Raw genomic sequence first — 104,143 nt, forward strand, 5'->3', positions numbered from 1 at the left:
AATGCCAATAGAGAAGGGAAGATATGAGAAAGAGAGGGAGAAAGAGAGAGAGCGAGTGAGAGAGCACAGCATCATTTTACATCAAATGTAAAACACAGGCACATAGCTCAATATACATCTTGCAGAATCAGAAACAAAGAAAACGACACACACTAAACTCTCTAGGATGGGTAACATTCTAGAATGGAAGTAAAAGAAAGAAGTGGGCAAAGATCCCCCATAAGCTCTCTCATAAGCCCACCCTTCCACCCCATACCCTCCTGTCACCCTCCTTGCCCCAAACAGATCAGCAGTGACAAAGGACAATGCCTTGAATGACAAAGGAAGCCAAAAGGGAACTGGTAAACTATTCAGAAAACAGTGAAAGTAACATTTTATATCAAAATCCCTGAAAGAGATAAAACTGATCTTGGAGAAATGCTCAGAGCCTTAATTATCCCATTGTTAAAGAAATCAAAGATGTGGGAATTCCCTGGCGGTCCAGTGGTTAGGACTCTGCGGTTTCACTACTTTGGCCCGGGCTTGATCCCCAGTCCGGGAACTAAGATCAGCAAAAGAAAAAAAAAAAAAAAAGAGAGAGAGAGAGGAAAAGAAAACAAAAATGATGGAACTGTTTTAACAAATTAGACTAAGAACAAAAAGAACTTAGGAAGATGGAATAGATAGGAAAAACGGAAATGAATCAAATGGGGAGGAAGGTCAAACAGGGTGAGAAAGGAAGTGGATTCTTTAAAAACCAATGAAATAGGGCTTCCCTGGTGGCGCAGTGGTTGAGAGTCCGCCTGCCGATGCAGGGGACGCGGGTTCATGCCCCGGTCTGGGAAGATCCCACATGCCGCGGAGCGGCTGGGCCCGTGAGCCATGGCCGCTGAGCCTGCGCGTCCGGAGCCTGTGCACTGCAACGGGAGAGGCCACAGCAGTGAGAGGCCCGCGTACCGCAAAAACAAACAAACAAACAAAAACCAATGAAATAGACAACCTCTCACAAGCCTGATTAATTTGTAAAAATCAGAGCGGGGGTGGGGTGGGGTGGCGTGGGGGGAGGTAATAAACACGATTAGGGACCTCTAAGGAGATAAGGTGTCAGCATAGATGCAAACAGTCAAATAAGAGGATTCTATATGCCGCTCAGGCAACTTTCTGGAAAACCTAGAGGAAATCAATGATTTCTGAGAAAAATGCACATTCTGCTCACTGGTGCAAGTGGAACATCTGATTAGGTCAATGAACATAAAAGATATTAGAAAGGTGATTAAAGAACTATATTAAGAAAGTTTCTCTAAATAATCATAATCATAATCCAAATTATTCAACCTATTCCATAGAAGAATACAGAAACCTCACCCAGTAAATCTATGACCTCATTTTATGAATGCATTTCACAGCTTCAGTTCCAAAACCATAATGACAGGATGGAAAAATACAGATCAATCTCACCTAAGAACACAGAAAAATTCTAAATGTTATCAAACATTGTCATTTGTCCAAAAGAGAAGCTACAGTCTGATATAGTCAGCTTTATCTCCGGAATTCCAGAGAGTTCCAATAAAAAGCACTCTATCAAATTAAACAAGAAAACCCACAAGATCCTATTAATATGTACTAAGAAACATTTGATAAAATTCAGCAGTCTTTTTTAGTGAAAGTGAAGTAACAGTTAAAAAAAAAAAGAAATTGCTTAAATATAATAAAAGCAATTACCCTAAAATCAACAGTAAATATTGTACTATATTTAGTATATATGATACTGTATAAAAAAATCATAAAATCTCATTAAAGAAGATAAAGCAAGATCTGAAGTAATGGAAAGACATAGCATTTCTTTGATGGGTCAATATCGATAAAATACGTTATCCAAAAATTATAAACTTAATGCGATTACATTCAGCATCCCAGTGTGGAAAGCATAATTATTTTTCCTGAATTGGATAAAAATTATACGGAAGACCAGCCAACACAAATGTAAAAAAAAATAGGGGGATACTTCAATTGAAATAGTTAAAATGGAACTAATTAAATAGATGAGTAGGAAAAAAAAATCACGAAAATTCAGGAAGGTGTCGCAACATACATGAAAAAGGTGGCATTTTAATTCCCAGGGAATAGCGTGATTTATTTTTTAAATGGTATTGACCCAATCTTGAATACACTCTGGTACACTGCTATCAAACCGTCTGAAAAAAAACAGGTAGACCCTCAGCTGATACAATAAACAAAAATATGTTCCAGATAGATTCAGTACTCACATACAAAAAATAAGAACGTGGTTAGGAAATCTAAGTAGCTATATATGTGATCTGAGGACAAAAGAGACTTCCCTAGGCAGGACTGGAAACTCTGGATGACAAAAGATACCACAAAATTTTGAAATCAATAATTCAGCTGACAAACAGCATGTACAAATTGAGAAGAAGTCAATCCAAAAGGAAATAAAGGTTAAACAGAATGAATAAGCAGTACACAAAAAAGCAAATCCGGGCTTCCCTGGTGGCGCAGTGGTTGAGAGTCCGCCTGCCGATGCAGGGGACGCGGGTTCGTGCCCCGGTCCAGGAAGACTCCACATGCCGCGGAGCGGCTGGGCCCGTGAGCCATGGCCGCTGAGCCTGCGCGTCCGGAGCCTGTGCTCCGCAACGGGAGAGGCCACAATGGTGAGAGGCCCGCGTACCGCAAAAAAAAAAAAAAAAAAAAAAGCAAATCCAAGTCACCAAAATCAGATGAAAAGATGCTCAGATGGGCCGGGGGTCAGGACACGCAAATTGAGACAATGGTGAGATGCCACTTTCTCAAACTGGCAAAATTTTTGAAAAGTGATAACACTCATTTCTGGTGAGACTGTGGCAAAAAGTGTTCTCGGGCACGGCTGGCAGGAATGTGCTCTCCAAAAGGGTTTAAACACTTTGCCCTGGCAACAGCTATTTTGGATACAACTCCTTTTTCAGAAATGTTTTGTAGTATTTTCTTCTAGTCTACGACTTGTCTTTTCATTCTCTTAATAGCATCTTTTGCAGAGCCAAAGTTTTTAATTTTACTAAAGTTCAACATCAATTTTTTCCCCATGGATTATGCTTTTGATATTGTATCTAAAAACCCATTGCCAAACCCAAGAGCACCTAGATTTTTTCCTATGTTTCCTTCTAGCAGTTTTATAGTTTTGTGTTTTACATCCAGGTCTATGATTCTATGTGTGTGGGCCGGGGTTAAAATATACATAATACACAGTGTACCATTTTAACCAGTTTTAAGTGTACGATTTGGTGGCATTAACTACAGTCACCATGTTGTGCAGTCATACCACTATCTATTTCTGGAACTTTTCATCATCCCAAACGGAAATGGTACCCATTAAATGATAACTTCCTGTACCACATTGCCGCAGCTTCTAGTAACTGCTATTCAACTTTTTGTCTCTGTGAATTTGCGTATTCAATGTAACTCATTACGATGCATTTTGAGTTCATTATTGTGAAAGGTGTAAGGTCTGTGTCTAGATTCTCTCTCTCTCTCTTTTCTTTTTTTTTTTTTTGGCATATGGACATCCAATTATTCCAGCACAATCTATTGAAAAGACTGTCCTTTCTCCGTTAGATTGCCTGTGTTCCGTTGTCAAAGATCTATTGACTATATTTGTGCGGGTCTATTTCTGGGCTCTCTATTCTGTTTCATTGATCTGTGTGTTTATTCTTTTGCCAATTCCACGCTGTCTTGATTACTGTAGCTTTATAGAAAGTCCTGACATTGGGTAGCGTCAGTCCTCCAACTTTGTTCTTCAGTATTGTGTTGGCTCTTCTAGGTCTTTGCCTTTCCATAGAGATTTTAGATTCAGTTCATTGATATCTACAGCCTGACAAAATCTATTAAAATTTAAAATACATAAACCTGGGACTTCCCTGGTGGCGCAGTGGTTAAGAATCCGCCTGCCAATGCAGGGGACACAGGTTTGAGCCCTGGCCCAGGAAGATCCCACATGCCGCAGAGTAACTAAGCCCATGCGCCACAACAACTGAGCCTGCGCTCTAGAGCCTGTGCTCTTCAACAAGAGAAGCCACCGCAATGAGAAGCCCGCACACCACAACAAAGAGTAGCCCACTCTCGCCACAACTAGAGAAAGCCCGCGTGCAGCAATGAAGACCCAACGCAGCCAAAAATAAATAAATAAATTTATTTTAAAAAAAGAGAATCCGCCTGCCAATGCAGGGGACACAGATTCGAGCCCTGGTCTGGGAAGATCCCACATTCCATGGAGCAACTAAGCCCATGCGCCACAACTACTGAGCCTGTGCTCTAGAGCCCGCGAGCCACAACTACTGAAGTCCGCACATCTAGAGCCCGTGCTCCACCACAAAGAGAAGACACTGCAATGAGAAGCCCGCGCACCTCAACGAAGAGTAGCCCCTGCTCTCGCAACTAGTGAAAGCCCGTGCACAGCAGCAAAGACACAACACAGCCAAAAATAAATAAATAAATTTACTAAAAAAAAAATGCATAAGCCTTTCACCCAGCAATCTCATTCCTAGAACTCTGTCCTTTAGAAATAAAATAATCAGCACATATGGACATAGGTATAAAAATATTTATTGCAGTGCTTTTTTTTTCTTTTAGGTAGCAGAGGGAATAAAACCTATAAAGCAAGTGAAAACCAGTTAATGGGAATGTGGTTGAACAAATTATGGTTCATCCGTACCATGGGAGATTATCAAACAATTACAAAGAGTGAATTAGGACCTTAGCAGGTGGTCTGAGCAGTTTCCATAAGATACCCTGGGTAAAAAATAGTGTATCCAATAGGATTCCAATTTATAAAGCAATAACCCTCACTCTCTATTTTTGGTCTATTTAGTATGTACTATTATATAATTATTATTGTTATTTTGTGGTCATGCCGTGCAGCATGTGGGATCTTAGCTCCCCAGCCAGGGATGGAACCCATGCCCCCTGCAGTGGAAGCACGGAGTCTTAACCACTGGACCTCCAGGGAAGTCCCTGTATTATGTACTTTTAGTCAATGAGCAGGAAGAATAACCTGGTAGAAAACACTGTAGGATGCTTACCTTGAAGGATGTCCAATATAAGAGAAAATAAGAGGAAAAGAGGGTAGTTTGCCCCCTGGCAACTGTTGAAAACGGTAACTGTTTTCTCTAAACCAGTTCCGTTCAATAGAAATATAAATGCGACCCATTTGCACAATCTTAACCACATTACAAAAAAGTAAAAAAGAAACAGATGAAATTTAATATATTTTTTAGCCCAGTGTGGCCCAAATATCACCAACATCATTGATATTTATAAAAGCATCAGTGAGGCATGTGACATTCTTTTTCTCTTATGAAGTCTTCAGAATCCTGTGTGTATTTTAAACTTAAATCTCCATTTGGACTGGCCATGTTTGAAGTACACAACCACTCCCTGTGGCCAGCGGCCACCATCTAGACAGGACAGCTCTGAAGACAATCTATAGGAAGACTTGAGTGCCCCCTAGTGGCAGGCTCCATTAACTCCACCCTTCTTGGCAATCTGGTCCAACTCCAACATCAATCAGATTGTGTGGCTCCCTGCCTAGAACCCTCTATGGCTCCCTGATGCCACCAGGTCACGTCCACACTCCCAGGTTTAGCTTTCAAGGCCCCTCTCAATCTGAGTCCAACTCACCTCTCTCCAAAGGAGAGGATGTTTTCCACTCCTTCCCCCCAGCCACAGTGGACTTGCCCACCATTCATTCATTCACTCATCCATTGATTGATTCAGTGAATGTTCACTGAGATCCTAGGGGCTACCCTGGATCGTGGGTGTCTTCCGAGAGTCAGTGGTGCTTGAGCTTCTGGGATCAACAGTCTGCACTTAACCAACTGCCTCCTTGGGCCTCGGTCTTCACGTTTGATCTTGGACTGCACACCTTCCTGGTAGGATTATCGGTGGAACTCATGTAAAGCTCCTGGCACACAGTGGGTGTTTAATAGATGTTGACTGAACCAGTGGTATCCTTGAGGCTTGGGGTCAGGGCAGGAAGCTGCAAGTAGAGACTCTGACAGCAGCTGTGGGGTGGATGGGTTCATCGGGAGACAGGCTAGGCCGGAGCCCTAGAGAGATGGGTTCAGACGGTGGGGCTGGGGGTGGGTACCCGGGTCCTCCCTCTCCCAGCAGGACTAATCCACACCTGGCCCAGTGACCCCAATCTTTGCAGAACCCACTTGCAACCACCTCCCTGCATGAAAACCTTCGATGGCTCCCTGTTGATTTTAAAATAGCAAGAAAATCCCCATAGATTGTCTCAGCCTCACCTCTCATTCCCCTCTCCCTTAGTTCCTGGTGCTCCAGCCACGCAATTCACACAGGGTCTTTGCACATGCCGTTCCCTATCCTTGGGATGCTCTTCCCTTCCTTTCCCTCAGTATTTTTTCAAAATTTATTTTATTTTTATTTATTTTTGGCTGCATTGGGTCTTCGTTGCTGCGCGCGTGGGCTTTCTCTAGTTGCGGCCAGTGGGGGCTATTCTTCGTTGCAGTGCGTGGGCGTCTCGCTGCAGTGGCTTCTCTTGTTGCAGAGCACAGGCTCTGGGCACACGGGATTCAGTAGCTGTGGCGCACAGGCTCAGTAGCTGTGGCGCACTGGCTTAATTGCTCCGTGGCATGTGGGATCTTCCTGGAGCAGGGCTTGAACCCATGTCCCCTGCATTGCCAGGCGGATTCTTAACCACTGCGCCACCAGGGAAGCCCTGCCTCACTTTTAACTCCTCCTTATCTGGTCAATCTCAGAGCAAGTGTTACCGCCTTGGAGAAGCCTGCCCTGATCCTTGGCCAAAGTCAGGCCCTGGGGCACCAGTACCTCCCTTCCATGGCACTTACTACCACTAGAATGTGAGTTCCAGGGATCTTTGCTTTGTTTGCGACTGTGTCCCCCCAGCACCTAGAACAATGCCTGGTATACAGCAGGCACTCAATAAATGGTTGTGTGAACATTCCTCAGACTCTGATAAACTGCAGGACGGCAGGGCCTGAAGCTGTTTCTGCTTCCTTCCTGTCCCCCCGTACCTGGTATGCAGTAGGTGATCAGTAAATGGTTGTTACAGAAATGGAGGATGCCCTCAGGCCTAGGTCACTGGGCGCCTGGGTCTTGGGCCACCACGTGGCCACTGCACATTTCTATCAACTTGATTCCACTTGATTTTCCCCAGAAGATCACCAAAAGAGAGATTTTCTTTCCTATCTGGAAGATGAAGAAAACAAGATCTGGAGGTTGAGAGCTCAGACTCCATATCTCATTTATGCCTCTGGAGCGGGTGAGGTTTCTTCTCCATCAGGAAAACTCTTTGTGGCAGGCTACATAGAGCATCCCAAAGATGTCCACACCCTAATCCCCAGGACCTGTGAAAGACGGTACCCAACATGGAAACATATTTGCAGACGGGATTAAGTTATGGATATGCAGAAGGGGAGATGCTCCTGTGTTACATGGGTGTGCCCAGTGGAATCACAAGGGTCCTTAAAAGAGGGAGGCAGGGGCTTCCCTGGTGGCGCATTGGTTGAGAGTCCGCCTGCCGATGCAGGGGACACGGGTTCATGCCCCGGTCCAGGAAGATCCCACATGCCGCGGAGTGGCTGGGCCCGTGAGCCATGACCGCTGAGCCTGCGCGTCCGGAGCCTGTGCTCTGCAACGGGAGAGGCCACAACAGTGAGAGGCCCGCGTACCACAAAAAAGAAAAAAAAAAAAAAAAAAGAGGGAGGCAGGAGGGTCAGAGAGAGATAAGAGGATGCTACACTGTTGCCTTTGAAGATGGAGGAAGGGTCCACGGTCCAAGGAATGCAGGTGGCTTCCAGGAGCTGGAAAAGGCCAGGAAACAGACTCTCCCCAGAGCCTCTGGAAGGACTGCAGCCTTGAGGGTGCCTTGATGTTAGCCCAGTGAAAGCCATTTCAGATTCTGACCTCCAGAACTGTAAGATAGAAAATTGGCATTTAAAAAAAAATTAATTTATTAATTTATTTTTGGCTGCATTGGGTCTTTGTTGCTGAGCGGGCGTTCTCTAGTTGCAGCAAGCAGGGGCTACTGTTCGTTGCAGTGCACAGGCTTCTCATTGTTGTGGCTTCTGTTTTTGCAGAGCACGGGCTCTAGGCGTGTGAGCTTCAGCAGTTGTGGCACACGGACTCAGTAGTTGTGGCACACGGGCTGAGTTGCTCTGGGGCATGTGGGATCCTCCCAGCCTAGGGCTCGAACCCCAGTCCTCTGCATTGGCAGGCAGATTCTTAACCACTGTGCCACCAAGGAAGTCTGAAAATTGGCGTTTTGGGGTTTGTGGTAATTTGTTACAGCGGCCATGGGAATACACCCTCCAACCTGGGAGGAAGTTTCCAGCCAATCAGAGGGCAGAAGGCATCTGACAGATGCCACATGACCATTGCCTCAAGTTCAAAGCCCCGTGTTTCGGGCACAACCAGCGCTGCTGTCCTAATTGTCTCCCAGAAAACAGTGGCCAGGTCTGCCCTCTCTAGTGACAGAGAGAGGATTGTGACTTTAGAAATGTGACAGAACCGTCAGAGGTACAGGAAATGCATGACTTGTGAAATAAAATGGCCACCAGCAATTATTCATCCTACAGCTGCTTAAACATCCAGCCTTCCCTCCATCAAGAGAGAAAACAAAAACCAAGAAAAACTCTGAGCCCTCAATGAAACTAACATGATATCATGTTTCTGGAGCTGCATGCATAACTGGGTCACTTTGTTGTACAGCATAAATTAACACAACATTGTAAATCAACTATACTTCAATAAAATAAATTTAAAATATTTTACTATCCTAATCATTATTGAAATTATTTTTAAAAATTTTCCCACTTTATTGAGGAATAATTGACAAATATAATTGTATTGATTATAAGTGGACTGTGTGATGTTTTGATATACATATACATTGTGGAATGATCGCTTAAGCATTTTTTATTTTATTTTGCAGTACGAGGGCCTCTCACTGTTGTGGTCTCTCCCGTCGCGGAGCACAGGCTCCGGACGCGCAGGCCCGGCGGCCATGGCTCACGGGCCCAGCCGCTCCGCGGCATGTGGGGTTTTCCCGGACCGGGCACGAACCCGTGTGCCCTGCATCGGCAGGCGGACTCTCAACCACTGAGCCACCAGGGAAGCCCTGCTTAAGCATTTTTAAGTGTGCAGTTTAGTGCTATTAAGTACATTCACATTGTTCGGCAACCATCCCTACCATCCATTTCCAGAACTTTCTCATCTTCCCAAACTGAAACTCTGTCCCCATGAAACACTGACTCCCCACCCCGTCCCCCAGCCCCTGGCCCCCACCCTCTACTTCCTGTCTCTATGGATTTGACTCCTCTAGGGACCTCATGTGAGTGGGACCATACAGTATTTGTCCTTCTGTGTCTGGCTTATTTCACTGAGCATCATGTCCTCGTGGTTCATCATGTTGCAGCAAGTGTCAGAATTCCCTTCCTTTTTTTTAAAAAAATTATTTATTTATTTTTCGTTGCATTGAGTCTTTGTTGCTGCGCGCGGGCTTTCTCTAGTTGTGGTGAGCGGGGGCTACTCTTTGTTGCGGTGCACGGGCTTCTCACTGCAGTGGCTTCTCTTGTTGTGGAGCAGGGGCTCTAGGCACGCGGGCTTCAGTAGTTGTGGCACACGGGCTTAGCTGCTCCGCGGCATGTGGGATCTTCCCGGAGCAGGGCTTGAACCTGTGTCCCCTGCACTGGCAGGCAGATTTTTAACCACTGTGCCACCAGAGAAGCCCTCCCTTCCTTTTTAAGGCTGAATAATATTCCATCATATGGAGCTGGAGCAGGTGGGAGAAAAAGGAAGCCTCCTACACTGTGGGTGGGAATCTAAATTGGTGCAGCCACTATGGAGAACAGTGTGGAGGTTCCTTAAAACCTAAAAATAGGGACTTCCCTGGTGGTCCAGTGGTTAAGACTCCATGCTTCCACCGCAGGGGCAGCAGGTTCCATCCATGGTTGGGCAACTAAGATCCTGCATGCCCCGTGGTGCTACCAAAAAAGAAAACAAAACTAAACAAACCTAAAAGTAGAGCTACCATATGATCCAGCAATCCCATTCCTGGGCATATATCGGGGGAAAACTCTAATTCAAAAAGATACATGCACCCCAATGTTCATTGCAGCACTATTCACAATAGCCAAGACATGGAAGCAACCTAAATGTCCATTGACAGATGATTGGATAAAGAAGATGTGGCACATATGTACGTACAATGAAATACTACTCAGCCATCAAAAAGAATGAAATAAAGCCATCAGCAGCAACACGGATGGACCTAGAGATCATACTAAGTGAAGTAAGTCAGACAGAGAAGGACAAATATCATATGATATCATTTATATGCAGAATCTAAAAAAAAAAAGATACAGATGAACTTATTTACAAACCAGAAATAGACTCACAGACTTAGAAAACAGACTTATGGTTACCAAAGGGGAAAGTGGGGGAAGGAGTTTGGGATTAACATATACACACTACTATATGTGAGGACCTACTGTATAGCACAGAGAACTATACTCCATATTTTGTAATAACCTATAAGGGAAAAGAATCTGAAAAAACATCTATATATGTGTATACATACATATATAGATATATATATATGAATCACTTTGCTGTACACCTGAAACTAACACAACATTGTAAATCAACTATACTTCAGTTAAAAAATTTTAAAAATATTCCATCATATGGATACCACATTTAGTTTATCCATTCATCTGTCAATGGACACTGGGGTTGCTTCTTCATCTTAGCTGTTGTGAACCATCCTGTTTTCAGCATGGGTGTGCAAATATCTCTTCCAATGTGGCCTCCACACTTTGACCTGGAGTGGTTGACCCACCTCCCCCACTGTACTTCCCTGAGCCCATGCCTTGTGTCTGACTCTGTCCTCAGACGAGGTCCCTGAGAGTGTGGTCCTAGGGTCCCCTGAGAAGGGGCTCACCTTCTCAGCCTCCTCCAGATGAAATGAAACAGGTCCTCAGCAGGCACAAGCTGCTTATACACTTTGGGGACCTCAACTCTGCAAGCCCACGTGGGCTCTGCCGGTGTGCTGCCCCAGATTGGAATCTGGAGGGCTCAGGACACACTGGATGCAGAGGGATCGGAAACACTCCTGTGTCACACCTGGTGTCAGTCAACAGGCAAACAGGTTCTCTCAGGGGCTCGGGTGAATGTTAACTGATAGAACCCACTCAGGTTTGAATTGCACCCCTTCCTCCAAAAAAGACATATTGAAGTCCTAACCCCCAAAGGAAGTCCTAACCCTAACAAAGAACGTGACTTTGTTTGGAAATAGCGTCTTTACAGAGGCAATCAAGTTAAAATGAGGTCATTAGAGTATGTCTTAAACCACTATGACTGGTGTCTTTATAAGAAGAGAGAAATTAGGATGCAGAGACTGTTTTAAAGTGCAGGTCCTCATCTGCAGGTATGACAAAGCCAAGAGATGAGGAGACAACTGCCAGTGAAAAGGTACATTGTTACTCACAGCTCCTAAAAGGAGGGGGCACAGCACACCATGCAGGGCCACACAGAGAAGCACCAGGGTTGGTCAGGAGGCCTATGGAGCAAGGGGGAAAGATGGGAAAAAGCCTTTCATTGTGGTTTCCCGGGGAAAGGCCAGGCAATGCAGGGTAACCACACTTGGGATTGGCCAATTTGAATAATTTCAGCAAGCTCTGGGCATAGGGACTGGCTCTAGCTGTCTGGCGCCCGGCCCTGGGGTGATTATGGCGGGGGAGAACTTGATAAAGGAGGTGGTTGAGGGTGTGGGCTCTGGATTGGTTGGTTTGCATTTGAAAGGCGCACGGGCAGGTGAGCCTAGGAATTAGTCCTGGGAGGGGCAGTCCCTGAGTCAGCAAGGCCTCGGGTATCAAAGCATGAAAACTACAGATAACAAAGAGACATGCTTAATACGGAGACAGACACACACAGAGGGAAGGTATTATGGAGACACAGGAAGAAGACAGCCATCTACAAGTCAAGGGAAGCCTGAGGCTACCAAAAGCTAGAGAGAGACCTGGAATAGATCCTTCTCTCTCATCCCTCAGAAGGAACCACCTCTATTGATACCTTGATTTCACACTTCTGGCCTCCAGAACTGGGAGACAATACATTTCCTTTGTTCTGAGTCACCCAGTTTATGGTACTTGGTTATGGCGGTCCTAGGAAACTGACATAAAATCTTTCTAGAGGGTAGTTGTGTAATCATCACATAAATATTTCTCTGTTCTTGAATAAAAATAAGGCCGAATACTATTCCATTGCATGGATCGACCACATTTTGTGTATCTATTCATCCTTTGATAGACGCTTGGGTTGTTTCCACCTTTTGGCTAGCGTGAATCATGCTGCTATGAACATAAGTGTGCAAATATCTTTTCCAGACCCCGATTTCACTTCTTTTGGGTAGGTCCCCAGAAGTGGAATTACAGGATCATAGGGTAGTTCTTGGTTTAACTCTTCATGGAAACACCACGCTGCTGTCCACAGCAGTTGCACCATTTTGCATCCCCACCGGCAACGCACAAGGCTTCCAATTTCTCCTCATCCTCAGCAACACTGATTATTGTCTGTTTTTAATTTAATTTAATTTATTTTTTATAATAGTCATCCTGGTGGATACGAGGCAGCATCTCACTGGCATCACAGTTAAAAAGACTCTCAAAAGTACAGCATGGTTTTCTGTTGTCTTCTGTCTTCTGGTGGTTCTAGATGAGAAAGCTCCCTCTTGGTTTTCCAATTCATGACATTCCAGATGTGGTAGGCATGTGTCTCTTCTCGGGGGTGCGTAATGGGGGGAGTCTGAGAGTCAGGAGCCCTTTCCTTCAGAGACACAAGCCTGTCTTCAGCTCAGGAAATGTTTGCCCATTGTGGTTCTGTGGCTCTGTCCCCTCTGTCACTTCCAATTTCTCTTTCTGCAGTGTCAGGAAGACCTCCCATTTGGGAGCTCCTGCCTTGGACATCCAAGTGACTTTTTTTTTAATTTATTTTTTAATTGAAGTATAGTTGATTTAAAATGTTGTGTTAATTTCTGCAATATATCAAAGTGATTCAGTTATACATATATAAACATTCTTTTTTAAAAAATATTCTTTTCCATTATGGTTTATCACAGGAAATTGAATATAGTTCCCTGTGCTATAAGTGGGACCTTGTTGTTTATCCATTCTATATATAATAGTTTGCTTCTGCAAATCCCAAGTTCCCACTCCATCCCTCCTCCCACCACCTTGGAAACCACAAGTCTGTTCTCTATGTCTATGAGTCTCTTTCTGTTTTGTGGATAAGTTCATTTGTGTCATATTTTAGATTCCACATGTAAGTGATATCATATGGTATTTGTCTTTCTCTTTCTGACTTACTTCGCTTAGTATGATAATCTCTAGGTTCATCCAAATGGGATTATTTCATTGCTGCAAATAGGATTATGTCATTATTTTTTGTGACTGAGTAGTATTCCATATACATACCATATCTTCTTTTTCCATTCATCTGTTGATGGACATTTAGGTTGCTTCCATGTCTTGGCTATTGTGAATAGTGCTGCTATGAACATAGGGGTGCATGCATCCTTTTTTTTTTTTTTTTTTTGCAGCATGCGGGCCTCTCACTGTTGTGGCCTCTCCCGTTGCGGAGCACAGGCTCCGGACGCGCAGGCTCAGCGGCCATGGCTTACGGGCCCAGCCGCTCCACAGCATGTGGGATCCTCCCGGACCGGGGCATGAACCCGTGTCCCCTGCATCAGCAGGTGGACTTTCAGCCACTGCGCCACCAGGGAAGCCCCATGCATCTTTTTGAATTAGAGTTTTGTCTGGACATACACCCAGGAGTGGGATTGCTGCATCATATGGCAACTCTATTTTTAGCTTTTCTAGGAACCTCCATACTGTTTTCCATAGTGGCTGCATCAACTTACATTTCCACCAACAGTGTAAGAGGGCTCCCTTTTCTCCACACCCTCTCTAGCGTTTGTTATTTGTAGACTTTTTTTTTTTTTTTTTTGGCTGCGCCATGTGAACATGCTTGCAGGTCCTTAGCTCTTCGTTCCCCGACCAGAGATCAAATTTGGGCCCCCTGCAGTGGAAGCACAGAGTCCTAACCACTGGACCGCCAGGGAATTCCCTGTAGATTTTTTAATGATGGCCATTCTGACCAGTGTGAGGTGGTACCTCATTGTAGTTTTGATTTGCATTTCTCTAGTATTTAGCGATGTTGAACATCTTTTCATGTGCCTGTTGGCCATCTCCAAGTGTTTTTTATGACCAGCGTTTCTTCCATCTCTCCTCCAGGCCAGCACTTTTGTTGTCAGCAATGGCCATCCTTCCTTGCCCTGGGCTGAGTAACCACTCGACCACATGACGGCTAAGTCACATCTGCCACCCCGAGAGGATTCTTAGTGCTCCCCTAGAGCTCCCTGCATGCTCTTGTGGATGTGCTGTTCCCATCCTCCCCATCACTCTGGCTTCAGAGGGATCACGGGGGACAAGTGGTCCCCTGGGCACCTCAGGCTCCTGCTCTCCAGTAGCTGATCCTGCCGAGAGTTGTCATTACCCATGCTCCTCCGCTCTGTCCCTTGTTCCTTCATTGGACAGGCTGGCTGGGTGGGAGGGGACAAGGGTGACCATATATTGATAAGTATTGAAACTGAATGATGGTGCCATGGAAGCTCATCACACTGTCTATATATTCACTCTACTTTTGTATATGCTTGACATTGTCCATAACAAAAAGATTTCTAGAAACCCTGCATGATGTCTAGTGTAGGATGACCCCTGTACCAGGCTATTTCCTGAAGCACTGTCTGAAATGACCAGAGGTCTAGCACCTGTAAGTCCACCAGCAGGCGACTAGGTAAATAAATCGTAGTTCAGCCCACCAAAGAGTCCTCTGTAGACATAAAAAAGAAGGAGCAAGTCATCTCAGAACTGACACAGAAGCAGTACCGAGATGTCTTAATAAGTGAAAAGAGCAAGTACATTCATAGCAGATTATTCACAAGAGCCAAAAGGTGGAAACAACCCAAATGTGTGTCAGTTGGTGAATGGATACCCAAGCTATGGTCCATCTATACAGTGGAATATTATTCAGCCATGAAAAGGAAGGAAATTCCTATACATGCCACAGCATGGATGAACCTCGAAATCATTATTAATAGTAAAAAAGCTAGATTGAAAGGTTACGTATTGTGTGATTCCACTGATATGAAAAAGCCAGAGTAGGCAGAGCCATAGAGACAGAAAGTAGATTATTGGTTGCCAGGGGCTGGGGGGAGGGGATAATGGGTCCTTGACTTCGCTTTGGGGTGATGAAAATATCTTGGAACTAGATAGAGGTGATGGTTGCACACCACTAGTTGTGGACTTTGGTTAATTTGATGTTATGTAAATTTTTACCTTAATTTAAAAAACAGTAGGAAAGATACATGCACCCCAATATTCATTGCAACACTATTTAAAATAGCCAAGACATAGAAGCAACCTAAATGTCCATCAACAGATGAATGGATAAAGATGCGAGGGCTTCCCAGGTGGCGCAGTGGTTGAGAGTCCGCCGGCCGATGCAGGGGACATGGGTTTGTGCCCCGGTCTGGGGGGATCCCACGTGCCGCGGAGCGGCTGGGCCCGTGAGCCGTGGCCGCTGAGCCTGCGCGTCCGGAGCCGGTGCTCTGCAACAGGAGAGGCCACAACAGTGAGAGGCCCGCGTACCGCAAAAAAAAAAAAAAAGAAAAAAAGAAGATGTGGTACATATATATAATGGAATACTACTCAGCCATGAAAAAGAGTGAAATAATGCCATTTGCAGCAACATGGATGGACCTAGAGATGATCATACTAAGTGAAGTAAGCCAAAGACAAATATCATATCGCTTATATGTGGAATCTAAAAAATGATACAATTGAACTTACAAAACAGAAATAGACTCACAGACATAGAACACAGATTTATGGTTACCAAAAGGGAAGGGGGAGAGGGATAAATTAGGAATGTGGGATTAAAATATACACACTACTATATATAAAATGGATAACCAACAAGGACCTACTGTATAGCACAGGGAACTACACTTAAATATCTTGTAATAACCTATAATGGAATAGAATGTAAAAAAAAAAGTACATGTGTATATATATACATATGTGAATCACTTTGCTGTACACCTGAAATTGTAAATCAATGATATCTCAGCAAAATTTTTTTTAAAAAGGATATATATGTATAACTGAACCACTGTGCTATACACCTGAAACTAACACTACAATGTAAATCAACTATACTTAAATTAAAAAAATAAATTCAAGGTAAGTTAAAAAAATAAAAAATAAATTTTATCCCGGTCCCTAAAATAAATAAATAAATAGATAGATAGGGACTTCCCTGGTGGTCCAGTGGTTGAGACTTTGCCTTCCAGTGCAGGGGGTGTGGGTTCGATCCCTGGTCGGGGAGATAAGATCCCACATGCCTCATGGTCAAAACACCAAAAAACATAAAACAGAAGCAATACTGTAACAAATTCAATAAAGACTTTTAAAATGGTCCACATCAAAAAAATATTTAAAAAAATTAAAATATATATACATACATATATAATTTAAAATACAATAAAAATGATAATCATTAAGAAGCACTTATTTGGTTGACAAGTAAAATAAATGTTTACAAAAAGAAAAAAAGGAAGGATGGAACAATGCGTATGGGGGTTAACATTTGTGTTCATTGTTAAAGAGAAAATATGTTTGTGTATCAAAGAGACACAGGATTCTGCTGCCTCCCTCTGCCCAGGAGACTGAGGTTTGGGGCTTTGTGACCTGGATTCAGTTCTGCCTGTGATCTTTACTGGCCCTGGGGACAGGGTGAGTGACTTGGGGCTCTGTGCCTCCGTTTTCCCATCCGTGTAATGGGGATAGCAGAGCCTGCCTCGGAGGTCTATTGTGAGAATGGTTGTGAGGGCGGGGAGCTGTCATTCCTGGAGAACCAGATGGGGAAGCCCTCGGGGTTCAGCTGCTGTCTCTGCCCCTCCCAGCCTGCCCCTGACCTTCCCGGGAACTCCAGGACCGGCCACCTCCCCAGCCTCATTCCCAGGCATCCGGCCAAAATCCCCAGCCATGTGCTCCATCCTCCCTGAGCCCAGCTGCTTCCCGTGCTCAGACAAAGAGAACTCTGTCCCCAGACCACCAGGCCTGGGCAGGATCAGTGTACCCCACACAGCACACACTGCACTCCCATCTCCCCCACTGTGTCTCTGTCCCCAGCCCTGGCCCTGTGCTCCTGGACACGCTGTGCCAGCCCTGGCTGTCCTTCCCTCAGGCCCACGTTAATGGGGCATTTCGGAATCTTCTGCTCCTGGACGCACACAGTTGAGTTCTGTCTGCAAGAGGCGACTCCAGGACAGCACAGAAAGTTGGGGCAGGGGGATGTGGGGAGAAAGAATAGAGCTGGGATGACTTAGACGTTCCATACTGACCCTACAGATAACAGCAGGGAGGTCCTCAGTGTAGCAGGAATGGTGTGGCAATGTGACAGGGACAGGTGACGATGAACAAGAACAGGGGGTGATGGAGACAGTAGGACAGTAACAGGTGACATGGTAAGCATGACAGCAACAGGTAACATGGCAATAAGAAAATACCCTAGGGATTGGTGTAATGTTGGTAGGGCAGCCATATGATGGTGACAAGGGACGGTAAGGAGAGTGCTGCAGTGAGAGATGACAGTATTAAGACACTGCCGTGGTAATGGGTGACAGTAGGGAGATGGTGGGGCAGGAAGAGTGACTGATGACCAGACGGGGACAACACAACATATAGGATCTTTGCCGTCTCCTTGGCCATCAGGTGACTCAGATGATCCTTCCCCAGGTCTGGGAAGTGCTCCCTTCACGAGGCGGATTCCATGACAAAACAAGACACCAGATCCCCATTCTCCCAGGCCCCTTGAAGCAAGGTGGGGACATACGCCCCCCCCCCACAGTCCTCCAGCCAGGTAACTCTGCCCCAAACTTTGATGGATGCTGGCGTCAGAAGCGGGGCCCCCTGGACTCCGTTTTGCTGAGGTTGGCGCTGGTTTCCGGTGTCCAGGATCATTAAGCACCATTTGAGCCCGGGGAGCAGAGAGGGGATGGATGGTGTCTTGGTGGGACGCGATCTGCGGGTGATTTGGTGGTGACTCTGCTAGCTGCAGAAGCCCCAGGCTTGGGTCTCCAGCCTCCCGGGGATTCTGCACCTGACCAACGGCTCTTTCTGCCGTGACCGATTCCTGCTGCTTGCAGTTTAAGAATCCTGACACTCTGGGTGACGGTACAACTGTTAATGGGTGACAATGTCACAGCAATAAGTTAAAGGTATAATGGTGACAGGAGACAACATGAATGTCCCAGGCAGTGGAGCAAACCAGAAAACGGCAAGGTGTCCCATGGATGGGTGACAGTGAGAGGGCGACAGCAGTGGGTGACACTGACAGGTGACCCTGTGGTAAGAATTTGGTGGTCATGCAATATTGACAGGGAGACTGTGTGAATGCTCTACCCTTAGGACAGTGTTGGGGTACACTAGGATGCTGGAGGGGGAGTGAGAGCCTAAATGTCTCTTCATGACAGTGTGATATAACAGAGTCATCATATCGGTAATGGACACCAGTGTAACAGACTCAGGCAGTGGAAGGCAAGGTGGTGTGACGGTAGTGAGGAGGGTGCAGTGGCAAAAAACACTCACTCCCCGCTGTCACTGAGAACTTCCACGTGTCACTGAGACTTCCAACAGCTCCACACCGCCTCTGTCTCGCCACACCTGATGGATTCCTTCTCCCCTGGCTTCCGGAGAGCGGGTAGGGAGAATTCTAGAAGGAAGCACTGCCTGATCTACCAGCCTACCTCGGGGTTTAGCCATCGAAGTATTGGTCATGCCGTGTCCCTGGTGTGGGACTGTACCTCCCCACATTCCACACATATGCTGGGCTGCTTCTGGGGCAGCCGGAACCTAGCCCAGTGCCCATGTAAGGCACACTGGGTGGCTGAAGAGCAGACCAGGGTGGACCTTGGCAAAGGAGCCTAAGAAGCGGTGACACAGGTGTCCCTGAGAGCTGGTTCACCCACGACAGCCCCCGGGCCTTCCCACGCTGGAATTCCACACCTCTGTCAACTGGATCCTGGGGTTCCTTTCCTAGCTGACTCTCCCCACACCTCACCACCCCTCCTGACCGTCCTCACCGGCCCCGGAAACCCCTCTCCCTCAGTCAGGATGCCCTGAATCTTGTCTCCAAAGTTTCGCTCTTCCTCATGCCCCCCCTAGCCCAGCCCTGGAGCCCTCACTGCTCCCCAGACCCAGTTCTAGGCCCCACAGAGCAGCCTTCAGAGTGACTCCTCTTCCTGGAAGCCCACCATGGCTCCCCTCAGAGGTGGGGGGACGCCACTGAGGGCTCCTGGCCTCTGCTTACCCCTCCAGCTTCCCTCTTGCCCGCCTTCCCTTTTCTCCCCTCCCCAAAAGCTCCAGTTTTGCTCAATTTGCGCATGTTCCATACTCTCCTGTCTCTAGGCATTAGCCTATCTTTCCCCCAACTTTTCATATTTGCTCTTTTCCACTGAGCCTTCAAGGCTCCCATTCCCAGGCAGAATGCTCCTTTCTGGGCTTCCCTAGTGGCGCAGTGGTTAAGAATCGGCCTGCCAAGGCAGGGGAAACGGGTTTGAGCCCTGGTCCGGGAAGATCCCATATGCTGCGGATCAACTAAGCCCGTGCGCCACAACTACTGAGCCTGCACTCTACAGCCTGAGAGCCACAACTACTGAGCCCGCGTGCCACAGCTACTGAAGCCCGCGTGCCTAGAGCCCGTGCTCCACAACAAGAGGAGCCACCACAGTGAGAAGCCCACGCACCGTAACAAAGAGTAGCCCCTGAGAAGCCCCCGCTTGCCGCAGCTAGAGAAAGCCCACGCGCAGCAACGAAGACCCAACGCAGCCAAAAATAAATAAGTAAAAAAAAAGAAAAAAAAGAATGCTCCTTTCTTTCCCCCCTCCTTCTCTCTGGCCCAGGAGTGTCATAGAGTCCAGGTCTGTCTCTTGGGACCCATATTGGGAGATTATAAAAGTTATCGCTCTCGTAGAGATTTTTTGGTGATTAAATGAGATAATGTGTATGAAACTCTTAACACCAAGTCTGGAACATAAGCACCTGCTAAATATCACCTCAAATTGTTATTTGCTATTTATTTCATTCCACAAGTACTTTGATGGAGGCATGATCAGCACAATCAGCTTTGGAATTCAATAGGGTAAACTAACAATTTCGGTGTGGGGAATGGATTTTTGAACTGGGCTTTGCCAGATGCATAGGAGTTTGCTGAGTGGAATAACAGCCTCAGGTCCAACAAACACCTTCTGACTAATCCCCATATTCAGGCTCACTGGTCTGGTGGTGTCTGTTTTCAGAGGTGGGAAAGTAGTGGGGAAAGCTAGAAATTTTTGTTTGGATATAAGCTCCAGCTAGGGAGCAGAAATTCTGAAATTCAGCCCCTGTGACAGGTGGAGAAACTGAGGCTCAGAAAGTCTAGAACTTCGGGATTCTTAAACTCTCCATTTTGAGAATCACATGAAAAATGTGGACCTCCTCTCTAGAAAACTCATCTTTGGCCATCGTTTTGCCTACATTTTTAGGGGCTTCCGGATGTCAGTCTAGTTAAGAATCCAGGCCCCAGGCGCCAGGTAAGTTTCCCAAGTCACCCTTGGAATTCTCCTTGCCCGAGGGAGGAGGCGGCGGCTCGGGAGGACGTAGGAGTGGGCCTCCAGGTGAGTCCCGGGACCTTTCAAGCCTGGTTCTCTTCCAGGCCACCCGAAATCGCAGCCCCATCTCAGGGCACCACCACTCAATTTCTATGTGAAAACGTGGTCCCCCCAGCCTCCCCACGCCGCGTCTCAGCCCACGCCTACGGCTCTGTGCCCCCCATCCCATTTCTTCAGCCCCTCGGAGTTTCTCCCGTAGCCCCAGGCCATCCCCCAGCTCCAGCCCCTCCCTCCGCCCGGCATCGGAGCCCCCGGCCCCCGCCCCGGGAGCTTCAGAGGTGCAAACGCGCCCTCCCCCAACTCCTCCCGCCCCCGACTCCCCCCGTGTGGCAGCTCTGGGCTGGGAACTCGGCGGGGTCGGCCTCTCGGTTTCGCGTTCCCGCCCCGGGCCCCCGGCGCCGCGCCAAACCGGCCCTCCAACGCCGAGCCCCGCGCGTCCGCTCGCCGCGCCTGCCTCCACGCGCGCCGGCTGGCAGGTAGGGGAAGCGCGGGACCATCGGCGGGCGGAGAAACCGGAGAGCAGCGGGTCGGGGGGAGGCAAGGGCGGGAGGAGGGGGCCGGGGCGACGGAGGGGGAGGGGATTCCTTTGTTTGCAGCAGGCAGCCCCGGACCCAGCCCCTTCCCCTCCCCGCGCTACGCTCGGCGCCGGCGTGGGGCGCGGGGACCTGGCGCGGGCGGGAGGGGCTCGGCCCGGGTGCGGGTGCGGGCGCGGGCGGCGGACACAGCCGGGCTCTGACCCGCAGGTGAGGGCGGGGCCGAGCGTGGTCGCGGCTCCCGGGCCTGCGTCCCCGGCTCAGCCCGGTGGAGAACGCGGCTGGCGGGCTCTGAGGACGCGTGCCCCCTCCTCGTCGGCGGAGCCCGGGATTCCTCGCTCCCTGCCCGCCGCCTCCCCCAGTTACCCCGTGCAGTGCGCGCCGTCCCCCCGCTCATTCATTCCACAAACTCCTGGGCGCGGTTCTCAGAGGCAAAGTGGGGGGTGAGGGAGGAGTTGGATCAAGCCAGGCCGGAGATGGAGGCCCCGTGGGCCCTGAATTCTGCCTAGAGAACGCGTCCTCGGAGTGCAGACCAGCCGGGACAGCCTGGGAGCAAGAAAGGGGTGCCCCTCACCAGCCGGGCCGATTCTTTCTCGCTTCCCCGTCAAAGGTGACAAAGGTCTTTTCCTTCTCCGAGGACCTTGGGACCACCTGGTCAGACTCTCATGTCACCCCAAGGCCCAGAGAGGGGCAGCCACTGACCCAAGGGCACACAGCAGACTCCCCGTCTGTTCTGCACCCAGGCCCAATTCTTCTCCCTGGTGTGGAAAGTGGGACTTGAAAGGGGCCCCCCATGAAGGCCACTTGGTCTGCCTTTTGTTCCCTGAGGGTTCAGCTTCCATCCTCCTAACCTTTGCCTGGTCATCTCCTCTGCCAGGAGTGGCCGTGTCCCCATCGCCTCCCTCCCATCCTTCCAGGTCCTGGAGAGAGCCAGCCACCTCCTGGAGGGTAGGGTACCCTTGATCTTCTTCCCCTCCCTCACCTCTGCCTGGGCTTCAGCTCCCACTCAGCCCTTCGCTAAATGTGTGATGGCCTTTGTTTGCTCCTCTGTGAAGTGGGCACAAAAGCTGTCCCTTCCCTGCTGGGCAGAGGGATGTTCTGTCCTTTGGGAAGTTCCAGCCTGTGCCCCCTGCTCCTGGAATCCTTTCCTCTCATCTGGATGCCTGCCCCAGCCTCTTCAACTGCGTACTTCCTCTGGGGCCCCTGCAAGTCCTTCCACACTCCATCAAACACCCATTTCTGCCCTTGTTCCTCCCACTTAGAGCCCTTCAAGGGCTCTCCATTGCCCTTGACGTACAAGTAGAAGCTGCATTACACAGGTATGCACTCCTGAAACACCCTGGCTGCCTGCCACCCCCTCCCCTCCACTCAGCGGTCCACGATCTTCTTGCCTCTGCTCTCAGTGTGCTGTGTCGCCCCGACACCCTTCTCTTGGATGACTCCGTCGCTGAGACATCACACCTCCTCCGAGAAGCCTCCCGTGACTGTTCACCTGCTTGTGGGTCGGGGTTGGATGCCTCCCTGGGCTCCCACAAGCCCCCAGTTTCTCCATCCCGGCAGCGGTCCCACTGTTTCTGGTTCTCGTGGGTGCCCCGTGGCCAAGGGCTTCTTGCTGAGGTTGACTCTGCTTCCTCTCCGCAGCCTCCGAGGGACACGTCATGGTTCTGGAGGGTCTGTGCTTGACAAGGAGAGGGGCCGGCACCCACACCATGGCCCGGGACCCCTTGGCTCAGCTCTTGCTGGCCTGGACAGCCCTGTCGTGCATGGCGGGTGTCCAAGGCCGTTGGGATGGGGCTGTGGAGCCTGCAGGTCTCGGACGTGTGCGCAGGCGTGGCAGCCCAGGCTTCTTGCAGGGGTGTGTGGTACCCGGGATGCCGAGAAGCCCCTGGGGTGTGGGCTGGGCTGGGCTGTCCTGCTAGGTGCGGGGGGTGAGGCCCAGGGGATGTCCAGCTGGGCAGGGGCTCACCAGCCATGCCTGCTCTCCTGAAGGCCGAATGTGTGTGGCTCCCGATTTCATGCCTACTGCTGCCCCGGCTGGAGGACGCTGCCTGGTGGGAACCAGTGTGTTGTGCGTGAGTGTCGATCCCTTCTGGAGGTGGGGGGTGCAGGCAGGGGACACTGGGGCAGTTCTCTTACTTACGGCCAGCAAGTCCAGCCTTGTTTAAAAGTGGACTTGGCCTGGGACGTCTGGCTAAGCCACAGGAATGGCCCCTGCTTCTGTCTGCAGGCTCCCAGGCCACCCGCCCGTGTTTCTTTGTCGTACAACTTCCCTGTGTCTGTCTGCTTGTTGGTCCGTCTGTCTGTCTCAGTCTCTGTCTCCTTCTGTCTTGGTCTCTCTCTGAGTCTCTGTCTCTCTGTGTCTGTCTTTTTCTCTGTGTGTGTGTGTGTCTCTCAATCTCTCTGTTTCCCCACTCCCACACGCACCCCATTCTAATGTGTCTAGAATCCGACTCTGCTTCCAGGAGATGCCCCCTCGCCTCCTCCCCAACAGTACAGCCAGTGCCCCAGCACCTCCAGCTTCTGTCCTTACTACTCAGCGTTTCTGGCCCAAAGAGCACCTCTGTCTCCCAATGGCTCCAGCAGAGCCTCGGCCCCCGGGGCACCCATGGGGTGGGGATGGCGGAGGATTCGGGTCCTGGCCTTGACCGTCACCTGTTACTCTCCAGCGGTCTGTAGGCACGCCTGCGGCGAGGGCTTCTGCTCCCGACCCAACCTGTGCGCCTGTGCTGATGGGAAGCTGGCCCCCAGCTGCGGGATGAGCCGAGGTGAGCAGGAAGTGACCCCCCAGGACTTCCCTGGCGGTCCAGTGGGTAAGACTCTGCGCTCCCAACGCAGGGAGCCTGGGTTCGATCCCTGGTCGGGGAAGATCCTGCATGCCGCGTGGCGAGGTCAAAAAAAAAAAAAGTAAAAAATGAAAAAAAAAAATTATAAGCTTAAAAAAAAATAAAGAAAGCAAGTGACCCCCTAGGGGTGGGAAGAGAAGGTGAGAGGCTTCCCGAAGCTTCCGGGAGCCCAGGCGGGTTTTGCTGAGGGACCAGAGCCAGGCTGGGCGCACCTGGTCCCGGCGCCTTGTGCATGCATCTCGGGGCCTTCCTGTGTGTCCCTCTTCCCCGCCCGCAGGGTCGGGGTGCAGTGTGAGCTGCATGAATGGGGGCAGCTGCCGAGGGGAGTCCTGCCTGTGCCAGAGGGGCTACACGGGCACCGTGTGTGGGCAACGTGAGTACCCGTCGCGCACACCTGGGCTTGGGACCCCAGAGGTCAGGTCTCCGCTGCCACCCGCCCACCGCCCACGGGTCACTCCTCTGGGACCGGGATTGGAGGGGACACACTCATTGTCACAATCTTATCTCTTGGTCTGGGCCGGATTATGGGGATTCCTGCGTGAAGGAGGGCCTGCCCGGGGCCCCAGCTACCCTCTGCTGCTGGGGGACCTCAGGCCACACACCCCCCCCAACTTCCTCCACAGCCGTCTGTGACCACGGCTGCCACAACGGGGGCCGCTGCATCGGGCCGAACCGCTGTGCCTGTGTATACGGCTTCATGGGGCCTCAGTGTGAGAAAGGTACCAAGCTGAGCGCGGGGCAGGGGTTTGGGGGGAGGAGGGCTTCCTGGCAGCCCCTGAGACGTGGCCAGGCCCTGGGAGGGTCCAGCTGACCTCCTTCCTGCTGTCCCTGCTGCTGTGAAGGGCAGAGACACTGTGCTCCAGGGAAGGGAGTCACGGAGGGCTTCCTGTAGAAGGGATAAGTCGGAGTTCATGAGATGGACACGCCCCCTCATGTTTCATCCTCACTGTTGAAATGATCCCACGGGCTGAGGTGGGTGGAGGTCACCTGTTGGGAGGCTGTAACCAAGACAAACACGGTGGAAAGAACAATGTTTTGTGAGAAGTTGGATGTTGGGGGGTGGGGGGGGCAAGGGGAGGGATGGAAGCAGGGACAAATCCCAGGTCTGCTCTGAAAACGGGAGGGAAGATGGTGCAGCCGGGGGTAGGGAGGGGGAAGACCCTGAGACTCAGTGTTGGCCAAGGAGCCCGTGGGTCACCCAGGAGGCAGCTGGACAGCCAGGCCTGGGGCTGCCCCATCCACGGGGCTGAAGCCCAGAGGATAGTTGAGGTTCTTGGGGAAGAAAAGGGAGGGCGATTTAAGGGTCCACCAGAGAAATGGAGACCATGGGCAGCTGAGAATGAGAAAGTGAACAAAAGCAGGTGGCGTTGGGGATGCCCAGGCTGGCGAGTTTTGTAGCTGTAGGAGCCATCAGAGTGCCCTGTGTGTCCAAGGAGCCCGGGAAGGCAAAAATGGGCAGGACCCTGGGACTCACCCCAGTGTGAAGGGTGCTGCTGGGGATGGAGGCCCATCTGTGGCCGAAGCCGGGTCGGAGAGAGTATAGCCATGAATCAGAAGCTGGAGGGGCTGGGGGTTACCTGGGTTTGAGAGTGAGCGTTTGGAAAAGGGATTTGGCGAGAAAACAGAGTTGGAATTCGGGCCGACTTGGGGAGCAGTCGGGATGGCTGAGGGAAAATGAAGGTTAGTGGAGAGGGTGGGAGAGGAGAGGCCTGGAGCGGGGGTGGGGGCCCCAGAGAGAGGCAGGGTTGGGTGCCTAGGCAGGAGTGAGTGGGGTTCCAGGGTCCTGGATGACTGAGGTGAGATTCTGGGGGCTGTGTTTTGCTTTAGGAAGTCAGGACTGTCGCGGGTCTCCCCTCCTTCATACAGGCCTGGGGGCTGGCTTTGGCGTCTCCTTCTGGAAGGGGCTTCCCTTGGTCCAGTGCCAGCCCCTTGATTGGAGCCATCTGGAGGATGGAGCCAGGAAGTCACATCTGGGCCCGTGCACGGCGGTGGGGGGGCCAATGAGACCACCTTCAGCTGGGTGGGGAGGGGGTGTCAGGGATGCAGAGTTGTGGGTTCAGAGCATTTGGGCGGATGCTGGGTCTGGGAGATTTGGCAGAGCCAGATGTGTGCTCAAGGATGAGAGAGGCTCTCTAGCGGGGCCTCCATGGGTCCCTGCCCGGGCTTGAAGGGAGGGTGGGCCTGGGGGAGTGGTGGGGGTCTCCAGACATGCCCTGGGTTTTGTAAGCTTGGAGGTCCTGGCCTCTCTTGGAGGTTGGTTGGAGAATGCTTTGGAGAGAAAGGGTTTTGAAGGGTGAATAGGAGTTCATCAGGTAAGGAAGGGGAACAGTATGAGTAAAGGCTTGTGGTCAGGAAAAAAACCTGGTGTGTTGGTATAGGGAGGCTGGGAAGGTGGCTACCGCCGTGGTCCAGGCGAGAGAGGTAGAGGCCTGAGTTGGGCTTGCTGGGATGGAAATGCAGAAGACTATGGGGTGGGGGCAGGCTGAGGCCAGCTGCCCACATCCATCTGCCCTGCAGACTACCGGACAGGGCCCTGCTTTGGTCGAGTGGGCCTGGAGGGGTGCCAGCACCAGCTGACAGGCCTCGTCTGCACCAAGGCGCTCTGCTGTGCCACTGTGGGCCGGGCCTGGGGCTTCCCATGTGAGCTCTGCTCTGCTCAGCCACACCCCTGCCGCCGGGGCTTCATCCCCAATATACACACGGGGGCCTGCCAAGGTGAGTGGGGGGCCCAGTGCGTGAGGACCGAGGTCCTGGGAGCCAGGGCTGAGTGGGAGCCCTCAGCAGCCTTGGTTTCTCCCTCTGACGTGCCTCTCATCCCCTTGCAGACGTGGATGAGTGCCAGGCTATCCCAGGCCTGTGCCAGGGGGGCAGCTGTGTTAACTCTGTGGGTTCCTTTGAGTGCCGCTGCCCAGCTGGACACCAGCTCAGTGAGAACAGCGCCAAGTGTGAAGGTGGGCGACAGGGAGAGGTTCAAGCTGGGACCTTCTCTCCGCTCTGGGCGGCTCAGGCTCCCTTCAAGGAGGAGGAGGTGGAGGTGGGGTAAGGCTGCTGGGGGGCTGGACTCTAACCGGACATGTATCTGCATAGATGTGGATGAGTGTATCAGCGTGCCAGGCCTCTGCTCCGGGGGCGACTGCACCAACACAGTCGGGAGCTACGTGTGCACCTGTCCCCGTGGTTATGCCAGCAGCCTGGACGGTACCCGTTGCCTGGGTGAGCCAGGGCCCAGGGGGGCTGGAGGGGCAGAGGGCAGGTAGGAGACAGACCCTCTGCTTATCTATCTCTGCAACCCTCTGGCCCTCGGGCTCCTCTAGTCCTTCTATTTCTATGCCCTTCTGTCTTTTTCGGACCCCAGTTTCCATCCCCTCGTTAATTCTGGTTCCCTACCCATTGGCCTTTGTGCTCTCTGGACCCCAGTCTGAGAAGCCCTCTAGCCCCCATCTCTATGCCCTTCAGCTCTCTGGTCCCCTGTCTCGGTGTCTTGGCTGTGCCCCTCTGCCCCTCGGACTCTATGCCCTTCTAGCTCACTGGTTGCCTTTCTTCCCTTTCTGGCTCCCGCCGCTGTGCCCCTCTAGCCCCCGCCTCTATGCCCCTCTGTCCCTCTAGCCCCCACCTCTACGCCCCTCTAGCCCCCACCTCTATGCCCCCATCTTGACGCCCATCTGGTTATCTGGCCTCCGTCTCTACGCTCTTCTGCCCATTAGCCTCTCTGGCCCCCTCCCTGTATCCCTCTTTACGCTCCCAAAGACTTTTTAAAAGTACCCCGTCTTCCCCCACACTGTGTTTGAGATAAACTGAGGCCCAGAGAGGGGAGATTTGCTTAAGCCAAATCCACAAGTCCAGAAGAGAGAGCTACCCACACCCCAGCTCCCCAGACCACCCCGCTCCCTGCCCCCAGCCAGGGTGGGGTCGTCAGGGCTGTGCCTCCCCCTGGAGGCTCACCCTCCTGGCTGGGGCGGGAGGATCCTTGGGCTCTCACTCCCTGTCCTGCTGTCTTGATGAGCTGGTCATTAGACTTCACAGGTTGCCAGTGGCCAACAGGGCTGGCCAGGAACACTTGCGGTGGGGCATGGATAGCGTCTTGGTTTGGGGAGGTGGGGTGGGCTTGGCAGGTCTCCAGCACCACTCGGACATCTCAGGCTGGGTCTCTACCAGCCAGGACAGGGAATATTGTGTCTGGAGTTCTGCCAGTGTACCATGGCCAGCGCCAGACCTATTTATTCCTCCGCCTCCGGGGGCTATCTTGGCTGGCAGGGAGGCTACCTCTGGGCACGTCCCCTGGACTGTAGCGCATTTCCCAACCACTAAAGAGCAGAGCCTAGATTTGAACCAAGGTCAGGTGTCCTCTGAACATGGGCTTGGAATTCAGTCCTGAGTTCCAACTGCTACTTAAGCTGCTTGCATACTCCGTGACCTTGGGCGAGTGACTTAACGTCTCTGGGCCTCAGCTGCCTCATCTGTGAAATAGAGATAATGGCTGTTCTAAACCACATGGGGAGGATTAAATAACAATTTATGAAGAGATTTGCCCAGGGCTGGATGTAGGGGGCACTCAATACACATTCACAAAGACAGGGGAGCAGGGAAGTTGGGTCTGTGACTGCTTAGCAGGGCCTGATCACAGTAGGTGCTTAATAAGCAAAGGCAGCATCATTTTTGTCAAAATTCTTACATTTTGTCTCGTCTTCCCTACTTGGGAAGCGGCTGCTTGGTCAGGTCCCCTGGGGTTCAGGGATTTGGGTTTTCATCCCGCCTAGCTCTCCAGCAGCTGTGTGACCTTGAACAAGTCTGTTGACCTCTCCTCGCCTGGGCAGGCCCAGTCCTGTTCGTGGGCCAGGGATGGGGCTGAGTGCAGAGCCTCGACTCCCACACATGCACCTGGGGACCACCCCCCTACCCTCCCGCCAGGTGCACGGGGTATGGCTGGGGAGGTGGAAAAGCTTGCTGTTTTCTCCGCCTCGGGCAGCTCAGGGACAGCTGCAAGGGCCCTCCCGGCTGGTGGGAGGGGTTTTTCCGCTGTGGGCCACTGGCCAACATTTGTGGGTTTTCAAACCTAAAAATATGCTCTTTTAGAGTCAGAGCTTGAGAAATATGATCACCGTGTAACGCCATCAGGCTCGAGGGCACAGTGGAAGCGTCTGTGGTTTTCATACCTGGGGAGTCTCTGCCTCAGTCTCTCCAAGAGTTGCAGCCATCAGTCCACCAGTCTGCTTCCCCAGCCCCTCCTCAAATTCACAGCCTCTTAGGTTTCCCCAGAATGCCCAGGGCTGGTAGGCGGGGGACACACAGATACAGATCCCAGCATCTCTGCTTGAGCGCCCAGCATGACTTCTCACCGGGGCAACCCCCTGAACCAGGGGTCTTACTCAGTGTGGTTGGATACCCACAGTGACAGGGAGCTTCCTAACAATGCCAGCTTTAGATGTTGGGACACTTTTGCTCAGCGTGAGCCTAAGTCTCCCTCCCTGGGGTAATTTGGAAATCTTGGTAATAAGATCCTCACTCGGTGAGGATTGGCCAGAGTGCCGGATACGGTGCACTCTGCAACACTCTACCGAGGTGAGGTGGGTGTTCTGAGCCATGTCCTACCCATGGATGGAGAAACTGAGGCACAGAGAGGCAAGGAGGTCTGTCCTGCAGATGGTGCTGGTAGAGCTGCGGTTTGAAGTCTGGTAACGGATCCTCCCGACCCCCCACCCCCTTGCAGACCACCGTGCCGGCACCTGCTTCTCGGCGCTGATCGTGGGCCGCTGTGCCGGAGACCTCGCGGGCCACTATACGCATAGGCAGTGCTGCTGTGATACGGGCAGGTGCTGGGCAGTTGGCCCGGCCCCTGAGCTGTGTCCGCCGCGGGGCTCTGGTGAGTGGCCTGGGGCCACCTCCCACCTTCCTCTGCCCCCAGAGCTTGGCCTGCGGGTTGGGATCCCGGGTCACAACCGAAGGCTTGGCCTCCAACCCCGCCTCCTTGCAGATGAGTTCCAGCGACTGTGTGCCCTGGGGCTCCCGCTGCTGCCCTCCTACCCAGGCCCCTTCCCCGGCCTCCCTGGCTTCGGATCCAGTGGGCGTGGGGTTCCCAGCCTGGGCCTTGGTGACACCAACATTGGTGAGGACTTGGGATCCAAGACTCCTCCCTTGGGGGAAGGGGGTCCAGGCCTCAGAGACAGAGAGTCAGGGCTTTGGAGTGTGGGTCCTGGCCTGGGCAGTAGGGATGAAAGTACTGACAGTGGTCTGGGGCTGGGGGTAGATTGGGGATCCAGGCCTCCAGGTCAGGGTTTGGGTTTTGGGTGAGGGTCTAGGGCTGGCGTGGGGGGCTGGGGGTCTCAGCCAGGGTGGAGGTGGGGCAGGACTCGGCTGAAGTGGGAGAACCTGGCCGTAGGGGTAGGGTTCCAGCTTCTTGAGTGGGTGTCTGAACCCGGAGGTGAGGTCCAGACCCAGGGGGCCAGCACATGCTCGGGTGCCCCACGTCGGCCCTACTCACAGGCACAGCCACGCTGAACCAGACCATTGACATCTGCCGACACTTCACCAACCTGTGTCTCAATGGCCGCTGCCTGCCCACCTCTTCCAGCTACCGCTGCGAGTGTAACGTGGGCTACACCCAGGACGTTCGGGGCGAGTGCATCGGTGAGCGGCGGCTGGGGCAGGGGTGGGCTGGGGGCGGGGGAGCGCCCTGGCGGGCTGGGGCTCAGGGTCCTCTGCCTGCAGACGTGGATGAGTGTGCCAGCAGCCCCTGCCACCACGGAGACTGCGTCAACACCCCCGGCTCCTACCACTGCCGGTGCTGGGAGGGCTTTCAGGCGACGCTCACCAAGCAGGAGTGCGTGGGTATGGCCGTCCATCGGACAGTGGGGGTGACCGGGAGCCTGACTGATGGAACCTGCATCTGAATTAGAGCCTGGGGGCCAGGAGGACGCCTGCTGACTGCCCGCCTGCCTCCCCACCAGACATGGACGAGTGCATCGCCAGCAGTGGCCTCTGCCACCACGGCCGCTGCGTCAACACAGCAGGCAGCTTCCAGTGTGTCTGCAATGCAGGCTTCGAGCTCGGCCCCGATGGCAAGAACTGTGTGGGTGAGTTGAGGGTGAGCGGGTGGGGAAGCGGCTTCTGGGCCCCAGTAGCTGCCTTCTGCGTCTTGCCACTCGTGCTGCATCACCCACCTCCCTCCTCACGGTGGGTCCTCTGCTTCCCTTTCTGAGCCGAACCAGCCCATCTGAGATCCTCCTTGTGGTCTATCCAGCCCCTACTCACTCCTTCATTCTCTCCTTCCTGAATTCATACCCTGAATCCCAGGAAGGGGCCTTTGGGGTAAGACCATGCCATCAGCTGTCTGCGTCTGCCTCTGCCCCTGACTCATGGCCCCTCACCTGTCCTCGAGAGAGTCTGGCCTCCGAGAGAGGTGGGTCAGGACCGTGGAGAGCGCCCCGATCTCAGGCTCCTTGTGGGGTATGGGGGTGCCACCCAAGCTCCCCACAGCTTGTAGGGGCCACCGGGGACTCCCTTTATTCTTTTCTGTCACCCTCTCTGAGGGGACCTGCCTTGTAGTCTTCCCTCATCAGGAAGGATTTTCTTCCTTTCATTCTTTTTTTTTTTTTGCAGAGCATTTACTTTCTGTTGATTTTTAGATACGTTTAGAAAGTTGATTATTAAATTAGCTATTTTCTTAGCATTAACTTTAGGTATAGTAATTTATGTCTGTGCATAAATCATTATAATTTTTATTTGCATTGTTTTTTATTAGTTAGATATCACCTACTGAAAGTAATTTTGATTAATTCATTGTTTTATAATTTTACCATCGTCTTTCTTTTTTTTTTTTTAATTTTTGGCTGCTTTGGGTCTTCGTTGCAGTGCACAGGCTTCTCATTGTGGTGGCTTCTCTTGTTGCGGAGCATGGGCTCTAGGCGCACAGGCTTCAGTAGCTGTGGCGCGTGGGCTCAGTAGTTGCGGCTTGTGTGCTCTAGAGCCCAGGCTCAGTAGTTGTGGTGCACGGGCTAGTTGCTCTGAGGCATGTGGGAACTTCCCGGACCAGGGCTCAAACCCGTGTCACCTGCATTGGTAGGCGGATTCTTAACCACTGCGCCACCAGGGAAGCCCTACCGTCAAGTCTTTAATATTTCCTTCAGATCTCTGCCTAGTCTGTAACCAGTAAGAGTTGAAATCCTTAATCAGTGTTTTTCTTGGTACATATAAATTTTATTTTTTTAATTTATTTTTTGTAGTTGAAGTATAGTTGATTTACAATGTTGTGTTAGTTTCAGGTGTACAGCAAAGTGATTCAGTTATACATGTATCTATTCGTTTTCGGATTCTTTTCCTTTGTGGGTTATTATAAAGTATTGAGTATAGTTCCCTGTGCATTCTTTCTTTTTTTTAAAATAATTAATTAATTAACTTTTTGGCTGTGTTGGGTCTTCGTTTCTGTGCGAGGGCTTTCTCTAGTTGTGGCAAGCGGGGGGCCACTCTTCATCGCGGTGCGCGGGCCTCTCACTATCGCGGCCTCTCTTGTTGCGGAGCACAGGCTCCAGACGCACAGGCTCAGTAGTTGTGGCTCACGGATCTAGTTGCTCCGCAGCATGTGGGATCTTCCCAGACCAGGGTTCGAACCCGTGTCCCCTGCCTTAGCAGGCAGATTCTCAACCACTGCGCCACCAAGGGAAGCCCTCTTTCATTTTTTAAAAAACCTTCTTAGCATCTTTATTGATATATCATTCCATACCATACGAGTGGCCATTTAAAGTGTCCACTTCAATGGCTTTTAGTACAAGCATGACCACAATCTAAGTTTAGAACCTCTTTATCACCTCCTCTCCATTAGCCGTCATTCCAGAATCCTCTCTCTTCCCCCCTAGCCCTCGGCACTAGGCTAATCGACTTTCCGTCTCCATGGATTTGCCTGCTCGGGGCGTTTTGTATAAATGGAATCACGTACTCCGTGGCCTTTTGTGACTGGCTTCTTTCACCGAGCATCATGTTTTCAAGGTCCACCCGTGTTGTAGCAGTTGTCAGAACGTCATTCCTTTTTATTGTCAGATGACATTCCATTATACGAGTAGGACCACATTTTGTTTATACGTCATCAGTTAATGGCTATTCGGGTTGTTTCCACTCTTTGCTGTTGTGGATAAAGCTGCTATGAATGTTCATGTACAAGTTTTGGTGTGGACCTTTTCTTCATTTATTCTTTCCTTTCCTTCCCTCCCTCCCTCCCTTCTTTCCTTCCTTCCTTTTGGTACAGTCCTTTATTGTTCAAAACTGATACTTTGGGGGCCGTCATAGTCCCCGACAGTCACATTTCGTCCTGTCAGGCTCGAACTGCCCTGGGAAGGGCCCCTGGAAAAGTGAGGGGGCGGGGCTGGTCTACCAGGCAGGGCTGGCCCAAAGAGGGGTGACTGCTGGGACCCTGCTGGGAACCAGCCTCTCCCGGTGTCCCCAGACCACAACGAGTGTGCCACCACCACCATGTGTGCCAACGGAGTGTGCCTGAACGAGGACGGCAGCTTCTCGTGCCTCTGCAAACCCGGCTTCCTGCTGGCGCCCGGTGGCCGCCACTGCGTGGGTGAGGCTGGAGGCTGGACCACAGGGGAGTGATGGGGATTGGGGAGGAAGAGGTGAGGGGAGGCGGCAAGGGCGGGTGGCGGGGGACTGGGACCTGCCGCAGTCGCCCACGGCCCCCCGCAGACATCGACGAATGCCAGACACCGGGCATCTGTATGAACGGCCACTGTACCAACACCGAGGGCTCCTTCCGCTGCCACTGCCTGGGGGGGCTCGCGGTGGGCGCTGATGGCCGCGTGTGCGTGGACACCCACGTGCGTAGCACGTGCTACGGGACCCTCAACAAGGGCTCTTGTGCCCGCCCCTTCCCCGGTGCCGTCACCAAATCCGAGTGCTGCTGTGCGAGCCCCGACCACGGGTTTGGGGAGCCCTGCCAGCTGTGTCCTGCCAAGAACTCCGGTGAGGGTCGGCTGCCCCACGTCCACCCGCTTTCCTTTAGTTCTTGCTTCTAGTTGATCACCCAGGGGGCAGGAGGGGACAGTGGGGGGGCGGCTTGGCTCCTATGGGGTGGGGGGGTGGGGATTTCTCTCCCCAAGAAGACACGGAAGGAAGTTGCTCTTCCCATTGGGGGGGGGCATCTTAGTCCCAGACCCTCGCTCATCTCCAAGGGGCCACGTCTTGGGCGTGGTTTGGGTTCGGCAATGGCCACTGACCCCTCTCGCTCTGCTTCCGCCACTGCAGCCGAGTTCCAGGCCCTGTGCAGCAGCGGTCTTGGCATCACCACGGATGGCAGAGGTGAGCGGGGCAGTGCTGGGACAGAGGGGTGGGGTCGTGGTTGGGCACTGTCATGTCGCTGGGGCTGCCGTAACAAAGTACCACAGGCTGGGAGGCTTCAACAACAGACGTTTATTCTCCCACGGCTCTGGAGAGGCTAAAAGTCCGAGATCAAGGTGTGAGCAGGGATGGCTCTTTCCGGGGCTGTGAGGGAGAGTCTGTCCCGTGACTCTCCCACAGCTTCTAGCATTTCACTCTTAAATCCTCAGCAGGCAGAAGCATCACCCCGATCTCTGCGTTCATCTTTTTTTTTTTTTTTAAGTTTACAATGTTGCGTTAGTTTCAGGTGTACAGCAAAGTGATACATACATATCTAGTAGATACATACGTAGATACATACATATCTATTCTTTTTCGGATTCTTTTCCCTTATAGGTTATTAAAAATATTGAGTTCCCTGTGCTATACCGTAGTCCTTGTTGGTTATCTGTTTTATATATAGTATTGTGTATGCTATTCCCAAACTCCTAATTCATCCCTACGCCCTCTGTCTTCATCTTTTTTTTTCTTTTTAAGTTTACAATGTTGTGTTAGTTTCAGGTGTACAGCAGAGTGATTCAGTTATACATACATATCTCTTCTTTTTCGGATTCTTTTCCCTTATAGGTTATTAAAAATATTGAGTTCCCTGTGCTATACCGTAGTCCTTGTTGGTTATCTGTTTTATATATAGTACTGAGTATGCTATTCCCAAACTCCTAATTCATCCCTATGCCCTCTGTCTTCATCTTTTTTTTTTTTCACGCCGTGCAGCTTGCGGGATCTTAGTTCCCCGAGCAGGGATTGAACCCGTGCCCTCGGCAGTGAAAATGCAGAGTCCTAACCACTAGACCACCAGGGAATTACCCCTCTGCCTTCCTCTTGACATGGGGTTCTCCTTGTGTGTCTGTGCCCACATTTCCCCCTTTTATAAGGATACAGTCATATTGGAATGGATTGCGGGTCCACCCTAATGAACTCGTTTTAACTGGATCACCTCTGTAAAGTCCTTGTCTCCAAATAAAGTCACATGCTGAGATCCTGGGGGTTAGGACTCCAACCTGTGACACCATCCCTTCCTGAAACAGCCTTTCTGCCTGAGCAAGAAATAAAGATTTCCCATCCACTGCTAGGCCATCAGGGCAGGACAGATGTCCACCCCTCCCCCACCCCCTGTCAGTTAAAGGGACAGATTCTGGAGCCAGATGCGTGGGTTCGAATTCTGGCCCTACTATTTATTGATTGAATAACCTCAGGCAAGTTACCTAGCGTCTCTGTGCCTCCTTGTCTGTACAGTGGAGATAACGGTAAGACCCATTTCAGGGATGTTGTGAGGATCAAATGAGCTAATACGCTTGGCACAAAATAGTAAACATCCTATAATGGTAGTGATTATGATTGCACTTTTTTTTGCAAAATTATGTCGCTGCCGTATAAACATCTGTTCCGTGAGTTCCAAACTGGGGACAGTTTTGTCCCCCCTCCCGAGGGGCCATTTGGCAATGTCTGGACAGATATTGGGGAGGGTGCTACTGGCATCTCCTGGGTAAGGCTGGGAATACTGCTCAACATCCTACAATGCACAGGACGCCCCCCGTCACAGCAAAGGATGATCTGGCCCCAAATATCCACAGTGCTGAGAAACCCTGGTTTCAAGGGGAAGGAGGCAGGGTCTAGGCTGGAGCTCTGGCCCCGGGGGACATGGCTTCTGGAGCCTCCAGGGAGCCAGGGCAGCTGCTGACGCCCTCCTCCTGGTGCAGACATCAACGAGTGTGCCCTCGATCCTGATGTCTGTGCCAACGGTATGTGTGAGAACCTGCGGGGCAGCTACCGCTGCATCTGCAACCTGGGCTACGAGGCAGCCGCAGCCGGCAAGGAGTGCATGGGTGAGCGTGCCCGGCAAGTGGACGGGCAGGTGGGTGGGCCGCCCCCACTGCACACCCCTCACCCCGCTCTCCCCCCCTCACCCTGCAGATGTGGATGAGTGTGCACTCAACAGCCTCCTGTGTGACAACGGGCGGTGCCGGAACAGCCCTGGCAGCTACAGCTGCTCCTGCCCCCAGGGCTTCAGCTTCTGGCAAGACACGGAGACCTGCGAAGGTACAGGGTCGCGGGGCACACAGCCACGCACACGTACATGCAGATACTTATGCATGCTGCGTGCTCTGGGTACACACATGCTCAAAGACGCATGTATACCTGCATTCACGCACACAGACACGCTCAAAGGCATACATGTATTCACAGTCTCACGGTTACACACACTCATAGGTACACACACAATACCCACATTCACACACTTATTCTCACACTTTACACGCATGCTCACAGCTGCAGTTACACCCTCAAAGGCACACCCTTATGCAGACCCTCAGACCCTCTGACATTCACACATGTGTGCATATGATCACTCAGTCACACACACCGGTACTCACACAAAACACACTCACATACCCATATTCACACTCACAGACATTCCCACAGCCACACACCCTCACGTGCACACTCTCAAAGATCTGTGTGTGCCCACGTTCTTTCACCCTTTCACACACTTAGGCTCACAGCCACACACACTTACGTGTGCAGTCACACACACCCTCACATACCTGCACAGTTGTACACTCACATGCTCATACACACTCACGCTTATACACAAGAATACGTGCCCATCCTCCCTCTCCCACGCGTGCAGTCACTGACACATACACATGTTCAAGTGTGCATGCTCGCCATTGCCCACACACACGTTGTTGTGATGACCTTGCCCATCGCATAGATCCCTTGGCACTCACAGATGCCTGCGCGCGCGCACACGCACACAGTCACGCACAAGCTTTTCGTCTGGCCCCAGCCCTCCCCTGGTCCTTTGTCTTCTTTCCAGCTGACACCCCTCCCCCACCCTGGCCACACCCAGGCCTCCATCCCCTCTGGGTTTTCCTCCTGCCTCTCACCTGTCTTGTGCCCTGACCGACCCTTTGAGGGCCACAATTCCCCACCGTGCCTATCCCTCTGCACTTTTACCTGTGTGCGCTCCCAGGACCCTGCACGTCAGCGTGCTTGTGCAGGTGCACAAGACGATTCAGTGCAAACTCACGTGCGTCTGAGCCTGCGCAGTCCGTTCCTTGTATTCTGACCGCTTGCGCCTCCTGCCTCTGGACTTTGGCAGCCGTGGGGAGGAGGGGCCCCTGGTCAGGTGGGGCTCCCCCTCCTGCAGCTCAGTACTCACTGTGGGGTGGGGCGGCTGGGGGGGGGGGCCGTCCCTGCAGACATCGACGAGTGCCTGTCCAATCCGTGTGTGAACGGCGTGTGCCGCAACCTGGCCGGCTCCTACGCCTGCGAGTGCGCTCCCGGCAGCCGCCTGGGACCCTCCGGCACCGTGTGCTTAGGTGAGAGGCCCCACGGAGCAGCGGGGACCCCGACGCCCCGGAGTAGGCTGGGTCTATGCGGGTCGGCGTGCAGGTGTGGGCCCGCCAGGTGAGACAGCAAGCCCCTCCCCGCAGACAGCACCAAAGGCACCTGCTGGCTAAAGGTCCAGGATGGCCGCTGCGAGGCGAACCTGCACGGAGCCACCCTGCGGTCTGAGTGCTGCGCCACGCTCGGGGCTGCCTGGGGGAGCCCCTGCGAACGCTGTGACATGGGTAATGCCCTGAGGGGGGGCTCCGGGGGCTCCCACGCCATCGGGACAACTGGGGGGGGACAGATCCCCTGTGTTTGAGTGGAGAGAGTGACTCCTCTCCCCATCCACAGACCCCGCCTGTGCCCGTGGCTTCGCCCGCGTGAAGGGGCTCAGCTGCGAAGGTAACCCCCATCCCCACCCTCTTCGGTTCGCCCTCCAAGCCACGCGTGGACGAGTGTCATGGGGGCTGCCTGGGGCCCCTCCCTGAAGTCATTTGAGATCGAGACATTCTCCCTCCTTGGTACCTGGGTCTTCCCCGCGATCTGCCAGCCCGAGGCTGGCACTGCCCCTTCCCCCTCCCCAAGGACCACGTGGTGTCCTGAGGCCCCAGGGGAACAGCTTCTGGGAGCCTCCAGCCCTTGCCTCTCCTCCTTGTCTGCTGCTGCCCAGATGTGAACGAGTGTGAGGTCTTCCCGGGGGTCTGTCCCAATGGGCGCTGCCTCAACACCGCTGGCTCCTTCCACTGCGAGTGTCTTGAGGGCCTGACGCTGGATGCCACGGGCCGGCTGTGCGTGGGTGAGTGCGGGCTGGGTCCCCATGCAGGGCCCCCTGCCCTTCATTGCCTCCACTCCCGGCGGCTGGAGACCCCTCCTAGGAACAAGTGGGATCTCGGGGTTCCTCCAGGACCCTCTGTTCACTGCCCACCTCCTGCCCACGTGTCTCCAAAGACATTTGTTTTGGGGGATGCATCTTCTCAACTGCCCTTCTAAGGAAGCTCATTGCAGATGGCAAAGTCTCGTGGAATAATACTTGCAACCTTCGTTTATTCTTTCTTGTTAGCGAGTAAGGTTTACACGGGGGGATTTGAGCAGGAGGTGCCCCTAGCATGAGTGCTAAGTGATGCTGGTGAACCTTCCTCAGCACCCAGGGCTCAAACCCTCACCCTGAATGGCTTACCCTCAGTCTCAAAGGCTCTGAGATATTTTCCCCCTCGATGAGGGCCTCTTGCTTTGTCCCTATCAACATCTCGAACAGGACATTTCTTGGCCAAAAGCATGTGCCGGCCAGCAGGTAGTGCTCCGAGTTCTATCAGCTTTTCCTCCTGTAGTCCCATCAATCCATTGGTAGCCTCCTCGGGGTCACCTTGGAGCCTGGCCAACATCAGGCAGATGGGCCCTGATGACCCTTCTAAACTTCGATTTCCTTCTAAACTGAGCTTCAGGTGTGCAGCGGGTCTTCTTGCTGATTCCAAAAGGTGAGCAAGGAAAGAAAGTAACTGAGTAAAGAGAAAAAAGCCATTGCTGAATTCACGGCCGGGTGAAATGGCTCAGTCTGGTCAGCCCTGGACCAAGCCACCGGGTACATGGGAACTTAAGACAGATCCCTGTGTGTCACGGCGCTTCTGCTTATCTTTATTTTTTCCTAAAGATTCTGTAACAGGGTCTCGTCCTCAAATGGACCCCCTTAAACGTATGTTCCTTTTGTAAAGAGTGAGAAGTTGTCTTAGACCAGGGATCAGCCAGCTGTTTCTGCAAATGTTTTCAGCTTTTGGGGCCTCACAGTCTGTTGCAGCTACTCAGCTCTGCCGTGTAGTGTAAGAACACCCACAGACAGTACAGAAACAAATGGATGTGGCTGTGTGTCAATAAAACTTTATTTACAAAAACAGGAGGCTGGCACCCCAGGCCGTAGTTAACCAGCCCCATTCTTAGACCCTCATGTCTGGTGCTGAGGAAGGCTTATCCACTCCCAGATTATTCTAAGGGAGTTTTACAGGTTAAACACACACACTCTGGAGCCAGATGGTCTGGTTTGAACCCCGCTCTACCTCTTACTAACTGGCCTCAGGTCAGCTACCCAACCCTTCTGTGCCTCAGTTTTCTTGCCTGTAAAATGGGCATGATGATAATATTTTCCTCTTGGTGTTATTTTGAGGATTCAATGGATGGATGAGCTTAGAACCGTGCCCATCACATAGCAAGCACCTAGCCGTGCAAGTTATTATCGTGTAAGTTTTGGATGATACCATTATTCAAATGTAACTGTTGGATGATATCATTTTTAAAATGTAACTGTTGGGAATTCCCTGGTGGTCCAGTGGTTAGGACTCGGTGCTCTCACTGCTGGGGGCCCCAGGTTCGATTCCTGGTCAGCCACGCAGCACTGCCAAAAAAAAAAAAAGAAGTATTGGATGATATCGAATCTCAGCATAAGGAAGTCACTCTTCCCGTTGGGGAGGAAGTTTCAGAAGAAGCTGCTGAAGGAGGCCCTAATGCCTGTCCTGGCAGGCACAGTGTAGCAGGGACAGGACTGGTGACTGCCCCTCCTTGCAGATGTGCGCCTGGAGCTTTGCTTCTTGCATTGGGATGAGGATGAATGTGGGGCCGCCCTGCCCGGCAAGTACCGGATGGACGTCTGCTGCTGCTCCTTGGGAGCCGCGTGGGGGGCCGCGTGCGAGGCGTGCCCTGAGCCTGAGTCCCCAGCGTTTGCCAGCCTGTGTCCCCGGGGGCTGGGCTTTGCCAGCCGGGACTTCCTCTCAGGCCAGCCCTTCTATAAAGGTGTGTTTGGGCTTAGGGAACCTGGTGGATGGGGAGAGGGCACAGTGTGGGTAGAGGCCTGGAGATGGGACGTGTGTTTGGGAGAGAGCAAACATCTGTGGCCAGAGGGGTGAACGCTCAGGAGGTGGGGACCCAGAGACATCGGGGCGGCGTGACATTTTGTGCTCCCATGCTGCAGATGTGAACGAGTGCAAAGCCTTCCCCGGGCTGTGTGCACACGGCACCTGCCGCAACACCGTGGGCAGCTTTCGTTGCTCTTGTGCTGGGGGCTTTGCCCTGGACGCCCAGGAAAGGAACTGCACAGGTACGTGCCCGCGTCTGCCTCCTGGGCGGTTGGGGGGCGCCTACAGGGATGGGGGCCATGAACTAGAGGCACCTGAAAGACAAGAACTGGCCTTTTCCTGCCTGTCTACCTGCCTGCTCTGTGACCGAGGACAGCTCAACACCCTCTCTGGGCCTTCAGGATTCCAGCTATAAAAGGAGGGGCTGGCAGAGGTGGCCTCCAGGGCCCTCCAGGCTGGAAGGAAATTCCCTACCCTCGTCTGGGGTGCAGTCACGGCACCTCTGTTAACCTGGGTTCAGCAGCTTGGGGCTCCTGTGCACCCCTGGGTGTTTGCAGATGTGGAGGCCCGGCCCGTGCCCACTCTCTCCACAGACATTGACGAGTGCCGCATCTCCCCTGACCTCTGCGGCCAGGGCACCTGCGTCAACACTCCGGGCAGCTTCGAGTGTGAGTGTTTCCACGGCTACGAGAGTGGCTTCATGATGATGAAGAACTGCATGGGTAGGCAGCCACCCCGGGCAGGGTGATGCTCGGGGGTCTCGGGGCCGAGCCGAGGGATGGGGGTGACATTGCTGTGATGGATTTAGGTGGAGGGGGCCGGAGTGGGGAGGAGCCATGATCCAGCTGGGACACAGCGAGTGTGGGCGTCATCCCTGTAGGCTGCTGGACATTGGGTGTGGCATTCAGATGAGAAGCCTGGGAACCAAGATTCGGGCAGGCCTCCCGGGGGGGGTCGTAGCATGAGAAGAGGAGGGGGCCCGGGACAGAGGAGCCTCTTCCCCTTTCATTCACTTTTTCATTCAGTGAACATTTCATGTGCATCTACTCAGGGGAACCACAGAGAGCTCGGCAGCAGAGGGCCATTTTCTCTGAGCTCGTGACCTAATGGGGAGATAGATGTTTAATAAAATAAATCTCCGGACAAATGCAAAATAAACAGCCACTGTCACAAGCACTTGAAAGGGCCGTATGGTGCAGTGGGAGCGTAGACCCCTAGGATGTATCCCATTCTGTGGGGCTGAGAGAATGGGAGTAATTGGGGTGAAGAGGGGCTGAAGAGCGGCTTGAAGAAAGAACAGTGCATGCAAAGGCCCTGGGGTGGACGTGAAGGATAGAAGGAGCTGCTGTGTGGAGGGCCGGGTGGGAGGGGGAACAGCACCTGAGGGGTGGAAGGAGGCCCGTGAGGCTGGAGTGGGAGGAGAGTGGGGGTGGGTGGTGAGGTCCCCCACTCCCTGTGCTGATGCTTGGAGGGGCTGGGCCTTGCCTTCCCTCTGTGTCCTCCAGGGGGTGCTTCTCAGGGCCTCCTTCAGCTCCAGGAGTGTCAGCCTGTGTCCCTGATAATTCTGAGAATTCCAGCTTCCCTCCCAGTCTGACTCCCATGGGTCACCCAAGTCCCCAAACTCCAGGCCCTTTCGGCTTCAGCCAGGGTGACAGGGTTGGGGGAGAGGGGCACAGGGAGAAGCTTCCACAAGCCACATCACACCCTGCCAGGTCAGCGTCCTCACACCTCCTCTCTCTCTCTCCACACGCCCAGACGTGGATGAGTGTGCCCGGGACCCACTGCTGTGCCGGGGAGGCACCTGTACCAACACAGATGGGAGTTATGAGTGCCAGTGCCCCGCTGGACATGCGCTGGTGGCCAAGGGCACTGCTTGTGAGGGTGAGTGTGGGCTGCATGAGGGAGATGATGGGAGTGTGTGTTTGTGCATCTCCCTCAGTACATACTTATGTATATGTGTGCACACGTGTGTCAGTCTCTATGCATGTGAGCGGTCGCATGCATGAGGTAGCATGGGTGCAGGGCATTGTGTGTCCGTGTGATATGACGTGAGGCGGAGGAAGTGTGTATTTGTGTGTCTGTGTGAGCATGCAGGTGTGTATCTGGGAATGTGTACAAGAGTGAGTGTGTGCATGGGTGTTTATATGTGAGTCTGTGAGCGTGTGTCTACACAAGGATGCGTGTTCTTATGTGAGGGGATGTGGTGTTTGTGCATCTACATGAGCTTGTGAGAGAATGTGTGTCTAGGTGTGGATGTGTGTTTGCACACGGGTGGGTGTGTTTGTGAACGGGGCTGTGTGCATGTGGGTGTGGGTCGAGGGTGAGTGTGTTTGCATATGAGTGGATATGAAGTGTATTTGAGTCTTATGAGTGTGCATGTGGCTGTGAAGGTGTGTCTACTGAGGGTGATTGTGTTTGCATGTGAGTGGGTGTGAGGGTGTGTTTGTGTGTGAGCTGTGTGCACGTAGGTGCATGGATCAGGGTGTGGGTGTTATCTGCTGAGGGTGTGTTTTGGGTGAGTCTTGTGGGTGTGCACGTGGTCTTGTGGGTGTGCACGTGTGTGGGCACGTGGATCTGGGTGTGGGTGCGTGTTTGTACAAGGGTGAGGTGTGGACTCACACCTGTGGTGGCGTGTGGATGCCAGGAGCATGAATGTATCGGAGTGCACACGTGTCCCAGTGCCTCGGGGTCCTGCAGATGGCGGCTGAACACAGGCCGGGCCTTCCTGGGGCCCCTCCCCTACCTGCTGTCCCCACCAGCCATGTGCTCCCCCTGCAGACGTTGATGAATGCTCCCTGAGTGACGGCCTGTGTCCCCACGGCCAGTGCGTCAACGTCATCGGTGCCTTCCAGTGCTCCTGCCACGCCGGCTTCCAGAGCACACCTGACCGCCAAGGCTGCGTGGGTGAGACCGCGCCCGCCCCCAGCCCCAGCCGAGGCCCCCACTACCACAGCAGTCTCTCCAAGTCCCTGCCTCTGCTGGCCCCGCCCCCTAGTCAGACCCCTGCTTGACCCGCCCCCGCCACGCCCCCACCTCCCCCTGCCTCCCATCCCACCACGCCCCTACCTCGCTCCCGCCATGCCCCGCCTCGCCCTGCCTCCCGCCACGCCACGCCCACCCACCTCGCTCCCGCCATGCGCCTACCTCGTCCTGCCTCTCGCCCTGCCTCTCGCCCTGCCACGCCAACCCACCTCGCTCCCACCACACCCCACCTCGCCCTGCCTCCCACCCCGCCACGACCCCCACCTCACTCCCGCCACGACCTCTACCTCGCCCTGCCTCCCGCAGACGTGGACGAATGCCGCTCTGGGAACGGTGGGTGCCACGTGCACTGCATTAACACCGAGGGCAGCTACCGGTGTGGCTGCGGACACGGCTACTCGCTGATGCCTGATGGGAGGGCGTGTGCAGGTGGGTGGGCGCGGCCCCCTCCCTCCGCGTGGGATGGGGAACACGCCTTTCCTGACCCAGACGCAGCCGGCCAGACCCGGGACAGGCCGCTGACCCTGCAGCAGGGTCCCTGGGACTCCCCCTCCATCCCTGCCTGCCTGCAGCCCAGCCCCCCACCCTGCTCCCCCAGACGTGGACGAGTGTGAGGAGAACCCGGACATCTGTGACGGGGGCCAGTGCATCAACGTGCCGGGGGGTCACCGCTGCCTCTGCTACGACGGCTTTGTGGCCACACTGGACATGAGGACGTGTGTAGGTGAGGAGCTGGGACTACATACAGGTGGAGGAGGCAGCTTCACAATTCACCCACCAGGCCTTCCACAAGGAGGCCACGTGGGCAAGACAGACGACAGTCCCATCCCCGTCACACGCGGGCAGGGGAGATGAGGCTTTGCACTTGGCAGTCTGCTCCTGGCCACCTGTGCCTAGAGCCCCTGCACCAAGACCCGTGGGATCTCATTCACAGCAGCAGAGGCCCTTGAACCTTGTTATTTTATGAACAGTTATCGAACACTTACCGTGTACCCTGTGCACGCAGAGGCGTGTGCCCTGTTCTGAAAGCAATGTATAGGATCACTGCAGACCAAGGGGTTTTCTGCAGAGGAAGGTGAGCTAGATGGAAAGACACTGTGTTCTCTGAGCCCTGCTTGGGGATCCAAGCTGTTTGGGCCGTGATCACCGTCCTGTCCTGGCTGCAGGTCATCACGGGGCCCAGGGAGCAGATGTCTACTGGGTGCCCCATCAGGGCAGAGCTGGGGCCAGTGTGAGGAAGTACCAGGAAGTAAAAAACATAACCCTCCCAGGGAGATGTGTCCAGCCCAGGGCAGCTTAAAGCATTCCCGATCACAGGTGTCTTAGGAAACACTGAAGAAAAGGGGGCTTAGGACCAAGTTAAATAGGAAATGCTGCTTCCTCCATCCCTTCTTGCAGATCCACGTTGGCATAAAGGCTCTGAAAAGGCCTGCAGGAGAAAAATATCCAGTTAGCTTTGTTTAACTCAGCGTTGTCTAAATGTATTGGTATAAAATCCTTTTGGGAACGCATGTCTGGTGTGTTCCACGGAATATGTGCTGTAGACTGTTGACTGAACATTCGCGGCTGCCCAGCGGTGGAATTGGGGGAGTTCCCCACTCCTGAAGATGGGCAAAGAGAACCCCGATGCAGGGGACCCATGTGGCAGGGCACTTAGCAATGCTGCTGCATCCCCACCCTCACCTGCTTCCTCTCTTGTCATCCCACAGACGTGGACGAGTGTGACCTGAACCCCTACATCTGCCTCCATGGGGTCTGCGAGAACACAAGGGGTTCCTTTGTCTGCCACTGCCAGCTGGGTTACGTCGTCAGGAAGGGGGCCACAGGCTGCTCCGGTGAGCTGGTGGTCAGTGGAGCAGGCGAGGGGGCCCCCGAGGGGCCAACTTAGGGTTCGTGGGGTCTGCCCCATCCCTTGGAGCAGATTACAGCCAGACCTCATTCTTACACATTTCCACTGGTGGGGCCTCACGTTAAAGCAAAACTTAGGATCCGATCACGTGCTCCTGGGGCTCCCTTAACAGCTCTGCCGGGGGGAGCTCTGGGTCCCTTTGTATCCACACCAGTTCCCAGAGCATGCTAGCCTGATGCTCTTAAGTGGTACAGGGATGAACATTTAAACACTTCCGTAGTTCTTGTTTCAGCCTCCCAGGATTGCTGAACCCCCTGACCACAAACCTGGTGCCTCAGAACCACAGAAATCTACTCTCTCTAGAATTAACAGTTCTGGAGGCCAGAGTCTGAAATCATAGTGTCGGCAGGGTTGGTTCCTTCTTGGGGCCCCAGAGGGAGAATCTCTCCCATCCCTCTCTCCTCACTTCTGGTGGTGGCCATTGGTCCTTGGCGTCCTTGAACACACCATTCCAATCTCCACGTCCATCATCACAGGGTGTTCTCCTCTCTGTGTCCAAATTTCCCTCTTCTTATGAGGATGCCAGTCATTGGTTTTGAACCCACTGTAATCCAGGATGAGCTCATCTGATTTTGGTTACACCTACAAAGACCCTATTTCCAAAAAAGGCCACATTCAGAGGTTCTGGGAGTTACGATTGGAACACATTTTTTTGGGAGAACATAATTCTACCTGCCATAATTACATAGTTATTTTAATGCATACTGGAAAGAAACCTTGGAAAACAGTATCAAACCCGTGATTTCTTAGAGATCGTTGTTATTCTTCTTTTAAAATATGTTCACGTGAGTAAAAATGGGAGACAGTGTAAAGAAACTTTCAGCGAACAGCAGTTCATTTAGGCGGTGTATGAACATGGCCGAGACAAGTGTGATGCAAAATTGGTTGAGGATTAGACACACTGCTTTAGAAGGAAATCCTGCTTTAGAGAGGGAGCGTGTGCATTAGGACAGTTCCTCTTAGTCTCTGCCCTAAGTTTCTCATGCTGCCATTTCAGACCATTTCTGGGCGCTTCTAGGAGTCATGCCCTGTTGGGTTTGGGGGTTTTCCTCTTGGGCTCTGGGTGAAGGGGGAAGCTCCCGCAGTGGTGTGGGGACATGTCTGGGCCAGCCCTGCCCTAGGGAAGATCCTTGCTCTCTCCCTTGCTCCTGCACTGAGTCTTGCCACTCTGTACCTGAAGCCCTATTTCTACTGGGCCCAGGTTTCCCGGGGGTGTTGCATCCTCCACCCCCTCTCCTGGTCCTGCCCCTCCTATGCCTGGGTCCCTCTCCTCTCAGATGTGGACGAATGTGAGCTTGAGGGACACAGCTGTGATGGTCACGCCTCCTGCCTCAACGTCCCTGGGAGTTTCAGCTGCAGGTGCCAGCCAGGCTGGGTGGGGGATGGCTTCGAATGCCACGGTGAGTGCCTGAGGGCCGGAGGTCCGGGCAAGAGCTGTAGAGGTAGGTGGGGCGGTGCAGGGGGAGGCAGGTGGCAGGGAGGGGTGGCTGGGCTCAGGCATGTCCAGGGGGGCCGGTCAGGGCTGGGGTTGGAGGGTCTGCCTCCCTGCAGCCCCTCAGTGCACACACCCAGGGGACTCCGGGTCCCATCTCCTGCAGACCTGGATGAATGCGCCTTCCAGGAGCATGGGTGCAGCCCGAGAGCTGACTGCCTCAACACCCCCGGCTCCTACCGCTGTGCCTGCCCCCCGGGCTTTGCTGGGGACGGCTACTTCTGCGAAGGTGAGGTCAGGGGTTAGGATGGGAGGGCTGGAGGGGCCTGAGAGGCACAGCCATGGGGGCTGGATTCCAAGGTGGCCACAGTGGTCAGTTGGCTTCCCAACTTGCACTGATCCACCCACCCACCCCGTGGGTGCCGGAGAGGACATGCCTTCAGCATTTGGGGCCACAGGCCAGAGCCTGAGTCCCTGGAGGCAGTCTTCTCCCCTGGACTCAGAATGCATGGAGCCTTATGGATGTGGGGAACAGGAGAACTTGCTTACTTCCTGGCGGCCCTCCACCCCAGATCCTGAGTGACCAGGTCCCCTATCTGCTCCCTGGCCCTGACTTGGTCACCTGCCCTCCAAGTTCCCCGGGCTACTTGCCAGCTCCCTGGAACCCTGGGTGACTGAAGGATTTGAATGACAGGGGCCACCTGCCCACCCTGAGTGGGTTCTGGCCAGCTAACCCCCAGCCCTCTGTCTCTGGGTCCCCTTAGACAGGGACGAGTGTGCGGAGAATGTGGACCTTTGCGAGAATGGGCAGTGTCTCAATGCCCCCGGGGGGTACCGCTGTGAATGCGAGATGGGCTTCAACCCCACCGAGGACCAGCACGCCTGCCAGGGTGAGGTCTGGGGCTGCTGGGGTGTGGGCGGGTCCCTGGAGCCGCTGGCACTGGGGGTGACAGGAGCAGGATGCCAGGTGGGCTGGGCTGCGCTGAGCTGGGGTCCCCCCCCAGATGTGGACGAGTGTGTTCTCGGGAACCTGTGTGTGTTCGGGAGCTGTGAGAACCTGCCAGGCATGTTCCGCTGCGTCTGCGATGAGGGCTACGAGCTGGACCGCGGAGGTGGCAACTGCACAGGTGTGGGGTCCATGGGGCTGGGGAGGGGGCGTGCAGCTCATGTGTCCCAAACAGGGTTCAGCAGTAAATATTTTCAGGTTTCGGCCATACAGTCTCTGCCCTGTTGCTCGGAAACAGACACAGGCGATAAGTGAATGAATGAGCGTGCCTGTGTGCCAATAAAACTTTATTCACACAAACAGATAGGGGGCCGGATTTGGCCCACAGGTTGTAGTCTGCCAGCCCCTGGCTCAAAACATGTCCTGAATGTTGCTTTTTGTAGCTTAGCTCGTGGAATCTGGGGCAGGGAGAGCTGTCAAGGGCAAACCTCCAGGCCAAGTAGAACAGAGCAGGGGAGGGCGTGGGGTCGCCTGGGACAAGGCAGACCCCAGAGGCTGCTGTCCCATCAGACTTTCTTCCCGGGGGAGGATGTGACCTGGCCCCTAAGCCTGGCCCCCAACAGCCAGGGCTCGACTCCCTGGGAAGAAGGCAGGAGGGAAGTGGGTCAAGGGAGGGCTCCCTGCTGACGGTGCCCCCACCCCACAGATGTGAATGAGTGTGCAGACCCCGTGAACTGCATCAACGGCCTGTGTGTCAACACCCCCGGCAGCTACCTCTGCAACTGCCCCCAGGATTTTGAGCTGAACCCCAGCGGGGTGGGCTGCGTGGGTGAGCACGCACTCCACTCCGGGTGGGGCTTTGGGGTCAGTGGGCTGGATGGGGCCATAGCCTGGGTCACCCAGATCCACCTGCTCCTGACACACAGGCCCTTGGCCAGAGTGATCATCCCGATCGTCTGTTGAGATACAGCCTTCTGCTCTAGACAGACGGACAGACACATGCATAGAGTCACACATGCCCACAGAAATATGCATGCACACACTTCCACAGTCACACACACAGGCACCCATGCACACACAGACACACATAGAGTAACACAGAGTTACACGTACACAGAAGTGCAAACACACACACACACACACCATTTCTCCCCCACCACTTGCTAACCATCCCTTTCCGCCTCTTAAGACACCCGGGTCGGGAACTGTTTCCTGGACACACAGGACCGAGGGGACGGTGGCATTTCCTGCAGTGTGGAGATCGGGGTTGGCGTCACCCGAGCATCCTGCTGTTGCTCCCTGGGACGGGCCTGGGGCAACCCCTGTGAGCTGTGCCCGCTGGCCAATACCAGTGAGTCCCTGGGGGAGTGGGGGCGGGGGAAGGCAGAGACCTAGGCCTGGTCCAGGCTCCCGCAGGGCTTAGTGGGTCATCTCTGCTAAGGGAGGGACACTGGGGATGAGAGAGGGAGAAGGGCTCGCCCTGGGTCACACAGCATATTCTCAGCAGTTCATCATCTAGGTCTCTCCCCAAAGTCTCCTTCTGCCATCTCTTCCTGCAAATTCTTTGTGTGTTTATATTCGCTTGCTCACTCAGTCAATCAACAAACATTGAGCATTCCTCTGTGTCCTGTTGTAGGGGTGGGGACCTAGAGAAGGATGGACTGCAACTGCTGTACACTGCCCCTTACCCGTAAACCAACAGTCCCTGGACTGTTGAGAGTAGAACTATCCGAAGGGTCTGTTTGAGGCATAGTGATGGGTCAGGAGGAAGCCATGGAGAGGAAGGGGGTAAGGGAAGCCTTCCCAGCATAGGGACTTGAATGAGGTTTTGAAGGGTGAGTAGGAGTTTTCCAGGCAGAGTAGGGGAAAGCGTGTGGGGTGCAGTGGGAAGAGCATTTGCAAAGTCGTCAGGTGTCAAGTAGGGAGGCAGCTGTCCACCTATTCAGGTGTGTGTGTGTGTACATCCAGGGTCTTCCTTTCATGGGGGAAACTTGTGGTCACACTAGGGTCTGGTTGTGGATCACAAAGAATCCCTACCTACCCTGAGCTACTACCACAAGATCCATCTGCTCACATGTTGACTTGTGAGCACATGTTTACACACACACACACACACACACACACACTGGATCCCCCAGGATTGGCTCAATGTCTCTTGGTCCCAAGAGGCTGATCCCCCAAGAGGCTCAATGTCTCTTGGTCCCAAGAGGCTGAGGAGGTAAGGGATGTAATTTCTGTGCTAAAGGGATGTAAGGCCCACTCTTGAGCCCTTTCTAGGGGACCTCCTCTCCCCTGCTTCCCCTGAGCTTTGCCCAAATGCCCCATCCCACAGCCCCTCACAAGCACCTCTTTCCCTTGCAGCTGAGTACAGAACCCTGTGCCCGGGGGGTGAGGGCTTCCGGCCCAATCCCATCACCGTCATTCTGGAAGGTGAGTTCCTGGTAGACCATCCACTGATTGACCTTCCTCTCATTCCCCCCTCAGCGAGGAACAGAGTTGGGCCGCTTTGGGGTTGGGGGCAGATCCTCTCAGCCGTCTCCTCTTCCACCTGTTGGTTTATTGATTCATCCTTCTATCCAGCCCCCATCCACCCATCGATCCATTCATCTCTCCTCTACCCACCCATACGTCCATACCCTATTTATCCATTCTTCCTTCCTTCTTTCCTTCCATCCATTCATCCATCCATCCATCCATATATATAAGTATGTTCGTACATCTACTCACCCACCCACCCACCCATCCATCCACTCATTTATCTTTTCGTCCATTGACCCATTTGCTTATTCACCCATCTAGCACTTTTCATATCCACCCATGTACCCATCCACACATCCATCCTCCCATATCCATCCGTCCATCCATCCATCCATCTATCCATGGGGGTAATGAGATTGGAGAATTCCATCAAGACGGAACTTTGTGATGGATGGATAGATGAAAGGATGTTCTATCCAATGAAGGGAAAGAGGATGAATTCAGGGTGACATAGACCCAGGAGAGTCTGGGTGCAGCCTCCAAATATCCAACAGCTCTTGGGTATTCTTTTTTTTTTAATTAATTAATCTATTTTTGGCTGTGTTGGGTCTTCATTGCTGCACGTGGGCTTTCTCTAGTTGCGGCGAGCGGGGGCTACTCTTCACTGCAGTGTGCTTGCTTCTCATTGCGGTGGCTTCTCGTGGAGCACGGGCTCGCAGCGCGTGGGCTTCAGTAGTTGTGGCTCGCGTGCTCTAGAGCTCAGGCTCAGTAGTTGTGGTGCTAGGGCTTAGTTGCTCCATGGCATGTGAGATCTTCCCGGCCCGGGGATCGAACCCATGTCCCCTGCATTGGCAGGCGGATTCTTAACCACTGCACCACCAGGGAAGTCCCTGAGTATTCTTAAAGAAGCAGGACTGACTCTCCAGGACCCTGGAGAGCCCAGGGCAAGGCATGGGTGTCCCCCAAGTCCTCTGCTTGGATTTACCTTCCAATCACAGCTTCCTCACTTCCTGACAGACATTGACGAATGCCAGGAGCTGCCGGGGCTGTGCCAGGGGGGCAACTGTGTCAACACCTTCGGCAGCTTCCAGTGCGAGTGTCCACCTGGCTACCACCTCAATGAGGACACCCGCATCTGTGAGGGTGAGCTTGAACCCACCCCATCCTCCCTGCCTTCCTGCTCAGCCTCACCTCCTTTTCAGGTACTGGGGCCTCACATGCCCCTTGGAGTCTTCTCACCTGCTTTGTTGCCTGGGGCCCATTAGAAGGGTTGGGAAGGTTTCCTCGGAATGTCCCAATCTACCCTCTGCTCCGCTGCCCCCTCCCCGTCTCCCCATTGCCTGACCTCCAGCCTCCTTCCCACTCAGAAATGACCTGGCTTTATCTCGGTGACCATGCCCTTCTTCCCTTTGATTAAAAGCTGAGCAAGGCCCAGAGCTAAGAGGGGGAAGGGAAAGACACCAAAGGAACAGCCATACCTTTCCTTTTCACTTGTCTCCTTACTGTCCTCTTCTGCGTCTTAGTAACAATCAACAGTTAACTGGTGTCTGTGATTGCATGTCACCACGGTGCTGACATCTGCATTTGCCATTCGTTCATTCACCAAAACAGCCTCATGAGAAAGATGTTCCTATTATGACCCCATTTTTCAGATGCAGAAACTAAGGCTCAAGGGGGTTAAGTCACTTGAGAGGTACCAGCTAGTAAGTGATTGAAACTGGCTTTGAGCCCAGCCATCCTTATCCTTGAGTCTGAGCTCTTTTGATGCAATATATGAAATTCCTTCCTTCCTTCCTTCATCCATCCATCCATCTGTCCACCAATCCATTCTTTTTCTTCTTTTCAACAATATTAACTGAGCACCTGCATGCAACCAGACACTGACATCAGCACACGAGGACAGTAGATCTTTCACTCTGATCAGCACTCTTTAGAAACTCAAGGAAATGGTGAAAGAAGGGAGAGATCTAAGATTGAAAGCCCAATTTCCTTTCTACATGGAGGTGGGAGCTGTCAAACCAGAGTCAGAACCCGAAACGCTTGAAAAATATCTCATCCCTCCCTGCCTCCCCTATTCCGTAGACTCTCAAGGGAAAAAGGGAAAAGTCCTGTCCTCAGATATGGCCCTGTGTTGCATTTCTTGACTGTCACAGGGCAGGGAGACTTCAACCTGAATGTTAACCTTGGCTGTGGAGCCTCGCAGGGCCAGTTTGTGCCCTTGAGGGCTGCAGGCTTGCAGCATTTCCCAGCTTTCAGACTCAAGGGCCCTGTACTCCAAAGGGTGCCATTCCCCCACCCCTCCCACCCCCGCTTAGTTTAATGCTCTGCTGTCACCATCTTGAAATTCTTCATATACTTTGCCCTGGACAAATTCTGTAGCCAGTCCTTGTCAAACATTTTGTCTAACTCCTAGAATCACTAAGTCATATGGTAATTCTATGTTTGACTTTTTGAGGAACTGCCAAACTGTTTTCCACAGCACCTGCAGCATTTTGCATTTTCACCAGCAACATAAGAGGGTTCTAGTTTCTCCACATCATTATCAACACTTGTTATTTTCCATTGTGTAAAATATTATCCTAGTGGGTGTGAAATGGTATCTCATTGTGGTTTTGATTTGTATTTTCCTAATGACTAATGAGGTTGAGTACCTTTGGAGAAATGTCTATTTAGGTCTTTTGCCCATTTTAAAATTGGATTGTTTCCCTTTCTGTTGTTGAGTTGTGGGAGTTCTTTATATATACTGGATATAAGACTCCCATCAGATATGTGATTTGCAAAGAGTTTCTCCAGTTCTGTGAGTTGTCTTTTCACTTTCTCGATAGTGTCTGCTGATGCACAGCAGGTTTAAATTCTGATGAAATCCAATTTATCTGTTTCATTTTTCCTTTTGTGGTTTGTGCTTTTGGTGTCATATCTAAGAATCCATTTGCTAAACACAAGGTCATTAAGATTTACCCCTATGTTTTCTTCCAAGAGTTTTATGGTTTTAGCTCTCATGTTTAGGTCTTCTATTTTGAGTTAATTTTTGTATATGGTGTGAGGTAGGGATCCAACTTCATTCTTTTGCCTGTTGGTATCTAACTGTCCCAGCACCATTGGCTGAAGAGACTTCTTTCTGCACTTTGGTGAAAATCAATTGACTGTAGATGTCTTGGTTTGTTTCTGGTCTCTAAATTCTGTTCCACTGATTTATAGTTCTATCCTCATGCCAGTACCACTCTGTTTTGATTACTGTAGCATTGTAAGTAGGTTTTGAAATGGGAAAGTGTGACTCCTCCAACTTTATTTTCTTTTCTCAATATTGTTTTGGCTGTTTGGGGTCCCTTACAATTTCATATGAATGTTAGGATCAGCTTTTCCATTTCTGCCAAAAGAAGAGAAGTCACTGGGATTTTGATGGGAATTACATTGAATCTATAGATCACTTTAGGGAGTATTGCGATTTTAACAATAATGAGTCTTTTCATCCATGTACACAGAATGTCTTTCCATTTATTTAGGTCTTCTCTAATTTTTTTCAGAAATGTTTTATAGTTTTCTGTGTACCAGTCTTTCACCTCTTGGGTTAAATTTATTCTTAAGTATTTAATCTTTTGGATTCTATTATAATTGGAATTATTTTCTTAATTTCCTTTTCAGTTGCTTTTTGGTAGTTTGTAGAAATACAACTGAAATTTCTATGTCAGTGTGTTGATCTTGCATTCTGCGTTGTGCCCGCTTCATTTATTAGCGCTAATAGTTTTCATTCTGTGGGTTCTCTAGGATATTTTATATATCAGATCCCCTGGTTTTGTAAGTTTTTGACGGGATTCCTGAGTTCCTCAAAAGTTCATTTTGTCAGTTTTTGCTCAGCTCAGTAGCTGTTTTTGTGGAGGAATAAAGCTCTGACATTCCCTATTCTGCCATTTTTGGAAATGTCACTCCTAGCTTGCTAATACTCCACCACCTGTTTTTGTATAGCCCACTAAGAATGCTTTTCACATTTTTAGGTTATTGGAAAAAATCAAAAGGAGAATAATACTTTGTGCCGCATGAAAATGACATGAAATGCACATTTCAGGGGCCATAGATCAAGTTTTACTGGCGCACAGCATGCTAGTTTGTTTACCCATTGTCTATGGCTGGCTGCCTTCACACTACCACGGCAAAGTGAATAGCTCATCAGAGACCATTGTTTGGCTCGCGAAACTGAAAAAAATATTTACTTCCAGCCCTTTACAGAAAATGTGTGCTGCTTCTGGACTAAGGGATCAATGAGATTGAGAATCAACTTTTTTCTTTCAAGAATATTTTATTCATAGGGTTCTTGCTTCCTATTGCATCACACCGGGAAGCACATGATTGCCCCACTCTTGGTGATAATATCATTAAATGAGCTCAGATCATATTTTTTCTTACTAGAAGTGGGATCATAGTAAACTTTTTTCCCCACCTAATACTGTGCCGTGTCTTTACGCATCACTAAGATGTCCGTGCATTTTAACCTAATCTTGAAACTCAACTCAACCGCATAGTGAAGTGGCTCTAGCAGACCTGGGGTGGGGAGTTATCCAGACAATTCCTGGATGCAGACAATTCCTCCCTCCCCCTGCAGACATCGATGAATGCTCTGCACACTCGGGCATCTGTGGCCCTGGTACCTGCTACAACACTCTGGGGAACTACACTTGTGTCTGCCCAGCGGAATACCTGCAAGTCAACGGTGGCAACAACTGCATGGGTACGAAGTGTGATGATGGGGGACCCCAGCCGTTGTGGGGAAAGCACTCGGGTGTGGGAGGGGCTCCTGGGAGTCTCCAAGCCTTGGAAGAGTGTGGAGAGGCATGTTTGTGGGAGGAGAGAGGGAGGGTGAGTGTATTTGAGATGCTGGTATGCAGCAGTGAGCAAGGCTGCAGGGCTCAGGGACCCAGGGCTGCCGTGTATGGTTGTCCAGGTTGTGCACTGCCCGAGAAGGGCTAAACATGAAGGGCACCCTCATGTGTGTTGGGAAGAAGTCAAGCCAGTAATCTCCAAATGGGTTTATGAATGAGTTCCTATCTCTCTGGCTCTCTTCCTCTGGTGTCTCTTGCCTGCATCCTTCACCCCAACCCAACTGCAGACATGAGGAAGAGTGTCTGCTTCCGGCACTATAACGGTACATGTCGGAATGAGCTGACCTTTAACGTGACCCGGAAGACGTGCTGCTGTTCTTACAACATTGGCCAGGCCTGGAATAGACCCTGCGAGGCCTGCCCAACTCCTGCCAGCCGTAAGTGCCCCTCCCTGGCCTTCATTCCAGCTTGGCCCTTTTTAATGCAGTGTTTAATGAGGCATACCGCACTTAGAACTCCCAGATGAGTCTGTTGTTTTGATGAGAGCTGAAGAGTTGAAGTTCCATCCCAGTCAACATATGGAAAAATCAATACTTTTAAGGAGGGCAAGGCATCCTTCTATTTCACAGACTCGGGGAATTCAGGATGGATCAGTGAGGCTTTCATTTGTGCTAAAGAACCTTGAACACTCACAGATTATTTGGTGGGGTGCGGGGGTCAGTGAGTGAGTGCCTAGGGCCAGAGAGAAAAGCACAGCTGGTTGGAGGCACCAGGGCCCCATGAGCTGCGGGCGGAGCAAGCTTGCAGAAGCTCTGAGGAGGATTACAGAAATGTCGGTCAGGATGAGGAAGGGTATTCCAGGCAAGGAACAGCAGGAGCAAAGTCCTGAAAGAAGGACTGAGCAGAAGAACTTTTTGGGAGTTGGGATGAGACCTATTAGGATGATCTAGCAACCAGTCCAGGCATCAGAAAAAGCTGCAGGAATGGAGCGGTGAGTAGAGGGGATAACTAGGGGGTTACAAGTTTATTAGTGCTATGGACTGAATGTTTGAGTTCCCCCCAAATTCATATGTTGGGGCCCTAACCCCCAGTGTGATGGCATTTGGAGGTGGAGCCTTTGGGAGTTAATTAGGTCATGTGGATGGAGCCCCTAAATGCGATTAGTGCCCTTATAAGAAGAGACACAAGAAACGTTCTCTCTTTGCCACGTGAAGACACAGCAAGAAGACAGACAGGAAGAGTTCTCAGCAGACACCACATCTGCTGGTGCCTTGATCTGGGACTTCCCAGCCTGCAGCGCTGTGAGAAGTAAACGTTGGTTATTGAAGCCATCCAGTTCATGGTATTTCCTTATAGCAGCCTGAACTAAGACAATTAGTTTCCTAGGGTTGTGGCAACAAATACCACAAACTTGGTGGCTTAAGAAAAAAAAAGAACACCAGAAACGTATTTTCTCACAGTCTTGGAGGCTAGATGTCATAAATCAAGGTGTGGGCAGGGTCACGCTTCCTTCAGAGGATCTAGGGATGAATTCTTACTTGCTTCGTCCAGGTTCTGGTGGTTCCAGGCATTCTTTGGTATTGCTTGGCTTGTACCTGCGTCTCCTCCATCTCTGCCTTCAACTCATATGGCTTCTCCCTGTGTCTCCACATGTCTCTTCATTTCTTATAAGGACACCAATCATTGCATCAGGGCTCCTCTGATCCAGGATGACTTTCACTTGACTGTATCTGCAAAGACCCTATTTCCCAAAAAGGTCACATTCAGAGGGTCTGGGTGGACATGAACTTTGGGGGTGGAGGGTCATTATTCAGCCCAGTGTAGTGGTATGAGAAGGGGTCATTACTGGCTGTCTCTGAGTGCCGGGCCCTGTTCTGGGTTCTAGGAAATAAGAATAAGGTAGACCCAAGCTGTGCAGTCTGGGAGGAAACTGCAGACAGCCAAGTCTGGTCATGAGATTGTCAAGACAGATCAAATGTCACTCACAGATTATGTGCTGGGAGTTAGGTACCTACCTGAATCTTAGGCACCTGAATCTGAGGTGCAGGTTGAATATGATGAGACAGAAGTCCACACTAGGCATAGGGGCCACTGAGATTGGTCTGTTCTCATCATGATACAGGCAGAAGAGCGAGTGAGGAGCAGGGCAGGGACCTGGGGAAAGGTGGCACTGCCCAAATGCCTGCCCATGTCTATCAGGTGGGTCCAGGGACACCCACCCACCTGGGAATCTAGGTCGGGCAAGCAGCATCTTGGTGTCAGCAGTGGGATACAGTCAGAGAGTGAATTGCCCTGGAAGAGCCAAAGGATGGCGTCATCAGCTGTCCAGGGCCAGAGTGGTGGGCTGCCCAGAGTCCTCAAGGTTGAAGTGGACTATGCTAGGGAACAGCAAAGGGAACAGCATATGCAAAGTTCCGGTAGCATGACAGAGCAGGACACATCCAGACATGGAATGAAATCATATAACAGGAGGGCAGGAGATGCTGTTGGAGGAAAGGTGGGACTGAGGGTGAAGGTTCTTGAGGTCCATACTGAAGAGTCTGCATTTTATAGTGAGGACAGTGGGGTGTAGCTGGTGGCACTCACGCAGGGAAGAGATGAGGGAGGTCATGTCTATGTGTTAGAAGATCACACCACACAGGCGAATGGCACCCGTAACCCTCCCAGCGCTGGTCAGAGTGGAGGGAGGGAGAGGGACTAGTTGTCAGGGGCCAGGTGAGCACTGGGCTACAGGGATGGACAAGCTGATCAGAGGAGGAGGAGGTGTCCTCCCAGGGAGGCTGCAGCCCCAGCGCCCTGCCTTCCCCATTCTCCTTTGCCCAGTGGATTACCAGATCCTGTGTGGAAACCAGGTTCCCGGGTTCGTCATTGACATCCACACAGGGAAGCCCCTCGGTGAGTGACCACCACCCTCCTGTCTGTAGCCCCAGGTCACTCTGTGCCCAGAGCCCTGCCCCCTCTCTTCCTCTCCCCCCACAGCTCTTTCCCTTCCACCCTCCCCTACCCCACACCCTCATTCTTCCAACTCCCCAGGCCAGGAATCCTGACCCTTTTTTAAAAAAAGCAATGAGAGTATTTTTATTAACTTGTTATTCATTTTTTAAACTTCTGTAAAAATACACATAACATTTACCATTTTAACCATTTTTATGTGTCCAGTTCAATGGCATCGATTACATTCACACTGTTGTGCAACCATCCCCACCATGCATCTCCAGAACTTTCCATCTTCGCAAACTGCAACTCTGTCCCCATGAAACACTAACTCCCATCCCCCTCCCCCAGCTCCTGGGAACCCCCATTCTACTTTCTGTATGTAAATCTGACCTCATAGAAACAGATTCGTACAGTATTTGTCCTTTTGTGTCTGTCTTATTTCACTCGGCATAATGCCCCCAAGGTTCATCCGTGTTGCAGTGGAGCAGAACGCTCCCTTTTTAAGTTAAATGAGGTTTTGTGCAATTCAATACCTGAATGCCAAATTTCAGCTGTGCGGTGTTTCATTGATGAACCTATTTTCAGTTGTTTTCATTCCACCGTTGTATTCTCCTTATTTTCAACAATTGGAACAGAGCAGATAAGAGCAACTCCCCCTCCAGTCACCCCCTCAAATCTAAGTCTCCTTCATACTCTCCCAAGGTCATAACTCAGTCTCCCATGGATGGATACAGGCTGATTCCAGGTTCTTTTATATGAACAATAGATTTATTGATTTATAATTCATGCTTTACACCTGGAGTATTTCTTTCTAGTTCTTTTTTTTTTTTTTTTTGTGGTACGCGGGCCTCTCACTGCTGTGGCCTCTCCTGTTGCGGAGCACAGGCTCCGGACGCGCAGGCCCAGCCGCCATGGCCCACGGGCCCAGCCGCTCCGCGGCACGCGGGATCCTCCCAGACCGGGGCACGAACCCGCGTCCCCTGCATCGGCAGGCGGACTCTCAACCACTGCGCCACCAGGGAAGCCCTCTTTCTAGTTCTTTCTTCATGCATTTAAACACACATAGAGATCCACCCTTGAAAATGTATGGCATTGTTTTCTGGGGAGTTGGACATAAATTCTGTGCTTTCTTATGTCTTGTCTGCAACTTATTTTTCTCACCCAGCAAAGAGTCGTGAAGAACCAACCAGGTTACTACATGCAGCACTGCCTCCCTCTTTGCCCTGCTTTGTAGTATTCCATACATGGACACATCCCAGGTCATAAGTCAGTCCCCCATGGATGGACACATAGGCAGATTCTAGGTTCTTTTATATAAACAACAGCTTTATTGAGATATAATTCACTTCACCCATCAAAAGCGCACAATTCAGTGGGTTTTCGTATATTCACAGAGTTGTGCCCCATCACTTCAATTGAAGTTTGAACATTTCATCACACAAAAAGAAACCCTGTCCCCATGAGCAGCCATTCCCTGTTCTGCCTTCCCCCAACCCCTGGCAACCACTATTCCGCTTTCCATCTCTTTGGATTTGCCTGTTCTGGACGTTTCATATAAATGGAATCGTACGGTATTTGTCCTTTGGGGACTGGCTTCTCTCACTGAGCATCATGTTTTCAAGGTTCTTCCACGTTGTAGTGAGTGTCAGTGTGTCACCCCTTTTTCAGGATGAATCGTATTCCCTTGTAGGGAGGGACCACATTTTGTCATCCATTCCTCCGGTGATGTTTCCAGTTTCTCGCTAAACGTCACCACAGGTCCTCCCGTGCAGCTTCCTGCTCACACACGGGACTGCCTCGTTCCCGGAGACCCCACAAAGCAGGCTTGCTGGGTCACAGCAAATGTGCATTTTTGTTGAGAAAGAGGCTTTCTCCCCCTGCCTTCCCTCCCACATCCTGATTTCTTTCCGGTGCGAGCAGATATAGTTTGGCCACTGCAGGATTTTTCAAGTGTGTGCTGGTTGGGGGACACATCTTCTCCTAGACCGCATGATCTCTTAGGTCAGGGTCCCCAGACGTTGCCGGGAGCTGAGCTGCTCCTGACGGCTGGCGCCCTCCCCAGACATCGACGAGTGTGGGGAGATCCCTGCCATCTGTGCCAGTGGCGTCTGCATCAACCAGATTGGGAGCTTCCGCTGCGAGTGCCCCACGGGCTTCAGCTACAACAGGGTGCTGCTGGTCTGCGAAGGTGCCGCCCCCCTGCCTCCCCAGCCCCGGGTGGGATGCTGGTCCCCCCTCCCAGCCTGTGCTCTCTGGGCAAGTCTCTTAAACCCCGTGAGCCTCAGTTTCCCCCTCTGTGTATGGGGCTAACACCTTTCCGAGGGGCTCCATCCCACATCACCCTGCTCAGTGTGGTTCTGGAGGGACCACCTGCTCTGAAGTGGGGGGGGGGAGGGCTGGGTTTAGGGTTTGATTCTGCAGGGAAGCGTCTCTTTCAACCCCACCCCGCTGGCTGTACTCCCCAGATGTGGACGAGTGTGCCAGCGGGGAGAGCCCCTGCCAGCAGAATGCCAACTGCATCAACATCCCCGGCAGCTACCGCTGCAAGTGCGCCCGAGGGTACAAGCTGTCGCCAGGGGGTGCTTGTGTGGGTAAGTGGGGACCCCAGTAGGGAGGTGAGGGAGTGGGGTGTAGGACAAAGCCAGACTCTGCCTCCCGCTGTGACTTGGGTAGGGCACGGCTCTGTCCGGGCTTTGTTCCTTGGCTGTACTTTTTTTTTGGGGGGTGGGCGGGGTGGCTGTGCCGCACGGCTTGCAGGGTCTTAGTTCCCTGACCAGGGATCGAACCCGTGCCCCACTGCAGTGGAAGCGTGGAGTTATAAGCTGTGGGCTGCCCGGGAATTCCCTCCTTGGCTGTACTTTGGGGTGGGGGTGCTGAGAGCATCTGTTAAGGGGAGTCGTGAGGGTGAAATGGGAGGTGAAGCATTTCCCCTGGGACAGCAGCTAAAACGGGTAGGCGGTCGGGCTCTCCCACTGCCACGTGTGACGGCTCGCAACACACTGTGGGGTGGGGACTCTGCGGGGCACCACACTCCCTGCCCTCCCTCAGGACGGAATGAGTGTCGGGAGATCCCAAACGTCTGTAGCCATGGCGACTGTGTGGACACAGCTGATAGCTACATGTGCCTGTGTCACCGTGGCTTCCGGGCTTCCGCAGACCAGACCCTGTGCATGGGTGAGAGCCCCCTCTGCTCCTTCCTCTTAGGCCAGGCTGCCAAGGGCGAGGGGCCATGGGTCTACACCTCCCCTGGGGTGGGGGTGGTGCTTCTGCCCATCCTGATTCACAGACTCACAGCTGTGAGCCCTGGCACCTAAGACCTTGGGTAAATGACTTATTCACCTCCCTGCACCTCAGTTTTCCCATCTATAGAATGGAAGTGATAAATAGGGATATTTCCCAGCCATCACTTCCCATCCACCTGGGCAGGGTGAAGTACAGGAGAGGGGGGCTGGGTCCAGCCAGGCCCTCACTGCCCAAGCTGCCCGATGCCCTGGGTGAGCTGGGCGGGGATCAGGGGCTTTGCTCTGGCAGACGTCGACGAGTGTGACCAGCAGCCATGCGGAAATGGGACCTGCAAGAATATCGTCGGCTCCTACAGCTGCCTCTGCTTCCCTGGCTTTGTGGCGACACACAACGGACATTGCGTGGGTGAGCTGCCCAGGCTGGTGGGCAAGCCTCAGTGCACCCCCACTGAAAAGTGGGTCCTTGGCTTGAGGACACCCCTCTGAAATACAGGATCTCGCCCCAGGGATACCTTCAGGAAAACAACCTCAGGGGATTGAAAACTAGTTAACCGTAAAGTTCTCCAAACCCCTTCGATTGTCAAGTACCAAGGGTCCCTCACTAGAGCCTACACTCAGGTCGATAAGAAGGAGATGGACAGTACAGAGAGAAAAGTGAACAGTGAAGACAAGACGTGGGTGGTGTGATGCTGGCAGTTCAGTGCAGTGGTTGAAAGTGGATTCCAAGGTCAGGTGGTGTGAGTTCAAATCCCAGCTTTGCCATCTGCCAGCTGTGTGACCCTAGGCAAGTCGTTTACCTTTCTGTGCTTCCGTTTCCTTCTCTGTAAAAAGAAGATTAATAGTAGTACCTACCTATCTTAATATCAGGCCAAATTGACTTCTTCTTTTTTTATAAATTTATTTAATTTTTTGTTTATTTATTTATGGCTGTGTTGGGTCTTCGTTGCTGCTTGCGGGCTTTTATTTTAGTTGCAGCGAGCAGGGGCTACTCTTCGTTGCGGTGTGTGGGCTTCTCATTGCGGTGGCTTCTCTTGTCGCGGAGCATGGGCTCTAGGCGCGTGGGCTTCAGTAGTTGTGGCATGCAGGGTCAGCAGTTGTGGCTCGCGGGCTCTAAAGCGCAGGCTCATTAGTTGTGGCATAGGGGCTTAGTTGCTCCGTGGCATGTGGGATCTTCCCGGACCAGGGCTCGAACCTGTGTCCCCTGCATTGGCAGGTGGATTCTCAACCACTGCACCACCAGGGAAGCCCCCAGATTGACTTCTGAACAAGGAATATTACCAGAAATAAAGAGAGTCAATATGTATTGATTAAAGGGTCGTTTTTCTGAGAAGACATAACAATCATAAATGCATATGCAGCTAGCAAGAGAGCTTCAAAACACATGAAGTAAACATTGATAGAACGGAAAAAGAAATAGACAAATTCATAATTACAGTTAGAGGCTTTAACATTCCTTCCTCAATAATAGAGGGAACAAGTAGAAGATCGGTAAGAATATAGAACACCTGCACAATCATGTGAACCACCTAGACCTGAGTGATATTTATAGAACATCCCAGAACATACATTCTTCTCAGGTGCACATGGACCTTCACCAGGAAAGACCATATTCTGGGCCATAAGGTAAACAACAAAATTTTAAAAATTGAGGTTACACAAGATAGGTCCTTGGAATGTAAGTGAATTAAACTAGAAATCAGGCACAGAAAGATATCCAGAAAATCCCCAAATGTTTGGAAGTTAAATAATACACTCCCAAAGAATCCATAGAAAAAGGAACAAATCATAAAGAAAATTAGAAAACATTTTGAATTAAATGAAAACGAAAACACAACAAAATTGGTGGGATGCAGCTAAGGTAGTATGTACAGGCAAATTCATACCCTTAAGATGCTCATATTAGAGAATATTGGTGTCTGCTTTATAGGATAGTTGGAGGGTTAATATACAGCTGGTATATAAGTGCTCAGTAAATTGAAGTCATTGCCATCAACTCTGTGAACAGAAGAGCAAGGGAGGCTCAGAGCCCTAGGCTATGTGGGTGACCCCAGTGGCCCATCTTCCATCTGCAGACATGGATGAATGCACCACCATCGTGGGGCAGGTGTGCCGATTTGGCCAGTGCCTCAACACAGCAGGCTCCTTCCACTGCCTCTGCCAGGATGGCTTTGAGCTCACAAGTGATGGGAAGAACTGCATAGGTGAGTCTCACCATGGTGCTGGAAGCCATCTCAGCCTGCCCCTACTCTAAGTTTACCTTCAGTTGGTACTTCCAAGTGAACATGGTTCCATTTCGTAAGCATGCATTGATTTTAAGGTATAAAACCAGCACATCACACCCATGTTTTCACAGGGTTTGTGATTTAGGGTGAGGCTGTCTTGAAGCTCTAAGTTTTATGAAGTATGGTATAATAGAGGTGTTGAATGGATGCCGTGAAAACCATGAAAGGGGTGTGTGAGTGGCTTGAGATTAGGAACTTTGCTTCCCCTTCCCCTGGCTCCACCTATAACCCCCATCAAGACCGAGAATATTCTTCTCCAGATGTCCCTGTTTTCCTGAGTATCAGCCCTTCCTCTGGATCCAGAAAGGCTTGTCTGGGGGCCTTGGCCATCATGCAGTGACCATAGGTGCCGGTCCTAGCCCCAGGCAAGCCCCTGCCACCAGCTGTTGCTGGGACCCCTCCTCCTCCTCTCCCCAGACGCCAACGAGTGTCTCAGCCTCGCGGGAACCTGCCTGCCAGGTACTTGCCAGAACCTTGAGGGCTCCTTCCGCTGCATCTGTCCCCCCGGCTTCCAGGTTCAGAGTGACCACTGTGTCGGTGAGTGTCTGGCCTCACCTCCCAGCTCTGGAGCCAGGGAGGTACTTCCGGGCCTCTGTTCTTCCCCCATCTGTAAAATGGGAATGCCAGCTGGGGTGGTGGTGAGTGAAGAGATGCAGTTAGCACAGCACCCCGTACAGCTCCATATACTGTTATTGTTCTTAGGATGCTCTCTTGGCTCAGGGCGCTCTCTCTCTGGGGCCCCCAGGCTTCCTCGTGAATCCTATAGAATGGGCATGGGTGTGGGTCTCACTGCACCAAACATGGAACTTCTCGCTTGATGAGTGGTGGTCAAGGACCAGTCTGGCCTGAACACCTCTGGTCCACTCATCCACTTGGACTAGGCTTGTACAGTCTGGGCTAATGTGGGCCAGCCTGGGCTTCGCAGATGGGCTAGCCTAGTACAACGCAAGCTAACTTCTTCCACTGTAGGCTAATTTTATCTAGTCTTACTTAGTTAGCTCTGTATAAATTTACTCTCTAAAGATGAACTTTTCCAGACCATGACCCCTACCCTGGAGACACCTTCTAGGAAAGACCCCCCACACACACACTGCCCACCTGGTGCTTCCGCTAATCCTGAGCCCTGGGGACCCCCACCCTGCGTCAGTCCCTGGACCCTCCCTGCCTGGGCCCCCCACTCCATCTGCCCCTCCCAGCAGCCGAGGCCGCCCACCCCAGTGGAGGGCCTGCTGCACCCCACCCACCTCATGTCCCTGCCCCTCCAGACATCAACGAATGCTTGGAAGAGCCCAACCTCTGCCTCTTTGGCACCTGTACCAACAGCCCCGGGAGCTTCCAGTGCCTCTGTTCGCCTGGCTTTGTCCTGTCTGACAACGGGCACCGTTGCTTTGGTGAGTCTGGGGCCAGGGAGCACACAGGGTTAGGGAAGAGGTGGGAGGTGGGGTGAGGAAGAGCTGGGTCACCCAGAAAGGGGGCTGCAGTTTCTTGTATGTATCTCCAGGAGCCTGGTCCAGTGTGGGCTAGCCTCACCCAGGCTGAGCTGGCCTCTTCTCTCCCAGGTTAGGGCAGCAAGGCAGAGGGCAGGGCAACTCAACAAGTATTTGTTGTTATGGGGGCCAGTGGTGAACCAAACCCCAGCCTATCTGTAAGGACATCTCAGGCCGGTAGTGTTCCAGGGCTAAGGACTGGGAGTCAGTAATGAGGATTTGGAGTCTGAAATCTGGGTCCTCTGGCTTTCTGGAATGAGTCACTTTGCCTCTCCAGGAAAGGAGTTCTGATCCAAGAATAACATGGCTAGGTTTGACCATTCTCCCAGCCTGAGATGACCCCCACAGATGTGAATGTGGGGTGTTGCTGGAAGGGATTCTCAGATTTTCAGCAAAAACCCCAGGACTGACCCTCATTGGCCCAGTGTGGGTCACATGTCCGTCCCTGAACCAATCACCATGGAGTGATTCTGGAGCATTCTGATTGGTCGCTGGTAGGGTCAGGACCACCCTATTCATGAGGACTGGGGTGGCTAGCCCTCCTAGCTTTTCTCTGGGGAATCACCCCACAGACACACGGCAGAGTTTCTGCTTCACCCATTTCGAGGCTGGAAAGTGCTCGGTACCCAAAGCTTTCAACACCACCAAGACCCGGTGCTGTTGCAGCCAGAGGCCCGGCGAGGGCTGGAATGACCCCTGCGAGCTGTGTCCTCAGGAGGGCAGTGGTGAGCGCCCACCCCCGTCCAGTCTCCCCTGACCCTGCCTGCCTGCTCCCATCTGCTCTCCTTCAGCCTTCCCTACACACAGGGGCATCCTGGGGGCTGCACGTGGCCCCAGGCCCTCACCTCCCTTCCCCTCTCGGTGTCCAGCCGCCTTTCAGGAGCTGTGCCCCTTTGGCCACGGGGCAGTCCCAGGCCCAGATGATTCTCGGGAAGGTGAGCCCCTCGCCCACGTGCTAAGAGCCCCCCTGGGCCACCGCAGTCTCCTCTTTTCCCGCCCAGCCCTGTCTGGGCTCTACCCTGGTTCCCAAGTCTCAGGCTCCCTCCTCGTCCCATGGGTAGCCCTGGACCCCACCCCCCTGGAGGGAAGGAAGAGACCCTGAGTGTGGCCAGGGCATGACAGATGCCGTGCCTGCAACCTCCGCTACCTGCAGACGTGAACGAGTGTGCGGAGAACCCTGGCGTCTGTGCTAACGGCCTTTGTGTCAACACCGATGGCTCTTTCCGCTGCGAGTGTCCTTTTGGCTACAGCCTGGACTTCACAGGTGTCAGCTGCGTGGGTGAGTGACCAGCACGCCCCAGCCTGCTTCCCAGGGAAGGAAGGAGCCAGGGAGGGCAGACACCACCCAAGGCAGCACCCTGCTGCTCAGCCACTGTCACTCTCCCCCACCCACTCGTGCTGCTTGCTGTTTATTCACTCATTCATTTATTCATTTACTTATTCATTCACGCATTCGCACACTTTTCATTCATTTACTTGCTCTTCACTCATTCATTCACTCACTCATTTACTCATTCACTTATTCATTTATTCATTGAACACATACTGCATGCCTGCCCTGCGTCCAGTCTATTACGCATTTTTTTTTTTTTTTTTTTTGCGGTACGTGGGCCTCTCACTGTTGTGGCCTCTCCCGTTGCGGAGCACAGGCTCCGGACGCGCAGGCCCAGCGGCCATGGCTCACAGGCCCAGCCGCTCCGTGGCATGTGGGATCCTCCCAGACCGGGGCACGAACCCGCGTCCCCTGCATCGGCAGGCAGACTCTCAACCACTGTGCCACCAGGGAAGCCCCCGTCCAGCCTAAAGGTGCAGCAGATCTGGCCCTATCCACTCTGTAGGAAGTCAGCAGGAGGCAGACAGGATCATGTCAAGGGTGGGAGCCCTCTGCAGGCTCTGACCACCCCCTTACCCCCACCCCAGACACAGACGAGTGCTCTGTCGGACACCCCTGCGGGGAAGGCACCTGCACCAATATCATTGGAGGCTTCGAATGTGCCTGTGCTGATGGCTTTGAGCCTGGTCCCATGATGACCTGTGAGGGTACGACCCTGCCTGCCCAGACCTGGGCTGTGTGATAGGGGTGAGGGGGGCTGGCCTGAGAGAGGGACAGGGGGTCCTGCAGGCAGACCCCACCCAGCCGGCACCTCCACTGACCTCCCCAGACATTGACGAGTGCTCCCTGAATCCCCTGCTCTGCGCCTTCCGCTGCCACAACACTGAGGGTTCCTATGTGTGTACCTGCCCGTCTGGCTATGCCCTGCGAGAGGATGGGGCCATGTGCCGAGGTAGGACCCGTATGGGCAGGCGGGCTATGGGTAGGGCCCTGGGGCTCCCCGTGCCTCGGTCCCGAGAGAAAATGGAGACATAAGACCTCTGCCTCCAAGGGTGGGAATGAGCGATAAGTGATAAAGTGAGGGGAGAGCTGAGGCGAGTGAGGGTGCAATGGGTGCTCTTTTGTGAGCAGTGGTTCTGCTTTTATAGTTATGAAAGGGGGTGCTCGCATCTCCTTGGCTCCCCGATCTAACAGAACAGTGAGTGTGGCTTTCGAGGCGTCTCCAGTTGCGGCTGGACATGCTCTGAGTGGGCCAGCACAGTGGGGACAGCAATTGTGCCCCTGACCCAGGGACATGTGGCAATGTCTGGAGACATTTTTTATTGTCACAGTTGGGTGGGTGGGTGGGTGCTACAGGCATCGAGTGGCCAAGGGTGCTATTCAATATCCTACGGTGTGCAGAAGAGGCTCCCACCACAAAGAATTTTCTAGTCCCAAATGTCCAGTGTCGAGGGTAGAAACCCTGGCCTGTGACTTGGTCCCTCAAGGGCTATTTCAGAGTCAGTGTTCCAGGGACCACAGTGCAGGCCAGACAGATTCACAGACCCTGATGTAAGCAAGGAATGGGGGTGCTGGGGGCAGTTGTGACCGCCCCCCTTGGCTTCCCAGGAGGTCTGGGACGGTCGGGGGAGGAACGGGCGCCTGGCAGTGCTTCAAGGACCTCACTCTGGCCCACCGAGGCCACTGGGGGGTGGGGTCCAGGTCCTCACATCCCGGAGCTGGTCCATGGTGTGTCTGGTCTTCACCGCCATTGGTCTGGGGTTGCCCGCAGATGTGGACGAGTGTGCAGACGGCAAGCAGGACTGCCACACCCGGGGCATGACGTGCAAGAACCTCATCGGCACCTTCACCTGCATCTGCCCCCCGGGCATGCGGCCCCAGCTGGGCTCTGGGGAGGGCTGCACAGGTACAGGAGGGCTTCAGGCATGCAGGGTCTCCCTGCCCCCGACGGATGGGAGAGTTCAAAGCCAGAGGGTGTGGGGGGGCAGACTTTGACCCTGGAGGTGGAGGCCAGCTCGAGGGACTCTGGCCTCCCCCCCGGCCTGCCGCATCCCTCCCGCCTCAGATGACGATGAATGCGATGCCCAGCCCAGCCTGTGTGCCAATGGCCGCTGCGTCAACACCGCAGGCAGCTTCCGCTGTGATTGTGACGAGGGCTTCCAGCCCAGCCCTGACTTCACTGAGTGCCACGGTGAGTGTGGCCAGACCCAGGTACGGGGGACATAGCCACCCAGCATGTGGCACCGCCACCCGGGAGCTCCCCAAGGCGGGGACGGGGCCAGGGCCACCGAGGGGGTCACTGAGCCAATCCGGACACACGTGTCCACCGCACACCCCCAGCTTCCCTTTGTCCCCTCAGTCAAACCCCCTGGAAGATTAGAGCATCTCCCCCCTGCCCTGTCCATCATCACACCCAGGAACCGGCCCTCCCCAGGTTCACCACTTCCTAAGAGCTAAACCTGGAGGGCGACCCAGTGGTACCGTCTGTCCCGGAGACTTGTCTGTCCCTGTCCCCACAGTCCTTGCCGCTCTTCTCCCTTTTTACTCTCCCCCGACCCCGAGCACAGTCTCCACCCCGCAGCTTCAGATCAAGCGTGTGTATCCAGCTGTCTCCTGGACACCCCCATCCCCCATGCACCCCAGGTTCAGCTCAGCATCTTTGCTCCCCAAGCCTCGTCTCAGCGATGCCCTACCTCCCACCCAGACCCCCAAGCCAGCCTCCTGGAGTAACCCAATGTCCTCCTCTCCACTTCCCTGGATGTTACCCCTCGCTCTGTCCCTACTGTCTCTCCTGGACGCCACCACCTTTTGCCTCCACGTTGTCCCTTGTTCTCTCTGCGGCCAGAGGGATGCTGCCCTCTGACCTCAGGAAGCCATCCTCTGCAGCCCAGGGGTACCTCTCCGGTTTGGGGTCTGCAGCTTCCGCCACAGCCCAGCCCCAGCCCCGAGAGGGCATTTAACAGCACTGAGCAGTCACAGCTTGCAAGATGCCACCCCGTGCACGGGCACAGATGCGCCGGAGATGCTGGGAGCCCACGTGTAGACTCTCAACACCGCTGGACGCCACAGGGAAGGGGCACCCAGACAGCTCGTTCCTTCCACCCACCATCCCCACCCGTTCTTTCCAGACACCCGGCAAGGGCCCTGCTTCTCCGAGGTGCTGCAGGCCACGTGCCAGGCTCAGTCCAGTGGCGGCGAGGCGGTCACCAGGGCCGAGTGCTGTTGCGGGGGTGGCCGCGGCTGGGGCCCCCACTGCGAGCTCTGTCCCCTGCCCAGCACTGCCGCCCACAAGGAGCTGTGCCCCCACGGCTCGGGCTACACCGCCGACGGCCGAGGTGGGTGGCGATCTGTTCATGGTTGTGTGTCTGTGCTCCAGCCGGTGTTAGAGTACGTGAGCCAGTGTGTGCATCTCTGTGCTGGCAGGTGTGTGGACCAGCGTGAACCAGAGCCTGTTGGTCGCTCTGCGTGTGTGCGTGAACTTGGGTGGGATAGGGGAGCAGGTGTGTGAGCCAGCGTGTGTGCGTGTGTCCTTTGTTCTGTGTATGCAGGCTCATTAGTGAGCGCATGACTGGTGTGCAATGCTTGTGCGTCCATCTCTGCTTCCATGTATGTGGACGGGGTGCCCTGAGAAGGTGTCGCTGATGAGGCTGTGGTGTGGGTGTGTCCCCACCACGGGGATTCTCAGCGTCCAGCGGAAGGAGTTTCATTCGCCTCAGGGTGGGGTCCACAGGGGCCAGGCCGCCAGCTCTGGGGTGCCGGGAGGGGAAGCAGAGGCTAGCCTTGCCTCCCGGGAGAGGGCTGGTGGGCCCAGGGGAGGCGGCATGCCCTGGTGACCCAGGGGGGACGGCCCCAGCTGAGCCCTGCTTGTCCTCAGACGTGGATGAGTGCCGCGTGCTCGCTCACCTGTGCCCCCATGGCGAGTGCATCAATAACCTTGGCTCCTTCCGCTGCCACTGCCGGTCTGGGTACGCGCCTGACACCACTGCCACAGCCTGCGTGGGTGAGCCCCCTGCCCCACCCCGTGAGCCTCTCCGTGCAGCGCCTGGCACACACCCCCGTGAGAAAACCGAGACCAGAGGCAAAGCATCCTTGTTTCTTCCCTCCACCCCCAGCCCATGTGGACCACTTTCCTCCTGTTATCTGGTGCATCCTAAGTTTTTCAGTCACGTTGTGCAGCAGGTGTTCATCTAAGTCAGGGTCGGCAAATTCCTGCCCAAGGGCTGAGTCCAGCCCTCCGCTTATTTTTGTTAATAAAGTTTTATTGGCACACGGCCACGCCTATTTGTTTCCTTACCCTCTGTGGCTGTTTTCCTGCTACAGAGGCAGGGTTGAGTGGCTGGGATTGAGACTGTCTGGTCCGCCAAGCCAAATATATTTACTCTCTGGCTTTTTACAGAAAACAGACAAACAAACAAAAAAACAGTTCCTTGTGTAAGCCCACAGATTCTGAATAGCTGGGGTCCGGGAAGGAGGCCTCAGCAGGGTGGGGGTGGGGACCCCAGCCCCTGAGCCCCCAGGAATGTCTGACTGACCCTCCTGAGTGCTGCGTCCCCTCTAGATGTGGACGAGTGCAGCCAGGTCCCCACGCCATGTCCCTTCCTCTGCAAAAACACCAAGGGCAGCTTCCTGTGCGCCTGCCCCCGAGGCTACCTGCTGGAGGAGAATGGCAGGATCTGCAGAGGTGACGTCCCTCTCTCCCCACCTATGCACCATGGGGCTCTGTCCCTGTCCCCCACAGGGGCATCTCACACCCTCCCACTGCATGGGGTCGGGTGCCGTCTCCAGGGTGTCTCCCCTGGGAAGCCCCAAGTCCCGGCGGGCCCTGCCCTGAGCCCGCTGGGACCCTGTGTGCTGCAGACGTGGATGAGTGCTCCTCCAGGCAGCACAACTGCCAGTTCTTCTGCGTCAACACCATCGGTGCCTTCACCTGCCGCTGTCCCCCTGGCTTCACCCAGCGCCACCAGGCCTGCTTTGGTGAGTCCCCTTCGGCCCTCGCAGCTGGTGCTTGGCCCCAGCCTTCACCAAATAAGTGGCAAATGCACAGTGTGTGCCAGACATCAGGGACACAGGGGTGATTAGAACAAAGCCCTTGCTCTGTCGCTGCTTACGTCCTGGTGGCAACTGGGACGTCAGTCTCCTTCCTTGCCTTAGGGACCTGGGAGACCACCCTCAGGAGTCTCTCTGACCTTGGCCCAGGACACCTACCCTCACCCTTGACCTGCCGAGTCTCTCTGCAGAGGGCCTCCCCAGGGTGCCCCCAAAAGCCAAGGGGGTCACGCAATCCAACTGTCACTTCTTAGTGTCTTGTGACCTGGGAGAACCAGACCTCCCCCAAGGGCTGAACCTAGACACGGGTGGCTTCTTTCAGGCTCCCACGAATCCACTCAGCCAACACCTACCAGGCAGTGCTCTAGACCAGAGCTCAGCAGACTCCAGCCCCCACGTCAAGCCCGGCCCCCTGCTTGCTTTTGTCAATAAAGTTTTATTGGCACACAGCCATGCCCATTCATTTACGTATTGTCTGTGGCTGCATTTGCTACAACAGCAGAGCCAAGTAATTGCAACAGAGTAAAAAATATTTCCTACCTGGCCCTTTACGGAAGCAGTTTGCCTCGTCCTGTTCTAGACCCTGAGGGCACAGCAATTGAACACAAGGGTCAAGCTTGCTGCCTCATGAACCATCCCTTCTGCCAGGGAATGACTAGAAACAAACATAACAGATTACCACTGTAGCGTGTTAGAAGGTGATGTGGGACATGAAAGAAAGAAAAAGTAGAAAGCAGGGGAAGGCAATCAGGAGGGCTACAATATAATTCTATTTTTTAAGTGAGATATAATTGACGTGTAACATTATATTAGTTTTAGGTGTACAACATAATGACTCGATATTTATGTATATTGCGAAGTGATCACCGCAGTAAGTCTAGTTAACATCCATCATCACATAGTTACAAAATTTTTTTCTTGTGATGAGAACTCTTAATATATACTCTCTTAGCAACTTTGAAACATACAGTACAGTATTATTTTTTTTTCCTTAACAGATTTTTTAATTTAATTTTTATTTTATATTGGGGTATAGTTGATTTACAATGTTGTGTTAGTTTCAGGTGTACAGCAAAGTGAATCAGTAATACATAGACACATACTTATTCTTTTTCAGATTATTTTCCCATATAGGGTTATTACAGAATATTGAGTGGAGTTCCCTGTGCTATACAGTAGGTCTTCGTTGATTATCTATTTTTGTGTGTGTATATGTTAATCCCAAACTCCTAATTCATCCCTCCCCCTCACCTTTCCCCTTTGGTAACCATAAATTAGTTTTCTAAGTCTGTGAGTCTGTTTCTGTTTTGTAAATAAGTTCATTTGTATCATCTTTTTAGATTCCACATATAAGTGATATCATATAATATCTGTCATGCTCTGACTTACTTTGCTTAGTATGATAATCTCTAGGTCCATCCATATTGCTGCAAATGGCATTATCTCATTCAATGCAGTATTATTTATTTATTTATTTATGGCTGCGTTGGGTCTTCATTGCTGTGCACAGGCTTTCTCTAGTTGCAGCGAGCGGGGGCTACTCGTTGTTGCGGTGCACGGGCTTCTCACTGTGGTGGCTTCTCTTTTGTGGAGCACAGGCTCTAGGCGCGCCAGCTTCAGTAGTTGTGGCATGCGGGCTCAGTAGTTGTGGCTCCTGGGCTCTAGAGCTCAGGCTCAGTGGTTGTGGTGCACGGGCTTAGTTGCTCCGTGGCATGTGGGGTCTTCCCAGACCAGGGCTCGAACCCAGTGTCCCCTGCATTGGCAGGCGGATTCTTAACCACTGCGCCACCAGGGAAGCCCTCAATGCAGGAAGCCCTCAATGCAGTATTATACAGCCCTCAAGTCACCATGCTGTACATTACATCCCATGACTTATTTATTTTATAACTGGAAGTTTGTACCTTTGACCACCTTCTTCCCTTGCAATCACCTCCCAGACCCTCCTCTGGCAACCACAAGTCTGTTCTCTGTATCCGTGAGCTTGGCTTTCTTGTTTTGTTTTTAGATTCCACATATAAGTGGGATCACACGGCATTTGTCTTTCTCTGTCTGACTGATTTCCTCTTAGCAAAATACCCACAAGGTCCAACCATGTTATCACAAGTGGCAGGATCGCCTTCTTTTTTATAGCTGAATAATATTCCATTGTACGTATATAACACATTTTCTTTATTCATCCATGTTTGGGTACTTAGATTGTTCCCAGGTCTTGGCTATTCTGAATAATGCTGCAGTGAACATAGGGGTGCAGGTACCTTTTCAAGTTAGTGTTTTCATTTTCTTTGGATAAATACACCCAGAAGTGGAATTGCTAGGTGGGCTGCAGGAAAAATGGCAAGCCTCACTGAAAGGGGAAAGATTTGAAGGAGGTGAAGGAGTGAGCCGTGTGCATATCTGTGGGAGGAGTGAGCATTCCTAGCCACGAAATGACTGGCATTTCTCCTTTTTCTGTACAGTCAAGTTATTTTCCCTCCTTCTTAAGGTGAGCACACTTACTATGGCATTTGTGTGTGTGCAGCTGTATGCGTGTGCACACAGGGGCTTAGAAGCCCCATGTCCCAATGCCTCTTGTACCCAAGAGAGATTCCAGGTTCCCACAGGGCTGTGCCTGGTGTCAAGGATCTCCATACTCAATAAAGAAGATGTGGGCTTCCCTGGTGGCGCAGTGGTTGAGAGTCCGCCTGCCGATGCAGGGGACGCGGGTTCGTGCCCCGGTCCGGGAGGATCCCACATGCCGCGGAGCGGCTGGGCCCGTGAGCCATGGCCGCTGAGCCTGCGCGTCCGGAGCCTGTGCTCCACAACGGGAAAGGCCACAACGGTGAGAGGCCCGCATACCATAAAAAAAATAAAAGAAGAAGAAGATGTGGTATATATACAGTGGAATACTACTCAGTCATAAAAAAGTATGAAATAATGCTATTTGCAGCAACATGGATGGACCAAGAGATTACCATACTAAGTGAAGTAAGTCAGACAAAGACAAATACCATATGATATCACTTATATGTGGACTCTAAAATAGAACACAAATGAACTTATTTACAAAACAGAAATGAACTCACAGACATAGAGAACAGACCTGTGGTTGCCAAGGGGGAGGGGAGGGATGGAGTGGGAGTTTGGGACTAGCAGATACAAACTATTATATGTAGAATGGATAAACAACAAGGTCCTACTGTATAGCGTAGTGAAGTATTGATATATTCAATATCACTCAATAAACCATAATGGAAAAGAATATATTTATGTATAACTGAATCACTTTTGTACACCAGAAACTAACACAACATCGTAAATCAACTATACTTCAATAAAATAAAATTTTAAAACTTAAAAAAAAATCTCCATAGTCAAGGAAGCCTAAATTAGGGTTCCCCCTAGAAATGTAGGGTTCATTCTCCATGACCCCAATCCCAATGCAATTTACCACCGTGGACCATGACCACCATAGCAATGTTGCCTGATAACCAGGCCTGTCTTAGCTCAGGCTGCCATGACAAAATATCATAGACTGGGTGGCTTACAAAACAGACATTGCTCACAGTCTGGAGGCTCTAGGTCCAAGATTAACATGCTAACAGGGTCAGGTTCTGATGAGGGCCTCTTCCTGGCTTGCATACGGCCACCTTCCTCCTGTGTCCTCATGTGGTAGGGAGAGAACAAGAGTAAAGCTCTTTGATGTCTCTTCTTATAAGGGCACCAATCCCATCAGGAGGGCCCCACCCTCATGACCTCTTCTAACCCTAATCACCTCCCAAAGGTCTCGCCTCCTCATACCATCACTCTGGGGGTTAGGGTTTTGGGAATTTGGCAGTGGTGGCATTGGGGGTGGGGCAGGGGGGGACACACACATTCAATCCATAACTCTGGCTGACATCCCACAATTGTCAGGTTTCCATGAGGACAGAGTGCAACAGTTACCCCGGGTCATTTTCCCACAGAGAAGGACAAGGGGTTTTGTTAATCTTTTACTCTTAGGTTGAGCACTGTCCCAGTGCTTCATGTGATTAGGTTAATTTAATGCTCACAAAACACAATGAGGTAGATATTATCATCTCCATGCTACAGCTGACAAAACTGAGGCACAGAGAGGGTAAGTCGGTTGCCCTACGTCACACAGCACTGAGGTGGTAGAGATGAGATTCAAAGTCCTATATGTGCGTGCTCTTAAGTGTTTGTGACAGTTCTGTGAAGTGGGAACCGTTATGGATCTCCTTTCACAGAGAGGGAAACTGAGGCCCAGAGAGTTTAAGATTTGCCTGGGGGACTTCCCTGGCTGTCCAGTGGTTGAGACTCCGCACTTCCAATGCCGGGGCTGTGTGTTCGATCCCTGGTCTGGGAACTAAGATCCCACAAGCTGCATGGTGCAGCCAAAAAATGTGTGTGTGTGTGTGTGTGTGTGTGTGTGTGTGTGTGTGTGTGTGTGTGTATGTAAAAGATTTGCCTGGAACAGTTGATCAGGTGGTAGGCCTGGTATCGTGGTGCCTGACATGAACCCCCTAACCAGCAGGTGGCCCTGCCCGTTCTATGTCCTCTGCAGACAATGACGAGTGCTTGGCCCAGCCTGGCCCGTGTGGCACCCGTGGACACTGCCACAATGCCCCAGGAAGCTTCAGCTGTGAGTGCTATCAAGGCTTCACCCTGGACAGCTCAGGCCACGGCTGCAAAGGTAGAACCGGGCTTTGGGTGGGGTCTAGGCCTTGGGGGTGGTCCTGAGGGCTGCCTGGCAAGCCTTCTCTCCCCTCGACATCTCACAGATGTGGATGAATGTGACAGGCCTCATCGCTGCCAGCACGGCTGCCAGAACGAGCTGGGGGGTTACCGCTGTGGCTGCCCCCAGGGCTTCACCCCACACTCCCAGTGGGGCCAGTGTGTGGGTGAGTAGTGGGGGCTGGGAGGAAGCCGACCCCCCACCAGAATCTGTCCAAAGTGGGCAACTGGGAACCACCCCCATGGCAGGATGTTGTGATAAGCACAAGTACCTCAAGGCCGATGGCTTGGTCTGGAAGGTAGTTAGTTCCCTGCTGCTGGGCAGGCTGGGGAGTTAAGGGTCTGCAGAGTCAGCCTGGCAAAGTGGTGGCCGTTTCTTAGGGAGTGATGGTCTGGAGGGCTCAGTGGAGATTCTGAGATAGTATCTGTGATCACTGGGAAAGGAGTGCTGGGATTGATTAGTGACGTCTGCCATGGATGTGGCAACGGAAGTGGGTGCATGCATGCTGCATCTTTTGTCATAGCTGTTGCAGACACCCTTGGTTTGGGGAACTAGCCTTCTGCCTTCCCTCCGACCTTGCCCACTGCACCCTTCTGTTTGCTGCTCCGGGGCCTCCCAATGACAGCCTCGTCCTCACCACCTCTCTTTGTTCCTCCTCTGCAGTCGGGCTTTCACTCTGTACCCATGTAGGGACCACTCTCCTGCATCCTCTCCATCACCTTTCCTCAGATTTCGCCTTCCACGTCCTCTGCTCTGGGCACCACTGCCTGCCCCTCCTGGACTCTCCACCCACAGCCTCTGTGACTCGGCTTTCCCCTCCCTCCCACTGCCTCGGCACTGCCTTCTCTCCAGCTCATCCTCCTGCCCCTCCTGGTGGGTCCTCAGCTAAGTTCTCCGTCTTTTCCTCTGTCCCTCAGTATTTGTCCCCTGGGGACCCCGCAGACCATTGCCTCTGCTGCCAAGCCCTCTTTCTCAGCCTGCTCCACATTAGTTACTCATTCATTCCTTCTGCGACGGTTTGCCCAGGACCCATGGATACGGAAGTGAGCTGAGATCAGACTCCATCCCTGCCCTCCCATTGTCCAGTCTTCCAGGGGAGACAGGGGTTAATTAGGCCAGTGGTTCTCAACTGGGCACCATTTTGAAGTGTCTTGGAGATAGTTTTTTTTCTTTTTTCTTTTTTTTTGTGGTACGCGGGCCTCTCCCGTTGCGGAGCACAGGCTCCGGACGCGCAGGCTCAGCGGCCATGGCTCACGGGCCCAGCCGCTCCGCGGCATGTGGGATCTTCCCGGACCGGGGCACGAATCCGTGTCCCCTGCATCGGCAGGCGGACTCTCAACCACTGCGCCACCAGGGAAGCCCTCTTGGAGATATTTTTGATGGTCACAACTGGGCACTGGGATTTAGTGGGTGGACACCAGGGATGCTTCTCAACACCCTGCAGTGTGCAGAACGGCCGCCATCACAGAGAATGAAACGGCCCCTAACGAGAATAGTGCCGAGGTGGGGAAACCTTGTTCTAGACCATCCCACCGTTTAACATTCCTGGGAAGTTTTGAGAAATGCTTTAAAGGAGAATTACAGGATGGCGGGGGGTGCTGGGGGGCGGATAAAGGAGTGTAGGGGACAGCAGACCTAGTCCAGAGGCTCACCGGGAGCTTGATGGAGGTTTTGACGTTGGCCTTGGGCTCTGAAGGGGGAACCAGAGTTGCCACGTGGGCACGGGAGGGATGCATGTGGAGGGATCTGGAGATGCGAAGGCTGGCCCCTGCCCCTCCCCCTCTACAGACAAGAACGAGTGTGTCCTGTCACCCGCGGCCTGCGGCAGCGCCTCCTGCCGCAACATGCTGGGCGGCTTCCGCTGCGTCTGCCCCTCCGGCTTTGACTTCAACCAGGCCCTCGGGGGCTGCCAGGACGTGGATGAGTGTGCGGGGCGGGGCGGCCCCTGTAGCTACAGCTGTGCCAACACCCCCGGTGGCTTCCTGTGCGGCTGCCCCCGAGGCTACTTCCGGGCTGGGCAAGGGTGAGGGGCTTGAGCGGGGTGGACACAGACACCCGAACCCTGGGAGTGCGCGCACGCGCACACACACACACACACACACACACACACACACGGGCCTGTGCACACGTTCACGTACATACGTGTGCATGGAGAAATGGATGCAGGGGACTTCCCCGGTGGTCCAGTGGTTAAGACTCTGCGCGCCCACTGCAGGGGCCGTGGGTTTGATCCTGGTTGGGGAACTAAGATCCCACATGCTACACACACTGCATGACCAAAACAGAAACCAACAAAAACAAAAACAAAACAAAAAAGAGAAATGGGTGCAGAGGCCCCGTGGCAGCTGTACCTGTGCAGACACAAGCTCACACCCCACGTGGAGTAATTGTCCTGTGTGTGCTTAGTGCAGGATGCACGCCTCCCTGTAATACATGTGAGTGTGTGTGAGGCTCACACCTGTGCCAGCATGCCCGGGCACCCTCATTCATATATCCCAATGTGCACATGCGTGCAAGCACACGTCAGCATCCAGGGTGCACGCAGGCTCATACACGCATACGCCCCTGGGTACACTCAGGTATATCCTACACCCCTGCACGCACGCAGGTTCACACCTACACCCAGGAAAGCCAAGGGATGCACACACACACATGTAGGCACATGCAAATCCGCACTGGCACCTTGGTACACTCGTAGTTGCCCCCACGGGCAGAGTGGCTCCAAATGGACTGTAGGGGGTGGGAGGATGGTAGGAGAGGTCCCATCAGCCTGCCCTGAACACTTTCCCACCCCTGTCCTGGCTCAGGCACTGTGTCTCTGGCCTGGGCTTCAGCCCTGGACCTCAGGATGCCCCAGATGAGGAGCTGCTCTCACCTGAAGCCTGCTATGAATGCAAGATCAACAGCCAGCCCCCTCGTGACCGGCCACGGCGCAGCCCCCGTGGGGACTATCAGGTGCCATGGGGAATGCACTGGGCATGGGGCACAGTGAGTGGCAGGGACAGCCAGGGAACCGGCCATGGGTAAGAGGACCAGGCTCCAGGTCACAGCTTGTCCCCTAAGTCATGGTGCCTTTCTGGGTCTTCGTGTAGTTCCTCAGCCTGAGGATTCCCCTTGGGGGCTCTCTGGGGGACACAGGCCCCCAAGCACCCCACCTTGCTCCAGATGAGAAGTCAAGCACCTCCCACACAGGCCCTGGGTGTGATGCTTCCCGTGGATCCCTTCCATGGAGCTTCAATGCAAGAAAAATGCCTTGGGCCCCCCAACCCTGCCTGCACCCTGGAACTTGTCGCCTGTCACCTCCTGGCTGGCAGAGCCCTCCCTCAGAGCCCCTCTGGATTTAGCACCAATAGCGCTCAGAGCAGCTAGCTTAACCGCTTCCATCATCCCCTTTCTTCAGACCCTCTGCACCTCTTTCCTGCACCCACAATGCTCCTGGAGCTATGCTCAGGCCTCCTGAGCCCTCCTTGTCTCTCCCCCACCCCACCTGCCATGCTCTCAAGAACAGCAGAGCAGCCCTGTGGTTTAGTCCCTCTGTCCCCTGGGGCCACTCCAGCTATGACCCTGACCCCACCAGGTTGTGCAGGGAGGGCAGTTTTGTCACAAATTCAGTTTGCTTGTCCTACAGCTGAAAAGTCCTTGCGGCCACTGCTGCCTGGTCTTGCCACTATGCCCCAAAGAATATGAAAGCTAACCATTTATTAAGCACCTGCTGGGTACACGTGCTGCTCCAAGCATTCTGCATTCATTCACAACCTCTCAATGTTTACAACAGCCCTGGGAGGTGTAGGTACCACTATCATCCTCATTTTACAGATGGGGAATCTGACGCTCAGAGAGGTTAGGTCACATGCCCAAGTTACAGAACTAAAACCTGGCAGAGCAGGATGGCAGTCATCCCGGGCCCCTCTGCAGCCACCACCTTCTGAGGTCATTACTTTCTGTTATTTCAAGAAAAAAAAAAATCACTGAGCACAGAAGCCATTACCCACATCTGGAACCAAACTCCTTCACTCCATAGATTTTACTGAACACCTACTCTGTGCTGGATTCATAGCAAACAAACAAGAAAATGGAGCAACAGTGAACAACACATAAAACACACAATAAAAAAAAAGTCCCTGTCCCCATAGGACTGATATTCTAATAGAGAGACAGATAAGAAATATGTAAAACACATCATATTTTGTAACACATGATAAATATGATACACGATAAATACTATGGGGAAAAAATGAAGGCAGAAGTGGGAAAGGAATGCTGGGTCTGAGGGGCTCTCAATATTAGATTATCTAAATATGAATGTTCCTTTGCTTTCCTTTTCCTTCTAGTTGTTTCCCCTTTCTGGGAAAAAGAGTGTGTACATATTATTCCCATTGTTACCGTTATTTTTGTAAGCATCACAGGTATAGGGCCCAGTGTCTGTCAGGTTTGCCACTGTGTCACCAGCCCTTGCTACTCAGTAAGAGTGAGTGGAGAGGTTGTCAGGGCTCCTGGCATGGACACAAGCAGATCTGGGCAAAGGCAGGCAGGGTCCTGTGGCTTTGCCTGCAATACCCACGGATTGCCAGCAGGTGTCAGTAAGAGCACATGTCTGAGCAACAGTCCTGGTGAAGGGCTGGGGAACGAATAGTTTTCACTTTCCTGCAACAGCAAAACACTCCATCAGCATGTAAATTAGGCAGAACAAACAGCTCTGCCCAGAGCAAAGGAGAAGAAAGCACAGATAATCTCCTGTGGGATTGGATACATCACCCAGCCCCCGTCAGCCTGCCTTTGAGGTTTGCTGGCTTATTCAGGGCCCTGTCCAGCTGCCAGGATCAGGAAGCATTCTGAGGAGCTCAGATAAAGAGGGGTTTGTCATCTGCACACAGGGGGGGGTCTCAGAGAGCGCAGATGCAGGAAGTGCAGCCAGCCTCCAGGAACTGGATAGCTACTGGGCAGCTCCTTTGTATGGCCCAGCAGCGTCTTGTGTTTCTCTCGCTGTGTCTGGGGCTGGCTCGTGCTGCAAGGCCCTTGGTCATGATTCCAGCCACCCCAGACCACCTTTGAGTGACCTTGGGTGCTTTGGGGCCAGATGCCATCTGACTGCCTCCCAGTCTGGGTATCTGAGGGAAAATTCTCCATTTCCTCCACCAGGTTGGCAGGGATTGAACTAAGGCCCCTCAGTTGAAACAAGGGGTCTGGAGTCAACCTGTGAAAAAGTTTCCTTTCCACCTGGGAACCAGCCTCCACCTCTATCCTCTACTATAGCCCAAGCTGACCATTGGCCTTATGGGTGGGGAGGGCTATACAGGAGTCAAGGGCAGGGAGTGGTCTGTGTTTTCCTCCATTTTAGAGATTGCCTAAAATTCTCCTCTTGGCCCCCTACCCACCGCATTCTGATTTCTCCCAGCCCCTGCCATCATCCACCTGGTCTTTCTCCCCAGGCGAGCCTGGCCAGCCTTGATTCGGAGGCTCCGCTGACCTTGGGCCTGAACCTCTCCCGCCTGAGCCGGGCCGAGCACATCCTAGAGCTGCGGCCGGCGCTGGAGGGTCTGGGGGGCCGCGTCCGCTACATCATTGCCCGTGGCAACGAGCAAGGTTTCTTCCGCATGCATCACCTCCGCGGCCTCAGCTCCCTGCAGCTGGGGCGTCGGAGGCCGGGGCCAGGAACCTACCAGCTGGAGGTGGTGAGCGTGGCTGGGGCCTGGGGCACCCAGCCTGAGGGGTGGCCGGCAGGCCAGGCCTTGCGGCTAAAGGTGCAGCTGCAGCTGCTGTAGTCCAGAGGCACCCACGCCTCACACCTGGCCCCAGGCCCCTCCTGCAGCCCGCTTCCCAGACTCACCACCTGGACACCACCCCCACCCCCCCGCCTCCTTCCACAGGATGTCACTCTGTTTGCTACACCCCTGCCCCACCCCGGGAGACCCTTGACAAGCCCTGGCGTCGATGGGCCCCAGGGTCCCTATGCGGTCCTCCTCTCCAGAGGCGGGAAATACTAGAGCTGGGAGGGATCAATCCCCGGTGGCAGTGGCCGACCAGGTGGAACCCCAAAACTCAGGAAGAGCGAAATGCTATCCTGTGACCTCAAGCGAGCCCAGCCTCTATCCAAGGGACCCCACCATTTGGTGTTTCCTGGAGACAGCAGGCAGCTGCTGTGGCGTGCCCCCTCCACTTCAACAGCCAGGGTCAAGGAGGGCCCTGGGTTTCACTGTATCTGGTCAGTCTCAGGCTTAAACTTCTGCACTGCACGGGGGCTCAGCCCTGGGGGTTGGCGGGACATGGGAACGGGTGGCTAGGGTGGGCCTAGGGCTCGTCCCTCCCAGCAGAAGGGCCCACGGGGCCCCAGCCAGTGTTGCTGACATGCAGCCATGTTCACTCCCACGGGGAGCTGGGCTAGGGTTCTGAGGGTGCTTTTCTATCGGGAGCAGAGACAACAATAAAGTTATTTTGGGTTAAGTCTGTCCCTTGGCAGGTTCTGGCAGTAAGGAGACGCTGCCCTTGGCAGGGCCGGGCAAGGCTCACGTGGCGGGGTAGCAGGAGGCCCCAGGAGGGCAGCAGCTTTGGAAAGGATGCACTTCTGCCTAGGGTTCTGAAGAGGATGTGTGTACGGGAGAGGTGGGTGAAGACCATCCTGCACCTGGGGGTGGGGGACACCATCCCAGGGTGCAGGTAGGTTCTACCAACTTCAGACCTGGGAGTTTGGCACAAAGCCAGGCTGCAAGTGGCAACCATTGGATCCCTTGTGGGTTCACCATTACTGATAATAATGGCTCATGATTCCTGACCCCATACTATGTACCAGGCACCATTCTAAGCATTGTACAATTACTGACCCATTCAGTCCTTGTGACTGAGTCCAAGCTCATACTACTCGCCACACGACAGGCCAGTAAATCGAGAGACGAGTTGTTGGGACAAGGAGTAGCGACTTTATTCGGAAAGCCAGCAAACCGAGAAGGTGGTGGACTCGTGCCCCAAAGAACCATCTTGCCTGAGTTAGAATTCAGGCTTCTTTTATACTAAAAGGGGAGGGAGTAAAGTCAAACCAATTTCCTTGTTCTGGTCAGCTTCTGGAGGGGATGTGTTCATTTCTTCCTGCAGACATTCACAGGTGGGCCTGGCCTGGATGTTTCCTGTGAGCTAAACAAAGGTATTTTAGCTCAGCACTCATTACCTGGGAAGCAGGGTTCCTGGCCCAAGATGGGCCATTATGTATAATTTAAGCTTATAGGCAACATCCCTTTAGTGATTAACTTATAATAGAATATAAAAGCTCTTCCTGGGCTTCCCTGGTGGCGCAGTGGTTGAGAGTCCGCCTGCCGATGCAGGGGACACAGGTTCGTGCCGCGGTCTGGGAGGATCCCACATGCCGCGGAGTGGCTGGGCCCGTGAGCCATGGCCGCTGAGCCTGCGCGTCCGGAGCCTGTGCTCCGCAACGGGAGAGGCCACAACAGTGAGAGGCCCGCGTACCGCAAAAAAAAAAAAAAAAAAAAAAAGTTCTTCCTTACTACATCATCACTATGACCCCATGGAATAGATACTGTTATTCTCATCCCCATTTTACAGATAGGAAAACCGAGGCTCAGAGAGGTTAAATGACTTGGCCGAGGTGACACCAGATTACAGGTAGAAGATCCAGATTCAAAGTTGGGCAGCCATGCCAGTGTCCTGGCTCCAGGTTGGACTGGATCTATTGAATTTGATGGCTGAGCTCAGTGGATGGGATACTCACTGTGTTAACATGTAGCTTGTGCGTGTGCTGTATGTCACAAACGGCAGTGTATTTAGTCCCCACAGACTTGTATGAGGCAGGCAGTGTTATCACCCCTGTTTCACAGCGGGGAAACCGAGGCTCAGAGAGTTTATGGCATCTGCTCTGGGTACCCATACAGTGTAGTGGGGCCTGGAAGTTCCTTTGAGTCTGCACCCTGGCCCCAGGCCCCAGTGCTCAGCACCCCAGGCTGAGAGCACAGATCCTGGGGTGGGAGGGGATCACGTGGGTTTCAACACAGGCTGGGGACTCGCACCCCACAATGAAAGGTGACAGAGACAGGAATGACATCCCACCAATGGTTTATTTAAAAGTTACAGAGAAGCACATCCTGGGAAAGAACTGAAGCTTTGCAAAGACCCAGAGGGACACAGGCAGGTGTGTCCCTACTGGTGGGCAACTATAGTGATGGTTCTTTCCAAGAATCGTTGCCCAGGCAGGTGTGACTCTGGTGCCTGGAGTAGGCACGGGGCTTGAAATAACAGAGCTCCCTTGTTCCAGCTATCTGAGGAGCAGGAGGTAGCAGGGGTGACAGGGAGGGAACTGATGCAGCCTCAGGTGCGGGGTCTGAGATTTGCCCTGAAGCACAGAGGGGCTGGGGCAGCTGAGGCTGCAGGGTGATAACTGTGGCAGACAGAGGTCCAGCCCATCTCGTGCTGGCTGATCCTAGAGAAGTGCGGGCTCATGGTCCTGCAGGAGGGACGGGGCGGATCGGCAGGGGAGGGGGCGCTGGAGTGGAGTCAGGGGCCCTGAAGTTTTCAGTCCACGCACTTGGCGTTTCATTTCAGCACTTGCCGAAGCCCCCTGGGCTGGACGGAGCAGGGTAATAATGAACAGCCCCCTAGGACCCCCCATGCGAATCTGTGGGGCTGACCACAGAGCCAGCCCTCTGTGGTCCTGGAGGTGAGTCCCCTGACCCAGTCCGGGCTGATCAGGAGCCCTCATTCCTCAGCAGTGATGAGGGGAGGAATGGTCACAGGCTCAAGAGTCCTGACCTGGATTAGCTGTTCTCAGGAGGGAGGTTTTCCTGTTGCTGTTTCTGGTGGGACCGCTAAACTTCGACAATGGTAGTGTGGAGTTTCCAGAGCTCAACTTCCTCACCCCAGGATGAGGGGCTGTCAGAGAGAAGGCAAGAGAAATAGATAAGAGCTCCACCAATACCTTTGGATTACGTGGATCCAGCCCAGCCGGATGCCGGCCACTGGGTGGTTATTTGAGCCAATGAGTTTCCCGTTTGCTTGAATTTTCCATCTCTAGCAATTGAAAGTGTCTTGACTAAAAGAGCTGCATGTTCACTCAAGCCTCCCACTCACAAGCCACTGACTCTTCTTGGGGTGCAGGCAGCTGTCAGATGCTGGCCTGCCATCCCCTCCTTTGGGGGTTGAGAAGCTCAGGGGCCCGCAGCAGGGAGGGTCGGCCCCTTAGATGCTGGGCTGGGGTCTCACCCACCCTGGAAGTTTCTCCGGGTGCCGTGGTGGGGCTTTAAATGGGTCTTCTTCCGAGCATCCAGGATCTTCATCCCAATCTGCACCCACCTGGCCCTTGGCTTCCCACACACCATCTTGTTTTTCTGGGGGAAGAAGAATCTGCAGGGATGGGGGTGTAAGCGGGGAGCGAAGTTGCGTGAGAGTCCCCACCCCCTCCCCCATGGTCCCACTCACATCACCGCAGGCAGGTTGCAGCTCCCGCTCACGTCCTGGCGATGGTAACTCTGGGCGTACCGGAGCATGGACCGTCTTGCAGGGCCGTGGTAAGCCAGGCAGCAGTCCTCAAAAGCACCTGCTACCATACAGCCGCCCAGAGGCTCGCATCTCTACACGTGCGTGTGCGGCTGCGCATGCGCTCTTCAGGAACGCCCACAGCCTTGGGCACCCGCGAGCCCGCGCGCACACCACAACCCTCCCATGCCCTGTGGAGGCCCGGGGACAGCCCAGACGGTAAGGAGGCCGTTCGGCTCACCTTTGGTCCTTGATAAGGGGACAGGAAGCGGGAGTTGGAGAGGGCCCCGCAGGCCCCTGCTGGGTAGGGCCCAGGACCACGAAATAAATGGGGGACCAAGGCCATTTCCATTCCTGCTCTGGGGCGGAGGGCAAGGAGGGGGTGCAGCGCCCTGAGAAGGGGAGGGGGGCATGGTTGGACGAGGAGGAGGTGGTGGTGCCAGAAGGTTCTGGAAGAATGAGCAGGTGGAATGAGCAGAGGATGAATTAATGTGGAGACGGTGCTGGGCCTTCAGGGTCCTCTGGGATCCGTCCCTCTGCCCACCCGTGCCTCCAGGGGCCACATCTCAGTTCTGGGAGGGCCGTGGGAAGGGCTTGGAGGCTCCCTCCATCCCCCACCTTGACCCTGAGAGCAAGGGTCAGTGGAGTCAGATGGACCCTGTGTTGCAGTGCCAGGCAGGCAGTTCCCCGGGACTAAGGGCCCCGCTGGCCCCAGGATCAATGGGCCCAGGCTGGGCCTGGCGCCTGAAATGGACTTTTAATAGCAGGACAATAGGAACGAAGCCCAGTCACCTCCTGGGCAAAGGGTAAGGTCTGCTGGGGTCAGGGCTAGGGCCTCTCAGAGCTAATGAGGGGCAGGTGGGTGGGGCCATGGGGCTTCCACCTGGGCAGGGGCCCTGCTTGGCCAGCTGCTGGGGCTCAGCTGCCTCCTCCGGCCCAGCGGGATGCAGAACGCAGCGGCAGAGCTGGGGGACACTGGGGGCAGTCAGAATAACCTTTGGTCACTAATATCACCAAATGCCTAAGCTAGGGAGAGGAGGAGAGGAATTCCCCATTGATAACAGTAATGGTTATCAGTGCTGCTGCCAGGCACTGGGCCAAGAGTTTTGCGGGAATCAGCCCATTGGATCCTCACGTCCCATCTCTGCAACAGGAGTTTGGAGCCCCACTTTGCAGATGAGGAAACTGGGGCTCATAAACGCTGAGCAGCTACTCTCAGCCGGACCGCACAGGTAGCCGGAGTAGGGGAAGCTGAGATGGGGACACATGGTTGTTGGTCTCCCAGGTTCTGATCTCAACCCCTACCCCTGGCTCTGCAGGTTCAGGTCACTGCAGTGTGTCCCTGGGGGTAAGCGGCCCCGCTGCCCGCAGTCCCTGGGCTGGCTGGAGTCCAGAGGGAGGCCTTGGGTCATGGACTGTGGAGGAGGCACCCAGGGGCTCTGAAAGGAGGGGCTGAGGACCATGCACCCCCAAGGAGCTGCACAAATGCTGGGAGTTTGTGCATGCCTGCTGGGGGGAGCTGTCCACCCGAGAGTGAATTCAGTGGTGAAGGGATGGGGGAGGCTTCTGGGGGAGGAGACAGGCACATGGCAGGGGAGGCACAAGAAGGATGGGGAGAGGGGGACTCCAGGGGGGAGGGTAGGTATTGTCTGAGATAGTACCTTGAGCGTGGACAGTGGGAGCCCAGGCACCCACGAAGCAGGCCACCAGGCAGACCAGGAGCCATGGATTCATAGTGCAGGCTGGTCTTCCTCCTCCGGCGCCTTGAGGGTTAACTAGGAAGGGCGGGTAGGTGGTTGATGAGGACCCAACATGGACAGTGGCAGGCACTGGGAGCACCCCCGTCTCGAGCCAGGGCCCTCTGCAAGGGAGGCAGGTGGCATAGGATGGGGACAAGTGTGCTGGAGGGACCTGCTGCTGGTCTTGGGGGGAGGACTCACCAAAGCCAGTGGGGTCCCTGGAGCCGGTATCTGCTGGAGTGGACCTGCCTGCCACGCCAGCAGGCTTCACCCTTTATAGATGGAGCCCCGCCCTGCCGCTCCCTCCCCACCTCCTCTCCCACTCCACCTCCCAGCTTCTCCCTCCCGCCCTGCCCTCCTCTGTTCTCCCCATGTCTTTCTAGCTCCTCTCTCCAATGTCAGGATGCACCTGTTGGAAGTTGGGCGCGAGGGGCAAAAGGACCCAAATCAAAGAGCTGGGCAGAAAACAAATGACACCTTCAACTAAGTACTCGGACGGGGCGGGGGGGGGGAACGGACGGACAGGGATTTGGCTCCTTCAGTGATGAGAGGTGGACGGATGCAGGTGGACAGTCACAGCCTTGACCTCAACGAGCCCCCTTGAAGGCTCACGTGCCCCCTATCCCAGGCCCCTCAGCCAGCACCCCGGCTTTCTCCCTGGAGGGTCCTTTCTCCTCCTTGTCCTGGCCCCTCTCTTGCTGCACCTCTAGGTGGATACTGGCTTCCCAGGGGCAGGACCCAGGCAGCCTAGAGCAGGGGGCAAGCCTCCACCTCTGCTCCCCACTCCCAAGCCGCCTGTTCCCACGGGGCCCTGATTTCACCGCATTTTTCTCTCCTTCCACACAATGGGATGACTTATCGTGTCACAGAAAAGCCTTGTTTTTGAGAACAGGCAAACCCATAGAAATAGAAAGTAAAATCAGTTATTGCCATGGGCTGGGAGGAGGGGAGAATGGGGGGCGGTGAGGGCGAAAGGGAAGGTATGGGTTTCTTTTTGCTCTGAAATTAGATGGTGGTGATGGTCAAGGGACTCTGTGAATATAGTAAACACCACAGAATTGTACACTTTCAATGGGTGATGTTGGCGAAGATAATCAATATTAAGATTAGAAAGGAGTTTGGGGACTTCCCTGGTGGCACAGTGGTTAAGAGTCCACCTGCCAATGCAGGGGACATGGGTTCAATCCCACATGCCACATGCCACGGAGCAACTAAGCCCGTGCGCCAAAACTACTGAGGCCCGCGCGCCCTAGAGCCCGTGCTCCTCAACAAGAGAAGCCACCGCAATGAGAAGCCCGTGCACCACAATGAAGAGTAGCCCCCGCTCGCCACAACTAGAGAAAGCCCGCACGCGGCAACGAAGACCCAATGCAGCCAAAAAAACCCAAATTAATTAATTAATTTTTTAAAAAAGAAAAGAATAGAAAGTTTTATTTGAGCCAAACTGAGGACTAGCCCAGAAGCCCGCTTCCCAGATTACTCTGAGAAACTGCTCCAGAGAAGCAGGGTTTTCAGGGCAGTTTTATATCTTGTCAGAAGAAAGAATATGAAACAAGTCAGGGAGATATTTCTTCAAGGTTTCAGAAAAACAGACCAGCATGTACACAACAAGTCAGTATGACCTTGGCACCTGGAAGGGAGTCTTACATCGAAGGAGGACCAGCCCTGGCATCCCAGGAGGAGGGGCTTTAATCTTTATTTTTAACATGGACATTCTTTACTTCTGGTCAATGTGCCCTTTTCTTTAATAATTGAAGCAGACGGCAGTGCATGTTTGATAGGCCACAAACAGGCTATTTTAGGTAGCATCAAATTCAAGTTAACTTATGTATAAGCCAGAATGGCTTCCCTATATCTCAATATGTAAAAATTTCTTTTATCATGCAACGTATGGAACATGAATTTTCCCCAGTATTACATTGAGAATAATCTCAATAGAACTGTTATTAACGACCACAATAAAGCAATGCTCTGGTTTTGGAAGAAAAGAGGGAGCCCCAGGTAACCACGCAGGCAGGAAGCAAAGCAAAACCCAACTAGAAGTAGTTTCTTTTTCTCCTGGGTTAGCGCGGCCCACCCGGAACAGGGGTGTGGGGATCGGGGTGGTGGGGTGGGGAGCGTCGGGGAAGGGGAAGGGGGTTCTGCAGAGAGCTCGCAGCTGATTGCTTTTAACTTTTTTATTGTCTGCATCCTTAGCTATGGACCACCCTGAGTATTTATGACACTCTGTACCGCTTTCTCATCTCTCGCGCTCCACCAGGAGGCCCTGGCAGGGGGTGGGGCACGCCACCCACTCCCTGGGTCTGGCCGGATGGGTGGGGCTTAGCACAGGGGGCGGGGCCTGATGAAAGGCACTGGGCGCCGGGGCGGGGCTTTCTCTGTGGGGCTTAGGCCAGGGCAGGGCTTACGGGCCCCGCCCCGCCCCTCCACAGCCGTCGAGACTCGGCGGCCCGCCTCGCGGTCCTGTGCCGGTGGCAGTGGCTGCTCCCGGGGTGGGTAAGGCTGGGCCAGGACGCGGCTCCGCGTGGCTGAGGGCGTGGGGACGCGGCGTGGCGGGCTGGGGCCAGCCTCCCCGCTGCGGCCCACTGCCCCTGCCTGCCCCGCCAGCGGTCAGCGGCCAAGACGTGGCGTTACGAAACCTTGGCTGAGGTCCCCCGTGAGCGAGCCCACCTCCCTGCACCTCACAATTTGTCCCACCGGCAGCCTTAACGGGGAGGAAGGGGTGAGAGGAACCAGCACGCGCGCGGGGCAGACAGGGATTGTGCGCTCTTGGACCCGGCTCAGAACCCAGGTGTCCCGGCAGAGGACGGGATGCTTAGGGACTAATGGCTCTGGGTTGAAACCCAGAGTTCGGAGGACCGCAGTTGCTCCACGGTCAGGGCTAAATTGCGAGAGGGGAAGCCTCCATTCCTACAGCTGCTGGAGGCATTAAGGGTAAACTGCTTCCAGCAAGGGGACTCTGTTCTCCGCACGTGTGAACCGGGCACAGAGGACAGAAGCTTCCTCTCGGTCAGCAGCTCAGAGAATGGGGCCGTTGTGCGTGGCCTCCAGCCTGCAGCTGAGCCAGACGCAGGGGCTGACCACACCCTAAGGACTGCAGGGCAGGCTGCAGTGCCCCCGGGGTGGGGGAGGGGTGGGCAAGGGCACAGCTCAGCTCAGGGTGCCTCTAGTGGGTGCACACAGATGGCTGTACTGCAGACTGGGGCAACCAGTGGGCTTGGTGAGGGGAAATTCCAACTACTGCCTTTGGAGTGAGCTCCTCTGGGGCGGACTGAATACCGGCTCCCTCTCATTTCTCTGCTGGAGGAACTTCCCAGGTGCTCAACGGTTGACCCACTTTTACAGAGAAGGAGACCGAGGGTCAGAGAGGCCAAGTCGGACTTCCCTGGCGGTCCAGTGGTTAAGACTCCACACTTCCAATTCAGGGGGTGCGGGTTCGATCCCTGGTCAGGGAACTAAGATCCCACATGCCGTGCGGCACATCCAAAATGAAATAAAATAGAGAGGCCAAGTCATTCCCCCTTCTAACTTTTTATTCTTGGCCAGGAAAATCCGACTTTTATTTCTTAAATATTGTGAAGGAAAGGGGGACAGTCCCCTAATGGGGGAAGGCCATTGAGCAGAGCTCATCAGAAAGGATGCTGAGGAAGCACCACCATCTGAAGTAGGGGTCCTCCTGCAGTTGCTTTTGCATCAAACCCCCCCCCCACCCCAGTGCTGCCTACCACCCTCCTGAACCTATGGTGCCTGCAGGGCCCAGCTCGGGTGGCCTCTGAGAGAAGCAGCTGGAAACCCACCCCCCAACAACTCTACATAGTTGTGCATCTTATGGGGAGCATATCAGACCCTGGGTGCCCTGTCTGCCAGGCCTGGACGTACCCAGCTGCCTTTCACTCTGGTCCTGATGCAGAGTGGTTACCAGGCAACTGGAGGAAGGAGGGAAAATTGGTGTTTTTTGTTTGTTTGTTTGTTTGTTTAAGGATGCCTTGCAAGCCTCTGGCCTGACTTTCAGGGACTTGGTTTCTAGACTGGCCCTGTGGGGCCCATTTCACTGTGTTCCCGATGTGGATGGCCCAGCTGCCTCCTGAAAGGCCGGCCTTGAGGGGCTTCCCTCCCCAGATTGACCAGCTGCCTCTGTGTTCCAGGGGACCTGGAACCAGCACTGTTCGTGGCCTTGGCCTCGGTCCTTGTGCTTCTTCTCCTCCTATGGACACGTGGGGGCTGAGCCAGCTGGGGCCGGGGCAGGGGCAAGGGTGGTGAGCCCTGAGGAGAGGGTCCCATAGGGTTGTGAGTCCCTCTTTGAAGCTACTGAGCTCCACTCACACCCTCCACACAGGTTTTCTGGGCACCTCTTACATACCAGCCACGTGCTAAGTCCTGGGGTGACTGCAGGGAGCAAGGAGATGTGTCCCAGGCATGGAAGTTGACAGTGATGTCACTGATCCTCACCAGATACCTGTTTGAGGCCATTTGTTATCTCATTCATTCAACAGACATGTAGCGCGTGCCTGCTGTATGCCAGGTACGGGGCTGGGTACCAGGGTAAGCAGTGCAGAACACAGGTAGCAAATAGCGAAGCAAGGCATGACAGGGAGATGCCGGGGATGGGTTGGGCTCCTCTGAAGAGAGTGACTTGAGGTGACAGCAAACCCTATGGGATTCATATCTATCGCCACCTGACACGGAAAAAAAGCAATCAGCTGAAGTCCAGAGAGGTTAATTTACCTAAGTAAGCGGGGGGTCAGATTCCAGGTCCAGGTCTGACTCCATTCCACATATACTGCTTGGGTGCTGTATTAAGTGTGTCTTTTTTGGTTTGTTTTCAATGATGTATTTTATTTAACCCTATCCAAGATAACATCATTTTAACATATAATCAAATCAAAATGATTTATGAGATATTTTCCCTTTTAAGTCTTCAAAACGTGGCTTACTGTACATTTCCAGTACGTTTCAAGGGCTAAATAGCCCCACGTGGCTGGTGTCTCTCTTGTTGGAGAATGCATCTCCAGCCACAGGTTAGAGTCAATTCGAAAGCTTACATTGTTTCTTTTTCCTTTTATTTATTTTTCTGTGAATATTTTTATCAATAAGGATAATTAACAATACCAAAACAATACAAATTACCTCAAAATATAAATTGGTGAAACAGTGGTAATACACACAATGTAACATTATATAGCTATCTAAAAGTTGTCAAAAACTAAGATGGAAAAATGCTCATTAAACATTAACACAGATCATTAACAAATAGGTACAACAGAATCTCATATTTATTTCTTAAAGTCTAAATGCATAAAAATATGAAAATGTTCGCAGTAGTTATTACCACTAAGGGTTAAGATGAGTGCTCCGAAATTTTCTTGGTGTTTTCCTGTATTCTCCCAGGTTTCCTTACAATAAACATGTGTTACTTTTGCAATCAGAAAAAAAGGGAGGGGGAGGTTTGGGAGTAAATTTGACAAATCATTTTTATGCAGTACTGAGTCCTTAGCAAAGTATTCTCCCCCAAGACTGCCACCCTCAAACCTTAGTAACTCAGCTACTAATTCAAATCACTATAGAAGTGGTGCTGTTATGAAGACTGGTATTTTTGATGAGTTTTTTTTCTACTTCAGCGTTGAATTCTTTAGCAGATGACACATTAGACTTCCCTCATTTTGATGAGTATCTGTTTGAGAACTGTTGAATGCTTGTTAACTCTTTTTAGTTTAATAGTTATTGTTACTCTTGGAAAAATTTACTATGTTTTTAGGTAGTGTTTATACACCGGCCTCGTCATGAACAAAATGTAAGCTACTGAAGGTTTTACCTTTGGTTATGCCCACAAAGCATTTGATCTGTTTCACAAACTTAAGTGATGAAGAATTGGTTCTCCGGGATTTCCCTGGTGGCGCAGTGGTTAAGAATTCACCTGCCAGGGCAGGGGACACAGGTTCAAGCCCTGGTCCGGAAGTTCCCACATGCCGCAGAGCAACTAAGCCCGTGAGCCACAACTACTGAAGCTGTGTGCCTAGAGCCCGTGCTCCGCAACAAGAGAAGCCACTGCAATGAGAAGCCCACGCACCGCAATGAAGAGTAGCCCCTGCTCACCACGACTAGAGAAAGCCTGTGTGCAGCAACGAAGACCCAACGCAGCCAAAAATAAATAAAAAATTAAATCTTTAAAAAAAAAAAAGAAAAAAAAGAATTGGTTCTCCTTGTTGGCTTCATTTTGTGTTTGTAGGAGAATGAGGATTTCAAAATGTTAAAAATGAAAAGTAGTTTATAGTTTCTGGCAGTTTGTACAGTTGGGTACATTAAAGTTCTACATTTTAAATTTTAGTTACCTTGGTTCAGGAAAAACACTAGTTGATACAAACTTAAGTCACTGTCTATGATACGTGAACACGTGAATGTTTTGCTAATGGTTCTGTGGTCTTCCCATAAGAGCCTAAGCCTGTCTCTTCTACCAGTAGAGTGGTGTAGAATGTAAGCTTCCCCTCATACAATTTGTCTCCTCTTTCTCTCTTTACAAAAGATGGCAGGAAACTTGTTACTAGAACTTAATATAATGTAAATTGATCTGTAACAGGAAAAAGTAACCTATTTTTGTGTTGATGTGCTTAGAGTTTACGTTATAAGTATCATCTTTCTCCCCCAAGACATTTATTTCTGTAACCAAAGTGAGACACCATCTAACAGTTATATTTTGGGAGAAATAGCCAGTGCATGTAAGGCTTGCATATGTTGGATTCTACTATAAATGAAACATTAATTCATTTAAACCTCAACGTTCTTATGAGCAAGGTACTCTTATCACTCTTAACAGATAAGGAAACAGCACAGAACGAGTAAGTTGTAGAGCTGGGATTGAGTAGAGTGGTTACTACAGTGCTTGAACTTACTATATGTTCTACCTCTAGCTTCAATTCCTTTTATTTTTTATTAAGACATTTTTGTTTAAAGCAGTTTAATTTTCCCAGCAAAATTGAAGGGAAGGTGCAGAGATTTACCATATACCCCCTGCTCCCACACATGCATTGCCTTCCCCATTATCGACATGCCGCATCTCAGAGGTATGTTTGTTACTATTAATGAACTGACACATCATTATCATCCAAAGCTCATAGTTTGCATTCCGGTTCACTCCTGCTGTTGTATATTCTACGGGTTTGGACAAATGTATAATGACATGGACCCACCATTATTGTGTCATATAGAGTATTTCACTGCTTTAAGAATCCTCTGTGCTCCCAGCATGTGTTTTTTATTCTGATGATTTGACAGCCAGGGCCTTACTGATGGTGGAAGTACTATCCCTCCCAGGGCTAGCAGGTTCCCAAAGATAGTAAATGACTTCCTTATAAGGGCACCTTTCATATGCAAACCAGACAATCCAGAGCCCATACTCTAACCCCCTCGTCCATCAGGCGTCTATCCTCCAGCCCCGATCACCCCAGGGCCAGGTGCCAGACAACTAGGGACAGTCTCTGTACCCCAGAGCCTGCTGGAATTATTCAAACTAGCCAGTCCTAAGCCTGCTTACCCTGCCTCACTCAATCCTTCCCACAGAAATCACAATAAAGCCTCTTGCCCACATTTCCCCCTCGCTCCCTCTGCCTCCTGACTGGCCCTGGTGCCTCCCCATGTGGCCCTGCATGGCACAGTGTGTGCCCCCTCCTTCTGGGCTCTGTGAGTAACAAGGTGCCTTTTTAGTGGCAATCGTCTCCTGATCTGTTGGCCTCACCATACCTGAATAATTATAAAAGCTACAGTTTAAAACAGGTGTCAAGGGGGACTTCCCTGGTGGTCCAGTGGTTAAGACTCTGTGCTTCCAATGCAGGGGGCGTGGGTTCGATCCCTGATTGGGAACTAAGATCCCACATGCGGTGCGGCACAGCCAAAAACTAAAATAAGTAAAATAAAAATAAATAAAACAGGTGTCAAGTGATATGCAGAGAGTTGGAGACAGAGGGCAGGTAACAGATGCATCACTCCCCACACGGGGCTCACAGCTAGTGGGGGAGATGTTCGTGGGATGCTGGAAGGCTACATGGTCAGCATTCTAGAAAAACATTCACAGGCAGGCTGTAGGGGTTCAGAGGGCACCCTATCAGGTCTCCGGGGGGAATAACTTGAATGGAGACCTAAAGACAAGCAGGTGTTAGCGGCCAGATGGAGCAGGACACCAGAGAGACCTACCGCGTTCAGGATGGCTGGGGACTGGAGGTGCGAGGGTGGGGGGGAGGATAGTGGAAGATGAGGTGGGAGGCGATAGGCTATTCAGGGCCTCACGTGCTGAGCTAAGAAGGGCCATCTTCATCCAGAGGGCGCTGGGGAGCTGCTGAGGGATTTAGCCAGAGGGAGGGTTGTGGTCAGGCCTGTGTCACAGCTCTGCCAAGGTCACGTGGAAGATGCACTGGAGGGGCATCAGCTCAGGCACAAGAAGACTCAACAGTCACCAGGCTGTCCTCCCATGAGGGCTGTGGGGAAGCCTCTTTCCCAATCCTTCTCATGCCCTACCTTAGCAAGAAGTAACTCAGGAAATATTTACCGAGGTCTACTATGTGCCAGGTTGGGTAGTTAGAGCGGTGACAAGACAGACTGGTGCCTACTGTCGTGGAGATTTTTCATTTTTGTTTTTCTAACAAAGGGGTTGCCATAGCATGTGAGGAATGCTAACATGATGCAAAACAGGGACCCAGAAGAGAGAAAAAAAAAACAAAGTCAGAAACAAAAGTGGGGACATTACTGAGCTTTAGAAATAAATAAAAAAGGATTACAAGAGAATACTATGAACAACGGTACACCAACACATTAGACAGCCTCAGTGAAACTGGCAAACCGCTAAAAACAAACTACCAAAACTGACTCAAGAAGAAATAGAAAATCTGAAAAGACCTATAACAAGTAAGAAGATTGAGTCAGTAGTCAAAAACCTCCCAACAAAGAAAAATCCAGGACCAGATGGCTTCACTGGTTCATTCTACCAAACATTTAAAGAAGAATTAACACCAATCCTTCTCAAACTCTTCCCAGGAAAAAGAGGAGGGAACATTTCCTAACTCATTCATTCTCTGAGGTCAGCATTACCCTAATACGAAAGCCAGACAAAGTCATCACAAGAAAACTACAGACCAATAATCCTAATGAACATAGATGCAAAAATCCTCAACAAAATACTAGCAAACCAAATTCAGGAGAATATTAAAAGGATTATACACTTGACTAAGTAGATTTATCACAGGAATGCAAGGGTGGTTCAATAAATGAAAATCCATCAATTAATACACCACATTAATAAGATGAAGGAAAAATGATCCCCTCAATTGTTGTAGAAAAAGTATTTGACAAAATCTAACACCCTTTTATGTTAAAAAAAATTCAACAAACTAGGAATAGAAGGAGATTCAATGCAATCCCTATGGAATATCAATGACCATTTTTGTTTTTCACAAGAATGGAAAAGCGGATCCTAAAATTCATATGGACTTGCAGGGGACCCTCAATAGCCAGGAAAATGGAAGCCTAGAGCCACCAGTGCTACTGACCTGTGGGTCTGGATACTTTTGTGTTGTTTTGTGTTGTGTTGTCGAGGGCCGTCCTGTGCATTATAGGATATTGAACAGCATCCCTGGCCACCACCCACTAGATGCCGCTAAGCATTGTTTCCTGGCTGTGACAACCCAAAATGCCCCTAGACAAAAGTCCCTGTCTCCCCTGCCCCCTGCTGAGAACAACTGCTCTAGTGAGAAATCGGGCGACCCAAGTTTCACTTCTGTCTCACGTGCCGTGTTGCTGAGTGTGTATGTGTGTGTTAAATGCCACGCTGTTTGGCCCTGATCCCTCAGCTGTTAATAGTGAATACTGCAACCACAACTGTAAATCTGCCTGCTGCATGTCAAGTCCTGTGCTGATGAATTCTATATCCACTGCCAGGTCCTGTACCAATGAATTTTATCTACAACCCATTTTGTGTCCGTCATCTCTGTGACAAGAGCATTTTCCCAAGGTTCTGTCCCTGGTCCTTTTTTGGGAGGGCTGAGGCTGCACAAACCCTGCTTTGGTATTTTAGCTGATGAAAGAGCTTGAGGTGCCTCGTAGACTATATGTCTGTTTGGCTGTGAACTTCTGCCAACTCAAGATGTATGGCTAGGGGCTTCCCTGGTGGCGCAGTGGTTGAGAGTCCGCCTGCCGATGCAGGGGACACGGGTTCGTGCCCCGGTCCGGGAAGATCCCACATGCTGCGGAGCGGCTGGGCCTGTGAGCCATGGCCGCTGAGCCTGCGCTCCGCAGCGGGAGAGGCCACAACAGTGAGAGGCCTGCATAACGCAAAAAAAAAAAAAAAAAGATGTATGGCTATAAAAATGAGATGTTTTCTCCTAGGGATGAGGGGAAAACAATTGGTCCAGGACGTGTTGGAGAATGTGGGAAGCCTTTCAAAGTCAACTACGTGAAGCAAGGATTAGGGCTTTTCGGTCTTTACGTGCATAACTTTTTTTTTTTAATTTGGGCAGAAAAAGTGATCATTTTGTCTGTTTCTCCATCTCAGTGTTCTAAGCCTGAGAAGGTCTGTCTGGTCCACCCAAGCCCTGATTCCTGGTATTCTCTTACAGTCACGGAGGGCAGAAGTCCTAAAATCAAGGTGTCGGCAGGGCTCGTTCCTTCTGGAGGCTCTAGGGGAGAATGGGCTTCCTTGCCTTTTCCAGTTTCCAGCAACCGCCTGCATCCCCTGGCTCCTGGCCCCTTCCTCCATCTTGAAAGCCAGCAGTAGAGCATCTTCAAATCTCTCTCTGACCTCTGCTTCTGTTATCACATCTCCTTCTCAGACCCAGACCCTCCTGCCTCCCTGTCATAAGGACCACCATGATTGACGCTGGGGCCGCTGGATAATCCAGGATCATCTCCCATCTCCAGGTGTGATTAACTTAATCACACCTGCAAAGTCCCTTTTGCTGTATAAGGTCACATATTCCCAGGTTCTGGGGGTCAGGACACAGAGACAACTTGCGGGAAGGGCATTATTTGGCCTACCACAGCACCCATGGGGGTCAACCTCCTAAGGGGGACGGGGAACACTCCTGGGGGCAAGTGATATGTAGACTCAGTTCTGGAAGATGGCAAGTAGGGAGGGGGATGGGGGGCAGAGAGTTCCAGGTAGAGGGACTAGGGCACATAAAACAGCAGGCTCCCTGAATACCTGACCTGGCTGTGACCTGAGGGCCCTTAACATCAGCACAGGAACCTGGTCGAGGGGACAGCTGCCCAAGTCCGGAGAGATATTTGGCTGTCACAGTTGGGGTGGGGAGGTGGGGGGCCAGAGATGCTGCTACACATCCTGCAATGCACGGGGTTCTGTCTCCACTAGGAAGAATCCTCTGGCCCTAACAGCAGGAAGCCCTACTGCGGCCACTTTCTGGCCCTGTCTCTCCAAACCCAGAGGGGCTTCTCCCCTTCTCTCCGCATGGAGGGTTTCTGTTCAGCAACCTGTGGCCCATCTACCCCTACCCCACCTTTCTGGGGAAAAGCTGTTTCTACTTCCTCCTGACCTTTGGCCCACCCCAGAACGGAAGCCTGTGTGTGGGCTGAAGGCTCCTACCTCTGGAATGTGGGGCCCTGGGAGGGAGACAGAGCTGAGTAGTAGTGCTTTCTCCCTGCGCCCCGCTCCGCAGCCCCACCCCAGGCCTGACCCACTCTGACCTCTGGGTCCCTGCAGCACCGGGAAGGGAAGGGAGTCAGACGGTGTGCTAAGGTCGATGCATCTGTCATTGGACGGGGAACAATCTAGTTCACCCACGGGACACTAGACAGCAGGTGACAGGGCTCGTGACAGGAAGAGGGGTGAGTTGGTGCGGGGGATTCCCCCCTCCAGCTCCTTGTTGCCGCCACCCTGCAGGGCTCAGGTCGGTGACGTCCCTCAAATACGGGCCCCTTGAGTTCCGACGGGTCTTCCTGGGGTCTGGGCAGGAGTGGATGTCCATCTCACCCACTGAGGAGGGGACCCCTGTTGGGGTGGGGGGGACGGAGCGGGGTGGGTTCTGCCGCGACATGGTGAAACCGGGCTAGTGCCTTACTGCCGTTGGCCCTTGAGAGCAAGTTGGCTTCTGGTTCATTAGGTCAGCAGACCTTTGACACCTACTGGGTGCCAGGCTCCGTGCTGGCCGCTGGGGGTGATAAGGCCAGCAGTTCCCTCAAAGAGCCCGCAGAGGCTGGGGAGGGCAGGGCTCTCACTCTGCTGACCGCTTAACCGAGAGCCAAACCCTGTGCCGGCGCCCCATCTCCCAAGATGGCGTGGGAACAGAGGGGCTGCATTTCTGGGGGGAGAGACGAGGGGGTGGGAGGAAGGGGCGGGGTGGGAGGAAGGCGGGCTGCGGTGATCTGGGTAGAGGAAGCCCCGGTGCAACTGCGCAATGGCCCCGGTAAAAGGGGGAGGCGAGCATGTATTCAGTGGGACTTCCCTGGGGTGAGCCCAGGAAAACCGCTGCTCCTGGAGGGGAGGGCTGGTCTGGGGTGACGGCCCACCTCTCCCACCACCACTGGCTCCTGCCCCTGCTGTGGCCAGCCTCTGGGCATTTCCACGTGGCCCCTGGCTGTGTCAGAGCCCCTAAGGTATGGCTCCCCGTCCACCCACTGGAGCCCCAGGGCTGCTCCATCCACCAGAGAATGCGGTACCCAAACCCCAGAATCCCCTTGGCCTATGGAAGACTGGGCAGTGCCTGTGTGTGATGAGGGCCACCTGAGCTCCCCCGCCCACACCCAGTGGGCTGTGGCAGAATTACATGCTCCCCCAGTGTTATGAGCTGGATTGTGTCCCCCTCCCCCAAATTCATATGTTGAAGGCTTAGCCCCCAGGACGTCAGAATATGACTGTCTTTGCATTTAGGGTTTTTTTTTTTAATAAATGTATTTATTTATTTATTTATTATTTTTGGCTGTGCTGGGTCTTTGTTGCTGTGCACGGGCTTCTCATTGCGGTGGCTTCTCTTGGCACAGGCTCTAGGCGCACAGGCTTCAGCAGTTGTAGCTCGTGGGCTCTAGAGCACAGGCTCAGTAGTTGTGGCTCATGGGCTTAGTTGCTCCGCGGCATGTGGGATCTTCCCGGACCAGGGCTCGAACCTGTGTCCCCTGCATTGGCAGGCAGATTCTTAACCACGGTGCCACCAGGGAAGTCCCTGCATTTAGGGTCTTTAAAGAGGTCTTAGAGTTAAAAATGAGTACAGGGTGGACCCTAATCCAATATGCAGTCATATGTGTGTCCTTATAAAATGGGGAAATTAGGACACAGACAGATGCACAGAGGGAAGACCACGTGAGGACACAGGAAGAAGATGGCTGTCTGCAAGCCAAGGAGAAATACTTCTGAATGAAACCAACCTCGACCCTGGACTTCTCGCCTCCAGAACTGTGAGGAAATGTGTTTCTGTTGTTTAAGCCCCCAGCCTGTGCTTTCTTTTGGCAGCCCTAGTGAACTCACACACCCAGGATGCACCTGAGCAAGGTGGCAGCCCATTGGGTGCCTAGGGATGTGGGGGGGGGGGGACAAAGATGAAGATGGACCCTTTCTCCATGGCCTTGGTTTCCTCCTCCTCCCGTGTGAACCTGAAGCCATCACTTTAACTGCACCACTGAGGATGCCCGCTTCCCTTCACCCTCGAGCATCTTAAGCCGCTGGGCCCTGGCTGGGTGGAGGAGTGGAAATAACACCCCACAGATGCTACCACGAAACCACGAGCCTCCACCACAGCTGGGTTCTCCTTCCCCAGAGTGGTCCAGGAAAACCATCCCCCCGGCCCCTCCCCTCTCCCCAGCTCCCACGCCCACCCCCGAGTTATCTGCGTCCTGCTCAGTCCTTCCTCCTGCCCATCCAACAGTACCCAACTCACAGGTTTATGGTGAGGATTAAACTGCGTCCCCATAGTGCTCAGCCCACGCCTGAGAGGCACTCTTACTCCACATGGTTGCGGGGCTCCTGCCCATCATTTCTAGAGGACGCGCGATTCCCCAAGCCAGCTGCGTCACTGTGCGTCTAGATCACTGCCAACCTTTTACTCATTGAAAGGAGTTCCCCGGTAGCCTAGTGGTTTGGACTCTGGGCTTTCACTGCCATGGCCTGGGTTCAACTCCTACTCATTAAAGGCTGTAAGAATAGCCCTTCCACTGGGGGCTCAGGACACTTTTCGGTGGTTTAACCAAAGGGTGAGACTATGACCCCTGTAAGATGCTGGGTAAGTATCTTCCAAAGGTTTTGGAATTTTCTGATTATCATGGCCACCACCCTGAGGAAAGCCAGTGTCCGGGTCCCGGCAGCCCTGGAATGATCTTCTTAACCAGCCCGCACCCGAGGGCCACTCTGAGGTTTGTTGACTCCCCCACCCCCACCCCCGTGAACTGTCTGTTTCTGATCTTTGCTCCTTCGGTTCTTAGCAATTTGCGTGAGCTTTTAACAGCTGATAACACACCTGGCTTTTCCTCCGGCGCAGCTTGCTCTTAACTACGGGAGATCAGAGGTTAGCACTCGTGGAGCACTCCGAGACATGCCACCAGCTGTGCTTTTGGACCTTTCGTCTGGGGAGCTGGGTGGTTTGAGGGTTTCCTGCTACATGGAATGTGGGAGTTGCCAGGGTGGGGCAGAGGCCCCGTAATGGGAACACCCACCCTTGGTTGCACTTGCCCGGCACATTGGGACAGGTGGGAGGCACCCTGGCAAATCCACGGGCCCCTGGCCTGCTTCCCATGGGAGGCTGGACAAGGAACAGGGCTGGAGAACGGTCACAGCCAGGTGAGCCAACGACTGATAGGCATGCAGCCTCCATCTCATTTATAAAGAAAAGATTTGGGAAAACAGCCTGGCAGTTCCTCAAAAAGTTAAAGTTATTTTGTCATCCAGCCACTCCACTTCTAGGTATCTACCCAAGAGAAATGAGAACACATGTTCATACAAACGCTTGTCCATAAACGTTCACAGCAGCATGATTCACTAAAGCCAAAAGGTGGAAACAGCCCAGAAAACGTCCATTGATGGATGAATGGATCAACAAAATGTGGTCCATCCACACAGTGGAATACTACACAGTCCTAAAAATGAAGGAGGTACTAAATCACACTCCAGCACAGATGAACCTCGAAGACATGATGCTCAGGGAAAGAAGCCAGGCACAATAGGCCACATATTGTATGATTCCATTTATATGAAGTGATCAGAACAGGCAAATCCATGGAGTCAGAAAGTAGATTAATCGTTGCCAGGGGCTAGGGGAGGGACTGCTAATGGGCATGGGGTTCCTTCTTGGAGTGAAGAAAATGTGCTGGAATGAGATAGTGTGAATATACTAGAAACCACTGAATTTCTGCTTAATTTTTTTTTTTTTTTAAGAAGCACTGCAAAAAGCCCAGCAGAGAAATGTAAAACATTTAGAGACAGAGCAAGAAGGAGAACCTGTATGGCATGAAAAAGAACAGTTGGGTTTTTTAAAAAAAAACCAGAAATCTTAAAAATGGAAAAAAAAAAAAAAGTGACACAGCAGTTACTACCTGGTCACTGGCAGAAATGAGGAGGGTGACATGATAGTGGAAGTGAAAGTGATCATCGTCAATAACACGGTGACCCTCAGAATCAAAGCTGTTCTAACCTTTGACCCAGTAGGAGATAAAATGCAAAATGCCACTGCTGTTCTTGCCGGAAGGTCAGCCGAGTGTAAGGGGCATGGGTCAGATCCAGAAAGGTAATTCTGGAAACCAACACTCGCCACGCTCACTCAGGTCAGTGACCCGTGTGATCTCATGCTGGGGCATTTGGAGACGAGTTGGGGAGCCCTTCCTGCTCTCCCGGGCACTAAGCATAGAATTTCCTTTATGGGGCTGCACCACAATGGTTGTCCCAGGCATCATCTGCTCTGCTCGGGGCCTGCTCTACATGTGTCCCTGGTGCCCCCTGCTTTTTACAAATAAGCACACGGAGGCTCGGGGAGGTTATCAGCACAGCAGTTCCTGGACGAAAGCCCTGTGCTTCTGTGCCCGCTCCAGGGCCAGGCTCTTCGGGTGAGAAATGTGTACAAGTAGGAAGCACGGGCGACCCACACCCGGAAGGAGCCAGCGCCCGTGGCCACCCACTCTTCCAACACTGAAGTAATCAGGGCCATGAGCCCCAAAGGGTTGCCCACCGAAAACTAAACTCAACCGTCCAGGGAAAGGTCAGTACAGCTTTCTGGTTTTCTAAATAACTCACCTATTCAGCACTTGCGATGGAATCAGTTGAAGTCGGGCCCCGAAGAGCTCAAGTGCCAGAAGGTTCTTTGGGCTCGACCAGGCTGCCCGGCTTCTGTCCAGAGCAGGATGGGTGCTCTGCTTCAATGCTTCGGCTCTGTTTGGGGGCTGACCAGTGAACGGCACCCCTGACATTTAAACCTATTGTTTTGGTCGTGCTGCGCAGCCTGCGGGATCTCAGCTCCCCGACCAGGGATCGAACCTGTGCTCCCTGCAATGGAAGTGCTGAATCCTAACCACTGGACCGCCAGGGAGTTCCCTAAACCCATTTCTTATGTCCCCAAGATACCCACACACACACACTCGGAGCCCTGTACGTGGTCCAGATGTCATGGCTTCCCCATCACTGTGCCTAATGACTCGGGCCACCACCTTCTCCACACG

The 104,143-nt window shown here is 52.8% G+C and overlaps 2 protein-coding genes across 2 annotated transcripts; one reads left to right on the plus strand and one right to left on the minus strand.

Moving 5' to 3' along the window:
• The first annotated feature begins 23,024 nt into the window (after positions 1–23,024).
• On the plus strand, positions 23,025–82,715 carry FBN3 (fibrillin 3). The gene is made up of 63 exons (XM_033855111.2): positions 23,025–23,170; positions 23,305–23,387; positions 23,982–24,080; positions 24,436–24,531; positions 24,782–24,877; positions 26,676–26,873; positions 26,984–27,109; positions 29,866–30,018; positions 30,130–30,261; positions 30,639–30,782; positions 30,864–30,983; positions 31,103–31,228; positions 33,592–33,714; positions 33,837–34,112; positions 34,395–34,448; positions 36,227–36,352; positions 36,441–36,566; positions 37,733–37,852; positions 37,967–38,104; positions 38,214–38,264; positions 38,533–38,658; positions 40,416–40,640; positions 40,819–40,944; positions 41,296–41,424; positions 42,458–42,583; positions 43,481–43,606; positions 43,991–44,113; positions 44,283–44,408; positions 45,394–45,519; positions 46,871–46,993; positions 47,192–47,314; positions 47,790–47,915; positions 48,030–48,152; positions 48,678–48,800; positions 49,161–49,322; positions 50,333–50,401; positions 51,467–51,592; positions 55,047–55,172; positions 55,551–55,700; positions 58,087–58,158; positions 60,263–60,388; positions 60,666–60,791; positions 61,249–61,374; positions 61,732–61,848; positions 63,515–63,643; positions 64,142–64,261; positions 64,990–65,115; positions 65,784–65,936; positions 66,081–66,146; positions 66,365–66,490; positions 67,132–67,251; positions 67,374–67,496; positions 68,316–68,450; positions 68,610–68,735; positions 69,673–69,879; positions 70,419–70,544; positions 71,103–71,225; positions 71,402–71,518; positions 76,131–76,259; positions 76,348–76,467; positions 78,090–78,324; positions 79,109–79,256; positions 81,731–82,715. Exons 1-63 carry the CDS (start codon positions 23,025–23,027, stop codon positions 82,061–82,063), a joined length of 8,346 nt encoding a protein of 2,781 aa, XP_033711002.1. The 3' UTR covers positions 82,064–82,715.
• Positions 82,716–84,505: 1,790 nt separating this feature from the next.
• CCL25 (C-C motif chemokine ligand 25) lies at positions 84,506–87,659 on the minus strand. Its single transcript, XM_033855174.2, has 4 exons — positions 87,437–87,659; positions 85,719–85,836; positions 85,507–85,643; positions 84,506–85,172 (listed from the first exon to the last, which is right to left on the minus strand). Exons 1-4 carry the CDS (start codon positions 87,507–87,509, stop codon positions 85,039–85,041), a joined length of 462 nt encoding a protein of 153 aa, XP_033711065.1. The 5' UTR covers positions 87,510–87,659; the 3' UTR covers positions 84,506–85,038.
• Between the last annotated feature and the right edge of the window lie 16,484 nt (positions 87,660–104,143).

The sequence above is a fragment of the Tursiops truncatus genome, chromosome 3 (genome assembly GCF_011762595.2).
Source record: "Tursiops truncatus isolate mTurTru1 chromosome 3, mTurTru1.mat.Y, whole genome shotgun sequence".
Lineage (NCBI taxonomy): Eukaryota > Metazoa > Chordata > Mammalia > Artiodactyla > Delphinidae > Tursiops > Tursiops truncatus.

What these genes read in the sequence shown, in the direction of transcription:
- FBN3 (XM_033855111.2), top strand. Translation starts at nt 23,025, where the DNA reads ATGGCCCGGGACCCCTTGGCTCAGCTCTTGCTGGCCTGGACAGCCCTG. An exon ending in GAACAGCGCCAAGTGTGAAG is followed by an intron (nt 27,110 to 29,865) that starts GTGGGCGACAGG and finishes ACCCCCTTGCAG; the next exon opens with ACCACCGTGCCGGCACCTGC. An exon ending in GGACACCCGCATCTGTGAGG is followed by an intron (nt 51,593 to 55,046) that starts GTGAGCTTGAAC and finishes CTCCCCCTGCAG; the next exon opens with ACATCGATGAATGCTCTGCA.
- CCL25 (XM_033855174.2), bottom strand. Translation starts at nt 87,509, where the DNA reads ATGAATCCATGGCTCCTGGTCTGCCTGGTGGCCTGCTTCGTGGGTGCC. An exon ending in TCCCACTGTCCACGCTCAAG is followed by an intron (nt 85,837 to 87,436) that starts GTACTATCTCAG and finishes GTATGGTAGCAG; the next exon opens with GTGCTTTTGAGGACTGCTGC. An exon ending in CACCCGGAGAAACTTCCAGG is followed by an intron (nt 85,173 to 85,506) that starts GTGGGTGAGACC and finishes TCTCTCTGACAG; the next exon opens with CCCCTCATCCTGGGGTGAGG.